This window comes from Papaver somniferum, chromosome 3, assembly GCF_003573695.1.
Source record: "Papaver somniferum cultivar HN1 chromosome 3, ASM357369v1, whole genome shotgun sequence".
Classification (NCBI taxonomy): domain Eukaryota; kingdom Viridiplantae; phylum Streptophyta; class Magnoliopsida; order Ranunculales; family Papaveraceae; genus Papaver; species Papaver somniferum.
The window spans coordinates 184,038,086-184,169,053 of record NC_039360.1 but is presented as its reverse complement, the minus strand read 5'-3'; the positions used below and the strand labels follow the sequence as shown (position 1 = coordinate 184,169,053).

Below are 130,968 nucleotides of genomic sequence, written 5' to 3'. Positions count from 1 at the left end.
TATATATATATATATAGACATCCAATATACCTGTTGGCGAATGGTCGCGTCAGTCTAGGATGTTTTTGGATCCTCTCGTCAATATCATATCAACAATCCCTCTTAATACTCTATATTAGTTTTTTTCTATGCTTGGTGTAATTTGAAAACTCTAATTTTTTAGGGTTTCCATCATTATCTTAAATCACGATTCTTTGGTATTTACACCGAATATTTCAATTTCCATATTACTAAAAAATGAGATATTGTAGCAGTATAATGAGATATGGAATGAATATTTTCATGTTTATCTAATTTCCTTTTTAATCTAATATATACATTCCGAACATAACAAACTAAAATAAATCATGATCTCTTAGGAAATACCCAAATAATTTTTCTACTTTTCGACTAATTACCTCGGTGGGTTGGGGTGGCCCAGACGGCTGGACCAGATGGAAACAACTACTTCCCTTTACTCAAATGATACTGAAGGAAAGCCAGATTCCAGAATATTACACTCATATGGATTAAGAGTGTCTGGGTTGAAGGTTTTTTTGAACCGTATGCTGCCAAGGGGATACACAGAGTTGAAGATTATCCCGAGCTTGAACGTATTTTTGTGTTATGGTTGTATGGCCAAGTTTTTCCCCTAATGCTAGCTCAGTGAAATTAATTGGTTTTCTCGACTATTTAGAAGATTTAACTAAAGCGCCAAATTATGATGGGGTTATGCAATTTTAGCTGAGCTATACATAAGTATCGGTGAATGCTCGAGTAAGGATAAAGATAGCTTGAATGGATTTTGGGTCGTATTGAAGGTAAGAACCACGATCCCTTTTTTACTATTTGATTCATTATCGATTTAATTGTTAAACTGGTGGTGAATGTACTAGCACAACAATGTTCATCAATTTTATTTTTCAGTATTGGTGGTATACTTACTTTAAGATCTGTGAACCTTAGCTTCATGACGCATGATTAATTTTTCCAATCGTGTACAAGTACAAAGCTGATAATTGGATTGGTCAAATTAACGATGGTCAAAATGTCGTTGCTATGCAAAGGATGCAACAAGTGTGTAGAACTAGTGTCAACATCAAGACAATGCCATATATTTCTGTTGACGAGTACCATGAACCAATAACACAAGCCATGCTACAGTTAAGCCTTAAGCGAGTTGTGTTTTACGGTCCTATTACGGGTCATGGTATCTGGTACTACAGAGAAAGACATATGTTTGAGCTACAAGCCAAAAAGGTAAAAGCAATCAACCCATTTCCAACTTCAATAATTTCACAAGATGATTGGTTGACATTGATAAATAATGGAGAACCTTGGGAAGAAGCTGAAGATTTGATCCAAATCCTAGATGATGACTTTGATTACTACAGTTGGTTTCAAAAGGTATGCAAGCTCAATATTATTGTTCATCCACAAAACTTAGGTAGTGTTGACTTTCCAAGAATTGGAAATTTGCCACTTACAGGTCTTCCATCCCAACCTCCACCACCGACGGGCGAAGCATATACGTATCCTAGCAGTCAAATAAGGTTGTCAAATATGCCTCAAATACCTTGGGAAATCCGGACTTTATCACCCGGTGGAGATATTGTTACAGTTCCACTTAGTAATGAAGCTGGGAAATAGAGCTATCAATACTATGGTGTGGTGACATCACCAAAAGAGTATCAGAACCAGCTGAAAAATTTAACATCTCTTTTCAATGAATTCTAGAGTTTTCACTTGAGACACATGCAGATACAGAGGGAGAACTTGAGTTTCTAAATGCCCGAGACTCCGTTAGGGTCAAGTTCTCAGGTAGGTTTAGGTCATGATGGTATTTCCCCTGGTGATAGCATTGTAAGAAGTCTTGGAAGTCGTGGAGGTCGAAGAAGTCGTCATTCTACTCCAAATATGGTGGAAGAGACTCAACTACCAACAACAACAAGAGCAACAGCAGCAGCAGACGTGGAGGTGACGGATATTCAGTTCTAATCTCCTATTGGTTTCACGCACCAAGGTCCTGTAATTACTCCTGGTGGTGGCGTAAATATGGATGCATTTAGGCAATCCGTAATTTATACCCCAACTACTTCAGCATTTCACCAATTTCAAGCGCCTCCAATTCAACCATCTCCGGTACCTTTTCAAGGTTATGAATCGCCTAATGCTACTCAACCACCATCTCAGACTCAAAATAGTGAGGTTTCATAGGATCAAAAGGCTTAGGGGAATACATATTTGGTAATCGTTAGTTTGATAGATAAATGTTAATCGTTAATTTGAATCGTGGTTTGAATCGTTAATGTAATTGCACTTTTGTTTGATAGATAATAATCTTCTTTTAAAGTTTTCTATTTAAGTTAAAATTGAGAACTTAAAACATATACATTAAATTAAATTTGGGCAACACTTTTAAGATTTCATAACAACTTCTATATCAGAACTCCTTTTCGTTGTCACGGAGCCACTTTGGACGACTGTTGTTGTATTTCGATTGAGGTAAATAAGGATTCGTTGCTCGGACTTGTAAAGATTTAAAAATAAAAATATATACACAATATTTGTCACAGGATCAAGAGACACTAGGACACAGGATTCCACCATTAATCATTCACACAATTCATATATTTATTCGAAATAATTATAGCTCAAATCATAAGGACTCTCATTCTTGCCAAGGTAGATTTTTAGAATATTTATTGTATATCACTAGCATGACGCATCAAAAGCACTACGACCAAGCATACATCATCATACGATATCACAACCAATTAAGAAAAATCATAAATCGATTAATAAAAAGTGCAAGTAGTCAAAAAAAGAATTAATATAATTATTATATGCGTAAAGAACGGCTTCCTCCATCATCCCAGTGTTGGGGTTTAGCTAATCATAATAATCATGTTCTCAAAATATATATTTTATGCTCAAAGTATGATTAAAAGAGTCAAAAGTTATAACACAGTGGTTTTGAGACTCACAAAACACGTCCAGAAAGAAACGATACCAGAAAACTGCAGCTAAACTGCGACACTTCTCCACTGCTGCTGGAACTGTTGAAGAACGACGGTCTTTGGCCGTCCGTTCTTCGTGTTCTTGAGCTCCTCCTTCTTCTTCAGCAGCAGCAGGTGAACAATCCTGCAAGTCCCGATTTATCGCTCCTCTCGGCTCTGGCTCGACCCCCAAACTCTTCATCCCCTTATATGAGACTCGAAAAACTCCTTTTATACCATCTAGCTCCACCAAATCCTCACCAAGAATCTCTTTTATCTCCCAATATTTTTTTTATTCTTCACGTAAAGTCTGGTATTTCTTTCCCTGTTAAACTCTATTTACGCGTCAATGCTTCATCCAAAAATCTCTCCCTGTTTACTGCGTATTATTCTAAAGATAGAAAAGAATCATGAGAAGATATTCTCCTCCAATATCACGTATGTAATCTTCCAACAGGACCCGATATTCTCGCAAAGATATTCTTCCTCTCTGTTTAGCTAAGTCCGGATATTCTATCCCAAATTCATCGATCAAAATAGACGTACAAGGCCTGTTAACTCCATTCAAGACCAGCCCAATGGTTTCCAGAGATTGAATCTCACTCAAAGCTGCTCAAATTCGAAGTCCAAAATCTGTAACCGTCTGCATGCATTTTACCGCCAATTTTTGAGTTTGAAAATTTGAATAAGAAAAGGAGTTCCCTTAATCCAAAAGTTGGACGCCTTTAGCAGCTGGGGTGTCCAGGGGTGCCCTTATATAAATGATGGGTGCCTTTAGTACTTTTTCTTGGGGTGTAAAACACTACTTTTCGAGCCCATTTCGCCGCAAGGACTTATTTCTCTAAAATTCCTACAAAGACATAAAATAACACAATAAATACAAAATCGAGCACTAACAATACATACAAATGAGACATATTAGACACATAAATGCGTCTATCAACACCCCCAAACTTATTATTTGCTAGTCCTCGAGCAAAATTTATTTTGAAAAGATAAAAAGACTACACTTAGCACGTGCAGCAGGCCGTTAAACCGCTAGGTGGCCCTAGCGGCGGAGTGTTGTCTCCGTAGGGTTTACCAGAGGTGTACCCACAAAACCTTTTCTCCTAATTGGTCACAAGTATCCAAAGAGCTATGAGGACATACATATTATCAACCTATCTCCAAGTAAGTAGAATGCCAGAGAAATTAAAGGTGTCAGCTCTAAAGCTGACTGAAGAAAAGGGGAGACACGTCCACACGACTGCTAGATAAAGAGATATCCGCTACACAGCTAGACAAACATTGTAAGATGCGTCCGCTGCTTTACAGCTGGATAAGATTAGGAGAGAGATAAAAATGAGAGGGACATCTGCTACACAGCTGGACTAATTACGTGTGATGAGTTAAACCAGTGCTAGAAAGATCTTGTGCCAGATTGAAAGAAGACTAACAAAGCAACCAAAATGCATCTTTCTTCGACTCTCTCACAGTGCTCAGTAGAAACAACGCCTTCTTCGGTCTTCAACTGTTGATGATAAACTCTTGAACCTCATAGAACCTTGACAATTAACTCTTCTCTTCGATTTCTTGCTTGACTTATAAATTTCTTCTTCCCTATGGCCTTATTGAACAAAAAGAACGTATTGATGTTTTTTTTTTTTTTTTGAAAACAAAAAATTACAAGACAAAAATTTACATGGCCATGAGAGAAGGACTTTCAAAACTTGGATCTTCGCAACTTGTGATGTCTTGGTATCATGGATTCTAACAACTTATATCATTTGCTCTTATAACTTCAACTTTGATTTTTGAATTATTCTCTTCTATTGTTGCTTCTAAACCTAAAATGTCTTCAACTTTCTTCATAGATTTTGATGTCGCTCCGCTTGTTGATGATGATAAGTTTCTACTGAGAGTGAGACGCAATCCAGTAACTAAGACTACATTGTGAGGTTGCTTTGTCTTTCTGGAATTTCCTTGACCTACTTGCCTTTCCATCATGTGTGGTTAGGTCCATCACGGTTACCCTCTAAAAGTAACAAGTTCTCTCCTGAATTTCAAGGATCTCAATGTCTTTTTCTCTAATGTCTCAATAAGTTGTTATCTCTAGCATTCCAATTTCTATCTTTTCGGTGAGAAACAATATGTAAACTTAGCTAACCGGATACCATGTGACGCTAGAAGTTTCAAAAGTGCAACTAAAAAGTTTCTCCCATACCCCAAACTTAAATCTAACATTGTCCTCGATGTTCTAAAGATAAAATTAAAAGCATGAACAAGGAGAAACTGTTACCAATGAAGCAAAAGAGATAAGGAAAGATATTACCATGTCGCATGAATATTGGTTACCTCCCAAGAAGTGCTAAGTTTAAATTCTTCAGCCAGACTAAGCAAGGATTAGTCACCACGTAGAATCATATAGTAGTAGCCGGAATAATTGTGGGTCATCTGGATCAAAAAGTGTTACCCACAAGAAGAGGAAACTGCAACAGACCAAGAAGATACCGAACATACCCTTGCTTAAGACAACTACATCTAGTTGTGGTTCAGGTTCAAGCTCTATAAAAGGGTCTAAATAAAAGGTTTTCATCGGTTGGATTTCCTCAAAGCTAAGATCCGGTTCAGGTATTAGAGTCTGGAAAAACTCAACTAAGAACTGAGAAGCACATAACAACAACCTGAATAACTGGGGATCCTCTAAGTCAATCAGATTTGACTCACACAGCTGACCACAATGAAAGAGGTGGTCTTCCTTAAGAAAATGTGTCGACCCTAATATCCTAAAGTGATTAGGTTTAGTCTCAAAACTTAATAACCGACACATCTTAAAATCAAAAGTTCCCACAATTGGTTGAAAAGTTTTTGGTTGGAAAACAAAGTCAATCTTGGTATCATAGCCTGGGTTAACCACATCAACCATAGGATGGGTTTCTAACAACTGAGCTTCTCTATGGACATCATTAGGTTCGGGAAAACATGTATGAAGATAATCTTGTAATATGGTTGAGGCATAAATGTCAAGTCCTACATGAGGGAACTTTCTAAGAGTTAAAGCACATGGAGAATGATAATCACCCCCAAACTTAGAGTTTTCCGTGTCTCTAGAAAGACTAGTCACAACTTCCCTAATTTCTAGGTCATCAGATTCCTGGAAATGGTCAATTGATTCTTCTAAGTCAGGTTCATCCTCACTCATCTCTACGAGTTCATCTTCTTCGTCTAAGACTATTGTTTCTAAATCGCTAGACTCTAAAACATTATTCTCAAAATAAACTCGTTCCTCTAAATCATTATCGGCTTTGTAAATAGGAAATACTACATCGTCTAAAACGAGGGTATCTCTAGTCAAATCCTCTCCCTTTTGAATAGGTGAATAATTATTAAAATTATTTGGATTTGAACTAGAAATAATATTATCATTGTAAAGCTCAATTGGAGTAACCATTTCCTGATCACTATTCTTACATAAGTATGATTCTCCATCAACACTATCCTCATCATAATAACATGAAAAAGATCGAACCTCATCAAAACAAGTAGTGTTACCAATTCTAACCTCGTCATCTTGATTATGAAAATAACTATCCTCATTTTTAAGGGTATTATTGGAAACACTATATTGGAAAGTAAGATTATTTCGAGCAAGTCTTTCGTTCGTCTCAGCCATCATCTTGAGGGATTCCTCTATAGAAAGTTCACTCACTATTGTAGTTCTTTCGTCTATAATTACACTATACATCTCAGCTAACTTACGCGTCGACTCAGCTAACTCCCTGAAGGACTCTTCTAAAGGAGGAATAGGAACAGAGGGATCATAAAAAGGACTACTTTTCAATAGTTTGATTGTATCCTCTAGAGACGAAGAACTAGTACTATAATCTTCTTGCTCGTAAGACTGATGCATGTGTAGATAGTAATTGGGCTCACCAGGGTATGACCCATATCCTTCCAAAGGATGGCGTTCCCAACCACTATTCCCAACATGGTCATAAAAAGGATGATGTCCATATTCAAATTCAGGTGGATAATCATTGTATTGGCTTCTATCATACCATTTCGACATTCTTAATTGCAAGGGAATTCTACACAATCACAAACAAGGATGACTCGACCAAATCGAACCTATAAAATCTAGCAAACAACAAGCATGATGGCTCCACTTAGATTGTTTCTAGACCAACTTCTAATCCTTCGAAAGGGAATTCGTTACAATTTAAGCAAACCCCTCTGGAATCAACCCGAGTCAAAGTAAGTTGAATTGAGGCAGGGAAGCTCAGTGGAGCTTTGATACCCAAGGCCTCACCACTATCACAAGGCGGCGCAATCACGCATTCAACTCACAGAAACCATAATGAACTTCGAAGTATGCTAAAAAAGTAACCAATATTTTTCGAACGACTTTCCTACTAAGCTCGTTACCCTATAGGTCTCGTTCTAGTCAAAATTTTAAGCTTAGGTTCGCGTTTGGTTTCATTTTCCTAAAGCGGGCAAGAAGGAAACGGTGATGAAATCCGAGTCCTTATCTTAATTTTTTTCAGGCCTTGCCCTTTACTAGGAAATTAAAACAACCGTATTCAAATCCTCAGCATATATTCACCTTAAGGCATACGATAAACCCGCTGACAGAGGATTCACGGGTGTTCGAAAGCTTACCTCCCGTACCAGACGGGCGCAGAACCGCTGAAGTCGACTCGGGCCACGACTCCTATGTCATGGTCCCCGGCAACGACGCTATTTTGTTGTTGTATTTCGATTGAGGTAAAAAAGGATTCATTGCTCAGACTTGTAAAGATTTAAAATTAAAATATATACACAATATTTGTCACAGGATCAAGAGACACTAGGACACAGGATTCCACCATTAATCATTCACACAATTCATATATTTATTCGAAACAATTATAGCTCAAATCATAAGGAATCTCATTCTTGCCAAGGTAGATTTTTAGAATATTTATTGTATATCACTAGCATGACGCATCAAACGCACTACGACCAAGCATACATCATCATACGATATCACAACCAATTAAGAAAAATGATAAATCGATTAATAAAAAGTGCAAGTAGTCAAAAAAAGAATTAATATAATTATCATATGCGTAAAGAACGGCTTCCTCCATCATCCCAGTGTTGGGGTTTAGCTAATTATAATAATCATGTTCTCAAAATATATATTTGATGCTCAAAGTATGATTAAAAGAGTCAAAAGTTATAAAACAGTGGTTCTGAGAGTCACAAAACACGTCCAGAAAGAAACGACACCAGAAAACTGCAGCTAAACTGCGACACTTCTCCACTGCTGCTGGAACTGTTGAAGAACGACGGTCTTTGGCCGTCCGTTCTTCGTGTTCTTGAGATCCTCATTCTTCTTCAGCAGCAGCAGGTGAACAATCCTGCAAGTCCCGATTTCTCGCTCCTCTCGGCTCTGGCTCAACCCCCAAACTCTTCATCCCCTTATATGAGACTCGAACAACTCCTTTTATACCATCTAGCTCCACCAATTCCTCACCAAGAATCTCTTTTATCTCCCAATATTTTTTTTTATTCTTCACGTAAAGTCTGGTATTTCTTTCCCTGTTAAACTCTCTTTACGCGTCAATGCTTCATCCAAAAATCTCTCCCTGTTTACTGCGTACTATTCTAAAGATAGAAAAGAATCATGAGAAGATATTCTCCTCCAATATCACGCATGTAATCTTCCAACAGGACTCGATATTCTCGCAAAGATATTCTTCCTCTCTGATTAGCTAAGTCCGGCTATTCTAGCCCAAATTCATCGATCAAAACAGACGTACAAGGCCTGTTAACTCCACTAAAGACCATCCCAATGGTTCCCAGCGATTGAATCTCGCTCAAAGCTGCTCAAATTCGAAGTCCAAAATCTGTAACCGTCTGCATGCATTTTCCCGCCAATTTTTGAGTTTGAAAATTTGAATAAGAAAAGGAGTTCCCTTAATCCAAAAGTTGGACGCCTTTAGCAGCTGGGGTGTCCAGGGGTGCCCTTATCCAAATGATGGGTGCCTTTAGTACTTTGTCATGGGGTGTAAAACACTACTTTTCGAGCCCATTTCGCCGCAAGGACTTATTTCTCTAAAATTTCCTACAAAGACATAAAATAACACAATAAATACAAAATCGAGAACTAACAATACATACAAATGAGACATATTAGACACATAAATGCGTCTATCAACGACACCTCTGATCAATCTCCAGCAGAGTTTCACCACTTCTCATGTTTCGAGCTGCTTCCCTTATCATACCAATATACTTGTTAACATTCTTAGAAATTATGGAGAATGGAGCAGTCAACACTAGCGAATCTCGATTGTTGAGGTTCGTTGTTTCTTCTTCAAATTTCAGTAAAACGCGTCCCCAAAACAGCATGCCCCGTAATGCTCTATCAATGATTGGATGATTAGTGAAGAAAACATAATTCCTGCCGATGCATTCATATTCTAACGTGTTAAATTTGCACTGATGTGCAACTCTTCCACTTCTTGCTCTTCTTATTTCATTTTGCACATTAGCTCGAAGTTCAACTCGTTGGTTTTCGGTCGCATGTTGCTCTTCTATGAACTGAGCCCTTGATAAGAAAATAGGAAGAACGTGTGAGTTGAAATGAAATTAAAAGTGGGTATTTATAGACAGATGAATATATTTATGTCTGTTAGATTGGATCTAATGAACGGCCGTGTCTCCACCAAGCGGTCTAGTCTAAGCCGTTATCGGTCTAAATAACATCGAACGGTGTAGTCTTGACCGAGCCTGGCTAAGTGGAAAATTCGACACTTAGCCAGGCCAGTTTGCTAGTTAGCCAGCTCCATAGTGGGTGGTAGAATTGTGGGTTAGCCATGCTCATAGGAACCGGCCTTAGAAAAAAAAATCAGCATAAGATGGAAGGAAATAGATAACAACAAAGAATAGATTAAATATTAATCTAAATCTAGATAAAGCTATTAGATTCAAACCGTAAGTCTAAAGAAAACAATGAAAGAAAAGCAGAAAAGGAAGATTAAGGGGACGTTGAAGTTAGGTTGAGCTTCTCCTGCCCAGATGTTCTCCAAGGTTTCAAATTTGAGCAGGAGAAAGCCCGAGATTTTAAGGAGTTTTTGGGTGAGAAAATTTTTGGAAGGGAGAAAGGCGAGAAAAAGAGTGATATTTCCCACACTGGAAAAATCACATCATGCATTTGGGCGTGCCAAACTCTAAAATTTTGAATGCAACCCCCTGTATCACCCTTTGACTATACTCTCTCGACCAACTAGGCAACTACTCTGTGCCAAGCGGACCCTTGAGTCTTAACATAGGTGATAATGCTGAAAACATGCGATATGTTTTAAGTAGAAATTAACGTTTAATCCCATTTTAAGTAGACTTTGGATGCTCTAGTCCATCCACCCAAATCCTAGGAAGCTCTAATCCAAAAATCACTCGTGTTTTATAGTCTCGTCCAAATCTTGACGAGTTAGTCCAACTTTGGAACGATCCAGCGATTTTCGATTTTTTTTATTATTCCAGAACCGACCTTCTATCGATTTAGTATCTAAACAATGTTTTTTTATTATTATTTTTATCTGAGATTGAGATTGAGAGAGAGTGAGACAAAGAGAGAGAGAGAGAGACAGAGAGCGATGAAACATATTTCAATCATTTCTCCAATAGAATTCATCTTCAGGTTAGTTGGAAAGTGTCTGAAATCGATTTTTTTGATCTCAGATTTGAATTCACGACAGATTGAGAGATAGATCGATCCAGATATAAGTTTCAGAGATGATTTAACAGATTCATAGAGGTTAGGGTGAATTTGATCGTTTCTGCAGCAGAATTCAATCTCAGGTTAGTTTGGTCTCTTTTTATTTTTAGTTTTTTTTTGGTCCATCTTTCAATTTTGTTTCTAATTTTTAGTTTTTCTGAGTTCATGAGTTTATTATATGAATACAATCTGTTACATCTTATTGTTTGTATGATCTTGATTTGATTTTTATTATATCATAGCTTTTGATTCTCGCGAAACGATTTTTGTTTATTGTTGTTTGATGGTGATTTTTGTTTTATGATGCATGATATGAAATCAAACTGATATTTGATCGTAGGCTTCTGATTTATTAAATTATGTGTTCTAGTAAGTTTCTGAAGCTTATATATTCGATTAATCGATGGAGTATTTGATTTAGGTTTACTTTTATTTGATGTTTGGCTCCGATTAGATGTGTACTTTCCTGTCACCGTTTACGTTTTAGGTTATTCAAATCTGAAATTGTGATTTGAAGCTTCAATTGTTTATTATTATATCTTTTGTAATATGTAGGGGTATCAAATATGTCTAAGAAGGTTATGCATGCTATTTTGAATCATGGTGAGCATTTTGCTGCTTTTCGTGTTAATACTTCGACTACCGTAGATGAATTGAAGCATTTTTCATGTAAGCAGTGGAGGTCTTTGTGTCCTGGGAGTATACGAGGTGATATACAACTACAAGGTTTAATTGCTCTTGTTATTGTTTTTAACAATAAAGATTTCTATTTGAATGTTGACGTGATTCCGAAGTATACTTATCGTTCTAAGTCTGGAATCTGGATGTAGCACTAGTTCTAGTACTGCAAATTCTTGTGTAACTGAAAGTCCTAAGTTTGTAAAGGTGGTAGATCATGATGCCGACAAGGCCAAGCCTCTGATTTCCGAAGAATGGTTATATATTTTTGACAAGATTGGTAGAGAATTTATGGGTGGTGTTAAAGCTGTTAGACTTGTTGTTGATAAGTATAAGATGGCTACTGGTTACAAGATTAGTATTCTTAAAAATGACAAGAGTACTCGTTTTATTGCAAAGTGCCAAGAAGTTGGTTGTTGTTGGAGAATTCACTTTGGGCCTGTGAATGGTGACATTTCTCGGTTCGTGCTGAAAGATGTTAATGTTCTTCACAGGTTAGTGGTGTTCATATTAGTGCATATTACTAAAAAAAAAATTGTGATCCATGTTACTTATTTTTAGGCTTTTTATGTGTATGTCCATAGTAGTGTACATAGTTGTGCACCTTGTATATGTAGAGTTGTTTTAGGTGTACATTATGGTGCACATTACTTGTTGTAGGCTTGTGGGTGGGGAAAAAACGATTTGATGGTTTTTACGGAATTGGAGAGTCGACCGTGTGGAGACTCCTTGAACCGAGCAAAATGTTGAACCTCACACAGATGCACTGCAAGAAGGGAGTGCTTTAAGTTCGAGAGATCAATCTGTAAGACCCCGGCCTAAACCAAGAACAATGGACTTTCCAGAGTCAATTCGGTCACAAGAGAGGATGGGTTGATCTGTAGGAGGGAAGATGAGAAATGCGTGAGATCAATGGTGATCTGAGATTGTAGGTGTGTTGTGAATTCAACGTGAAAATGCTATGAATGATTGAATTTTGTTCAATTGAGAGTAATTTCTGTGAGTTCGTGTAGACGAAAGATTGTCTGTATGAAGTTTGATGAGAAATTGCTCGTTTTAGCGAATGTTGTTCGATTGTTCGAAAAACCTCCTTTCTTCAATCAGGATTCAGAGACATTTTATAATGCCGAAGTTGAAAACACCATGATCCCATGAAGTGTGACAGTTGCTGGAATCAGAGAGTGGGAAATGGGAAAATCGTGTTAAAACCAATTACTCATCGTGCGGAGACTTGGTTAACTTTCCACCCACTACTTTGCTGACTCTTCCAACTGATTGCACGACTTGTTCACATTCTCATCGTGGGTGAACACACGTGTCGTAGACCGCCAGACTAAAACCCTAGTTAATATCCCCCCATGTGACACGATTGAAATCTCGTGATTGTGGAGTCAGTTGCAAACTTCATGGGACGATGAGTCCATGTAGCGCTGAGTTGAACATGATTAGCAAATGTTTCGAAACTCATGAATTTAATGTGTCTGTTGAGACGAGGTATCATTATAACCTAAGAAGAGCAAAACTGTGTTGCTAAATTGTTGAATATTGGTAGTTGAACCAATATTCTTTGATTTGAGCAAATATTGCTAGTCTGAGCGAATATTGCTAATTGAATAAATATTTCCGGTTCGAGCGAATATTGCTAGTTCGAGCAAATATTGTTCTTTTGATGAATTGTTGGTAGCTGGACAAAATAAAATATTAATTTAAGTTACTGACTGCTGGGTCGAGCAAAATAAATATGAATATCAATCATGGAATCAACATAAAATTATCAGAGTGTTCGAATCTGCACAGAATCACGTTTCTGCAGAGCTCTGGATTCAAAACCCTAATTTTACCGAAATGATGATTTATTGCAAATCAACACGGGACCGGCTACATGGGATGACGGGTTCACCATATAACGCCCAGATGCTCGAATGAGCAAAAAATACCAAAGTCTCTTGAGGACCAGTTGGTGAAAGAATGATTAAATGCTGGTTTAATCATTTACTGAAATAATGCTCGTGTGAGCAACAAATCATAAAACCTGATGCAGAAAATATGAGGGGCCGACCAAGAGGTCATGAGACCGGTTCTTGATGGTCGTGGGACCAGTAGATGGTCGTTTGAGCGAACTTCCAATTGTTTGGAAAGAGTTCGAACCTAATATGAGCAACTGAGCAAATTAGGTTAAAATCATTAAAACATGCGGGACCAGCTGTTTGCAAGCCTCAGGGTTACCCTTGGTCGGTCAAGGGGATGTGCCCGTGTCACCATAGTGTCCGTGCTTCAGTCCTGACAATTTTGATATTTTCTGATGCACGTTTGAGCAACATTTGGAGAAAATATGCAAAATCCATGGTTTTGCTGAAACGAGCAAAAATACGTGAGATGATGAAAATAATAAATAAACAAGGAATCACAAGGTGTGGGACCGGCCACGGCTATGGCATGGCCGGCCGGCTGACACGCGATCCCACATGATTTTCCCAGTTTTATGTGATTTTATGTATTTTTCTTTGATTTAAGGGAAATTCCATGAAACTGGAGAGTTTGGCGAAATTAGGGAACTTCCATGAGATGAAAGACATAAATTAAAATATAAAATAGGGACTGGGAGTGTGGGACCAGCAATAGCCGTGGCATGGCGGCCGACCAATGGGCGCGGGCCCCAAGGCACTCTTCCCAATTTTATGTAATTTTGATGATTTTAGATAATTTTTCATAAAATAAAAGGGATTTGTTGAAAACAAAGATATTTTGTTGAAATCAGGGAGTTTTCATGAAATCAGGAAACCAAACACCCAATAATAATAAAATAATGGGCGTGTGGGACCGGCTAAGGCATGGCCGGCCCACTAGAGCACGGTCCCACAAGTTTTCCTAATTTTTTTAATATTTTCCATGATTTTAGAGAAAATACATGAAATTAGGTAATTTTAGGGAAAACTCATAAAATCAAGGAATTTTCATAATTTGAGAAGGAATAATAAAATAATGGGACATGAGGTGTTGGACCGGCCACGGCCAAGGCATGACCGGCCGACCAGCGGTCCCGCGACACCTTTCCCTAATTTTATTATTTTTTGATAAAATCATGTGATTTAGATAAAAATACATGAAATTAGGTAATTTTCATGATTTTAGGGAAAATTCATAAAACCAAGGAATTTTCACAATTTGAGAAAAATAATAAAATAATGGAGACGTAAGGTGTGGGACCGGCCACGGCCAAGACATGGACGGCTGGTGCTCGGTCCCGCGACACCTTTCCCTAATTTTATTATTTTTTGATAAAATCATGTGATTTAGATAATTTCTTTGAAATAAAGGAAATTTGCTCGAACGAGAGGATTTTCATGAGATCGTGAAAATAGTAAAAATATGGTAAAATATAAAATTGGGCGCGGGACTAGTCACGGCATGACTGGCCGGCTGGTGAGCCTAGTCCCCTGGCGCTTTTGTTTAATATATTATTATTATTATTTTCCCTTCCTATTTTGCATAGGTTCCTCGTTCGTTCTAATTTTTAAAATGCTCGTTCGTGCATTCAGAATGCTGGTCTATGTATTATCTGCTAATTACACTTGCATCATTTTGTCGGGGATTATTCGATGCCCATATGCCTGTTTCGTTGAATATTTATTACTAACCTGTGGAATTATGCTGGGAAGAACCACAGATTGAAGTAACGAAATATAACGAGGAACCGTAGAATATTGCTGAATATTCAGGCGATTAATTGACGACTCGTAGAATATTGCTGGATATTTAGACGATTTAAGATAATTAATTGTTGGCTCTGTACTAGAAGGGCTCCCTGTCTAGGAGCATTAATTATCTAAGGGTTGAGCAATATGAACTTGCTGGAGTGTCATATTCCTCTTGCATAGTCGGGGAAAATCTGGTTACATCCCGAAGACGTTGTCGCTCTATACTAGCAGACATGCTGTCTAGGAGCCGCCCAATCTTTCGATTCTATACAGTATGAGATGTGTCGTGGCCTCAGCTGAGAGACTACACATCTTCATCTTCTCTGAGAGACTTTCTCCATCAGAGGTGGCATGAGCTTTCATGCACAGAAACATGAGTCTCGATACTCATCCGATTGCCGGATCCGGAGTAACTACTGAAATTGCTCAGTATTCATGAGATGTGTCGTGGCCTCAGCTGAGAGACTACACATATACACGTACTCTTAGAGACAGCCTTCTCAGTCAGAGATTTATGACATGATTTTTCATGCTTTAATGAGAGACATGAGTCTCAATACTCATCCGGTTGCCGAATCTGGAGTATAGTTTTACAATTCTACCCTTTGTCGAAAATCCACCATCTACATTAAGTCCCCTGCTTAGTGAGGAACAGTCATGTTCCTCAGTCAGCATTTAATGGTGATTTTCCAGGTATAAATAAAAATAAGTAATTGAACTTAGTCATAAGATAAGATATTAACGGATTTCGACTGAATGAGCAAACCATGGTTTGAGCGGAAACCTCCGTGGCATAATAGAGCGTCATCCAGTGAACATAAAACCGTGTAGAACCGCTGGTTTGATGGTGGAACCTTGGTTGGTTTAGGATTCACGGGTCGGGCCCAAAAGGGAAATCCTGCTGGAATTAGGTTTTGGAAATAAAATTAGGTATAAAAGGGATTAATTCTCTTTTTTTTATTCTCCTTCCCATGACCACCATCCTCTTCATCACCTTCACGTTCGAGCTTGACAGGAGCAGGAAGGATTTTCGCCGGAGCGTCACCGTCCGTCCGACCGGAGCTAGCACCGTCCGGCCAACTTCCGGCCGGCGCCGACCAGGTGCGTCCAAATTTTTTTTTTTAGATGTTTTATGATTCCATGAGTGTTTCATGCTTTCACCATATCAAAATCCTATACATGTGTATATGTTGATGTGGGTTTTGTAGAAAACCCTTGTTTTATCAAACGTATGTTCGTTCGATTGTTAGTTTTGAAAACTAATAAAAATCCCTGATTTATGAGAGAATTTTTTTTATATATGTGGATTTAGGTCCAGTGATAAAACATAGTGTATGAGCTTTCATGTGAACCAAGATTTTACCTTAATAGATGTGAGCTTTCATAAAACCGAAATAAACTCCGTTTTAAAGGATAATGTTTATTCGAGGAAAATATACATATATATTTTTATGTAGTAAACTTATGTCCAATGATAAAACTTTATTTATGAGCTTTCATGAGAGTTAGTATTTTATCACAATAGGTGTGAGCTTTCACAAAACTAGCATAAACCTTCGTTTTTAATAAAACACTAATACGAAGGAAAATAGATTTTTTTTTTACATGTAGCCGTGACATATTTTATGTGAAACATGATGACGTATTTTATTCACATGGATTTGTTCTTATTAGATAAATTCTGAAAATTTATATGAACAAATTGCATTAATTATTGTTTTGTAAAATCAAGACATGGGTTTTGAGTAACTTTCAAACTATACAACTTACTTGTGATGAAGTCATGTCTTATTGTAAATATCATAGTTCAGTTGTGTGAATGTTCACATTATGAAAATTATGTACATGATTTTATGAGAAAATCATTTTCCATGAACTAATGAAGTGTTGTTCGTTATTGCAAGTTTCAAGGAACGAATTGATTTCGTGTGTTAACTTTTGTATTGCAACCACCATTTTTAGTGAAATTGAAAGAGGTAAGAGTTCAAGATTTACCGTTTGTAGACATCGGCGTTTTAATTTGCATGATTCCATCATCTTATTGAATTCGCGGATGAGTGAAACATTGTGTGGATTTCACAGCAGTTTTGCGAGGATGTCTGAGACTCCAGCCAATGACGCTTCCAGAGATGAAAGGTATGCAGATGATGATATCTCCATAGAGGAAACATGCACGGATGAGACTTCCGTTGGTGAGGAAGACGAAACACCTGGAGTCAAGAATGTCCCAAACATAGATGACGCTTTCTTTGAGGTTCAGGACCCCGAAAATCGTCTCAAGTCCCTGGTATATCGCCTTCTGATCAATCCCAGGACGGTCACTCAAAAGAAATTGGTGACTCCTCATGCTGCTATTCGGTTCTGTCTTGAACGAGGATTATTCCAGGCTTCAATGATTGAATTCAAGTTTCTCGACGCCCTTTAGAGAAGTTCTCGGGACGGTCTAGACACATGTTGGGATTTCCTCGTGTTAGAGCTATGCTGGATAGAGCACAAATTACCAGGGCCGTTCAAACATCTGGAGATTTGTATATCTTTCATGACACACGAAGTATTATAGCTCTTCTTGCTCGCTGGTGCATCCCAACTCATACATTTATATGCAGCTGAGGAGAGTTCACTATTATCTTGGAAGATGTAGTTGCTTTGTTGCATCTTCCAATTACAGGTAACTTTCTTGAAGAACTTTGGACGGCGGAAGAGAAAGCAGTTTCCAAAACTTTAACAGTTGAGATGGAGAGAATCAACAAGGTTTTTGGTAAAGGTTGTTACGCTCATTGGTTGACACATTGGTGGCCACGAGACGCCCCTCTTGATGAACCCGACGGTATGTTGTATATTGTTGCTTTCTTGTGCTTATGACTGTCCAGAGATGTGTTTGAAGATGCTGGTACCTTGTTGAAGCCGTTTGTAATTCCTTTCGCTATTAAATTGGCTCAAGGTAAACAACTTCCGCTCGGTAGATTATTCTTGGGTTCTTTATATTCTAACCTGGACTCTTTAGTCGTAGACTCCAATGTTTCGAACGGCTTCATGAAGATTGAATGCTACGCCAATACGATGTTCCTCCAAGCTCTGATGTGGGGGAGTTTCGGAAACTATGCACCCATTCCCCGTAGTGTCTTACAAAGTCTGAACTCTGCTGATGCTCGACGTATCTTCCATGAGAAAGACAACGCTAGGATTATGCGCTGGTCTATGAAGAAAATTCAGTCCAAGACACGCTTCATCGACGTATTAGATGACGAGTATGAGTTCAACTTCCGTCCTTGGGTGGTGGTTCCTCCTCACGTTTCTCAATTGAAGACTTTCAATGCTGGAGAAAGTAAGTATTTGAAATCCGGTGCTGATTTGAGTGATGGCGAAAGATCTTTCATGCTGAGTTGTACTCCCGGTCACGTAATATCAGCAGCGTATGGAGATTTTTCGGTGGAGGAGTATAATATTGACAGAACCGCCCGTCAGATGGGTATGGACCAATGTGTTCCAACCTTTAGAAGGAGAAGACCATCAGTGGAACAACTTAAGACTTGTTTAGATCACACACATGATGAAGAGAGCTCCTATTGGTTCCCTTGTATTGATCGAACCACGTACGTGACTCCAGGTTACATGACGGCCTCCCAACCTTTAGTGAAGGATCCCCCTTCTTCTGAGATGAGTGCCTCTCTCCCCAGACTAAGGAATATTTCTTGTGACAAATGAAAGACATCTCCAGGAGGTTCACCGGTATGTATTCTTTTGCATATTCCTCATACAACTCGTATAATCGTCTTTAATTACTACATCAATTTCTTTTGTAGGAGGGTCATGCTGTGAGACAAGCATGACCCCTCGAATTGAAGTGAATTTCTCAGATGCGAAGGCAATTGCCCACGGTGGAGAAGGCAGGAGCAAGAATTTCAAGTTGTTTCCCAACACCATAAAGTCCCTAGTCGCCTTTTTGGTGAGTTGTTGATATTTTTCTGTTGTGACTTCTTCCATCCGCATTATCAGGATCTCAAAACCAATATTTGTTATTTGGTTACATGACTTTGCTCCGTCTAGTATTGACGGTCTTCGATTCTCTGTTGCTGGGAAGACGACTTCTAATTTGAGCGTTGAAGAAGAAGTCGCCGTGAGTAATTTCCTTTACCATCGGACATAAAAGTTTCATGTGAAGATGCTAATTACTTGATAATATGTCCAGGAGGATGTCATCATGGAGGAGGAAAGTACTGATGTTCGACCTTCCTCTGAGAATATAGATGAAGGCGCTTCCAAAGATTCGGAGCCAAATAGAAGTAATGAACCCCTTGTCGTTAATACGGATGATCATAATTCCTCGAGTACTTCGGAGACCTCCAAAGTAAGTATATACCATGTACCCTCAAAAACGCCGTAAAATCTTCATCTGGAGTCGGATTTTCAATATCTACATATGTATCCTCAAGCCCAGGAAATTTCCAAGCCTTTCCAAAGAAGATTTTTAAGTTTTGAGCACGTTTAGAGCCTGAAAAAGACGAAATAGTAAACTTCCAGGAGACTTTCAGAACTTTTTTCAGATTGCATGTTCCCCGATGTTTTGACCACATCTCCTAGATTGTTCGCCCAATTTCCATGAAATTTTTACATGTTGTAGAGGACTTCCATACGAAGAGAATGGTATATGACCCAACTCTAGACTCCATATCAATTGATCCCTGTTCGTCATTGAACACAGGGCAGTGTAAAATTTCTTCAGCTGAGTTTCTTTAAAAACGTGTTTCATGACTTTGATGCTACTTGTACACGTCTTAGATGCATGATAAGGAACTTAGATGATGTTAGTTCACTTAATTTCTTAATTTTATAACCGTATTGTATTTCCATCCTTGAATCATTCTAATCCCATGTAATCTTCGCATTAGGTGCCGAATAACGAAGTTGGGAATTATGAATCCAGTAATGATGGTTTGGGAAATCCAGGAGTTGTCGGTGACAAGACTTCCTTATCTGTGCCTCAATATGATGAAGCGCTGGTCGTTGATGCTGTGGAGGTAGAAGAAACTCTAGTTGTGCCTCAGACGGTGGAACCCGAACCCGAAATAGCGGAAGCTACTTCTTCTGAAATTGTCTCTATGATCACCGATGCTGCTCCAGTAGTTGAGAATCAGATGATAGTGCATGAGTATCCGACTGCAGGGATTTCCTTTGATCCTCAATTTGGTGAGTTACTCCCATATCACCAGCTTGTTGGAGGATTTAGCGTTCATATCGGATATGTTGCTATGTACAAGGAACTGTGGGAAATGTATGGACATATTGTTGTCACTCGGGATCCAGAACGCAGTTATTTTCTGACGAAACAAGTGGAGGCTATCTTGTGTGTCATAGATGATATCCGGATTACTGCCAGAAATGTTGTTACTCAAGATGTACTCTTTGATTGGGAATACAACTTGAAGAATGATGAAGATCTTGGCTTCAATCTGAAGTGGCTCCGGCAAAGACTTGAAGTTATCAGAAAAGCAGTAAAGGGCGATGTTCCCTTCCCTACCAGTGATGCCGTGTTGAAGAAGATGAATGAAGTTGCTGATCTAACCAGGAAGCTGGAGGTGGAAAAGTCGGCTCTGAAAGTCTTGGAGGAGGCAGAGGAGCAGAAATATTTCTTCGATGGTTTTCTTTAGTTTCCTTTCCATAATCTCATGAATTTCTGAACTTCTGAGAGATGTGAGGTTTTCATTTGGGTTTTGATATTAGCTGGTTTTGGATTTCTAGATGGTTAAGGATTTTCTTTTGGATTTGATTGAGATTTTCCTTTAAGTAAAGTGAACTGAATTTTTGATAAATTGCTGAATTCAAATACTGATTGCAAGTATTGCAAACGTTTTGGAGGAATTGAAATACAATGAAAGAAAATCCTAAATGCCAAATCCAGACATCATGAGTGCTCAAACGCTCAGTACCTCAAATACCCAATAATTTCAGACAAACGCCTTAAGCCAATTCTCGTGAATTACTGGCAGGGTTCTGCCATCCGTGTTGACCAATTTGTAGTATCCTCCAGTTATGGACTTAGCAACCATAAATAGTCCTTCCCAATTGGAGCTCCTTGCGGAGTGGAGATCTCGTTTAGCCGCCTTGATAACCAAATTCCCTTCCTCGAATTTGTTCGGCTTAGTAGTTCGCGCCTTGAATATATTTTGCTGATTCCATGGTTGTGGCACGTATGGGCACTCATGTAGAGGAAAGTACCCAACATACTATCTGTCGTGCTTAGCCAGGTCTTCAGCAATAAACCTCTTGATAGAATGACCGACTTGGAGAAGCTCTGAACCCAACCATTGGGTATAATATTGGCGGGGTGAAGTTGTCCATTCATAAATTTTGGTAATTGCTAATCGTTTGTAGGGAGAAGTCCTTGAATCAAAGCATCATATTTGAACTTTGGTAATATTGGAGCACGAAAAGGAATAAGACTTGCCTGAGATCGAAACCTTTTGACAAAGGTATGTGGATTTTCCCCAGGTTCTTGCGTAAGTCCCATCAAGGTTTTTACTTCCTCCAGATGCTCGAACGGTGGGGTGTCCTCTGTTTCCTCTTCCAACTTGGAGTCTTTGTCGACGACAGAGCGTGTTGAAAGCTTTAAAATTACCCTTCCAGCATGAATCCAAGTTCTTCCAAGGATCATGTCATATCCAGGATCTTCTCGAATTATGTAAAACTTGGCCTCAGTGCAGACCAAATTCTCTGTGACTTTGAGAATGATGAAGCCGTATGCATCTCTGGAGATTCCTTCGTGGTCCCTGATTGTTGTGGGAGCATGAGTAGCCTCTTGTCGAGTAATGCCAGCAGCTCTGAGAGTTTTCAAAGGGATGATGTTGACGGCGGTGCGGACATCAACGAATGCTCTTTTGAAATCATTTCCTTTAATATGCACGGTGGTGAGCAGTCCCCAGTCATACATTTCTTTGTCGGTGGCTGAAGGTTCAGAAGGTACTTCTGGAATCAATAGGCGTTTCCCAGTCACTATGTGGTTCAAAGCTGTGAACATGTCTCCCCTTTGTGCTTTTGACAGATAGAGCAATTCACAGACATGCTCTATCAATGAGTGAACCGCTTCCTTGACTGGTGCTTCAGAAATGGAGAAAGTCCTGACAGGAAGAGGATTCGGCTCCAAGGTTAAGTTCTCCTTACTTAACTTTTTCTTTGAATATGCGTTTCAAAACTTTGCAGCTACTTGTGGGGTGATTGATGAACCTGTGGAATCGGCAGTAACGAGGATTTTCCATGTCTTCCTCAGTTGGGTCTCTCCTGACATATGGAAATTTGATTGCACCATCTTGGATCCAGGTGTTTAATAGTTCGAGCATTTCTCCAATGGGGAGAGGAAAATCAAGTGCATCATCAGGAGCTTCTGTGCGGTGGCCAGGAGCCTGTGTCTCTGGATTGTCCTTCTTTTGCTTCTTTGGAGGAGCTGCAGTATGCTTGTTCGGGGATTCTGCCTTGCGCTTGCTCCCTTCAGCAGCGTTTGCAGAGGGCTGCAGGTTGTACTGCTTGTTGATCAGGCGTCTTCTTCCTCGAGTGTCACGTGATTCCTCAGTCTTTGTGGACTTTGCTCTTTCTAACAGGGCAGGTGCAGTGGTTGCTGATCTCTTCGCGGCTTCGTGAAGCTCTGAGAAAGTCTGGAATCGAAGATTCTCCAATAGATCTCTATAAACCAGGAGCATGTCGTTGATACACAAATCTACCAGCTGCTGCTCTATGACATTTAGGTCATGACAGTCCAGGGCCTGGACTCTGAATATTTTCACGTAATCATTGGGATTTTCACTGACTCTCTGGAACATTCTTCCAAGATCAGAGAGAGTGACTTGCTCTGACACGAAAAAGTACTTCCTGTAGAAGGCGTTGATCATTTCTCCCCAATTGTTGATAGTCCCCGGCGCGATGTTTTTGTACCAGGTGTATGCTCTGCCTTTCAAGGATTTTGAAAACTCCTTGAGGCGAACAACATGGTTATGTTCATGCTCTCCCAAGGCTTCAAGGAAACGAGAGACATGTTCTCGAGCATTGCCAGTTCCGTCATACAGAGTAAAAGTTGGAGAAATGTAACCTTTTGGAAGGGGAATCCTCTACGTAGCGGCAGGATAAGGAGGTGGGTGACAATGGACATGTGATGTCTTGTCTTTTCCACGGTTTTCCAGAAGGCGCTCCACGTCTTCCCGAGTAATGAAATTTGATGGTTCATTTGCTGACAAATCTGCAACTTTGCCAGTTTCATCATCATCCACTGTATGGAATGGGATTACTTCAGGATCAGCAGCATCCGAGGATTTCTCCTTCTCTTTTCCCTTTTCTTGAGTCTTCTCTATCATCTTATCAGTAAGATTTTTGAGATGATTACACAGCTCCTTCTGTGTAGCAGCCATGTCAGTCTGATTCTTCGCGAGAGTCTCATGCACTTTGATAAGATCGGCAATGGTAGATGGTGGATTTCCTCTGACTTCTTCAGGGTGTCGACCGAACAGGGGATGACCTTCAGCGTGAGGAGGAGTAGTGTCACCACCATCAGTGTTGGAGGCCGGAATCGTTTCCGGGATATTCTGATTGTCATTGTTGTTGTTGCTAGTACTAGCGTCGTTTGTGTTGGAACCAGTAACTAGACCAGCCATCTTGTGAAATCGTGAGATTGCAACCGAGAGATTAACCTCCCACTGTGGTCGCCAATCTGTGGGTGGGGAAAAAACGATTTGCTGGTTTTTACGGAATTGAAGAGTCGACCGTGTGGAGACTCCTTGAACCGAGCGAAATGTTGAACCTCAGACAGATGCACTGCAAGAAGGGAGTGCTTTAAGTTCGAGAGATCAATCTGTAAGACCCCGGCCTAAACCAAGAACAGTGGTCGTTCCAGAGTCAATTCGGTCACACGAGAGGATGGGTTGATCTGTAGGAGGGAAGCCGAGAAATGCGTGAGATCAATGGTGATCTGAGATTGTAGGTGTGTTGTGAATTCAGCGTGAAAATGCTCTGAATGATTGAATTTTGTTCAATTGAGAGTAATTTCTGTGAGTTCGTGTAGACGAAAGATTGTCTGTATGAACTTTGATGAGAAATTGCTCGTTTTGGCGAATGTTGTTCGATTGTTCGAAAAACCTCCTTCAATCAGGATTGAGAGACATTTTATAATGCCGGAGTTGAAAACACCATGATCCCATGAAGTGTGACAGTTGTTGGAATCAAAGAGTGGGAAATGGGGAAATCGTGTTAAAACCAATTACTCATCGTGTGGAGACTTGGTTAACTTTCCACCCACTACTTTGCTGACTCTTCCAACTGATTGCACGACTTGTTCACATTCTCATCGTGGGTGAACACACGTGTCGTAGACCACCAGACCAAAATCCTAGTTAATATCCCCCCATCTGACACGATTGAAATTTCGTGATTGTGGAGTCAGTTGCTGACTTTATGGGACGATGAGTCCATGTAGCGCTGAGTTGAACATGTTTAGCAAATGTTTCGAAACTCATGAATTTAATGTGTCTGCTGAGACGAGGTATCATTATAACCTAAGACGAGCAAAACTGTGTTGCTAAATTGTTGAATAATTCTAGTTCGAGCAAATATTGTTCTTTTGATGAATTGTTGGTAGCTGGACCAAATAAAATATTAATTTAAGTTATTGACTGCTGGGTCGAGCAAAATAAATATGAATATCAATCATGGAATCAACATAAAATTATCAGAGTGTTCGAATCTGCACAGAATCATGTTTCTGCAGAGCTCTGGATTCAAAACCCTAATTTTACCGAAATGATGATTTATTGCAAATCAACACGGGACCGACTACATGGGATGACGGGTTCACCATATAACCAGATGCTCGAATGAGCAAAAAATACCAAAGTCTCTTGAGGACCAGTTGGTGAAAGAATGATTAAATGCTGGTTTAATCATTTACTGAAATAATGCATGTGTGAGCAACAAATCATAAAACCTGATGTAGAAAATATGAGGGGCCGACCAAGAGGTCATGAGACCGGCTCTTGATGGTCGTGGGACTAGTAGATGGTCGTTTGAGCGAACTTCCAATTGTTTGGAAAGAGTTCGAACCTAATATGAGCAACTGAGCAAATTAGGTTAAAATCATTAAAACATGCGAGACTAGCTGTTTGCAAGCCTTAGGGTCACCTTTGGTCGGTCAAGGGGATGTGCCCGTGTCACCATAGTGTCCGTGCTTCAGTCCTGAGAATTTTGATATTTTCCGATGCACGTTTGAGCAACATTTGGAGAAAATATGCAAAATCCATGGTTTTGCTGAAACGAGGAAAAATACATGAGATGATGAAAATAATAAATAAACAAGGAATCACAAGACGTGGGACCGGCCACGGCTAGGGCATGACCGGCCGGCTGACACGCGATCCCACATGCTTTTCCCAGTTTTATGTGATTATATGTATTTTTCTCTGATTTAAGGGAAATTCCATGAAACTGGAGAGTTTGGCGAAATTAGGGAACTTCCATGAGATGAGAGACATAAATTAAAATATAAAATAGGGAATGGGAGTGTGGGAACGGCAGTGGCCGTGGCATGGCCGTCCAGCCAATGGGCGCGGTCCCCAAGGCACTCTTCCCAATTTTATGTAATTTTGATGATTTTAGATAATTTTTCATAAAATCAAAGGGATTTGTTGAAAACCAAGATATTTTGATGAAATCAGGGAGTTTTCATGAAATCAGGAAACCAAACACCAAATAATAATAAAATAATGGTCGTGTGGGATCGGCTACGGCATGACCGGCCGGCTAGAACCCGGTCCCACAAGTTTTCCTAATTTTTTTAATATTTTCCATGATTTTAGAGAAAATACATGAAATTAGGTAATTTTAGGGAAAATTCATAAAATCAAGGAATTTTCATAATTTGAGAAGGAATAATAAAATAATGGGACGTGAGTTGTGGGACCAGCCACGGCGAAGGCATGACCGGCCGACCGGCGGTCCCGCGACACCTTTCCCTAATTTTATTATTTTTTGATAAAATCATGTGATTTAGATAAAAGTACATGAAATTAGGTAATTTTCATGATTTTAGGGAAAATTCATAAAATCAAGGAATTTTCATAATTTGAGAAAAATAATAAAATAATGGAGACGTGAGGTGTGGGACCGGCCACGGCCAAGACAAGGCCGGCTGGTGCTCGGTCCCGCGACACCTTTCCCTAATTTTATTATTTTTTGATAAAATCATGTGATTTAGATAATTTCTTTGAAATAAAGGAAATTTGCTCGAACGAGAGGATTTTCATGAGATCGTGAAAATATTAAAAATATGGTAAAATATAAAATTAGGCGCGGGACTAGTCACGGCATGACTAGCCGGCTGGTGAGCCTAGTCCCCTGGCGCTTTTGTTTAATATTTTATTATTATTATTTTCCCTTCCTATTTTGCATAGGTTCCGTGTTCGTTCGTAATTTTAAAATGCTCGTTCGTGCATTCAGAATGTTGGTCTGTGTATTATCTGCTAATTACACTTGCATCATTTTGTCAGGGCTTATTCGATGCCCAGACGCCTGTTTCGTTGAATATTTATTACTAACCTGTGGAATTCTGCTGGGAAGAATCACAGATTGAAGTAACGAAATATAACGAGGAATCGTAGAACATTGCTGAATATTCAGGCGATTAATTGACGACTCGTAGAATATTGCTGGATATTCAGACGATGGCTCGTAGAATATTGCTGGATATTCAGACGATTTAAGATAATTAATTGTTGGCTCTGTACTAGAAGGGCTTCCTGTCTAGGAGCATTAATTATCTGAGGGTTGAGCAATATGAACTTGCTGGAGTATCATATTCCTCTTGCATAGTCGGGAAAAATCTGGTTACATCCCGAAGACGTTGTCGCTCTATACTAGCAGACATGCTGTCTAGGAGCCGCCCAATCTTTCGATTATATATAGTATGAGATGTGTCGTGGCCTCAGCTGAGAGACTGCACATCTTCATCTTCTCTGAGAGACTTTCTCCATCAGAGGTGGTATGAGCTTTCATGCACAGAGACATGAGTCTCGATACTCATCCGATTGCCGGATCCGGAGTAATTACTGAAATTGCTCAGTATTCATGAGATGTGATGTGGCCTCAGCTGAGAGACTACACATCTACACGTACTCTGAGAGACAACCTTCTCAGTCAGAGATTTATGACATGAGCTTTCATGCTTTAATGAAATACATGAGTCTCAATACTCATCCGGTTGCCGAATCTGGAGTATAGTTTTACAATTCTACCCTTTGTCGAAAATCCACCATCTACAAGGCTTTTAGGTGCACATTGTGGGGTAAATTTCATATTCTTGCTTGGTATGTGTCTTCTTTTTGCATATGTGGTGTTCGTTTTGAGATATTATTAGGTGTACATTGTGGTGCACATTACTTATTCCAGCTTTTTTTTTGTAGTTGTGGCGTTGGTTTGAGGTTGAAGAGTCCTACGGTGACAACCAAGTTAGTCAAGCATTTGATCGCTGACAATATACAGGGAGATTCTAGTTTGAAACCTAATCATATCATGTCATTTTTTTAGAAGACTTATGGGTCCAATATTAAGTATCACCATGCCCGTAAAGGGAAAAAAACTGTATTTGAACAACAGTTTGGTGATGACGAGAAGTCGTGTAGCGATTTAGCTTGGTATGTCAAAGCCATTGAGGAAACTAATCTTGATAGCTATGTGAAGTTTGAAGTTGATTATGCAACTGAAAGATTTCAGAGGATTTTCATTTGTTTCGGTGCTTGCAAGCATATTTATAGGTATCTTAGGCCCGTGATTTACTTATACGCTACTTTCCTTACTGGTAGATTCATGGGTGCTTTGATGGCTGCAACATGTGTTAATGGAAACAATGGTTTTTACCCATATGATTTTTCTCTTGTTTCTGCTAAAAACAAAGAAAATTGGTTTTGGTTTCTGGACAATCTTAAACAAGTGGTCGATGGTCGTCCGATTGTTTTCCTTAGTGATCGTGGAGAAGGACTTCTGCAGGGCATTCCAAAAGTATTTCCTGATTCATATCACAACTATTGTTTTTATCACATCAAGTGCAATCTTCCAATCAGATCAGGTGATGCGAATTCCAAGGCCATTATTGATTTGTTTCACAAAGCTGCTTACTCTTATTACACAACAACTAAATTTGAAGAATCTTTACGGGGCATGCATGCAATTGAATGTGGACATGTTGCTAATTATGTCAGGGCTATTCCAAAGGAGAAATGGGCAAATGCATTCTTCCCTATATGCAGATATAATACTCACTCTTCAACTCTTTCCGAGTCATTTAACAACTGGATTGTTGATCTCAAAAAGTTGTTTGCTTGCTCTCCTCGATGTGATACGGTGAGTTTGACGTTTAGCGTTTCATTCATTTATTTTTTTTTATGTGTACATCTTCCCTTGTACACATGTTTATGTCGGGAAACCGAGGTTAATTCCACGAAACATCCTACTTTAGATAACTTAACTCGAATCCTTTACTTACATCTTTAGATTAGCTTGATTGATAATACTAGCACGAATATATAATCAATACGACAATAGACAATCACACACGACATAAAGATTACGTGGTTCACCTACGCTTTGTAGGCTACATCCACGGCCAAAACCACCCCGAGAATCTTCATTATCATAACAAGTTATTACATATGCACACATCACATAATCAACTAGTTATGTAACCCACTAGCGCTAGACGTTAGAAACAACAAGACATATTACGAAGAGTTTACCTCTTCCTTTATTCTTCTTCTTCCATAAAATTCCACCACCATGGTTTCTTCGACTTTAGACAAGAACATGAAGAACATCATGAATTCTAGCTTCTCCCACATGAACCCTAGAAACCCTAAATTTCTCCCATACCCGTTCTCACTACAAGTCTCTCTTCTCACATTGATTTTTCCCCATCACCAACCATCGTAGGACACAACGGTTGTGACCCAATCAGTCTCGTTATTGAGAGAGGATTCTACAAGAGAATGGATTTCTACTCACAATATAAGCCTTCTTATATAGTAGACAAATCCTTGCCCCCCAAGTCTTCTAGAACTTCTAAGAATGGTCTTCCACCTTAATTAGGAAACCCTAAACTTGGAAAACACTCTACCAAACCGTCATACAAGTTTCCTAATCCAAGTAAACCTTGTAGACATTCCAAACCCGAAACTTCCCTTTGGTAACAGTTTTGACAGCATTAAATCACTATTTATGTTTCAAAAACTATCATCTAAAGTCCAATTTCCGCTATATAGTTTGGTGTACGGAACAAAACCCCAACAGTCACCACCTTTTGTGACGTGAACAAAACCACCATATTCACTCCAACAAAGCATGAATGTTTACCACCTTATACAAGGTCATATTCGTGGACATCATCACTAGCACGAATAAAAATTGTCTTGTACTTTGAGCTTGAACCACCACCTAAGCCAAATTCCTTCTTTGCATTTGCACCACCAGAATCGCTATTTTTCGATCTTCTAGCATCACCACAAACAACTTATTCATTTAATTTATACAAGTTTCTGCATGAATTGTATCAAACTACTTCGTCGCCATGATCACTCATTATTCTACCTTTTGTAGAATACTTCTTCTTCGACACATGTCTAACACTTGACATTGTTTGAGCTGAGTCATCAAACAATTCCAGACGGACTTCACCAACTCTAAGAACCAACAATCTTGAGTCATCCTCCATGTAGAAAAAACATGCTACAATCTTCATATGTTGTATATGAACGATTGTCACTTAGCACCACCATGATTCAAAATGTTCTCCTGATAATATTTTGCAGACGTCAGTTGAACCCACGAACGATCTTATCTTGTAAATAAAACACCTTCAACACGAATCATAGTCACATCAAGCAAAGTTGTCGAATCTTTCTTGATATCGTCCCATTCTTTGTTCGGTCTTGATTTACTCATCATCTTCATGATCTATATCCTTCCGCTACGAACCAAGACTTTCTCTTCTTTGAAACCTCTTGTTCAAATTACCGAAACACTGCCATCTTTATTCACGCTCACCGCACCACTTGTCGGGAAACCGAGGTGTTGATGGTGGTTTTTAGTTCAGGGCTAAAATTGTAAAACCAGTATTTAATACGCTGTCAACCTGCAAGGGGTTGAAAAGTGACGAGTGCAAAAAACCTCCTCGCTCATTGAGAAATTCAATGTATATGAAATTCACTCAGAATGGTGCGCGTAGTATCAATCCCAAATATTTTGTGATTTCTATTCTATACCAGCATTATCAATTAATGCATGATTTGCCTAGTATTTTCCGTTCTATGTTCTCAGCCGAACTCTCATCATTGACATGACATGGCGATTAAGTGTTCACTCTCAGCAGAGTAGCATGAATCTCCTGAAGTGCCAGTATTGAGATCTGCATGAAAATACCCACACATGCTACGTCACTCCCTGATAAAGAGAATCTCGTATCGACGTACTTTTAATTAAAGACGACTCGATCGAACACGGTTAAATTCCTTAAGGAAAATCTAGACTGTCAATATCAGTCTCAGAAACGATCACCACCACACAACTTGGTCGCACGATTTAACAAGCGTAGCTTACTCCTAACAGAACTAGGCAATCATCGTAGTGACCACCGACGGGCCCACTAGTTCCCTAGTCGATCGAGCCCCATTCCCTCAGCCACAAGTGCTTCGAACGGCGACCTCAAACATGGGTGATCGCTGTATAAAAATAGCTCGAATGAGCTGAAACCGTTAAAAAGGGTCTCAGAAGCATCACGACCGTCCAACTTCGCCAGCCTAGTTGGACGGCTTGGATCTTCCTACGGATGATTAAGGAAATGCCATCATGCACACTGGCGGGCCAATTTCCCCCTTGCTCGATTGGAAAGTCCACGGCCAGTCCGTAGAGCCACAAATCGTTTGCTCAAGCTAAGGCAAACACGACGTTTTTCAAAACCCTAATTTGGGTCGCGAAAATGTATTAGCGTCTTAAATCGATCACAACCATCCAACTTAGCCATCCTAGTTGGATGGCTTAGATCGCGTTTTGGACAATCAAGGAGGTGCACATGAGTTCACCACCGGCCCAACATTATTCTTGCTCGATCGACTTACCCGTGGGAAGTCAATTATGCATCGAGTTGCTCGATTGAATTAGAGTAGTCGTGGCTATTCTAAACCTTAATTCACGTTTGCGGCAATGAGCTTGTGTTGAAAATCTATCATGACCATTCATCTTCACCGGCTGAATCGAGTGACCTAGATCTGATTTTAGATGGCCTAGGAAGTGTCGATATGCACGCCGACGGCCCGTATTCACACATGGCCGATCGGCCTGCTCCTATTAGCGCGCAACACTCATGTTCGATTAGCCAAACTAGGGTTGGCCACATGGTTTCCAAACCCTAATTTGAATCAACGGCGCAAACATCTGCCGCAAATCATCTCCTCCGTATGACTTTGCTAGCATGGTCGGACGACTTAGATCAAGTGTTGAGTGATCAATGAGATACCTCAATGATCACCGGCCGCCTCTCTTTCACGAGGAGCGATCAACCAAGAGATGGCTCGTCCATACGACCCTTAATCGATCTCCCAAAGGTGGTCGGACATGCCACCTTTTTAAGACGCTCAATCCGCGACTTATTCAATCAAGCTCTAAAACAACGATGCTTCATGCACATCGATTGTCTTGAGATGTTTGCTTAAAAGCGATGCTTTACATGCATCGAACACATGCGATATTTTATGAGTATCGGCTTCATAAATAACTTGGTTGTTTAACCCAATATCACCGTATGCTATTCTTTGCGGCAAGTCCCACGACTCGACCCACTCACTCGACACATCGAACATGTCACAAACTGGGGGATACTTACTGGGGTATTGGTCTGGTGGTTTACATCGTGCGGTGTGCAACGCGCTCATTACAAGAACGTGTCAGGAAAAGATGAAAGGTTAAACATGATGAGAGAAGTGGGTGAAAGAGTGACCACGTGATGATCACCATCTCCTACACAACCCCACTACTCCATCGCTTAACTTTGTCCACTTCCTATGAGAACAAGGATGCGCTCAAATGACTTGTATAAATAGGTTTTCAACCTATTTCGACACGAAGAACACAAGTGTTATCAACACAAGTAGCCAGAAACCATTTTATGACACGCAAGTCATAAATAGCCACACCTTCATAGTTCAACACTCTGATCTCAAACACCTTCTTCGCTTCCCTCTCTAAGATCAACCCTTCTCCTTCACTTTGTGACCGAATTGAATCTGGAACGACCATTTCTTGGTTTAGGCCAGAGTCTTACAGAGATCTCTCGAACTTAAAAGTACTCCCACTGTGGTCGCCAATTGTTTATGGGTGAAAACTGTTTCCGCTGTTTTTGGTAAATTTGGATGTGTTGATGAGAATCAAATTCAAACACCCTTCTCTTGATGTTGAGACGTACAAATTCCTCAACACCACTATTGTGTTGTCAGGCATACTGCCTCAACACGTTTCCCTCTTAGTGTTGAGACGTGCAAATTCCTCAACACCACAACTGTGTTCTACCTCAACACATCCTTTCTCTTAGTGTTGAGACGTGCAAATTCCTCAACACTCACTACTGTGTTGCCAGGCATGCTGCCTCAACACACCCTCCTCTTACTGTTGAGACGTACAATTTCCTCAACACCACTATTGTGTTGTCAGGCATACTGCCTCAACACGTTTTCCTCTTAGTGTTGAGACGTACAAATTCCTCAACACCACTATTGTGTTGTCAGGCATACTGCATCAACACGTTTTCCTCTTAGTGTTGAGACGTGCAAATTCGTCAACACCACAACTGTGTTGCTGCGCATGCTCAACACATCCTTTCTCTTAGTGTTGAGACGTGCAAATTCCTCAACACTCACTAATGTGTTGTCAGGCATGCTGCTTCAACACATCCTTTCTCTTAGTGTTGAGACGTGCAAATTCCTCAACACTCACTACTGTGTTGCCAAGCATGCTGCTTCAACACATCCTTTCTCTTAGTGTTGAGACGTGCAAATTACTCAACACTCACTACTGTGTTGCCAGGCATGCTACCTCAACACACCCTCCTCTTGGTGTTGAGACGTACAAATTTCTCAACACCACTATTGTGTTGTCAGGCATACTGCCTCAACACGTTTTCCTCTTAGTGTTGAGACGTGCAAATTCCTCTACACCACTATTGTGTTGCCAGGCATGCTGCCTCAACACATCCTTTCTCTTAGTGTTGAGACGTGCAAATTCCTCAACACTCACCACTGTGTTGACGGGCACGCTGCCTCAACACATCCTTCCTCTTAGTGTTGAGACGTGCAAATTCCTCAACACTCACTACCATGTTGTCAGGCATCACTGCCTCAACACATCTTCATCTTAGTGTTGAGATGTGCAATCTCCTCATCACTCACTCGTATTGTCAGGTGTCACTGCCTCAACACATCATAGTGCTGACGGCTCTACCACCTCAACACCCATCTTTGTATTCAAGGATCAACTTCCTTAACACTCATCAGTCGAGGCTCCACTACATTTTTTTAGTGTTGTCGGCCTCAACGTACCAGAAGGGTGATTGCTACTTGCCTCGACGTTTCATTAAACATGTTCTGCTCAAAGTCCAAGAAAGCCTCTCTCTACTGGTAACGTCTGTTTACTCTGATGCGTGTCGTAAGCGCAACAAATTAATTAAGACATTTTTCACTAATTAACTAGTAATATAGCGGTAGTAAGAGATCGTTCCCACAGAGAGCTGTGTAATTGATAGGTTATTTAGTTCAGTAAAATAATAAAACAAAAGGGGTATTGTTTGATTAAAGTAAAATAAAAAGATAATAAGAAAGCAAAGATGATTAAGGAATCATTCGTCGCCACTAAAAATAAAATACTCATTTATTCCTTGTTAATTTTCTGTTATCACCAACCGTAGAATAGCAATAAGCTCTGCTATCCCCGGAATTCCTGTTGTCACTGGATACAGAAGCGCTCGACTACCAGATTCTATCCATATGAGCCACCATGAATAAGCTCTCAAGGTGTAACCCATCGAATGCATTACGTTTTGTGAATTAGGTTGATCCTAGCATAAGACGCATAAGCTCGGTCTGCTTACCAGTGTCATCTCTATACACAATTGCTTAACAGAATCCATTTGTCAGCTTTTGCAATGTACTACTTGTGTATGAAATTGAGTGACTATTACACGTATCACCAATCCCAATACTAGTAGAAGAATTATCATTAGGTTAATTCAAATGGCAAGTTGAATAACCCAGTAATAATCTTAGACAATAAAAACAATAGAGATAATCAACAAGAAAAATCAACTTAAAATAAACTTGTAAACAGAATCAGAATTCCATTATGAAAAATCAGGACTTTGAAATCATCCCTAATCAGTAAATTTAGATACACATGGATTTACTAAAACCCATGAAAAATATGTGAAATAAGAAGAAGAAAATAGATTGGTTTCCCCCTAAAGGGGTAAACCCTAAGATATGAAATAAAACCTTTCCTCTCTCTTTCCTCTGTATTTTTCTCTCCCAAAAATTGAATGAAACTCTTCTGGGCTTGGATGCTTTATATAGGCAGCGGTTAGGTATGTGCGATCCACAAAATTTGCATTCGATAAACAATGAAAGTCGTTTTGGAGAGTTTTGAATCTTTGGGAAACAGGTGCTCTAACTTGGCGTAGCAAGGAGCTTCGTAGTAGACTAGACACGACTTTTGATTGGTTTGAACTTCAATGGGGACTTGCCAATGGCCTGCTCTAACCTCATCAATACATGCAGCTTCGATGCTTCTCGTTTTACCAAACTCCAACTTTTCCATTCCGCGTCGAATCTTTCCACTGCTCGGAAATTTTCTCTGTATCTATCCTCAACTAGTCTTTCACAGCAACCAAACTTCATCACCGCCTCCCTGAATTCTCTCAAACTCGGTCTCATATCCAAGTCTGGATTCTTAAATCCATCTTAACCTCTTCTATCACCGATGATGATCATCAGCAGCTTCGAGTCTCAGTTGCTAAGCCTTCGTTTCCTGTTCTCATTCTATCTGACTTGCTCGAATCCTTCCATGCTTCACCGAAACTCCCCTTGAATCATCAACGCCATCATATGTTGTCAATGATAGCAGCGAAGACAACTCCTTCATGCCAACAACTCCTCTCCATCAATGGCCGATAATGGCAGCAACATCACTGATGTATAAAGCCCTATTTCAAACGCGAGCCGTCTCTTCTAGCACCATCAACAACCCAGTGGCAATTACTCTCATCGTAATCTTCTCCATCAATTACATGTCGCGATAATGATGATCGACCAATGGAAGCAACCATTTTCTCCCTTGTTTTGTCGTGCTCAAACAATTTCCAAAACCACATTGAACTCGTGGTTTCCCTGAATTCTAAGATACTTGTAACACTAACAACATCCATGAGTGCAGCAGCTCGAGAATGACCAGAAATAACTGGTCGTGAAAACCCGACCAAGTTCCCTTCTGTTGAAGTTAAATGTAGAACGGTGGCCCTGAGTAAATAGACCGGGTGCCTTTAATAACATTTGAATTATGGCTTCCCCCAATAAATGAATCGACTGCCTTTTAGCAGTTCCTTAGAAACATGCCACCCTTTATCAGAATGACTGCCCCTTAACATACAGTGGGTTTCCAATAGCACTTGTCCTGGAAAATGACCATTTTGCTCTATTATTCTTCCAAGTTCTTTTTTTGCTCATGATTTCTTCATACGAACTCATAATGACTTCGTTCTTTCGCCGTTGACTTCATCTGCCTATCCTCTACAGAATGATGACTACAAATCCTCCATTTGAACGAGTTCCACTGGGTCTTTGGCCCTTCTCGACTTATAGACTTTACTTTTGTAGCTATTTTCACTTCTTTTTGGATGATATACCTAATGAAGACAAATATAAGAAAACAAGCGTAATATGCAATAATTCACCAAAAAGATAGCAATTACTAGCATGGAATTGATACCAAATATATGTGAAATATGCACTTATCATACTCTTCTCATGAAATTTATTTCCGCCTATCACCATCTATTGATTACCCCGCAATAATGTCACCGTTACGTGCTAAGCAGGGGACTTAATGTTGATGGTGATTTTTAGTTCAGGGCTAAAATTGTAAAACCAATATTTAATGCATTGTCACCCTGCAAGGGGTTGAAAAGTGACAAGTGAAGAAAACCTCCTCGCTCATTGAGCAATTAAATGTATATGAAATTCACTCAGAATGGTGCGCATAGTAGCAATCCCAAATATTTTGTGATTTCTATTATATACCAGCATTATCAATTAATGCATGATTTGCCTAGTATTTTCCGTGCTATGTCCTCAGCCAAACTCTCATCATTGACATGAAATGACGATTAAGTGTTCACTCTCAGCAGAGTAGCATGAATCTCCCGAAGTGCCAGTATTGAGATCCGCATGAAAATACCCACACATGCTACGTCACTCCCTGATAAAGAGAATCTCGTATCGACGTACTTTTAATTAAAGACAGCTCATCGAACATGATTAAATTCCTTAAGGAAAATCTAGACTGTCAATATCAGTCTCAGAAACGATCACGGCCACACAACTTGGTCGCACGATTTAAGAGGCGTAGCTTATGATAGACGCATTTATGTGTCTATTTTGTTCTCAATATTCTGTATTGTTAGACTCGATTAAGTACTTATTGTGTTATTTTGTGTTCTTGTAGGAAATTTTAGAGAAATAAGCCCTTGCGGCGAAATGGGCTCAAAAAGTGGTGTTTTACACCCCCAAGATAAAGTATTAAAGGAACCCCATAAATGCACTGGAAACTTCACAGAAATGTCCCGGAGGAACCAAGAAAAATTACTATTTACACCCAAAAATTACTATTTCAGCCCTGATTGCTAAAGGGACACCAGAACTGGATTAGAGGGAGGCCAGTTTTTCTTCCCAAATTCAAATTCCAAAATTGGCGGGAAAATTTGGTTATTTACTGGCATATTTGCCAAACGATTTTTGAAGGAGTTTCAGGCCGATTCAATGGCTGAAACTCATTGGGTATCTTCTGCTGGGCTAGACAGGAAGGATATGGGTGTTGGATGCGATCAAATTTGGCTGGAAAATCCATCAGATGAAATCAGAGCAGACGCGTGCATGGAAAATATTTCACGGGGTTTTGATGAGTTGGAAGTGTGCTGCTCGTGTTTGGATGGGGCTTGGCTATATTCTGAAGTGTGTTGAGATAAACAAAGAAAATCTACTCACCATTTACATCTCCAGACGCGTATAGAGATAATTCAGGGAAGAAAATATTCCGAAATATTTTTCTTCAATGGCCGAGTAAATGAAGATTATTTGGAGTTAATGGAGGAGATTCAATGGTTCAATTACGTATAAATATGTTCCTAATGTGCTACAGAGAGGTTGTCGAGAGTTTGGGGGCTTGAGGAGAACTGAGGAGCAAGAAATCACTATGAACAGCAAGCTTCCTGCTGCTGTTTTATGCTGCTGATGAAGATGAAGAACACGAAGAACAGACTCTCAGAAACAGTCGTTCTTCAACAGTGACAACGACAGTGGCTCGTGGGTCGTAGGTGTGGGTTCTTAGAACCTTAGCGACAACAGCAGTTAGATTTTATCGTTTATTCTGGACGCTTTTTGTGCGTCGCAGATTACAGTTTCACACCATTTTCTCTTCTTCTCTTTATTGTAAACACCAATTGAGCTTAATAAAATATTTTGAGAGGTATTTCACCATGATGAGCTAAACCCAACATTGGGACAACGGAGGAGGCGATTTTCATCATTCTGGTAAATTTAATTTATTCTTTTTATGACTTTTGCATTGATTTAAAATTTTGAAAAATGATTTTGATTAATTAGTTATCATTTTATTTGATGCGGCATGCTTTCTTAAATGTTTGATGTCCCATGCTTACGATTTATAACTAATATTCTGAGAATCTATATTGGCAAAATAAGAGTCCTTACATTTTATGTTTTGAGCGATAATTGTTAAGGATAAATAAAATGTACCATATGCATGAGAATTGGCCAAGTCTTTAGTCCCAGTAACTCTCTACCAATTTGTCAATATTTTTGTATATAATTTTTATAAATCTAAAAATCCTTCACCTTCACAAGTCTTAGAGTTCGAACCATCCTTACCACTTCATTACTACAACCCACAAAAAATCAATAATCATTTTGGCACCGCCGACGCGGATTTATGTTTAGGTAGAATTTTTAGGTTTTTATTATTTTTTTTTACTATTATTTGTTCCTTTTTACGTTTCTTTTTGTGTCTTTGATTTACAGGTTCGAAGTGGAATACTAAGGACTTGGGAAAAAAAAGCTTAAAGCTAAAAGCTAAAAGAGAAGAAAAAAAAGACATAATTTTTTTTTAGGATTTGTAAATAGGCTTTATTTTTCATAATTTTTGTAATTTTTGGACTTTTTATTTGGACTTTATTCTGGACAATCGGACTTTATTCTTTTTTTAACCCTACGGAAGGGTATTATTAAAAAATAATAATTATATAAACTGTGTGCAGGGAAGGACGACGATTACTATATCGTCTCGGCCCCTCGGGTGCGTACACGGCATAGGAGTCGTGGCCCGAGTCGACGACAACGGTTCATCCCCCGTCTGGTACGGGAGGTAAGTCCAATCGAAACACTCGCGAATCCCCTGCAAGCGAGTTACTGTATCCCTTAAGGTGATAATTGTTTGAGGACGAACCAGACTGTCTTTATTTTCCTAGTAAAGGGCAAGGCCTGGCCTAAACAAGATAAGGGTTCGGATTTCATCACCGTTCCCTTCTTGCCCGTTTTAGGAAAACAATACCTAACGCGAACCCAATCTTTAAAACTGATTAGAAAGAGACCTATAGGGTATCGAGCTTGTTAGGAAAATTTTTCGAAGGATATTGGTTACCTTTTAAGCAACTTCAAAGTTCATGGTGACTTCTGGGAGTTGAAACAAGCCGCCTTGTAACGCCGGTGAGGCCTTGGGTATCAAAGCTCCATTGAGCTTCCCTCGCCTCAGTTTCATCTCACATTAGCTCGGATTGATCCAGAGGTGTTGCTCAAACTGTAACGAATTCCCCTTCGAGAGATAGAAGCTGGTCTAGAAACAATCTAAGTGGAGCCATCATTCTTTTTGTTTGCTAGAAATATTTAGGTTTTCTTTGGTGGAGTCGAGTCGGCCTTGTTTGTGATTGTATAGAATCCCTCTGTAGTTTATATTTCTTCGGTGATGAATCCTTTTGAGGAGACGCCACCTGCGATGACGTTGCGAGAATATATATAGAAATTCTCATTATCAAGAGACGTCTTCGGAAATGACTCTTGGTGAATATATGCGTGAGCAGCGATATATGGATACTCCAACTTTTATTTAGGAATCACCTCTAACGATCTATGAGAAATATTATAAACATAGACCATGTAGTTGGGAACAAAGCTTGAGAATTCGTGAATATCAAAAATTATATTGTGATGATGATGATGAGGAGGATGGTGATGATGATTATAATGATATTTCTAGTTCAAATCCAAATAATTTTAATAATTATTTACCTATTCAAAAGGACGAGGATTTGACTAGAAATACCCCCGTTTTAGACGATGATTACGAAACCGATGATGGTTTAGAGGAACCAGTTTATCTTGAGAGTACTGTTTTCGAGTCAAACGATTTAGAAACAATAGTCTTAGAAGAACTCGTAGAGATTAGCGGGGATGAACCTGACTTAGAAAAATCAATCGCCCACTTTCAGGAATCTGATGACCTAGAAATTAGGGAGATTATGACCAGTCTACCTAGAGATGCCGAAAACTCTAAGTTTGGGGGTGATTATCATTCTCCATGTTCTTTAACTCTTAAAAATATCACTCACTTGGGACTTGACATCAATGCCTCACCCATCTTACGAGACTATCTTCGTACTCGTTTTCCCGAACTTAATAATATTCAACATGAGTCTCAACTGTTAGAAACGCATCCTCTGGTTGATGAGGTTAGCTCAGGCAATAATCCCAAGATTGACTTTGTTTTCCCACCAAAAACTTTTCTTCCAATTGTGGGAACTTTTGATTTTAAGATGTGTCGGTTATTAAGTTTTGAGACTAAACCTAATCACTTTAGGATATTAGGGTCGACACATTTTCTTAAGGAAGACCACCTCTTTCATTGTGGTCAGCTGTGTGAGTCAAATCTGATTGACTTAGAGGATCCCCAGTTATTCAGGTTGTTGTTATGTGCTTATAAGTTCTTGGTTGAGTTTTTCCAGACTCTAATACCTGAACCGGATCTTAGCTTTGAGGAAATCCAACCGATGAAAACCTTTTATTTAGTCCCTTTTATAGAGCCTGAACCTGAACCACAACTAGATGTAGTTGTCTTAAGCAAGGGTATGTTCGGCATCTTCTTGGTCTGTTGCAGTTTCCTCTTCTTGTGGGTAACACTTTTTGATCCAGATGACCCACAGTTATTCCGGCTACTACTATATGATTCTACGTGGTGACTAATCCTTTCTTAGTCTGGCTGAAGACTTTAAACTTAGCACTTCTTGGGAGGTAACCCAATATTCATGCGACATGGTAATATCTTTCCTTATCTCTTTTGCTTCATTGGTAACAGTTTCTCCTTGTTCATGCTTTTAATTTTATCTTTAGAACATCGAGGACAATGTTAGATTTAAGTTTGGGGGTATGGGAGAAACATTTTAGTCGCATTTTTGAAACTTCTAGCGTCACATAGTACCCGGTTAGCTAAGTTTACATACTGTTTCTCACCGAAAAGATAGAAATTGGAATGCTAGAGATAACAACCTATTGAGACATTAGAGAAAAAGACATTGAGATCCTTGAAATTCAGGAGAGAACTTGTTCCTTTTAGAGGGTAACCGTGATGGACCTAACCATCCATGATGGAAAGGCAAGTAGGTCAGAAGGAAATGCCAGAAAGACAGAGCAACCTCACAATGTAGTCTTAGTTACTGGATTACGACTCTCTCTCAGTAGAAACTTATCATCATCAACAAGCAGAGTAACATCAAAATTTATGAAAAAGTTGAAGACGTTTAAGGTTTAGAAGCAACAATAGAAAAGAATAATTCAAAAATCAAAGTTGAAGACTTAGTTACAAGAAGTTACAAGAGCAAATGATATAAGTTATTGAAGTTCATGATACCAAGACATCACAAGTTGTGAAGATCCAAGTTTTGAAAGTCCTTCTCTCATGGCCATGTAAATTTTTGTCTTGTAATTTTTTGTTTTCAAAAAAATAAAAAAATGAATGAAAAAAATAAAATGAAAAAAATAAAATAAAATGAAACATCATTACGTTCTTTTTGATTCAATAAGGCCATAGGGAAGAAGAAATTTATAAGTCAAGCAAGAAATCGAAGAGAAGAGTTAATTGTCAAGGTTCTATGAGGTTCGAGAGTTTATCATCAACAGTTGAAGACCGAAGAAGGCGTTGTTTCTACTGAGCACTGTGAGAGAGTCGAAGAAAGATGCATTTTGGTTGCTTTGTTAGTCTGCTTTCAATCTGGCACAAGATCTTTCTAGCACTGGTTTAACTCATCACACGTAATTAGTCCAGCTGTGTAGCAGATGTCCCTCTCATCTTTATCTCTCTCCTAATCTTATCCAGTTGTAAAGCAGCGGACGCATCTTACAATGTTTATCTAGCTGTGTAGCGGATATCTCTTTATCTAGCAGTCGTGCGGATGTGTCTCCCCTTTTCTTCAGTCAGCTTTAGAGCTGACACCTTTAATTTCTCTGGCATTCTAGTTACTTGGAGATAGGTTGAGAATATGTATGTCCTCATAGATCTTTGGATACTTGTGACCAATTAGAAGTCATGGTTTTTGTGGGTACACCTCTGTTAAACCCACCCGAGATTAACTCGGTTTTATTTTTTAGTTTTGCTCGAGGACTAGCAAATAATAAGTTTGGGGGTATTTGATAGACGCATTTATGTGTCTATTTTGTTCTCAATATTCTGTATTGTTAGACTCGATTAAGTACTTATTGTGTTATTTTGTGTTCTTGTAGGAAATTTTAGAGAAATAAGCCCTTGCGGCGAAATGAGCTCAAAAAGTGGTGTTTTACACCCCCAAGATAAAGTATTAAAGGAACCCCAGAAATGCACTGGAAACGTCACAGAAATGTCCCGGAGGAACCAAGAAAAATTACTATTTCCACCCAAAAATTACTATTTCAGCCCCAATTGCTAAAGGGACACCAGAACTGGATTAGGGGGAGGCCAGTTTTCTTCCCAAATTCAAATTCCAAAATTGGCGGGAAAATTTGGTTATTTACTGGCATATTTTCCAATCGATTTTTGAAGGAGTTTCAGGCCGATTCAATGGCTGAAACTCATTGGGTATCTTCTGCTGGGCTAGACAGGAAGGATATGGGTGTTGGATGCGATCAAATTTGGCTGGAAAATCCATCAGATGAAATCAGAGCAGACGCGTGCATGGAAAATATTTCACGGGGTTTTGATGAGTTGGAAGTGTGCTGCTCGTGTTTGGATGGGGCTTGGCTATATTCTGAAGTGTGTTGAGATAAACAAAGAAAATCTACTCACCATTTACATCTCCAGACGCGTATAGAGATAATTCAGGGAAGAAAATATTCCGAAATATTTTTCTTCAATGGCCGAGTAAATGAAGATTATTTGGAGTTAATGGAGGAGATTCAATGGTTCAATTACGTATAAATATGTTCCTAATGTGCTACAGAGAGGTTGTCGAGAGTTTGGGGGCTTGAGGAGAACTGAGGAGCAAGAAATCACTATGAACAGCAAGCTTCCTGCTGCTGTTTTATGCTGCTGATGAAGATGAAGAACACGAAGAACAGACTCTCAGAAACAGTCGTTCTTCAACAGTGACAACGACAGTGGCTCGTGGGTCGTAGGTGTGGGTTCTTAGAACCTTAGCGACAACAGCAGTTAGATTTTATCGTTTATTCTGGACGCTTTTTGTGCGTCGCAGATTACAGTTTCACACCATTTTCTCTTCTTCTCTTTATTGTAAACACCAATTGAGCTTAATAAAATATTTTGAGAGGTATTTCACCATGATGAGCTAAACCCAACATTGGGACAACGGAGGAGGCGATTTTCATCATTCTGGTAAATTTAATTTATTCTTTTTATGACTTTTGCATTGATTTAAAATTTTGAAAAATGATTTTGATTAATTAGTTATCATTTTATTTGATGCGGCATGCTTTCTTAAATGTTTGATGTCCCATGCTTACGATTTATAACTAATATTCTGAGAATCTATATTGGCAAAATAAGAGTCCTTACATTTTATGTTTTGAGCGATAATTGTTAAGGATAAATAAAATGTACCATATGCATGAGAATTGGCCAAGTCTTTAGTCCCAGTAACTCTCTACCAATTTGTCAATATTTTTGTATATAATTTTTATAAATCTAAAAATCCTTCACCTTCACAAGTCTTAGAGTTCGAACCATCCTTACCACTTCATTACTACAACCCACAAAAAATCAATAATCATTTTGGCACCGCCGACGCGGATTTATGTTTAGGTAGAATTTTTAGGTTTTTATTATTTTTTTTTACTATTATTTGTTCCTTTTTACGTTTCTTTTTGTGTCTTTGATTTACAGGTTCGAAGTGGAATACTAAGGACTTGGGAAAAAAAAGCTTAAAGCTAAAAGCTAAAAGAGAAGAAAAAAAAAGACATAATTTTTTTTTAGGATTTGTAAATAGGCTTTATCTTTCATAATTTTTGTAATTTTTGGACTTTTTTATTTGGACTTTATTCTGGACAATTGGACTTTATTCTTTTTTTAACCCTACGGAAGGGTATTATTATTAAAAAAAAAATTATTATATAAACTGTGTGCAGGGAAGGACGACGATTACTATATCGTCTCGGCCCCTCGGGTTCGTACACGGCATAGGAGTCGTGGCCCGACTCGACGACAATGGTTCATCCCCCGTCCGGTACGGGAGGTAAGTCCAATCGAAACACTCGTGAATCCCCTGCAAACGATTTACCGTATGCCTTAAGGTGATAATTGTTTGAGGACGAACCGGACTGTCTTTATTTTCCTAGTAAAGGGCAAGGCCTGGCCTAAACAAGATAAGGGTTCATATTTCATCACCGTTCCCTTCTTGCCCGTTTTAGGAAAACAAAACCTAACGCGAACCCAAGATTTAAAATCTGATTAGAAAGAGACCTATAGGGTATCGAGCTTGTTAGGAAAAATTTTCGAAGGATATTGGTTACCTTTTAAGCAACTTCAAAGTTCATGGTGACTTCTGGGAGTTGAAACAAGCCGCCTTGTAACGCCGGTGAGGCCTTGGGTATCAAAGCTCCATTGAGCTTCCCTCGCCTCAGTTTCATCTCACATTAGCTCGGATTGATCCAGAGGTGTTGCTCAAACTGTAACGAATTCCCCTTCGAGAGATAGAAGCTGGTCTAGAAACAATCTAAGTTGAGCCATCATGCTTTTTGTTTGCTAGAAATCTTTAGGTTTGCTTTGGTGGAGTCGAGTCGGCCTTGTTTGTGATTTTATAGAATCCCTCTGTAGTTTATATTTCTTCGGTGATGAATCCTTTTGAGGAGACGCCACCTGCGATGACGTTGCGAGAATATATGTCTAGAAATTCTCGTTACCAAGAGACGTCTTTGGAAATGACTCTTGGTGAATATATGCGTGGGCAGCGATATATGGATACTCCAACTTTTATTGAGGAATCACCTCTAACGATCTATGAGAAATATTATAAACATAAACCATGTAGTTGGGAACAAAGCTTGAGAATTCGTGAATATCAAAAATTATATTGTGATGATGATGAGGAGGAGGATGGTGATGATGATTATAATGATATTTCTAGTTCAAATCCAAATAATTTTAATAATTATTTACCTAATCAAAAGGACGAGGATTTGACTAAAAATACCCCCATTTTAGACGATGATTACGAAACCGATGATGGTTTAGAGGAACCAGTTTATCTTGAGAGTACTGTTTTCGAGTCAAACGATTTAGAAACAATAGTCTTAGAAGAACTCGTAGAGATTAGCGGGGATGAACCTGACTTAGAAAAATCAATCGCCCACTTTCAGGAATCTGATGACCTAGAAATTAGGGAGATTATGACCAGTCTACCTAGAGATGCCGAAAACTCTAAGTTTGGGGGTGATTATCATTCTCCATGTTCTTTAACTCTTAAAAATATCACTCACTTGGGACTTGACATCAATGCCTCACCCATCTTACGAGACTATCTTCGTACTCGTTTTCCCGAACTTAATAATATTCAACATGAGTCTCAACTGTTAGAAACGCATCCTCTGGTTGATGAGGTTAGCTCAGGCAATAATCCCAAGATTGACTTTGTTTTCCCACCAAAAACTTTTCTTCCAATTGTGGGAACTTTTGATTTTAAGATGTGTCGGTTATTAAGTTTTGAGACTAAACCTAATCACTTTAGGATATTAGGGTCGACACATTTTCTTAAGGAAGACCACCTCTTTCATTGTGGTCAGCTGTGTGAGTCAAATCTGATTGACTTAGAGGATCCCCAGTTATTCAGGTTGTTGTTATGTGCTTATAAGTTCTTGGTTGAGTTTTTCCAGACTCTAATACCTGAACCGGATCTTAGCTTTGAGGAAATCCAACCGATGAAAACCTTTTATTTAGTCCCTTTTATAGAGCCTGAACCTGAACCACAACTAGATGTAGTTGTCTTAAGCAAGGGTATGTTCGGCATCTTCTTGGTCTGTTGCAGTTTCCTCTTCTTGTGGGTAACACTTTTTGATCCAGATGACCCACAGTTATTCCGGCTACTACTATATGATTCTACGTGGTGACTAATCCTTTCTTAGTCTGGCTGAAGACTTTAAACTTAGCACTTCTTGGGAGGTAACCCAATATTCATGCGACATGGTAATATCTTTCCTTATCTCTTTTGCTTCATTGGTAACAGTTTCTCCTTGTTCATGCTTTTAATTTTATCTTTAGAACATCGAGGACAATGTTAGATTTAAGTTTGGGGGTATGGGAGAAACATTTTAGTCGCATTTTTGAAAATTCTAGCGTTACATAGTACCCGGTTAGCTAAGTTTACATACTGTTTCTCACCGAAAAGATAGAAATTGGAATGCTAGAGATAACAACCTATTGAGACATTAGAGAAAAAGACATTGAGATCCTTGAAATTCAGGAGAGAACTTGTTCCTTTTATAGGGTAACCGTGATGGACCTAACCATCCATGATGGAAAGGCAAGTAGGTCAGAAGGAAATGCCAGAAAGACAGAGCAACCTCACAATGTAGTCTTAGTTACTGGATTACGACTCTCTCTCAGTAGAAACTTATCATCATCAACAAGCGGAGTGACATCAAAATTTATGAAAAAGTTGAAGACGTTTAAGGTTTAGAAGAAACAACAGAAAAGAATAATTCAAAAATCAAAGTTGAAGACTTAGTTACAAGAAGTTACAAGAGCAAATGATATAAGTTGTTGAAGTTCATGATACCAAGACATCACAAGTTGTGAAGATCCAAGTTCTAAAGTCCTTCTCTCATGGCCATGTAAATTTTTGTCTTGTAAAAAAAAAAAAAAATGAAAAATGAAAAAAAAAACAACATCATTACGTTCTTTTTGTTCATAAGGCCATAGGGAAGAAGAAATTTATAAGTCAAGCAAGAAATCGAAGAGAAGAGTTAATTGTCAAGGTTCTATGAGGTTCGAGAGTTTATCAACAACAGTTCAAGACCGAAGAAAACGTTATTTCTACTGAGCACTGTGAGAGAGTCGAAGAAAGATGCATTTTGGTTGCTTTATTAGTCTGCTTTCAATCTGGCACAAGATCTTTCTAGCACTGGTTTAACTCATCACACATAATTAGTCCATCTGTGTAGCAGATGTCCCTCTTATCTTTATCTCTCTCCTAATCTTATCCAGTTGTAAAGCAGCGGACGCATCTTACAATGTTTATCTAGCTGTGTAGCGGATATCTCTTTATCTAGCAGTCGTGCGGATGTGTCTCCCCTTTTCTTCAGTCAGCTTTAGAGCTGACACCTTTAATTTCTATGGCATTCTAGTTACTTGGAGATAGGTTGAGAATATGTATGTCCTCATAGCTCTTTGGATACTTGTGACCAATTAGAAGTCATGGTTTTTGTGGGTACACCTCTATTAAACCCACCCGAGATTAACTCGGTTTTATTTTTTAGTTTTGCTCGAGGACTAGCAAATAATAAGTTTGGGGGTATTTGATAGACGCATTTATGTGTCTATTTTGTTCTCAATATTCTGTATTGTTAGACTCGATTAAGTACTTATTGTGTTATTTTGTGTTCTTGTAGGAAATTTTAGAGAAATAAGCCCTTGCGGCGAAATGGGCTCAAAAAGTGGTGTTTTACACCCCCAAGATAAAGTATTAAAGGAACCCCAGAAATGCACTGGAAACGTCACAGAAATGTCCCGGAGGAACCAAGAAAAATTACTATTTCCACCCAAAAATTACTATTTCAGCCCCGATTGCTAAAGGGACACCAGAACTGGATTAGGGGGAGGCCAGTTTTCTTCCCAAATTCAAATTCCAAAATTGGCGGGAAAATTTGGTTATTTACTGGCATATTTTCCAATCGATTTTTGAAGGAGTTTCAGGCCGATTCAATGGCTGAAACTCATTGGGTATCTTCTGCTGGGCTAGACAGGAAGGATATGGGTAGGCCTGTCAATGGAAGAATATCCGTCGGATATTTAGAAATCCGATATCCGACATGTTAAGCACTACCGGATATTCGATATCCGATAATATTCTATAGGATATCAAAATCAGATATCGATTCCGATAGGCTAAGCTGTCGGATATCCGATAGTATCCGGTTATAACAAAAATGCTTAAAAACCCTTGTAAAACATTTTCATAATTGACACTTATGGGATATTTATCCGACAATATGCGATAATATCCGATACTAGACTCGAAATTAGGATAAATTGTAAATAAGTTCCTATACTATCGGATATCGGATATTAACATTTCGGATGGGGTCTAATCCGTTTCCGATATGTTAAGGAAGAAATATCCGATAAAATATCCGATCCGATATCCGATATCCGATAAAACGGATAAAATCCTATAGGATCTCGAATACTCGGAAACGGATACCGGATATCGGACAAATATTGACAGGCCTAGATATGGGTGTTGGATGCGATCAAATTTGGCTGGAAAATCCATCAGATGAAATCAGAGCAGACGCGTGCATGGGAAATATTTTACGGGGTTTTGATGAGTTGGAAGTGTGCTGATCGTGTTTGGATGGGGCTTGGCTATATTCTGAAGTGTGTTGAGATAAACAAAGAAAATCTACTCACCATTTACATCTCCAGACGCGTATAGAGATAATTCAGGGAAGAAAATATTCTGAAATATTTTTCTTCAATGGCCGAGTAAATGAAGATTATTTGGAGTTAATGGAGGAGATTCAATGGTTCAATTACGTATAAATATGTTCCTAATGTGCTACAGAGAGGTTGTCGAGAGTTTGGGGGCTTGAGGAGAACTGAGGAGCAAGAAATCACTATGAACAGCAAGCTTCCTGCTGCTGTTTTATGCTGCTGATGAAGATGAAGAACACGAAGAACAGACTCTCAGAAACAGTCGTTCTTCAACAGTGACAACGACAGTGGCTCGTGGGTCGTAGGTGTGGGTCTTAGAACCTTAGCGACAACAGCAGTTAGATTTTATCGTTTATTCTGGACGCTTTTTGTGCGTCGCAGATTACAGTTTCACACCATTTTCTCTTCTTCTCTTTATTGTAAACACCAATTGAGCTTAATAAAATATTTTGAGAGGTATTTCACCATGATGAGCTAAACCCAACATTGGGACAACGGAGGAGGCGATTTTCATCATTCTGGTAAATTTAATTTATTCTTTTTATGACTTTTGCATTGATTTAAAATTGAAAAATGATTTTGTTTAATTAGTTATCGTTTTATTTGATGCGACATGCTTGCTTAAATGTTTGATGTCCCATGCTTACGATTTATAACTAATATTCTGAGAATCTATATTGGCAAAATAAGAGTCCTTACATTTTATGTTTTGAGCGATAATTGTTAAGGATAAATAAAATGTACCATATGCATGAGAATTGGCCAAGTCCTTAGTCCCAGTAACTCTTTACCAATTTGTCAATATTTGTATATATATTTATTTTCTAAAAAAATTATACCTTCACAAGTCTGAGAGTTTGAACCTCATTACTACAACCCTCATTAAATCTACAATCAGCTTACTCCTAACAGAACTAGGCAATCACCGTAGTGACCACCGGCGGGCCCACTAGTGCCCTAGTTGACCGAGTCCCATTCCCTCAGCCATAAGTGATTCGAATGCCGACCCCAAACATGGGCGATCGTGATGTATAAAAATATCTCCAACGAGCTGAAACCGTTAAAAAGGGTCTCAGAAGCATCACAACCGTCCAACTTCGCCAGCCTAGTTGGACGGCTTGGATATTTCTACAGATGATTAAGGAAATGCCATCATGCACACTGGCGGAACAACTTCCCCCTTGCTCGATCGGTAAGTCCACGACCAATCCGTAGAGCCACAAGTCGTTTGCCCAAGCTAAGGCAAACACGATGTTTTCAAAACCCTAATTTGGGTCGCGACAATGTATTAGCGTCTTAAATCGATCACAACCATCCAACTTAGCCATCCTAGTTGGATGGCTTAGATCGCGTTTTGGACAATTAAGGAGGTGCACATGAGTTCACCACCGGCCCAACATTATTCCCGCTCGATCGAATTACCCGTGGGAAGTCAATGATGCATCGAGTCGCTCGATTGAATTAGAGTAGTCGTGGCCATTCTAAACCTTAATTCACGTTTGAGGCAATGAGCTTGTGTCACAAATCGATCATGACCACTCATCTTCGCCGGCTGAATCGAGTGGCCTAGATCTGATGTTAGATGGCCTAGGAGGTGTCGATATGCACGCCAACGGCCCGTCTTCACACATGGCCGATCGGCCTGCTTCTATTAGCGCCCAACACTCATGTTCGATTAGCATAAACTAGGGTTGGCCACATGGTTTCCAAACCCTAATTTGAATCAACGGCGGCAAACATCTGCCGCAAATCATCTCGTCCGTCTGACTTTGCTAGCATGGTCGGATGGATTAGATCAAGTATTGAGTGATCAATGAGATACCTCAATGATCACCGGCCGCCTCCCTTTCACAAGGAGCGATCGACCAAGATATGGCTCGTCCATACGACCCTCAATCGATCTCCCAAAGGTGGTCGGACATGCCACCTTTTTAAGACGCTCAATCCGGCGACTTATTCAATCAAGCTCTAAAACAACGATGCTTCATGCACATCGATTGTCTTGAGTTGCTTGCTTAAAAGCGATGCTTTACATGCATTGAACACATGCGATATTTTATGAGTATCGGCTTCATAAATAACTTGGTTGTTTAACCCAATAGCACCGTATGCTATTCTTTGCGGAAAGTCCCACGACTCGACCCACTCACTCGAAACATCGCACATGTCACAAACTGGGGGATACTTACTGGGGTATTGGTCTGGTGGTTTACAGCGTGCGGCGTGCAACGCACTCATTACAAGAACGTGTCAGGAAAAGATGAATGGTTAAACACGATGAGAGAAGTGGGTGAAGGAGTGACCACGTGATGACCACCATCTCCTACACAATCCCACTACTACATCACTTAACTTTCTCCACTTCCTATGAGAACAAGGATGCGCTCAAATGACTTGTATAAATAGGTTTTCAACCTATTTCGACACGAAGAACACAAGTGTTATCAACACAAGTAGCCAGAAACCATTTTCTGACACGCAAGTCATAGATAGCCACACCTTCATATTTCAACACTCTGATCTCAAACACCTTCTTCGCTTCCCTCTCTAAGATCAACCCTTCTCCTTCACCTTGTGACCGAATTGAATCTGGAACGACCATTTCTTGGTTTAGTCCAGAGTCTTACAGATTGATCTCTCGAACTCAAAAGTACTCCCGTGCAGTGCATTTGTTTAGGGTTTGAATTCGTTTCTCATCAACACACCCAAATTTACCGAAAACTGCAGAAACAGTTTTCACCCATAAACACGAGGTTACGTTAATCTCGAACCAGTATGTTTCGATAGAAGTAAATTCCATGAAACATCCTACTTTAGATAACTTAGCTCGAATCCTTTACTTACATCTTTATATTAGCTTGATTGATAATACTAGCATGAATATATAATCAATACGACAATAGACAATCACACATGACACAAAGATTACGTGGTTCACCTACGCTTTGTAGGCTACATCCACGGCCAAAACCACCCCGCGAATCTTCATTATCATAACAAGTTATTACATCGACACACATCATATAATAAACTAGTTATGTAACCCAGAAACAACAACACATATTACGAAGAGTTTACCTCTTACTTTATTCTTCTTCTTCCATAAACTTCTACCGCCATGGTTTCTTCGACTTTAGACAAGAACATGAAGAACATCATGAATTCTAGCTTCTCCCACATGAACCCTAGAAACCCTAGATTTCTCCCATACCCGTTCTCACTACAAGTCTCTCTTCTCATATTGATTTTTCTCCATCACCAACCATCGTAGGACACAACGGTTGTGACCCAATCAGTCTCGTTATTGAGGGAGGATTCTACAAGAGAATGGATTTCTACTCACAATATAAGCCTTCTTATATAGTAGACAAATCCTTGCCCCCCAAGTCTTCTAGAACTTCTAAGAATGGTCTTCCACCTTAATCAGGAAACCCTAAACTTGGAAAACACTCTACCAAACCGTCATACAAGTTTCCTAATCCAAGTAAACCTTGTGGACATTCCAAACCCGAAACTGCCCTTTGGTAGCAGTTTTGACAGCATTAGATCACTATTTCTGTTTCAAAAACTGTTATCTAAAGTCCAATTTCAGCCATATGGTTTTGTATACGGAACAAAACCCCAACAGTTTATGTGTATATATTGATGTACACATGGATTTTCTTGATGTGTACATACTTGTACACATGTTTTATCTGTGATTCTGCAACTATGTGTACATTGTTGTACACATGGATTTCCTTAATGTGTATATTGTTGTGCACATGTTTTATCTGTAGTCCTTCTAGATCATTTTTTTATTTATGTTTCGTGTTTTTATTATTTTAGTTTGAAATTATGAAGAAGAATTCTACGAGAAGGGTAGAAGGTCTAGAAACTTTCAACACTAGGCTCACTCCCATATATGAGGCTTTACTAAAGGAAAACATCGACATTGGTCATACTTGGAGTGTTAGTGAATCCATGGAAAGATTATATGAAGTACATTCTCCCAGGTCTTATTTTGTAGATCTATTGTAGAAAACTTGTACGTGTCACATATGGCGAGTTAATGGTTTTCCTTGTGCACATGCTTGTGCTGCCATTCAAGCTACGAGGGAGGACATCTATTCATTTGTTGAGCCATACTTCATCACTAAATGGTACAACTTGGCATACCAGGAGATCATCTTGCCCATCCCCAATTTTGACAAGCCGCAGGCTTATGATCCTAGTGATAGGATTATTGTTCCTATTCATGTTCCTCTACCTGGTAGATGAAGAACACAGAGTATCAAGAATGCTTGGGAGAAGCAAAAGAGGACTATGATGTGCACAAAGTGCTTCACCCTTGGTAACCACAACAGAGCTACCTGCCCCCTTCCTTGATGCTTTTTACTATGTTTAATTTGTTCAAAAGATTCTATGTTTTTGGTGTTTACTTTTGGTAATGTCTTTTCAATTTTCTAGGCGTGGATAATTAGTGTCAGGAAATGTGTACCATTAATATGTGCACCTTCTTGCGCACTTCAGTTTTCTTAGCTGTCTTTTTACATATGTACCATTATGTAAACCTTGATGTACAATGGATGATACTAGGTTATATTATTTAGAAAGATTCTATGTTTTTAGTTCTAATGCCATTAATTAGGTTTATTTTTCTGTACGATGGTGATTAAGATTTTTGATTGTGATTGTAGTAAATAGGATTCGTTTCAGACTTGTGAAGGAAATGGATTTTATATTTAATAAAATTATATATACAAAAATATTAACAATGGGTGCGAGAGGTAACCAAGATACTAGATTCCACTATTATGCAAAATTGAATGATAAATATTTCAAAACTCTATTCAATTCTTAAGTCCTCTTTTATCTTTAATTCACTATCAATCATACAGATTCTCAAACATTATTTGTAAACCTTAAGCATAGATTATCAAGAGATTAAACCAAGCATAACCTATCAAACTGAATAACAAATAATTAAGACAATCATTCAAATAATTTAAAACTCTGCAAAAGCAGCGATTAGGTGAATTATATAATTAAATGAAATAGTTACCCATTTATGTTGCGTGAATAGCTTCCTCCATTGCCTTGGTTACGAGGGAATTAGCTCATCATAGTAAAAATGCTCTCAAAATAATTTATTATGGCTCAAAAATGGTTTACAAATGATGAGAATGTGAGAAATACAATAAAACCGGGTTTGTAACAATTATATTTGTTACAAACCAGAGAACTACGACCCTCAGTGACAAAATAAGACTGCTGAAGCTGTGTCGCAAACGCTGTAGCAAATAAGTCTGCCTGATGTACGACCCACAGGTGTGAGTCGTTATTACTGTAGCACAACGACTGCGGGTGCAGGTCCGTTCGTCGTGTTCTTCATGTTCATCAGCAGCAACAGCAGCAGAAACCTAGTTTGGGAAAACTCGAATTTCTTCTTCTCTGGCTCTCCTCAGCCCCCCAGACTCTCGACACCCTTTCTACTCAACCACAACAACCTATTTATAGCCAACAGACCCATCGAATCTCGCTCATTCACTCCATATGATTCTCTTTAACTCGGCAGTAAAGAAAATATTTCTGGGAATATTTTCTTTCCTGTTTCATCTTCTCACGCGTTTTCAAGCCTCCAAATTACCATATTTAACTCCTTCACGCTCCAACAGGCTGTGAGGGTCTTCCATGCACGCACAAAACACGTTGAATCTTCTCCAAATCACGTGAAACCCGTGATATACACGAACTGCCCTGTTTTCAACCCGTGAATTGTTTAGCTGATTCTAGCCAATTCTGGTCGAACCAAACGCCCACAGTGTGTTTAATAGGCCATATCACAACTATCTACCAAAAATCAGCCATTGAATCTCCCTAGAACGCGTTCAACAATTCGATCAAAAATCTGCAGAAGTGTTCTCCATTTTCCCTCCAAAAACAAAATTCAAATGGAGAAGATGACCTCCCCCTAATCTTGTACTGGGGTGCGAATAGCAGCTGCCTTTTGGGGTGACCTGGGGTGCCCCTTATCCAACGGTGAGAGTCCGAATAACACGTGTCCTCCGGAGCTTTTACCAACTTTTCGAGCCGAATTTTCCAAAAAATGTTTATTTTCCAAAGGTGCCTACAAACACATAAAACACCAAAATTAGTACAAACTCGAGTGCCAACAATATATAGTATTGAGATCAAATTAAACACAAAAATGTGTCTATCAAATACCCCCAAACTTATTATTTGCTAGTCCTCGAGCAAAATTTATTTTTGAAAAGATAAAAAGACTACACTTAGCACGTGCAGCAGGCCGTTAAACCGCTAGGTGGCCCTAGCGGCGGAGTGTTGTCTCCGGAGGGTTTACCAGAGGTGTACCCACAAAACCTTTACTCCTAATTGGTCACAAGTATCCAAAGAGCTATGAGGACATACATATTCTCAACCTATCTCCAAGTAAGTAGAATGCCAGAGAAATTAAAGGTGTCAGCTCTAAAGCTGACTGAAGAAAAGGGGAGACACATCCACACCACTGCTAGATAAAGAGATATCCACTACACAACTAGATAAACATTGTAAGATGCGTTCGCTGATTTACAGCTGGATAAGATTAGGAGAGAGATAAAAATGAGAGGGACATCTGCTACACAGCTGGACTAATTACGTGTGATGAGTTAAACCAGTGCTAGAAAGATTTTGTGCCAGATTGAAAGCAGACTAACAAAGCAACCAAAATGCATCTTTCTTCGACTATCTCACAGTGCTCAGTAGAAACAACGCCTTCTTCGGTCTTCAACTGTTGATAATAAACTCTCGAACCTCATAGAACCTTGACAATTAACTCTTCTCTTCGATTTCTTGCTTGACTTATAAATTTCTTCTTCCCTATGGCCTTATTGAACAAAAAGAACGTAATGATGTTTCATTTTTTTTTTCATTTTTCATTTTTCATTTTTTTTTTTTTTTTGAAAACAAAAAATTACAAGACAAAAGTTTACATGGCCATGAGAGAAGGACTTTCAAAACTTGGATCTTCGCAACTTGTGATGTCTTGGTATCATGGATTCTAACAACTTATATCATTTGCTCTTATAACTTCAACTTTGATTTTTGAATTATTCTCTTCTATTGTTTCTTCTTAACCTAAAACGTCTTCAATTTTGATGTCGCTCCGCTTGTTGATGATGATAAGTTTCTACTGAGAGAGAGTCGCAATCCAGTAACTAAGACTACATTGTGAGTTTGCTTTGTCTTTCTGGCATTTCCCTGACCTACTTGCCTTTCCATCATGTATGGTTATGTCCATCACGGTTACCCTCTAAAAGGAACAAGTTATCTTCTGAATTTCAAGGATCTCAATGTCTTTTTCTCTAATGTCTCAATAAGTTGTTATCTCTAGCATTCCAATTTCTATATTTTCGGAGAGAAATAGTATGTAAACTTAGCTAACCGGATACCATGTGACGCTAGAAGTTTCAAAAGTGCAACTAAAAAGTTTCTCCCATACCCCCAAACTTAAATCTAACATTGCCCTCAATGTTCTAAAGATAAAATTAAAAGCATATGAACAAGGAGAAACTGTTACCATTTGAAGCAAAAGAGTTAAGGAAAGATATTACCGTGTCGCATGAGATTGGGTTACCTCCCAAGAAGTGCTAAGTTTGAAGTCTTCAGCCAGACATTGGAAGGAATTAGTCACCTCATAGAATCAAAAAGTAACAGCCGAAATAACTGTGGGTCTTCAAAACCAAAAAGAGCTGACCAAAGGAAACTACAATAACCCAAGAAAGTGAACAAGGATAACATGCCCTTATCTAGTTTCCTGATTAAGATATTTATATCTAATTGTGGTTCAGGTTCAGGTTCTAAGAAAGGGTCTAAATAAAATATTTTCATTGGTTGTGTTTCTTCATAGGTGGGACCCGAATCATTAGGTCCTAGAGTCTGGAAAAACTCAAATATGATCTTAGAAGCGCACAATAATAACCTAAATAACTGAGGATCCTCTAAGTCAATAAGATTTGACTTACAAAATTGACCACAATGACAGTAGTGGTCACTCTTAAGCAAATGTGTCGATTCTAATTTCCTAAAGCATTTAGGTTTAGTCTCACAACTTAATATTCGACACATTTGAAATATAAACGTTCCCACATTTTGAAGAAAACTATTTGGTGGGAAAACAAAGTCAATCTGGGTATGATAGCCTGGGAAAACCACATCAATCAGAGGATGGGTTTCTAATGACTGAACTTCTTCCTGGTCATCATTAGGTTCGGGAGAACGAGTATGAAGGTAATCTTGTAAAATGGTCGAGGCAGAGATATCAAGTCCAAAATGAGGGATCTCTGTAAGAGCTAAAGGTATGGCACAAGGAGAATGATAATCACCCCCAAACATAGATTTTTGGGTATCTCTAGATAGACTAGCTACAATTTCCTTAATTTATAGATCATTGGAATCCTGAAAATAGTCAATTGCTCCTTCGAGGTTATACTTAAGCGACGCATCCTTACTCATATTTAATAGCTCTACGAGTTCATTTTCTTCGTCTAAGACTATTGTTTCTAAGTCGGTAGACTCTAAAACATCATTTTCGGAATAAACCCGTTCCTCTAAAGCATTATCGGCTTCGTAATCAAAAGGAAAAACTACATCGTCTAAAACGGTGGTATCCCTAATCAAATCCTCGTCCTTTTGAATAGGTGAATAATCATAAAAATTATTTGGATTTGAACTAGAATCATTATAAAGCTCAATTGGATTAATAGATTCCTGATCACTATGCCTACACATTTCAGATTCTTCATTACTACTATCCTCATCATAATAGTACGAAGATGATTGAACCTTATCTAAATAAGTAGTGTCTTTTATTCTAACCTCGTCCTCTAAATTAGGCAAATATTCACTATTGATATCAAGGGTAGAATTAGAAACATTATTTTGGAAATTTAGATCATTTCGAGCAGCATTAGCTAACTGTTCATTTTCTGCCTCTAGACGTGCCTGAATTTCACTGAGCATAACACTTATACGTTCACTACTCTCGTTTATCATCTCAGAATACCGTGTACACTCTTCTTTTAAACTATTCATTGCAACTAAACGTTTATACGTCCTTTTAATCCGTTGTTGGGTCTCTTCTAGAGAAGGAACAGGTTCAGAAATATCATAATCAGGACTAGTTTTTAAGTAATTTTCCGAAAACGCGTAACTAGTACTATAATGTTCCTGATTTTCTTGCTCGTAAGACCAATTCGCGTGTGGATAGTAATTGGGTTCACTATGGTATGAACCATAACCTTGAAAAGGATGGCGTTCCCAACCACTATTCCCAACATGGTCATAGAAAGGATGATGTCCATATTAAAATTCAGGTCGATAATCATTGTATTGGCTTCTATCATACCAGTTCGACATTCTTAATTGCAAGGGAATTCTACACAATCACAAACAAGGCTGACTCGACCAAATCAAACCTATAAAATCTAGCAAACAACAAGCATGATGGCTCCACTTAGATTGTTTCTAGACTAGATTTTAATCCTTCGAAAGGGAATTCGTTACAATTTAGGCAAACCCCTCTGGAATCAAACCGAGTCAAAGTAAGTTGAATTGAGGCGAAGGAAGCTCAGTGGAGCTTTGATACCCAAGGCATCACCGCTATCACAAGGCGGCGCAATCACGCATTCAACTCACAGAAACCATCATGAACTTCGAAGTATGCTAAAAGAGTAACCAATATTTTTCGAACGACTTTCCTACTAAGATCGTTACCCTATAGGTCTCTTTCTAGTCAAAATTTTAAGCTTAGGTTCGGGTTTGGTTTCGTTTTCCTAAAGCGGGCAAGAAGGAAACGGTGATGAAATCCGAGTCCTTATCTTAATTTGGCCATGCCTTGCCCTTTACTAGGAAATTAAAAAACCCGTATTCAAATCCTCAGCATATATTCACCTTAAGGCATACAATAAACCTGCTGACAGGGGATTCGCGGATGTTTCGAAAGCTTACCTCCCGTACCAGACGGGCGCAGAACCGCTGAAGTCGACTCGGGCCACGACTCCAATGTCATGTGCGAACCCGAGGGGCCAAGACGATATTGTAATCGTCGTCCTTCCCTGCAAACAGTTTATATTTAATTTTTTTTTATATAACCCTTCCATAGGGTTTAAAGTTAAAATAAATTGTCCAAAGTCCAGTCCAAAGAAAAGGAAAAAAGTAAATAAATAATAATAATAATTACAAAAAAATGGAAAGTCTCTTAAAAAATAAATAAATAATAGTTCTCTCCTTTTTTGTTTTTTTTTCTCTCTTTTTTTCTTTATTTTTTTGCTTTGTCTTTTTTCCTTCTCTTTTAGATTCAAGCTTTGATTCCAAGGTCTTTAGTATCCAACTTCAAACCTGTAATACAAAGACACAACCAAAGAGACGTAAAAAGAACAAATGGAATAATAAAAAATAATAAAAACCTAAAAATTCTACCTAAGCACAAATCCGCGTCGGCGGCGCCAAAATGATTAAGATTTTTGATTGTGATTGTAGTAAATAGGATTCGTTTCAGACTTGTGAAGGAAATGGAATTTTAGATTTAATAAAATTATATATACAAAAATATTAACAATGGGTGCGAGAGGTAACCAAGACACTAGATTCCACTATTATGCAAAATTGAATGATAAATATTTCAAAACTCTATTCAATTCTTAAGTCATTTTTATCTTTAATTCACTATCAATCATACAGATTCTCAAACATTATTTGTAAACCTTAAGCATAGATTATCAAGAGATTAAACCAAGCATAACCTATCAAACTGAATAACAAATAATTAAGACATTCATTCAAATAATTTAAAACTCTGCAAAAGCAGCGATTAGGTGAATTATATAATTAAATGAAATAGTTACTCATTTATGTTGCGTGAATAGCTTCCTCCATTGCCTTGGTTACGAGGGAATTAGATCATCATAGTAAAAATGCTCTCAAAATAATTTATTATGGCTCAAAAATGGTTTACAAATGATGAGAACGTGAGAAATACAATAAAACCGGGTTTGTAACAATTATATTTGTTACAAACCAGAGAACTACGACCTTTAGTGACAAAATAAGACTGTTGAAGTTGTGTCGCAAACTCTGTAGCAAATAAGTCTGCCTGATGTACGACCAACAGGTGTGAGTCGTTATTACTGTAGCACAACGACTGCTGGTGCAGGTCCGTTCTTCGTGTTCTTCATGTTCATCAGCAGCAGCAGCAGCAGAAACCGAGTTTGGGAAAACTCGAATTTCTTCTTCTCTGGCTCTCCTCAGCCCCCCAGACTCTCGACACCCTTTCTACTCAACCACAACAACCTATTTATAGCCAACAGACCCATCGAATCTCGCTCATTCACTCCATATAATTCTCTTTAACTCGGCAGTAAAGAAAATATTTCTGGGAATATTTTCTTTCCCGTTTCATATTCTCACGCGTTTTCAAGCCTCCAAATTACCATATTTAACTCCTTCACGCTCCAACAGGCTGTGAGGGTCTTCCATGCACGCACAAAACACGTTGAATCTTCTCCAAATCACGTGAAACCCGTGATATACACGAACTGCCATGTTTTCAACCCGTGAATTGTTTAGCTGATTCTAGCCAATTCTGGTCGAACCAAACGCCCACAGTGTGTTTAATAAGCCATATCACAACTATCTACCAAAAATCATCCATTGAATCTCCCTAGAACACGTTCAACAATTCGATCAAAAATCTGTAGAAGTGTTCTCCATTTTCCCGCCAAAAACAAAATTCAAATGGAGAAGATGACCTCCCCCTAATCCTGTACTGGGGTGCGAATAACAACTGCCTTTTGGGGTGACCTGGGGTGCCCCTTAGTAATTGAGGTGCCCCTTATCCAACGGTGAGAGTCCGAATAACACGTGTCCTCCGGAGCTTTTACCAACTTTTCGAGCCGAATTTTCCAAAAAATGTTTTTTTCCAAAGGTGCCTACAAACACATAAAACACCAAAATAGTACAAACTCGAGTTCCAACAATATATAGTATTGAGATCAAATTAAACACAAAAATGTGTCTATCAGATGGATGATACTAGGTTATTTTGTTTGGAAAGATTCTAGGTTATTAATTTTGCTAATGCCTCTTCTATCATATGTTTAGTGTTTCAATTCTATGTTTTCAGTTCTGCTGGCCTGGATAATTAGAAAAAATTTGTATCCTTTTTTTTCCTCTCCTGGTTTCATGTCTTGATATAGTTGGGATTGACGAACATCTGGCAACAGAATAAGAGGATGATACTCATATGCTTTTCTCTTTAGTGGCGCATGATAGCCTGGTTCTTGTCCCGCTTTGATCCCCTTGCTTTTTTGATCCGCTTTTATCCTACCTGTTCTGGTTTTACCCTCGGTAATGAACTCGGGATCTAGCTTTTTCTTTGCAACTCTGTTTTGTGGTGTCTTGGACAACTTTCCAGCCACTTGTGTCATCAATATCTTTGTTTCCCTCATTTTCCCTGCTCTTGTTCTCACTGGTGTCTTTTGTTCTTCTACTTTGACTGCTAAAAAATTCACTTTCATGTTGTTGGATAAACTGCACTGCTTCAGCAATGATCCTTTCTCGTACATCGTCATTGGATAATGATTTTTGCGACGACTCTTCTTTTGGATCTTCTTGGCTCAATAATGAAAAGCTTGGACAGTCACTGCAGATCAAGGTTGCCATCCTTTCCTTCACTTCAGTTGGTGATGTTCTGTAACAACCTTTTCAAGCTTTACGAATACAGTTTCGGACAAGTTATCTAGAAGGTCGTCAATTATTTTATAAGGATCCTTTTCTGGCTCTTCTCCCTGTGTGAGTAAAAGGACATCTTCTTCAACCGGCAACATGCCTTTAGGGTCCAGCTGAGATATGGCTTGAGCTGCAATTATCATAGCTTCATCAATTTCAGCAGTTTGAGTGGTATCCATCACATCCTGGTTATCAAGGTCCATCTGGTCTTGTTGATCTTCTGGGATTTCATTTGTCTTTGGCAGAGAAGTGCTAAAAAAATGCAATTTTGTTAGGTTGTACAAAGTTGTACACTATTGTACACACACAAAATAAATCACTAAGGTGTACATCTTGGTACACATATATAGAAAATGAAAAGAAATTTGAGCTGAGATCATTTTCTTCATACCTCCGCTTGTTAGCAGTTTCAGACTCAACTCCTCGGCTTGTTTCATCCTTGCCATCCTCTTCTTCATTTGTCTTTGACAGACGAATGCTGAAAAATATAATTATGAATTATAAAAGTGGTGTAAAAGTATGTACATATACAAAAAATGAAAAGAAATGCGAGCTGAGATCATCATATCTCGGCTTGTCAGCAGTTTCAGACTCAAATCCTTTGTCGTATTCGTTTGCATCCTCCATATCATTTTCTTCATTTTCCTCATTGGTCTTTGATAAATGAGTGATAAAAGATGCAAGTTTTGAGAAAAGGTATAACACACTGGTGTACAACTATGTCCACACATTAAGAATATAAAAAGAAATGTCTGCCATATTTAATAAAAGTGATGTTATACCTTGGCTTTTCAGGAGTTTCATACGGAACTTCGTTCTTTTTGGATTCAGCTTCATCCTCCTCATCACTACCTTTGCTACCCTCTTTTTCATTATCATCATCATGCACATCACCACCTTTGCCACCCTCCTCCTCCTCCTCCTCATCATCACTATCATCCACATCACCACCTTTGTCACCTTCCTCCTTCTCATCATCATCACTTTCATCATTATCACTATCATCCACTTTTCCACCTTTCTCACCTTCCCCCTCCTCCTCCTCCTCCTCAGGTTCACGTTCATCCTCAAGTTTTAATGCTTTTGTAAATGAAATGATTTCTTGCAAGGTGTCAACACATAAACCAACAAGATCCTTATCATTTGGCAAATTCTTCAGATCAGCTGCATGAATTGTTAGGCTTTTTTCTTCAATGCAGGTAAGAAGCTTTTCATGTTTAACGTGCAAGTCAGAAAGCTCTTCATATACTTCATCTCTTTGCATTAGTGCTATGTGAAGCTTTTCCTTCAGTGCATTTGTGCTATTTTCTTTCCTATTCTTTTTGTACTCATCCAAAACCTGTTGCTCTTCATCACTGAAAGACTTTACCCATCCTGGTTGCATCTGAAAACATGTCAAAGTATCAATATGGATCACAGATGTACATCTTTTTACACATGTGTTACAGGTGTATATTGTTGTACACAAGACAAAATTCAAAATTTATCACCAGTTTGTACACCTTATCAAGGTGTACATTAATGTACACATGTAGGAAGAAGTCACTATCATAAGAAAGTTATCGAGTTACTTTTTTCATAGCTTCATTAAGGTCTTTCTCGATTGATGTACTGATGTCACTTATTACCCACCTTAGAAACCTTGTTCATTTCTTGGTGTCATGCTTTTGTTGTGTTCAGAAAACAAATACTACATTAACAAACAAGTAAAGAGTTAGAAATGTGATAGGACCCAATAAATACAATGAACCAAAGCACTTAAATTGGTACAACTTAACACAGGTGTAAAACAATGTACACATGTAAACTTACCAACAGGTATACCATGCAACCATTAACTTTAAGTGGTGACTGAATATGTTTCCTAATGTTATCCATTAGATATTTATGTATATGATTCATTTTATCCAATGATTCAAAGTAGTGAGCAAAATTGCTCTTGTTAAGCATGCTTCCGTTTGCACTGGTAAACAAAACTGTGATGCACAAGTACATCCCAAACAACACTACCAAATCCTCAGCATTTATTTCAATCTCTTTTTCCAACGTTGTTCTTCCCTTCATTATACGCAAGATTTCATTCTCCACATCTAGTTCCCCCAACTTAGTTGGTTCCTTCAGAATTATTCGGGTTATCAATGTACCAAATGTCATCTCAGCTCTAGTTTTGGTAGTTCCTCCTTCACCAGGTTCTGATGCCACCATATCTAATCCAAAAATTAAAAACAAATCTTCTGGCACACTCTTTACTTCCACTATATTTTTCTTCTTGGCAGTATTGAAAATGAAAACATTCTCCCCTGAATTATCATGGAGGAACTAGTTCACAATCTTCAAGATTGAGTCTGGATTCTTGAACCACACATCTCTCTTTTTATCTCATTTCTTTTCTGATTTTTCTCCTCTTTCTTTTCAGCTTTCTTGTGAACAAAGACATCTACCATAGGCCAAAAAGGTCTCTCCTTTTGTTTCTCTAACTAAAACTCAGTGAACAATCAATGACTCAAAACCAAACTACTCTTACATACCAAAAACTAAAAAAAAAAAAAAAAGTCAGTGAACCAGACTTTATCAGGATTCTTATTTCTTACTTCTTCATCCTCCTCAAGGTGCTTGTTTACAAAATCATTGATTGCATGAAAACCTGATCTATCAGGTTTGTTTGTATCTACAAAAATAGAAAAATGGGAATAAGAAAAGATAAGCATAATATATATTACTCACACAAAACTTCTGGTGTACAAACCAGTTGTTGATGGTGGATTTTTGTTTAAGGCTAAAATTGTAAAAGCCGAATTTTAATAGGCTGACATTCTGTAAAGGATAAAGCCATTTGAGTGATGAATACTTCTTCACTTTATTAATTCACCCAGAATGGAGCATGTGGCAACAATCCCTGTGAATTAAATACACCCAGAACAGAGCATGTAGCAACAATCCCGATTTTCTGTGGATTTATAGCATTGTTAATTAATGCCTTATTAGCCTTGTATTTCCTGTGCTGTTCCCGGGAACCCTCACTGTTGATGCGGCATGAGGACTGAGTGTTGCTCCTAACAGGGTAACACGAATCTCCGAGTGTCAATAGTGAGGCATGCACGAAATGCCCGTACATGCTATCTCTCTCGATGTGTTATACTAGCCCGATTGAGTAAAGTCTCTCGGTGTGTTATACTAGCCCGATTGAGCATTCCTCTCGTTGTGTTATACTAGCCCGATTGAGTATAATTTGGACTGCCCATGCCAGTCTCAGAAATAATCATGGACACGCAGGTTGGCCGCATGATTCGATAGCCAAGACGATACTCAGTAGGAGCAGGATATCACCACAATGACCACCAGCGGGCCCGGTTGTGCCCTGGCTGGTCGAATACATACTACGCCCTTCAAATGGCCACCGAACGCCATCCCAGAGTTGGATGTCCAGGCTGGTGTGGAGAAGCTAAAAAGGATCGCGCGACAAGGGCCGGCCAAACCAGACTTAAAAGCAGTCATGGCCGTCCAACTTCGCCGGCCCGGTTGGACGGCGTAGATTGTTCCAAGTCCGGTCGGACAAGTACCGTGGTGTACACCAACGGGCCCCCTTCATACCTGCATAATCGATCCTCCCCTGACTTAGCCACGGAATGACGTGTGGTTGCCTGAAGTTGGGCCGGCGTGAGGCTTAAAGGGTCGCAGGAAATTCCACTAAGGGTCTCAGATTGATCACGACCATCCAACTTTACAAGCATGTTTGGATGGCTTAGATCAGGCCTATGCCATCAGTCAGGTATCACCATGTTCACCACCGGCCCAATGTGGGTCCCACGTGGTCGGCCAATCCAAATGAAGAGCATAGCATGCAAATTCGTCCGGCCAAAGTAGCATGCGCGCGACCAATATAAAACCCTAATTAGGGTTTGCGACATATTACATGTGTCGTAAATCGATCACGAGCGTCCATCTTCTCCAGCCTGGATGAAGGGTGCAGGAATAGACTAAGGAGGTCCAGAGAGTATCTACATGATCACCGTGGGCCCGTCTACCTCTATGTCCGACCGACCAGAGCAAGGCAGGACCAGACGCCTCGGTTCGTGCGCCCTGAAGATGGCATGTCGCGCCCCTTTGGAAATCCTTTGCGGCACAGGATTCCTGTCGCAAATCGATCTCAGCCACTCCTCTTTATCGGTAAACTTGAGTGGCCTAGATCGCATCTTCATGATGCAGTGAGGTATGGACATGCACAACGGCAAGCCGTCTACACGCCTGCCCGGTCGGTCCTGCCAAGAACACCTCCCATGCTTGGTTTCGACCAAGCTGAAGAGTGATGCTTTCACCTCTTCAAAACCCTAAAACTTCATCAACGGTCGCAGATGAGCGTCATATATCATCTCATCCGTCCAACTCTACCAGCTTGGTTAGGCAGCCCAGGCTAGGAGTTAAATGGCCAATAAGGTGTCGTTGTGATTACCATCCGTCACCCTACCACATCATGTGATCGACCAAGGGAGGGCTTGCCTGTGCAACCTCCAAACTATCATTCGAAGATAACTAAGCATGCATCTGTTCTAAGACGCTTAATCCACGACTTACTCCATTAAGCCTTAAAACAACGATGCTTCATACACATTGATTATATTCGATGCGTTACATGTATAGAATACACACGATATTTCATGAATATCGACTTCCTAAATAACTTAGTTATTTAACCTAGCACCGTATGCTACCTTCTGTGGGTCCCACGATCCACACAATCGAGACATCAAGCATGTCACAAGTTGGAGGATACATACTGGGGTATTGGTCTGGCGGTTTACAGCGTGCAGCGTGCAACGCGCCATCACAAGAACGTGTCAGGAAAACATGGACGGTTAGTGATGATGGGATGAGTCGGCTTATACCTGATCGTGTGACAATCACTTACACGACTCCATTACTCCATCACTCCACTTCCTCCACTTCCCACGAGAGACGTGGGTTTGGCTCAATGACTTGTATAAATAGGTTCTCCTCCTTATTTCCAAGACAGACAAGGACAGAAACCAAGTATTGATACAATTCGTATTCAAACACACAGAGCCGATTGCTTACATCTTGCAAGCCAGTTTGGTATTCTGATACAAGTCATAAACAACCAACACATTCACAATCTCAACACCTTCTTCGCTTCCCTCTCTAAGATCAACCCCATCTCCTTCACTTTGTGACCGAAGCAAGTCTGGAACGACCATTTCTTGGTTTAGGCCAGAATTGTACAGATTGATCTCTCAAATCAGAAATCACTCCCGTGCAGTGCATTTGTTTAGGGTTTAGATTCATTTCTCATCCACACACACCTCAAAATTACCAAAACCAGCAGAAATAATTTTCACCCGTAAACACCAGTACACTGCTACAGAAATATAACAAGAGCAACATTAATTCCCATATAACAAGCCATATATCACTATAACACCATGATGGTGTAAAAACCTGTACATTCCTACAGAAACATCTTTAAAACACACACAACATGCCATGAATCACTACAATAGAATCACTGCAACATCATCCTTAAGTGGTCAATGGGTAAGTGGTCAACAACATACTTAAGTGGTCCTATAAATAGATCATTACTCATCTGCATTCTGTAAGAGATAAATGAAACATTTCCGACTGAAAATGAATATGTTACTTGCTCATCTGCATTCTTTAAGAGATAATGCTCAAGTGGTCCTCTAAACTGAATGACTTAGCACTGAGAGTATGTACAAACTGGGAGTATGTACACTAAGTAAAAAAACAATTACCAAATGAAATGACTTAATGAAAATCTGGCAGATCTTGTTATTATCACGCAACAATAGGCCATGAATCTGATAAAACAAGAACATGTTATCCTTTATGTACAGATATGTACAAACCAACAACAAATACCATAAAAACCACTCACAAACTCACATAACATGACATGAATCACTGGAACATCATGTTGGTGTACAAATCTGTACACACCAACAACAAATCTGAATTTTTTTTTTGCTAAAAAACAGACAGAAGATGACATGAATCACTGCAACAACATGTTGGTGTACTAGTATGTACACACCAACAAGAAATCTGAAGAAGAAAATTGCTAAAAAAATACAAAACTGGACATGAATCACTACAAACAGCATGTTGGTGTACTAGTTTGTACACACCAACAACAAATCTGAAAAAAATTTGCTAAAAAACAGACAAAACTGGACAAGAATCACTACAATAGCATGTTGGTGTACTAGTCGGTACACACCAACAATAAATCTGAAAAAAAATTGATAAAAAATAGACAAAACTGAACATGGATCACTAGAACAACATGTTGGTGTACTAGTATGTACACACCAACAACAAATCTGAAAAAAAAAATTGATAAAAAATAGACAAAACTGCACATGAATCACTACAAAAACATGTTGGTGTACTAGTCTGTACATACCAACAACAAATCTGGAAAAAAAAAATTGCTTAAAAACAGACAAAACTGAACATTAATTGTTACCTTTTGCTCTTTTAACAGATTTTGAAGCTGCTGTTGTCTTTGAAGGATTTGTTTTCTTTGATTTCTTCTTAGGTGGTGATGTTTTTGAAGTTTCTGGTACTGAAATTGATGTTGAAACTTTTACTGCTGATTTTGATCTCGTTTTTGGTCCTGTTGATTTTCGAACTTCGTCTACTGCAATTGATGAAGTTTCTTCTTCAGTTGATGTTGAATCTTCCCCTATTTCTTCTGCTTTTCTCTTTGTAACTACCTTTTTTCCACTCAACATGATGTTACCGGTACTGCAATCACTTAGATGTTTGATTATGAAGATTTTAGGATTTTGTTTTTGTGTCTTCACAGTTAAGTTAAAGATTTTAGAGACGGTTTCTTCAGTTTTTTATTTTTTTCATAGTTTTTATTTTTCTCTCGTTAAGGAAAAGGAAAATATTTTCCGTTATTATATTTGTGGAAGTGGTGAACGTGGCACCCCTATATTCATTGCGTCAGTTATATGCGGTTTTTCTTTCGCCCCACGTGTGCATTATGAAAAGCGTGCAAAGGAGAAGAAAGTCTTTATACATTTTCAAATTAATTATGGACTAATCTGTTCCTAATCGGATCTGGGTGGACTAAACCGTTCTTTTAGAGCATCCACAATGGACGATCAAACCTATATATTTGGTCAAGAAACGAGACACAGCGGGACAGACTATCGAGTAAAAGCTGGACCAAAACCAAATCCCAGACTATATTTGGTCTGGGACCAAGACCAAACCCAAATATAGTCGAGCGAACGCATAAAGTGATCCTGTGATGGGGCGAACGTATAAAGTGATCATGTGATGGGGCGAACGTATAAAGTGATCCTTGTGATGGGGCGGACATTATATGTGATCCTTGTGATGGGGCAGACATTATATGTGATCCTGACCAAATGGGGCGGACATTATATGTGATCCTTGTGATGGGGCGAACATTATATGTGATCCTGACCAAATTTACTCTTCCATCCTAGTGTAACACCACAGACTAAACTCAAATTTGGTCGTTTTTTTTCTGGTCTTTGATTTTTGGTTTTGATCGCACCACTCCAGTTGCTCTTAGAGGCGTTTTTGGACTAAACCGTTTTTTCCCCTTGTTTTAGTGTGTGCTGTAGTAATTTGCAGTCAAAAGTTAGCTTGACCTCTTGGAGTAAACCAGCTGGGTATGCCCTCAATTGAATTACTGGTGCCACCGTAAAAAGGACTGTTCTTACTAGCCAGCCGCCAACAAGCGGTTAGATCGTAATGAGCAAAAGCCAAAACCCAACAAAACTTCAAAGTTGTGTGCCCTAGTAAACTCCACTACTTCCCGGCGACGGAAGAAACTCAAACTTAATTACTCATTCATTCCATGATGTTTAATTAATTTATGAGAATTTTGATGGCGAAATTAGAACCCAAGGATCGGATTGTCGTAGAAACTGTCGCAGAATTTGATCCATCAAAAACTTCATCATCATCGCTTAAATCATTCAAATCCTTAGCTATATCATCAGTATCAAATACTCAAACCCTAATTTATATCGGAACTGATTATGGATCAATAATCTTACTTTTCTTAGGTAATTCATCTTCTCCTGAAAAAGAAAATGGTTCGGATCTCAAACCTGAAAATCACACCCTTACATTCTCAAGATTTATATCAGTTACTGATTCACCAGTAGAGTTAATGCATGTTTTTGTGGAGATTGATAGAATTTTAGTACTTTCAGATGGGTGTTTGTTTTTATTAGATTCTTTGTTACTTCAACCTCCCAAAAGATTGAGTTTTCCCAGAGGAGTCACTTTCTTTACTCGTAGATTACATAGTGCTGGTAATGTATCTGGTACTACTAGTTCTTCTTCTTCAAGTTTAAATATTTTTGGAGAAAGTGATTTAGTGAATTCTACTTCTAGTTCGAGGTTTCTGAAGAAATTAGGGGGAGGAATCAGCAGGGAAAAGGGGACTAAATCAAGAGATTTTTCTTCTCAATTACAAAAGGAAGCTAGTGGTAATAATTGTTTAGTTTCTGTTGCTATAGGAAAGAAGATAGTTTTAGTTGAACTTTTATTACCATATGAGGGAGTTATTGATACTGTTGTTCTGAAAGAAATTCAAGGTGTTGAGGGGGTTAAAACTATGGTATGGTTAGATGATTCTATTGTTGTTGGCACTGCTAACGGTTATACACTCTTTTCTGCGATTACGGGGCAAAATGTAATGTTGTTTTCACTTCCTGATCCGTCTTGTAGCCCATATTTGAAAACACTTGGGAAACATCATGAGGCTCTTTTGTTAGTTGACAATGTGGGTATTATTGTTAATGCTAATGGGGAACCAGTTGGTGGAAGTTTGGTTTTCCGCCGTGCTCCTGATTCGATTGTGAATGTATCTTCTTATTTGATTGTTGTTAAAGATGGAAGGATGGATTTGTATCATAAGAAAACAAGTCTTTGTATTCAGTCCATTAATTTTGCGGCACAAGAAGTTGGTTCATGCATTGTGGAAAGCGAGGACGGTGGAAATGGAGAACTTGTTGTCGTTGCGACATCTTCTAAGGTAATGCTAAAATTCATACTGTACACTACTTGGAAAAACTAGAATGTCAAACTGTTAACACTTTGCAACATTTTATCTAGCATTGCATATTTCTTGGATCACTTTATTGATTAGGCAAATGTTTAGTTTGTTATTCTGTTTATTCTATAAGAAGTTCATATTCATTTCTACAGGTCATCTGCTTTAGGAAACTATCAGTTGCAGAGCAGGTTAAAGACTTACTGAGGAAAAAGAACTTTAAGGAAGCCATTGCTTTGGTGGAAGAACTCAAGTGCGAAGGTGAAATGACAAAAGAAATGCTTTCCTTTGTCCATGCTCAAGTGGGGTTTGTATTGCTATTTGATTTGCATTTTGAGGAAGCCGTGGATCATTTCTTGCAGTCTGAAACAATGGAACCATCAGAAGTATTTCCATTTATTACGCGGGATCTGAGTCGCTGGTCCCACATGGTAATTATTTTATTAATTTTCACTGTCTTTCTTGCTGCTTGATATGGTTTATAATTTGCAGAGAATTTCGACAGTAGTGACAACTTTACAAATGTATTCCTCTTGATAAAGTCCCATGTTTAAGAGCACAAAATTCCTATATTCCTCTTGATACAGTCCCATGTTTAAGACCACAAAATTCCTAAATATAAGATTCTTGATGCATAAAATGCCAACTCGTTGTGTAGTGGTATTCTTATCGCGCATCATACTTCCTTAATATTGAAAATTAAATCAGACTTGTATGAATCAGATTCCGAGGAACCGATACTGGGGCTTGCATCCTCCTCCTATACCTCTTGAAGATGTCGTAGATGAAGGGTTGATGGCTATCCAAAGAGCTACATTTCTGAGAAAAGCAGGTGTAGAGACTGCAACTAATGAAGATTTTCTTGTAAATCCACCTAGTAGAGCTGATTTGTTGGAGTCAGCTATCCAAAACCTTATCAGGTCACTTCCTTGTTTTAGAAAGAAACATAATAGCCGTTCATATACTTATCTGTGTATCATATATAGGCAGATCGAAAATGCTTCGAAGTTGTACTTATCATGTACATATTAGTGGTTGCTTGTGATTACATCTTTGTCTCACTTATGTTTTATATGGTTGTCTTAGGTATCTACGTGTATGCCGCGAGAAGGAATTGACTCCTGCTATAAGGGAGGGAGTTGACACACTTCTGATGTATCTCTATAGAGCCCTTAATCATGTAGATGAAATGGAAAATCTGGCATCTTCTGAGAACAGTTGTGTTGTGGTATGATCCATTTGTTATTTTGTTTCAATACTAGGTTTACTTTATAGGCATACATGGTCTTGGTTAGTCTTACTGTGAAACTTAGTGATTATAGAACTCAAGACCATGCATCATGTGAATGATCATAAAAAACAGAATGCTGTTCTTACTATTTATTGCAAAGCAAAGTGTTGTTCTCAGAAGCCTGCTTGAAGGATGACCCTGCAACTTGCATGGGCCGTGCAGGAGGAGTTAGACACTTTACTAGATGAGTCTGGGCATTTAAGGACGCTTGCTTTTCTCTACTCAAGTAAAGGAATGAGCTCAAAGGCCTTAACGATCTGGCGTATTTTGGCACGAAATTATTCATCTGGCCTATGGAAAGCCCCTTCAATGGAGAACGGTCTAAACTTGATCTCCGGCCAGGAGACTGCTGCAGTCGAAGCATCAAAGCTTCTGAAGTCATCATCTGATCAAGATATGGTTTTGCAACATCTTGGATGGGTGTGTACAACTTCTTCCATAAATTATATGATTTTTGTAGGCATTTGAAGTGTTCATGCTTTCATAAATAGTAATGAGCATTGTTGTATTTGTAATTAGATTGCAGACATAGACCAGGAGCTTGCGGTAATCATTCTAACATCAGACACGAGAACCGATCAGCTTTCTCCAGGTAATTTGTTGGTTTCAAAAGACTTTTGAATGCTTAAACAGTTAAGATGCTAGTTGGTTTCTACTTTTCCCTTTTTATGTTCTTAGTCAGTCTATTAAGTAATCCATCTCATGCACTAGGCGTCCTAGTAACCATCATATATTCGCTGTACTGGCATGTTTGTGTTTTTCTTTTGTTTGTTTGTTGGGCTGACGAGCAGTACAGCTTGTGGAGCTTGACTTCGTAATGAAGTTGTGTAGACTCGATTTATGTTATTGTTCAGCTGGTTCATTAAATTTGATTTCATCTGGTACGGTTTGCAGCATAACCTTATGCAATTAATGAAGGAAGTGCTTGGGGATATTGTATTTCTTTACTGTATTGCATGTAAAATTAAGTTAAAACTTGACACAATACTTTTATGCTTGTAAATGTAGAAAGAGTAATTGAAGCAAGTGCTTTGAAGAAGGTTGAAATACTTCAGAGGTAAGTGTTTTCTTATTATCTCTTAGTGTGAAGTACTAAGCTGTTTTTCTAGGTATTCCTACGTCTGTAGTTTCTTCTCGGTTGCTTAAGATATTGTCTTGTGCTCTTGTTAAAGTTTTTCTTTCTTTCCTTCTTTCTATTTTTGTTTGTTACTGTTTTTCTGGCATCACCATATAGCCTTATCTGCGCAGATATCTCCAATGGTTGATTGAGGAGCAGGACTCTGATGATACACATTTCCATACAATGTACTCAGTCTCTCTTGCTAAGTCAACTCTAGAAGCTGTTAAAGTTGAAAATGAGTCTCAGAACCCTGCTGCTAAAAGGTCAGAAGCAATGCAAATTTCAGAAGTCGAAAGTCGAACCATCTATATTCAAGCTCTGAGAGAAAGATTACAGTTGTTTTTGGAGTCCTCAGACTTGTATGATCCAGAAGAAGTCCTTGACTTAATTGAAGAATCAGAATTGTGGTTGGAAAAGGTTGTCTGAGTTTCTGTCTTTCTCTCTTAACATGTTTTCTCTATGAATTCAATTTGGTACCTGTATACGTCAGTTTCAGTAATCCTAGGGTCACTTGTTTTTTTTGTGTCCCTAATATAGTCTTTGGCTTTTTATATCAGGCTATTCTTTACAGGAAACTAGGGCAAGAGACACTAGTTCTCAAAATCTTGGCTTTGTAAGTTTAAAAGCAACTGCGATACTTTTGATCATTCTATTTAGATAAGGAACTTGAGGAACATCAAGTTACACTAAAAGTGCAGTTATAGCTTATTTGAGTTCTGAAATATCTGTTACTTGACTTATTTTAGGAAGCTGGAGGACAGTGAAGCAGCAGAGCGATATTGTGCTGAGATTGGAAGACCAGATGCCTATATGCAGTAAGTTATTTTTTGTCCAGTATAGTTTTTTCTTTTATTCATGGGAATATAAGCCTCAATATTGGAGTTCTTTTTCTAATTTTGTTGGTTTATGGTTTACTGCAGGTTGCTTGATATGTACTTGGATCCACAAAATGGAAAGGAACCAATGTTTAATGCTGCAGTTCGTCTTCTGCATAATCATGGAGAATCTTTGGATCCTCGGCAAGTTCTAACGGTATTATATTGTTATCGAATATCATCTCTTCTCTCTCACAATCTCTGTGTGAAAAATCTCTGGTGAGCTTAACTATCTCTTGTTGCAGACATTATCTCCTGATATGCCTCTCCAGCTTGCCTCCGACACACTAATAAGAATGATGAGAGCCCGAGTTCATCACCACCTTCAAAGTCAGGTAGGTTTTTTGTTTTTATTTTATTTTATATTTTTCGTAATGCATTGGAGGTTCATCCTTGACTAGAGAAGAATCATCTCCAATCAATGTTTAAACCATTACGTGATTACTTAATTGGCAAGCAATGCTTGAATGATCAGACATTTCTTAACAATTTTGACATTATTATCTTACTTCAGTTTCCCATTGTAGATTGTACATAGTCTATCCCGTGCGTTAACCATTGATAGCAGCTTAGCTAGACAAGAGGAGAGATCAAGAAACATACAGATTAACGATGAAAGCTCTTGCGATTCTTGCCATGCACGCCTGGGTACTAAGCTCTTTGCCATGTACCCTGATGATTCTATCGTTTGCTACAAGGTTGGTAATCTTTGACCTGTTGTCCTTTGGTGCTCCTTGTGATTGTGCATTATTAGACATAATAGTAATCATAAACGTTACTCATTTCGTTTATGATCTTCCTATCTGCCACACCTGCTCTTGGTTCAGTGTTATCGTCGTCAGGGTGAATCCACATCTGTATCTGGCCGTAACTTCAAGCAAGATCTCATCTTCAAACCAGGTTGGCTAGTCAATCGTTAGCAGCTGTGGTGGCTATTGGCAGCCACGTAAGGTCCAACTTTCTTCTTCATATTTTTTCTTAAAACTCCATTTGCCCCCCTACTCCTTGAAGCACCCATTTTATTCATCATTTTTTGTACCATATTTGTGGCATTCAGAGGGTGCAAGGATAAAACTGCTAATGTATAAAACATCAATAGAATGTAAGTAGAAAATTTTCGTGTTAGGTTCATACATATGCTAATGTATTTCTAACAGTTGACACTGGACGTCCTAATGTTATACCGGGGTACCTCCAATCAGTGAAATAATTAATGGGTAATGGCATAGTGAAAGATAAAATTAAGATTGAAGAGAATAAAAATCAACGTAAGCATCCATGGTTGTATGGAATACTATGGATGATGAGGAGTTTCTTCGGTTATTCTTTGAAAAGATGATGATTGAGTAAGATTGAGTAAAACCAAGGATTGTGTTTTATTGTACTCATATCAAAAATAGGGTATGATTTCTCAGTTTACAGTGACTTTATTTTCAAGATTTTCAGTCTAGCTATTTATTTGGAATACCCAAGTTTCTTGCAAGGAACCTGAGTTAATTATGAACCCAAGTTTCTATGACATAATCGTGAATTCAAATCAATTATTCATCTTAGTCCGGTATATTACAGTAATGTACCGACGTTCATCCAGAATATCATCAATTAACCCAAACATGGGTGGTATTTTCCCTTATCTTAAGAATTGTGCAAACTTGAACTAGGTCATCTAATAGTGGGACAAAGGGTGTAGTTGCCCAGTAAAACAGAGGGTGTAGTTGCCCAGTAAAAGTAGAATAAAATTTTGAACATATTCTGCTCTAAAACTGCCAAATGCGCGTCGGACGAAATATGCCATACAGTACCCTGCCGGCCAAGACCTCTTTGTCATCCCCTACCTGACTATCTCTATAATAATTTTGTGAGTCTTAATTTAATTTTGATTCATGTCATAATATATGAAGAGTGGAATGAATAACAGCAGCAGTGCGACTAGCAGATGGGGATCGATGTTTGAGACAAAAACAACAGTAACCCCAAGGAAAAATGGAGATGACCCAGATGATCTTCTACTATTTGGAGAAATCCATGAACGAAGCGAGAAAGAGAGAAGCAATAATCTTCTTCAGCCCATTTCATCTGATCACGATTTGCTTGATTACTCGGTTTCAGATCCAAATTCAGGTAGTTTTACTATAGTTCGACTAAGAACACAGTCAACACTTGAGTGTGTTACTTACTTTTGTTAATTCTGAGCTTAATTTTCAAATATTCGATCCTATGTAAAACCAGCAGGTAGTAATTATCCACTGTATTCCGCGAAAAAAATCAACGGAATGGAACTCCCGATAGAAAGAGGCAAGAATGATTATGATTGGTAAGAAATGTTAATTTAATTTGAATTACTAGTGCTTTTTAAAAATACTAAATGATCTTTAATCTCTATTATCTTCTTCGTATTACGCTAAAAACACCACCAGCAACTCCACTATTTCCATCTTTAGAGATGGAAATGGATCCAGAATTTCGTCATTCAAAGAGAAATCCCTATTCTCCAACCTCCTCTTACCAGGGTAATTTATTTTTGATTATAAAAATGACATCCTTTTACTTTTCAAATTAATTCTTTCATATGTAAATATATATAATGATAAGCCGCGATGATCAGTTTTCAGTGAACAACCTAGAATCAAAGCTGAATCATCGACCCAAATCACCAACAAAAGCAGCAGAGATTAAGGCGCCCTCTCTGTTGGCAACTCCAACAAATTCATCAACACAACCTAACAGTGACGCTCCTAATCCTGCATCAACCTCTGCCTGCAACAGTCATAACAATTATGGTTTTCACGACCTAACGTCCCGTAATATATCTCTTAAAGATCTACTCCCTCCGTCCCACTATTAAATGACCTAGTTTAAGTTTACACAATTTTTAAGGCAAGCAAGGAAAAAGAGTATATTTAAGCATTTTTTACAATTATACCCTTATAGATAATAACTAGTGAAATTTTGAAATGATTTATCTCTCAAATTACACCACGGATGTTCGCAAACTTCATACCATTGAAAAGCATTTTAAAACACCTATGTAACGAATATAAACATGCCTATCAAATTATGCATATTTCTTATAATCAATTAAAAAGATAATTTTAGAAATATCTCTTGTTTAGTGATATAGGTCACTTAATAATGGGACAAAATCTAAAAATAAATAGATCATTTAATGGTGGGACGAAGGGAGTATAATACTAGTGACCAGGACGAAAAAGATTCAGTATTATCAGCAAACTCGAGATCAAATAAGTATTTCCCTAGACAAGGAATTCATGATAATCTTCATCGGACGCCACCTCCTAATTTGACTACTGCTAGTAGTACTAGTACCCGTTCTTCTTCTGCGTCAAGGGATAGACCCAATTGGCAACAACAATCATCTGGATATTCCTCAAGTTTAAGGAGCACTGGTACAGCGAAAGATCGTCCCTCCGCCTCAAGGGGAAGTAGATATAACAACAACAGCACTATCAATGATAATAATCCAGCAAAATCACTGTCAGCTGATCAAGATCAACGCCCGATGACTGTCGCTAACACCAGTAGTCGATCTTCTTCTGCATCAAAGACTCGACTTAACAACAACATAAACAAATTATCCTCATCAACTGATGAAGATCGTCATCTCGGTAATCAACAACATTCACATGTAAAACCTCTAAGGCAATCAGTTTCTCCAAGTATGACAAAGGGAAGAAATTCCATCAGCATACGTAATCATAAGCAGCCTGAAATAAACAATGAGCATGCATCAACAATAATTGTGAGCAGTAGAGGGAGAAATCATCCATCATCAGGAGGAAGTAACAATCAATCATCACATAATCTCTTTGGAAGTAAAATGGTGGATAAGGTGATGAATGCAAGAAGGTCAACAACATTATCATCAGTAGCTGTTGTAAATAAGGAGAGAGAAATAAGTCATAAGCAAAACGCTAGGGGATTCGCCTCCTCCTCCTTGATGATTAACAATGAGGTCGCTGGTTTCAGAAAATCATCACCGTCATCGGCTGCCCAAAACCAAGATAAGTTTGAAAGTTCCACTTCCTCTTCTTCTTTACCCATCAGCAATGAGAAACCAAGTGCAGGAATACTTAAAACTTCATCTGATATGGCTCTCCGGGACAGCAAGGTAAATAGGCTACTTTTCTATGTGATTTTAGTTGTGTTTGCGTCACTCGTTCATTGATTTGATCGACTCCATCTCAAAATCTTCATATACACATCATTATTCATAAAGAAGAATAAAAGGGGGGCACTATTTTTAACAGTGTTTTTGCTTTCTAAACAGGATACAAGAGAAATAAATCATCAAGCAGCAAATTTAACAAGAAATGTCAAAAACAGTAAACATGATCATTCCAGCATCAGACGCGCCATCGAACAAAGTAGGGTGTGCATGAATGTAGAAGTAATCAAACTAACCACTGTAACTGGAGATAAAAAAGGAGAAAAGGAAATTTACAGTCAGGGGAGAGAAATAATCATGCAAAATATTGCGCGTTTTGTGTTGAATTCAGTATGTATTCTTCAGTGATCAACACTTCATTGAAATGCTTTAAAGTGTCCGGTTAATAACATATCATCTCTTGAGTATACAATTTAGTACTTGTTTATTTACTTTTCTTCTGTTTGTGTGTTGTCCTTTTCTATTTACCTAGTCATTTTTTTAAAGAAAAAGTGATACAAATAAAAAATTAGAAAGTAAGACATAAACAAAACCAACCATTTTTTCTTTTTTGTAGAATATAGAACATAAGGGATTTTTTTTTTTTTTTGATATTTCTTTTTGGCAAACAAAACCAAATAAACATGTGCATGTGGGAGAGCAATGAGAGAACAAGAAGCATAAAGTTGTGAAAGTAAAAATAGAAAACATACTTATCTTGAGAATGAGTTCATTCCAAATGCCAAATTTTGTTTATGTGTTATAATTAAAAAGTAAGATATCATTCAAGCTAGGTTTTATGATCGAAACATGGTCCCAATCTGACTCTTTAAAGAGAGATTCAAAGGCAAAAAATACTTTCTACCCCACCACTTTCAACTGAAACCCATATTCTCTACCCTTCTTAAGTTCTTCCTGGTCTTCATCTATTCTATTTAAGTTCTTTCTATATGAAGTTAGATTTGCCAGGACTATCTACAGTACTCCCCCACCCCTCTACAAGTAGAGAATCTGACGAACCAGAACGTACCCCTCCCCAAAATAGTGCTAGACTATCCCTCTTAAATTTAGAGCATGTTCTTTTCTTTGTCCAATTAAGAAACACAAGCTATTAATTGATTCAGACAGCAGACAAAAAAGAGGATAAAAGAAGAAATGAGAAACTTAGAATCAAATATAGAGAATTAGAGATACCTTGCAGACACCTCGATAAAGAAAAGTAAAACAATCTCAAACTCCTGCTTTCCTCGTACATAGAAAATCGTATAATAAAACCTGTTTCATTATAGAAAAATTTAGAGTGCAGATATGAATAGAAAAACAATATGAACAACAAGAATCAATTTCAAATTAAAGCAAACTGTGCATAAGGTACAAGTAAAACCACTTAATCATACCCTTCAATCAAAAATAACTTTAGGCAAACGTAACAAGAAAGAATCTACATGGTTATACTTTAGAAGTTTAGCGCAAATTATTAGTCCCAAAAGTTCAACTTATATTGCTAAATATGGCAGGGGAATGTAAATATAGATGCAGTGGTAAATTAAGCTTTGCATGAATCACGTTGTTGCACATCTCTATGATCATAAAGTAGTTAAGCTAGCTTATATATGAGGAGCAAGAAAGGTAATTATTCTATCAATTTTCTCTTTCCTTTCTTTCTCAGCTTACAAAGCACCATCAACCAAACCTACAAGAGGAGTTTGGTCTACATCAAACCAACCAGCCATTTTCTGCTTGTTTTTTCTTTTTACCATTCTTGTTAATTCTTCTCTCTCTGTGCTGAAATTATGTTGAACCTTTCTCTGACGAACAATATTACTCATGCAACAATAATAACAAGGATCTCTACTTTGAGCCAGCAGAGAAGCATTCATCCAACAAAGCTGCATTCTTCTTATTGCATTGCATCTTCTTCGTCGTCAACAGCTGCCTCTTTTATATCCAACTCACTACAATATGATGAACAGAAATGCAATAACGTTCTGCCACTGTGTGCACCACTCAGTCAGGTCTGGTTTTCTTACCTTAAACTATTTCATAAAGCTATTTCAACTTAATGAACTTAATTACCAGTTACTCACTCATTAATGCGTGCATTAAATTTGTTGACGGATGGTACAGAGTGTTGCAGCTATTGTATTTGGTGATGGATCGAAAGAATCATCAAAGAGGCTATATCCATTGACAAAGCGAAGATCTGAAGGAGCTATTCCAATTGCAGCAAATTACAGACTTATTGATGCAGTAATCAGCAATTGCATTAACAGCAACATTTCCAAGATATATGCTCTCACACAGTTCAATTCGACATCTCTTAATTCCCACCTCTCAAGGGCATATTCTGGTGCAGGACTAGTTGGTAAACAGGGTTTCGACGTTGAAGTCATTGCTGCATACCAGAGCCGCGAAGACCAAGGCTGGTTTCAGGGGACGGCTGACGCAGTGAGAAGATGTCTGTGGGTATTGGAAGATGATCATAATTCAGCACTTGAGTTCATACTCCTTCCTGGCCACCATCTATATAAAATGGACTATCAGAACCTTTTAGCCACCCATCGCAGTAGCAATGCAGATATCACTTTAGCTGTTGCTCCTCCAGCACACCACATAAAGCCTAATAATGGACACTCGAGTTTCGGATATGTCACAGTAAATTCTGAAAATGAAGTTCTTGAATTTAGAGAGAAACAAGAGTCAGAGAAACCGAATCCTACAGCAGTAAGTTCTCGGTGATTATTAATCATTTCTTCAAAACTGCATTATGTGCATACTAGTTTAGTACATGCGTCTGCATCATGTTACTTTAAATATACGAAAAATATTTTTATGACAATCTAGAAAATCTATTAGTACAACTGAGCAGCATACATCAATATAATCATTATACCCATTCGCAAGTTCAACTAATTTCTCAAAATAAAAAGTATAAAGTCATGATTAACAGAAGTATACATATTCAGGAAGCAGAGAACTCAAGAAAATCAAAGAACGGTATTAGCATGAGTAGCTACAGGAGCATGGGTATTTACGTCATTAAGAAAGATGCAATGGTAAAGCTTCTAAGAGAGTACTTCCCCATGGCCAATGACTTGGCAACAGAAATTATACCAGGAGCAGTCAAAATAGGAATGAAGGTCAATCAACACTTCTTCTTTATCATTTTATTTATTACATATACGTTATATTTGATTGACAAAGTAGGCACTCATTTGCTCTATTTGGGTTCATTTGGGTTCATTTGCTTTGACAGAATATTTCACTTCCAACATAGAGTTTTCAATTACTAACTTTACTATTGCATAATTCTATAAAACATGGAGGTGTAAGGGCCTTGAAACCCCTTGTTAGAAACGGAACAAGAAAAATGAATCACCATTATAAACATGTGTTTTACAGGAACTAAAGTGTCAGATTTGGAACAGATGTTAATGTCTTAATTTCACTGGGATGTGTGATATCAGGTTCAGTCATACATATTTGGTGGGTACTGGGAGGATATGACAAATATCAAAGCATTCTACAAAGCCAGTATGGAAAGCACAAAGAACTCGACCAGTGGATATAAGTCAGTAATATTAAGTCAGTCTTTTGTTCTTTTCTTTTCTTTTCTTTTCTTTTCTTTTCTTGTTTTACACTTTCTAATCTGCTGATCCAAATATATCTGTCTAATTAACATTTCAAATATTCTATCCTTCTAAGTGCTAGAAGTGTTTATACTGTTATATTACCCTAAACACCTTAAGAAGGATGAATCTCAGACAGTGATTATACAAGAACACTTTCATTGAATATATCATTTTCTCGTGATTGGACCATCCACTACCAAATTCTAAGTGATATACTCCTACTATTTCGGTAACAGCTTCTACGATAGAGAGTCTACCTTGTACACGTTGCCGAAGTGTCTCCCTCCTTCTCTGATAATGGATGCTATCATAACAGATAGTATCATAGGAGGTGGTTGCATCCTCAATGTAAGAAACTCACTCCTACCCCATCTTATATTTTCTTTTATATCTACATGTACGTGATACATATTTATAGAACCATATCACATTCATTTTTATGTACAAAATTTTCATCATCAACGAAATACTGAATCTGATAAATTAAGCATATGCATATTCAGAGTTGCAACATCAAGGGTTCGGTAATTGGTACAAGAACAAGGATTGGAGATCGAACTGTGATCGAGGATTCAGTATTAATGGGTGCTGATATTTACCAAGTAAGAACAATCTTAAATCTATAACGAAAAATTTATATTGGATAGCGGTAAACTGTGATCAAATTATTCGTGTTTCCAGCAAACAACATATGGAGATCAATGCATTGGAGAAGAGGGAACTGGCATTGGCATTCCTATTGGAATTGGGGAAAACTCTTACATAAGAAAAGCCATAATAGATAAGAATGTGAGGATTGGCAAAAACATCAGGGTAACGAACAATCGTTGTCTCTAATTTGATATTATTTGACACAAAGCACAATCTAAAGAACGATATAACTATCCATCCACAAGTCCATCGTAAGATTGTCCTGATTTTTTTCTACGTCTAACCACTAGATCATCTCTAAACTAATAGTGTGCTATGGCTGTTTGTAGATTACGAATAAAGACAATGTCCAAGAAGGAAACAGAGAAGCGTTAGGGTACATTATTAGTGGAGGAATAGTCATTGTCTTGAGAAATGCAGTCATTCCAGATGGAAGCATACTATGAGAATTACAGCGCTCAGAAATATCATATAAATTTCTATCTATTTAGGGAACAAAATGAAAGAAAGAAGTCCAACTATAGAAAAGATTAATATCTTATTATTTTTCCTTATACAGTTCAGAAAAGCTTAGTGCTTAAATCACTAAAATGTCATAAATAAGCTTAGTTCTTAATATCATAATATTCGAGATTTATAATTATTCTTTCACTTCATCATTATTGTAATTTTATAATTTTCGGCTAATTTCACCTCATGCAATCAGCCGAGTGGAAGTTGTTCAATAATGTATCCACGTCATTGACAATTTTACTTCCATCAGTTCCGCATCAAATCAATTGTTTGACATGAACAGAAAGGTTAAGGAAACTCAAGTCAAAAACAAAAAATAGAAGGTTAAGTAACAGACTTCAGGGGACTTACCTCAAGTACGAGAATTTCAAGTCTTTCATAACTGAACCAGAAATAAATACGAAGAACTCCAAAGAAGGATGATGATCTGAAAGGTAATCTGCAACTCCTAACTAAATTCTATCCATATACGTGATGAAGATCCTGAACTTCTATCGGGAGGATTACTTTGACCTAATACCTTTAAAGAGTACAATGATCTTTGAGAACTTGCCTGGCTAGATCCAGAGACCCACTCTTCTTATAGATCAAGTGCAAATTGTAAGCAGCTTCTCTTCGGAGGTCACAGTAACCCGATTTCTTAGTTTCTTGAATACTTGAATCCTCATTTGGAAGCTTTGGAATTGGGTAATCCTTCTCCCGCATTTCCAACACCTTTTCATAATATGAAACTGCTAGAGTAACCAGACCAACATGTTGACACGCCCGACCGATATTATACAAGGCTTCCTGGCTATTTCCCGAAAGTCTTAAATTGCTAAAGAGAAATGCAAACCCTTGTGCTAGACATTGATGCTTGTTTTGTAGTCTAAACCCAAGGGCTAAGTTGATTAAAGCAGTCCCAACACAAAGATTGATCAACGAACTGTCTGGCATTAGTTTATATGCTTCAAGATACTCTCTTGCAGCTGCTTGATGTTGGCTGATATTGGTGAGCTGATGCCCAAAAATGATCATGGGAGGTACACATTCAGTGTGTGTGCACCTCATATTATGCAGAAACTTTACATGCTTCGCCAACCTATTCTCCAACCTTGAAATAACTTTGTAGTAGCAATTCCAGGCGGCAAAGCTGCGGGGATGCTGCTGAACAATGAATCTTGCACAGTCATAACCCGATGTTGGATCGGTAGTGTTGTACGCTATCTGAGCTCCAAGAGACCGAAGCTCCTCTTTCTTCTCAAGCGGAAGTATGTTGTCTGCTAATCTTAGACTGTGATTAATAATCTCTAGGGCTTCCCAATATCTTCGCAGTGATGCCAATGCTTTGCACAGATCTAAAATAAGCTGATAATGTTCGTCATCTTTTAGGAGTTTTGGCAAAGGCGGCTCTCTCAGTGCTTGTTGCCTAGACTCTTCATCCGAATCATCACTGTGCCAATCCAGGCCCGCTGCAATGACAGCAGCCTTTCTCTCCTCCTTCAGAGCTGCCTTCTTTTGAAGTGACTTTTTCGCTCTAGAAGCTTTTAACAGTTCCGACGGTGCTGCTAATGGTCTAAAACCACGAAATACATCATCTGGGTGGTGATCATCCAGTAATTTTACCCTTTCATCGAGAGTGCTTTTCGAGAGCCTTTTCTTTGATCGAACTTTCTGGTTCAAACTTTCGGTAAACAGTGTTTCACGAACAGATGATAAAATTGCCTCAACAAAGTCTTCAAGCATTCCTTTAGAATGATATATACGGGCAAGTTGCATTTTAACTTTCGGATGACTCCACCAAGGTTTAGGAGACATTGAGCTTGTATCAGTTGTTGATGCCAAATCCTCTGGAGGAGAAAGCAATTTAACCACCTCATCCTCTTTATCTTCTTCTTCAAGAAGAAGGGAAGCCAAAGTTAGGCGAGCATCAACATCGCCCTCCATTTCCTTTGTACTCAAAGATTTATTAAAGAACGTAATAGCTTGTCTTCGTTCCTTTAATGATAGGTAACACCGAGCAATTTTCATATGCAAGACTCCGTGGCCATTTTGATCCATTTCTTCTAGCATGAAATAATACTTCAATGCAGAGTCATAATGCCCCAGATTCATATATGTGTTTCCCACGGCTGTAATTAATCCAGTGTTATCTCCATTATGCTTCATTTGCAAATTCCTGAATAAATTCTCAGCCTGTTCAATATTTCCAAGATGAACATGACAAATTCCTGCTTTAACACTTAAACTCAGTGGCAACTGCTCCTTAGCGCAGTGAATAGTACGTGCATGCTCAATCTGCTGAAGTGCCTTAAAATGTTCATTATTTTCCATGAGTATGGTGGCTAAAAGATCAATCACACTCCATTGTGGATCTGATATTCTCTCTTTGATGTAGTCTTCCAGAATGCTGATCGACTGCTCTACCTGACCACAGCTATTAAACATCTTCGCAGCCATCCTTCGTGCTTCAACATTTTCAGGACAGAGTCCTACTATTTGATTATATGATTCCGCAGCTTTATGATATTCACCAAGCTCGACGTGAAGTGATGCACGATCAAATCTAAGACCCAAATCTTCAGGATCGGCCTTTATTGCTTTAGAGAGGCAATACGTAGCCATGCCAGTATTTCCTTGCTCTATAGACAGAGCTACAAGCCTCTTCCAAAGAGATGGATGTTCCTTGGGTGCCAAATGAGAAGCAAGCATGTAAAAGTTCATGGCCTTTTTATTATCTCCAATTTCCTCATAGACAAGGCCAAGAGTGTGGTAAGTTTCGGACAAATTTGGAGCAAGCATAATTACCCCCTTCAGTATAGGTATTGCCTCTTCATATTGCCGTTTAGCATAAAAGATATTAGCCTCACCAATTTTCTTGGTGACTTCAGGGCTAAGTTTGTTTCTGGATCCCTTCTTTCTACCCTTTCTCTTAAGCTCTTTTGACTTTTTCCACATAACCATCCCTCCCATGAGCTCATCAACTTTCCTAACATAATCATCCTCTTGCCTCGACTTCTTTGAAGGAGCATCACGAGGGCGGTTATTCAGCAGTTTTCGCTTTTTTTCAGCCAAAGCTTCATATTCAAGCCGCTCAAATTTCTGATAGGGTTGAACTCCAAAGGCATCATCCTCTGTTAAATCCAAGGGATTCATCTCCCCATGGAATGCAAGTGTAAATACATCATCTCCATCTTCTTCTTCTTCTTCATTCCCATCTTCTTCGTCTCTATTTACGTCTTCTTCATCTTCTATGTAGTCCATCTCAAGATCCTCAGTAGAAGCCACTAGCTTGGATTTCCCTGTATCCTCGTCTTCCATTAATGTTTGCTAGACGAAGTTGAACACTCGACGCTCCTAATCAATATTTTCCGCTGTAAGTAATACAAATTCCAACAAGCTATAGTGATAAATCTCAAACAAATGAGGATTTTTGCAAAATAAAATAAAGACAACGGCTTGAATCTACAGTGTCTCATGAAACCAAATTATATTTGTTACCCGAAAAATAGTTATGTACAAGAGTAGAATATGATTAACCTTGAATCTCTTGAAGCTAGAATTCAATCAATAATATAATGGGAAGTGAAATTCACACATAAAACTGCTAATCAAGCCGTGACATATAATTAAGCACTTATACAACTTAAGAAAAGAAATTGAGAGCGATACAGTAGGCATATGCCAACTAAACCCTAACCCTAACCAAATTCAACCAAGAAAATTCCCAAATATCCTGACCCAAGGGTTTTGACTGAAACAGAAGTAAACAATGAATCAGACATACCTGTAATGGATGTTCAATATCACTTCCCAGAACCTCTTACTGTGTATTTTGCAGATTTGTTTGTCCGTGAGTTCATCTCATCATCATGGGTAGAACCAGAGCGGAGAAGAAAAGCAAAAGAACCTCTTTTGTGGGTCCACCACCTAAGAGAAAAAGGATCGGGTGCCTTTAGTAAAGTAAGTAGTAAGTAATATGGTCATTTTACACGGCCAACTCAAGGTTCTCTGCTCCTACAGCCTGAGAGATGATTCTGAGTTTGAAACTTTGAAGAATCAGCAGCAGCAGCAATACAACAACTGGTTAACAATGGCGGGAAAATCTAAGAAGAAGAAAAGTTTGAATTTTTCCAATATATCTGATACTGATTCTTCAACATCTTCCGAGGAGGAAGAGAAGAAGAAGAAGAAGAGGAGGAAAAGGCGAGTGGTGGTGAAAAGAGGGAATGACAGAACAAACCCTAACCAAACGGGGAAGCCGACTAAGAGTAGTGTTTTAGATATTGAAGATTTCTCTGATGAATTAACTGTTTTGAAGATTAGGGCTTCTTTACTTGATTGGTATGATGCAAACCAGAGGGTTTTGCCATGGAGGAAGAAGAGGGGTAGTAGTATTCAACCAGATGAAGAAGATGAAAGGCAGACTTTTAAAAGAGCTTATGCTGTTTGGGTTTCTGAAATCATGTTGCAACAAACTAAGGTTGCAACTGTTATTGATTATTACAATCGGTGGATGGATAAATGGCCTTCCCTTCAACATTTAGCTCAAGCTACTCAAGAGGTATACAAGTTTGGTAGCATACCTATGTAAATTCATTAAACTTAATTTGCATCTCATTCTTGATTGTTTCTTCCTCTTGTTGTTGTAGGAGGTTAATGAGATGTGGGCTGGACTGGGGTACTATAGACGGGCTCGCTTTCTCTTAGAGGTAAGTTAGGCTGCTCTTTATTTTTGCCTGCTCGGATTCTATTTTAATTAGAAAAGTGTAGCTTAATGATCCAACAAAAAGAATTGCATCCTCTCTGCATTGCTCAAAATTTCGCTTTGGGGGACCATTTCATAATTCACGAAATCATAGTGTCAACATTGTGTATCTTTGCCCTCGAGTTTAATGAACAATGTTTTGTTATGCATTTGTTGGCTTGAAATTTATCTACATATTTTTCTGTTACAGCACACATGTACTTGCTTTACAAACTAATGATTCAAGGTAATTCATGATGAATAGGATTTTTTGTAAGAGGATTGAGCTGAAATGTGCATCACTCCAATTTCATCTAACATTGAAAAGAAAAATATGAGAAAGAATCGGAAAGGTCTTATGTAACATTCTCCTCCATGGAAGTGCTACTATTGTGTCTGTGCTCTAATTGCCTTTGCACTCAGATAACTCTATCCGGTGGTTATGTTGATTAGGGAGCAAAAATGGTGATTGAAGGAGGAGAAGAATTTCCAAGAACAGTTCCCCAGCTTCTTAAGGTTCGGGGAATAGGAGATTACACAGCTGGGGCCATTGCTTCCATAGCTTTCAATGAGGTAAATTAATCTACTAGCATCTGCTTTAAGAACAAAGTAAGCCAACATTTGCCTCCCTTTTCTTTAACTCTTTAACTTTGATATTTCAGTCTGTGCCAGTGGTTGATGGAAATGTTGTTAGAGTGATTGCTAGGCTGAAGGCCATTTCTGCGAATCCAAAGGAATCAGAAACTATCAAGAGCTTTTGGTGAGTTTCTAGACACGCATATTTAGATGATTTTCTCTATGCCTGGCCCTGTACGTGGTTGGGAACAGAAGAGCGATGTTTCCCATCTTCTAGTTTAGATCACCATGTGAAAAATCAAAGAGCATATGTGTACTCAATGTTCTTTGTTACTTTCTAAATCAGGAAACTGGCAGGGCAGTTAGTGGATCCTTTTAGACCCGGAGATCTGAACCAGGCTTTAATGGAACTTGGAGCAACCATATGCACTCCTACAAGCCCTAGTTGCTCTTCCTGTCCTATCTCAGAACAATGTCATGCGTTTTCACTCTCCAAGAATTCTCAATCAGTACAGGTTATTGATTATCCTCTAAAGGTTATAAAGCCAAAACCAAGACGCGAGTTTTCTGCTGTTTGTGTTGTAGAAATATTGGACGACCAGAAAGGAACCTGCAGTAATATGAGCAGTAGACTTTTACTTGTAAAAAGGCCGGAGGAAGGGCTTCTTGCAGGGCTTTGGGAATTCCCATCTGTGCTCTTTGATGGAGAAGGTGACTTGGGTACGAGGAGAAAAGTGATGGATCAGTACTTGAAGAAGTCATTTGAACTAGATACTAGGAATTGTAACGTAATTTCAAGAGAAGAAGTTGGAGATTGCATACACATTTTCAGTCACATTCGACTCCGAATGTATGTAGAGTTGTTGGTTATAAATCTAAACGGTAAGGCACTTGTAAACATCTCTCTCTCCCCGTGCCAGCTTTTTCTTACATTTTAACATTATTGTAAGTATTCTTGTGGTAACAAAGGTGAGGAGAAGATCTTGTCTGAAAAAGAGGGTAATGACACTGTAGCATGGAAGTGCATCAGCAGCAATGCCATTGAAGGCATGGGATTGACATCCGGAGTGCGAAAGGTAAAGTTGCAATAATGATATGAAATCCTTGCACTTATTTTGTGATGCCTGACGTCGTAGGATTCTATGGAAAAGCTTTGTACATTTATTAACACCAATTCCCCACCATTGCATCTTCTGTAGTTCCGTCAAATCAAGTTTCTCGTTTAGTTCTATTGTGGTTTCACTAACTCTCTCTTTTATGCGCTTTCCTCGAATAAATATCTATTTGAGTTACTGCTTCACTAACTTTCTCTTGTACGCGCATCTTTCTGATTCAGGTTTATAATATGATTCAACAATACAAGCAGAAAACCTCACTCGTATATAGCAGGAAGAAGAAAAATACCCAAACAAAGTAAAGTTTATGTAAATTTTGGAAGTAGATGATGATTCGGATATCCGCTTATTCAAGCATGCATTGCAGACATGAGGAAAATCTAGATCATAAGAACCTTTTGTTTCTCATCTATTAACTAGAGTTATAGTTTCCTTTAGTTTCTTGCACTCTGTTTACAATACTGTTAGTTATGTTTGTTAACTAACAGACTATTCACGTGTCACTTTCTCACTGGTTCTTTCTTTCCTTTCTATCATTTTCTTTTTTGAAGCATAATTCCTTTCTATCATGTTTGTCTGGAGAATATATGAACTCTTTTGTGTAATGAAATGTAAAAGGCGTGTTGTGATCAATTCAATCATATCCAAGATGTTATCTTGGTGTCAGTGCATTCGAAGTGTTTTCTCCATTAGTGGAGTTTTCTCATGGTTTCTCAGATTTTCTTTAAATCTCTTACCTCATGCCTACTTCTTGTTTTTGAGAAATCATCTCTATTTGTTTTTATTCCTTTTTCTCTAATGGCCAGCATGAGACTATTCCTTAAAATCAACTAGTAACATCATTCCTTCAGAGCTTACATGAGATAATATCTTTCTTGGATATCTCTGTGCTTGCTTTGTTTACTAATTCCAATTATTAGTTACCTTGATGGATCTACTGAATGTCCAGTTCAATACACTGTCTTGGGGTAAAAACCGATAGTGGTAAAAAATAGAAGGGGTAAACCGATGCTTGTGTGCGAAGACATTTGAACCCTAAACAAATGTAGTGTGGAAGTACTTTAGATTCGAGAGATCAAAGTCTTACAAGACAAGAAATAGTTGTTCCTGTCTTGCTTCCGTCAAAAAGGAAAAAGAAGGGTTGGATTTAGAGAGGGAAGCAGAGAAACTGTTGAGATCGGAGTGCCAGACTCTGATAGATATGATAGGCGTGTATTCCTGTTGTACGAAGAGTTTTCTGTATGATTGAGAGAAAGTTCTTGCGAAAATTAGGTGGCAGACTTGTTTGGAGGTAGGCGATTGTCTCTCCTTGTCTATCTCTGATTTTCATGGATTAAATAAATTTATTTTTATAGAGTCGTAATTGCACACCCTGACCTCATAGGAAGTGGAAGATGTGAAGTGACAATGAAGCGGATGTCGTGGGGAATGTGATGAAAAGCGTGTCCTTATTGTTAAGGAGGACCTGATGGTTACACACCCACTATTCATCTACTCTGTCAATCGTTCGCACATCCAGACACTTTCTCGTAATTTGTGTATTGATATACAACATGTCGTAATCCTCCAGACCAGTACCTTAGCGAATATCCCCTCATTGTGACATCTTTGATGTCTCGTATAATTTTAGTAGAATTAAATATTACTATTGTAAAGTCAAATGAGACTTTCCAAGTCAATCAGTTGACTAGTGACTTGTCATGCCTGATGACTAATGAGTCTGACAAGACTAGCGAGACTTTTGAAGAATAGGCAGACTAAAACAAATATGTATTTATTTACGCATTATGTCAAGTCTATGAGAAGCTCAGCGAGAGTTGACATGCTTTAGTGAACAACTAATGCATGATGTGGGCATTAAGTGAATTAGGCATTGCATTTCATGACATCAACGTAAAATAATGGATGGTTATGAAAGTGTAGAGAAAAAATCATGGGAGTGCTGAAATGGTTAAGCATATGTAGCAGGACATATATGTTAAATCATATTCAAAGTAAGACATCCCTGACTAAACACTATGATAAGTTATTCATGGCAGCATAAAATCAATCGTGTGTATATATATGTATGAAAGTCACATATATCAAGTCATATGTGTCTTGACATATAAAAGAAGGTATATATATATATATATATATATGTATGAAAGTCACATATATCAAGTCATATGTGTCTTGACATATAAAAGAGGTCACATATGACAAGCCAAGCTTTTGGGGTTTACCATTCCAGACACATTGGGTAAGAACATACGACCAATCGCATGTGACAAGTCAAATTTTATCGGAATTGGCTTACCGTGCATAATATGTGGTCAGACGCATATGGTTAGCCGCGTATGGGAAGGGAAGAAAATAAAATGTTTAGGATACGTCCAATGCGGAAGGCCATTTTTTATGAATTATGACTCATCGCGTGAGACTTATGTTGTGATGACATTATGGCCGGCCAAAATGGTGTATGGTTCAGTTCATCAAATTGGGCACATGAATTAAGACGAATATTGCCTGTCGCATCTGCCATTTGCATGAATTAGATATGAAAAGGATGTCATATGTCCCTTTTAAAAAATTACAACACGTATTTGCAACGTATATGGATAGGTGGGACTCCCACCCTAAATTTGCAACGCTAATTTTAGTGTGACATTAATGGCTGGTCAAAGTATAAATACATGCTAGCTAATATTAGTTGTCAACTAAGAGTGATTTCTGTTTATGAGTTGGAATACAACTGATATTTGTTAGTAATTTCGAAAATAACATTCTTTGAGTATCTTTGAGAAATTTCAAAAATGAAAACATTTTTTCTCCCTCTCAAGCCTTGGTCATAACACTAAACTAATGGATCTTGTACTCTTACAAACTCATCCCTTTATACACTGCCTAACCGTTTTTGTGGGTAGCCAACACGTTTATACAGAAGAGTAATCTAGTTAGGTGAAATCTCTTATATTTCCTTCATTTAAAGTCTTCTTTGATTTCAAAAAGCTTTTAGTAGTACCATTGGTGGGAAACTAAATCTTATTGTTATTTTAGTTTTTGATTATTAATTTGATTGACTAATGGTCCTTACTGGATCAAAATTGATTATTCCATGGTCCTTCTCTTTTGATACTAGATTTGTTCCCATGCTATGTCGGGCGTGGATTAATATCTTGAACATCGATTGAGTTTAATAGATGTTCTTGAACTACAAATCCGAACCTTGGCCATATTATTCAGGCATCAATTCTCATATACAGATTATTAGTTGAACTGCAATTCCAAGTCTTGTCCACATGATTTTTGTTCATAAATTTTCTATTTTATTTTCCCTCATGGTAACGTGTATTTAATAATCTATGGAACAGTGAGAATTTTCCCTCGTCCACCCCTTTACAATGCAACATTGGCAACCGCTGTTAATGAATATGCAGAAGACTATTCGAATAACTCATGATTGAGGTGTTTTTTTCCTGTTGATAATATGTTGCTTCATAGATTAACTGACACTACAAAGTATGTATCAAAACCTTAGTAACTACAGAAATTATCAAAATCTAGTGGCCTGAATTTCTAATTAAGTAGCTTTAATGGAAACACAGGATAATATTCACAAAAGTTGGAAACATGATTTGCATGACCGATAATTTTCCATACAATATTATATGAATCAAATTACGTGACCATTTGATACACCGGTTAATTATTTTCTGCTCCCTAACTTCGTCATCTAGTCAAAATAAAGATGATAATTTTCCAATCAAAAAGAGATACAAAAAGCTCCCTACTATCACCTTAATTCCCCCCTGCTCCAATCAATGTGTTAGAGCATTGCTCGGTTGAACCCGCCAAGGGTTAGTATGTCAAGGTTGGTTGTCATACTTTAATATCAAAACTCAAAAGTCGCTTGATTAGATTACTAGAGTCAACTTTGTTAGGTTAGACTGGGAAGTTTAGAAATGTTGAGACATACAAGTATTACTCTGAAGAACTGAAGATTCTGAAGATGTATCGACATCAACGAAGACACCATCCTTTTACTTGAGTTTAGTAATACAAGACTTGACTTGTTTGCGTTTTTATATCATTACTTTCAAGTCGCTTAGATTGAAAACATAGCATGCGAAGTTATATACATGAAACTCTACACAAATCACCCACAACTAAGAGTTCCTACGAGCCAAATTCTTCTTTAAACTCTTGTGTTTTTATTTGTCTAGTAAATCTTCTTTTGAGAATTTATTTCTTGTGTTTTTATAAGAATAACTAGGGTTTGGAATAGCCATTATTGTGAGTACACATAGCTATGTCCAACGATTTTCATCTTCAATATTTTTGGATTTATTTATTTAAACTCTAAGTTACTTGAAAGATGATTTTGCAATTTTAATCTTCATGATTTTTATATTGCAAATTGTTATGGGATACGCTGTTCACATCCGTGAACCTGTGACTGTCCCATACTTGTTCAAAAGTTATCTATATTATGTCGGCATGAAAGTATTGATAGAAGATAGAATGAACTTTTGACAATACAAAAGTTAAAGCCTTTTATGTCATTATATTGATAAAAAGAAAGGATAAAACTTTTGTTTACAAGGATTAAGTCTATTATATTTCATTATGTAAATAGTGATGGAAAATAGAATGAATCCTTGTTTATTCCGCAGTATTGGTCTTCTCCGATCCACATTTTTGTGCATATACTGTGTTGCTCCGTAAGGTTTCTTATGTTTGAGCATAATCAACTGAATTGATCATTTTCTTGTGGTTAATTTAGTTGTTGCTCCGTAAGTTCTCTTATGACGAGCATGACCAATTGAATTGATCACTTTCTTGTGGTTAATTTAGTTGTGTATCTCGATTGCATTAATCATGAGTTCTCTTGTGGTTAATTCAATTAAATATTTTGGATACAAATTCATGTTTTCATGTGATTTGATTTTATCCAAAATAAATCCTTCTTTTCTTGTAAAAGTAAGGTCGCCTTTGTTGTTCTTTCGGGAATGATATTTTATGGGGGAGAGTTCTTTTTGAACTTGTGCTTTATTGCCAAATCTTTGTGGGGAGTGCGGCTGTGGAGTATTAAAGGGGTTATCTTGTATCTTTATAAACTCCTTGATGAATGCATTTAGCTTCGGCTTTATGATGACATCTAAATAAGTTGATATGGTATTCTCTTTTGGTCATGAAGTATCTCTGTGAAAATTTCATGAGGATCCCACTAGTTTTCGTACCTTTGCCAATTTATATTGACAAAAAGGGGGAGAATTAATGTGTAGTGTGATACTACAAATACATATGGTTTACGGATCATTATGTAAGGGGGAGTGGTTTTCATGTTGAGATGAAGTATTTACTAAGGGGGAGTGATACATATCACCATAGTATTGTTGTCAAAGTTGTGATACAATTGAACTTTGATGTTGTGTAATAATACTATGACACTGTATAACAATGATCGAGAGCATTTTTTTTTCTCATTGTTATCGCTACAGATCTTCAACAACTATGATGTTGAACTTACAACCTTTAGGATCATGGAGTACTTGGAAGTGACGAAGATTTCGAGTCGTGTTGAAGATGCCAAGGAGATCAAGCATTTGGATGAGAAGCTATAATTTTTATTTATTTTGTAGTCCATATGTATTGATAATTTTGTCAATAAAATTGACAAAGGGGGATATTTTTAGAGCACTGCCCAGTCGAACTCGCATGCGTTGCTATCTCAAGCATGTTTGTCAATGTTAGTGATCAAAACTATAAGTCTTAATTTTTAGCCTATTTATAGATGTCTCGGACTAGGACATAAATTGTGTAGTTGAGCTTAGTTTTCACGACGCTCATCATTTGAAGACGAAGAACTACTTAAGGGGAGCTTGTGAAACTTCTTCTACAAAAGGTATGTGGAGACTTGAACTCATCTATCACTTGGAAAGTCTATTTCTACTCTATCTCCTATATTGAGACATAAGTCGTGTTACGATATAGTTTTCTCTATACACATTTGAGATTTCGAGCTGAGTATATCTCGCTTACACATTTATCGAAATATGTGTTGGCAAGCTTTCGCTTCGACCAAGTTCATCTTATATCATGAGAAAATTACCGAGTAACATCTTACATGGTTTGTGTGATACAATCATTTGATGTAGGATTGGAATGTTTCGATAATGATTATTTCAATATCTTGAAAATTCCTTTGATGCTAATAGTATGTGAAAACGGCTATTGTCATCTTCTAAGAATGTTTCAATGATTGAAATAAAGAGTTTAGAATCTTGTAACCATCTTTGGATATAAGCATAGTGTGTCCGCACATTAGTGTATAAGTCCAAAACCGGGAACCAAAAGTATGCATACTTGTGTGTATACAAAATGGTTGAAGGGGACTGGGTAAGTATGCGTACTGGCGGAAGTTCACGTCCGTGAATTTTTGCTGAGTTTGAAAACCAAACCAAACTCATCCGGTTACCTAAAGTACGCGTACCCGTACGCATACTGGTGGAAAGTTCACGTCCGTGAATTTCTGCTGAGTTTGAAAACCAAGCCAAACTCAAATCCGGTTACTTAATTACGCATACCCGTATGCATACTTAAGTGGGTTACTTTCTAAAATCGGTTGTGTACATGAACTTAAACATTTATTAATAAGGAACGCAATCTTTGCAAACCGTGGCTATAATGTTCATGTATTGATTCGAGTGAATCAAATCGATTTTGCTTCAATTGTGTTCTTGTATAATTCTATGAGAATATAGCAATTGAACAACTCTTTAACTAGTTTCATTTGAGTCAATTGAACTAGTTATGGTTAAGATGAATAAGGTTGATATGAGAGTTATCATATGACTAACCTCGGTTAACTATTTGTGAACCAACATGGTGTACAGTTTAGGTACGGCTACATAAACCTAAATGAGGGTACATTTCATTTGTGTGTAACAAGCTAAGTTCAATCTAACAGATGAAAGATATTAGCTTGGTTGAATCAGGTTTTTCATCTAACGGTGAATATTGAATGTTTTGTTACCAAGGTAACTTGGATTGCAAACCCTGATTTGGAAACTATATAAAGGAGAACTCTAGCAACTGGGAAAACTAATACCCATATCTCCTGTGTGATACTAGTTGCATAACTAGAGTCGATTCTCCTTTAACCTTAGGTTTCTTCTCGAGACCCTGTAGGTTAACTGAAATAGCGGGGGTCTAACAACCACACCCAATATTTCGCTTAGCAATCTGTATGGACAAACTCCAATATAAGAGAATAAACTAGACAGTCAGACTCAATCTTATAAAAAGTATATCAAAGAGTTATATTTCAATTTCTCGATTAAATACTTTACTCAAGCAAATAGAAATCTGCGAGTCTAATTGAATATAAGAGAAATTAACTTGAACGGTACCAAATACCATTGTTCAAGTATCAATCAACAACCAAAGGTCGAATTTCACAATTGATTGATTCAACGCACAACCTGTGATATTTCAATTATATAACAAAATATAATGCGGAATAAAATAACACAGACACCAGAAGTTTTGTTAACGAGGAAACCGCAAATGAAGAAAAACCCCGGATACTAGTCCAGATAGAACACACATTGTATTAAGCCGCTACAGACACTAGCCTACTACAAACTAACTTCGGTCTGGACTGTAGTTGAACCCCAATCAATCTCACACTGATCCAAGGTACAGTTGCGCTCCTCACGTCTCTGATCCCAGCAGGATACTACGCACTTGATTCCCTTAGTTGATCTCACCCACAACTAAGAGTTGCTACGACCCAAAGTCGAAGACTTTAATAAAAAAATCTATATCACACAGAAAAGTCTACAGTAATAGAAATTTGTCTCCCACGGAAATACCTACGAGTTTTGTTCCGTATTTTGATAAATCAAAGTGAACATGAACCAATCGATAACTCGGATTTATATTCCCGAAGAACAGCCTAGAATTATCAATCACCTCACAATAATCTAAATGGTATGATGGAGAAACTAGATATTGTGGAATCAAAAACGATGAAACAAAGATGTTTGTGACTACTTTTCTATCTTTCCTATCGGAAAAATTAATCTCGAGCCAATCTTACAATTGTACTAAATACGACAGAAACAACAAGATCAGATCACGCAACTACAGAGAAAATGGTTGGGTCTGGCTTCACAATACTAATGAAGTCTTCAAGTCGTTAACCTACAGGGCCTCGAGAAGAAACTTAAGGTTAAAGGAGAATTGACTCTAGATTATACAAATATTATCACACAGGAGGTGTGGGGATTAGGTCTCCCAGTTGCCAGAGTTCTCCTTTATATAGTCTTCAAATCAGGGTTTGCAATCAATGCTACCTTGGTAACAAAGCATTCAATATTCACCGTTAGATGAAAACCTAATTAGATTCTAGCTAATATCTTTCAACCGTTAGATCGAAATTAGCTTGTTATACACAAATGAAATGCACGTTCATTTAGGTTTGTGTAACCATACCTAAACGTGTACACCTAGTTGGTTCAACAGTAGTTAACCAAATGGTTAGCCATATGAGCACTTTCATATCAACCGTATTCATCTTCACCGTAACTAGTTCAAATGACTCAAAAGAACTAGTTAGAGATTTATTTATTTGCTTAGATCTTATAGAAGTATACAAGACACAATCGAAGCAAAATTGGTTTTGATTCACTCGAATCGATTCATGAACATTATAGCCATGGTTTGCAAATTGCATTCCTTAATATATAAATGTTTTAGTTCATGAACAAACCAATTTAGAAAGTAACACACTTAAGTATGCGTACGGGTATGCGTACTTAAGTAACCGGATTCGAGTTTGTTTTGGTTTTCAAACTCAGCAGAAATTCACGGACATGAACTTTCCGCTAGTATGTGTATGGGTACGCATACTTTGGTAACCGGATTGAGTTGGTTTTGATTTCCAAACTCAGCAGAAATTTACGGTCGTGAACTTCCGCCAGTATGCGTACAGGTACGCATACTTACCCAGTCTCCATCAACCATTTAGTACACACACAAGTATGCATTCATTTGGTTCCCGGTTTTGGGCTTATACACTAATGTGCGAACACACTATATGCTTATATCCAAATATGGTTACATATTCTAAACTCTCATTTAAATCATTGAAACATTCTTAGAGAACGTTATATAGTTGTTGTACGCAAACTATTTTTCGTCAAAAGTGATTGAAACTAATATGACTTTCATCACTAGTAAAGATGAACTTGGACAAAGCGAAAGCTTACCAACACATATTTCGAGAAATATATAAGTGAGATAAACTCGGCTCGAAATAGAAAATGTGTATAATCGAAGTCTATATAGCAATACGACTTTTGTCTAAAGATAAGACATATAGTAGATAGACTTTTGAGTGATAGATAAGTTCAAGTCTCCATATACCTTTTAGTCGATGAAGTTCCACCAGTTCCTTGAGTAGTTCTTCGTCTTTGTATGATGAACGTCGTGGAGTCTAGAGCTCAACTACACTTTCTATCCTAGTCCGAGACTTAGCTATAAGTGGACTAGAAATCAAGACTTATAGTTTTGGCAACTAAACTTGACAAACAAGCTTGAAATAGCAACGCTTGCAAGTTCGACCGAGCAGTGCTCTAACATTAACGACTTGAAGACTTCATTGGGATTGTGAAGCCAGACCCAACTATTCTCTTTTGTAGTTGCGTGATCTGATCTTGTTGTTTCTATCGCGATTGAGTGCAATCGTAAGATTTGCTTGAGATTAATTTCTCCGATAGGCAAGATAGAAAAGTAGTCACAAACACCTTCGTCTCATCGTTTGTGATTCCACAATATCTTGTTTCGCTAGTCGATTAAGATTATTGTGAGGTGATTGATAATAATAGGCTGTTCTTCGAAAATATAAGTCCGGTTTATCAATTGGTTCATGTTCACCTTGATTTATCAAAAGACGGAACAAAAAATCTTGGGTATTTCTGTGGGAGACAGATTTATTCAATCCTATAGAATTTTCTGTATGAGACATATTTGTCTATCAAGTCTTCGACTTTGGGTCGTAGCAACTCTTAGTTGTGGGTGAGATCAACTAAGGGAATCAAGAGCGTAGTATCCTACTGGGATCAGAGACGTAAGGAGCGCAACTGTACCTTGAATCGGTGTGGGATTGATTAGGGTTCAACTACAGTCCAGTCTGAAGTTAATTGGTAGTAGGCTAGAATCTGTAGCGGCTTAATACAGTGTGACGTTCAATCTAGACTAGGTCCTGGGGCTTTTCTGCATTTGCGGTTTCCTCGTTAACAAAATTCTGGTGTCTATGTTATTTCTTTTCCGCATTATGTTTTGTTATGTAATTGAAATATCACAGGTTATGCGTTAAGATCAATCAATTAGAATATCCAACCTTTGGTTGTTGATTTACATTGATTGACACTTGAACATTGGTCTTTGGAACCGTTCAAGTAACTCCTCTTATATTTAATCGGGCTCGCAGATTTCTATTTGCTGATTGCGGATTGAATTAAGAGTTCTTTGATATACTTTACTCTAGATTGAATATGACTGTCTAGTTGACTCTCTAGAAAGTGTATTGGAGTAAGTCCTCTCAGATTGCCAAACGAATTGTTGGGTGTGGTTGTTAGACCCCCGCATTTCCAATTGGTATCAGAGAAGGCAAACACTATAAACCTAATAAGTTTGTGTCTGATTGATCCTTAAAAATTTTCCCTATGAAAAATTTATTTGGAAACTTGCTATTGGCATCTGTAACGCACGCCAGAACTCCTTAAAGATTGTTCGAAGATTATTATGGACAAAACATCTGGTTTCTGATGATAATCTCTTTTCATCTAAGACCTTGGAAAACTTAGATGGTGAAAAAAATCTAAAGGAAAAGTTAAAAAGAAAGGAAGGTTGAGAAAACGTTCTTTACGCTCAAAGATATGGAATCTCACTAGATTAACTCTTAATCTTTTTGAGGAATACTATCGTGATGGATCAATTGACAAACATCTATTTAGAGCTTTTGAAAGCGTTTTTAGATTCTTATAAAAACTTAATTTCGTTAAGTCTAAGAATCGATCTGATAAAGGTTTTGTACATGTAAAACCATGCAATCATGATGTACAAACTAAAACGGGTTCTCATGTTGTTGACACAGTTTCAAGATATCGGAAAAATATTTTTTCTGGTCAAATGAAAAGGAAGTTAGAAAGCTCTAGTAACCATGATTATCATAATTACTATGATTATGTCACTGGCACTGCTTACAAATATCAACCATAAATAGTGCATGAGAATCTCTCTGCACATCGTGCCACTTGGTAATAAGCATGGCATTACCCCATTTGTATATACCTTGAGATGGGCAAGAAATGGTTTGATTTGTGTATAATTGGGTTAAAAATTTTATTCAGTCCTTCTAGGATATTCGAATAAGCTTTCTACTGCATCCGTCTCCTCACACAAATCGTGTTTTCACGGGTTGCTTATCCTTGGTGTGTGAAAATCAAAGAAAATCCTACATTCCTTTTGTAGGTCGCGGTTCATAAATGGGTCCAAGCCCATTAGTGGGCATATAAAGAAGAAGTACGCGTACCTTCTTCTTCCTCCCATCCAGTCCGCGTACGTGAACATCTAGGGTTCATGTATTTCCTCCATTAAAACATCTTTGGAGAAAAATAAGAAAAAGGGGTGTTCAAGGTTCATTACAAGTAAGTGATCTCCTCTTGTTTTCCTTTCCAATTTCTAGATCTCATGATGAATTTCAAAGTTTCAAAAATATTTTCAAAAAATTTGGGTTCTTCATCTTCTAGCATGAATCCTCCTATAGATTCTCTTAGGATTAGATTTTTCAATGATTCTTGTGCTAGAGTTTTTGAAAAGGATTTCGTCTAATGGATTTATCCTAGAAAAGAAGTTGGATTTTTCTAGTGGACATAAAGAGGATTTAATTTTCTTTGAAAAATTCAATCTTGGAAACATGTTCAATGGTCTTGTTGAAGGTTTTGACACTCTTACGAGAATTTTCTATGCAAACATCTATGATATTAATGTTGAAGACATGGAATTCAAGACCATGGTAAATAGACAAAGAATTATTGTCAATAGAGAGTTGATTTCAAAGATTACCAGAATTCCCTTGGGTAATTTTCGTCTTCCTAGGCCAATTGATGAAAGACATTATATGAAACTATTTCTATTGGTCTTTGTGGTAAGAGTGTTACTTGGAATGAAGGGAAACTTCCTACAATAATCTTAGCCTTGCTTTGATGTCCTTTGGAAAACTTGAAATATCTAATCTTTGTCCCTCCACGATTGAGAATTCTCGTTGGAGTCGTGAGTTTGCGAAATTGGTCTATTTCCTTAAGATGGGAACTCAAAGTCTTGACATTTGTGGGTTTATCATTTATCAAATGTTGTCAATGACTTCTCCCAATAAGAAGTTAGGCTATCCATGCTTGATTGAGCAAATTTGTCACACCTTTTTCATTGCTCCGATTGGAAATTCCATTGGAACTCCCAAGCTCGTTCGTCCGTGTACTTTCAAACGTATGAAGGAGAATGCTTGCAAGCGACAAATATGTGACACACTTGATGGCACATGGGATTCCACCTCCATGAATATTCTTCATCAAATTCTCAAAGGTGTTGATAAGATTAGTACCAAGGTAAAGTGTGTTAAAGAACAATTACTTGTGATTGCTACCAAGTTTCCGGAAATCAAAGATGACATGGATAAGATTCAAGCCACTCTTATGGTCTCCGATGATGAAGATGATGTCTAGTCTGTGGTGCTTCACCGATTGGCTCTGAGTTGTTTTTCTCTTTGATTTATTTTTCCAGTAAATCTTTTTTTGAGAATTTATTTCTTATGTTTTTAGAAGAATAACTAGGGTTTGGAATTACCATTATTGTGAGTACACATAGCTATGTCCAACGATTTTCATCTTCAATGTTTTTGGATTTATTTATTTAAACTCTAAGTTACTTGAAAGATGATTTTGAAATTTTAATCTTCATGATTTTTATATTGCAAATTGTTATGGGATACGTTGTTCACGTCCGTGAACCTGTGACAGTCCCATACTTGTTCAAAAGTTATCTATATTATGTCGGCATGAAAGTATTGATAGAAGATAAAATGAACTTTTGAAAATACAAAAGTTAAAGCCTTTTATGTCATTATATTGATAAAAAGAAAGGATAAAACTTTTGTTTACAAGGATTAAGTCTATTATATTTCATTATGTAAATAGTGATGGAAAATAGAATGAATCCTTGTTTATTCCGCAATATTGGTCTTCTCCGATCCACATTTTTGTGCATATACTGTGTTTCTCCGCAAGGTTTCTTATGTTTGAGCATAATCAACTGAATTGATCATTCTCTTGTGGTTAATTTAGTTGTTGCTCCGTAAGTTCTCTTATGACGAGCATGACCAATTGAATTGATCACTTTCTTGTGGTTAATTTAGTTGTGTATCTCGATTGCATTAATTATGAGTTCTCTTGTGGTTAATTCAATTGAATATTTTGGATACAAATTCATGTTTTCATGTGATTTGATTTTATCCAAAATAAATCCTTCTTTTCTTGTAAAATCAAGGTCGCCTTTGTTGTTCTTTCGGGAATGATATTTTATGGGGGAGAGTTCTTTTTGAACTTGTGCTTTATTGCCAAATCTTTGTGGGAGTGCGGCTGTGGAATATTAAAGGGTTTATCTTGTATATTTATAAACTCCTTGATGAATGCATTTAGCTTCGGATTTATGATGGCATATAAATAAGTTGATATGGTATTCTCTTTTGGTCATGAAGTATCTCTGTGAAAATTTCATGAGGATCCCACTAGTTTTCGTACCTTTGCCAATTTATATTGACAAAAAGGGGGGCAATTAATATGTAGTATGATACTACAAATACATATGGTTTACTGATCATTATGTAAGGGGGAGTGGTTTTCATGTTGAGATGAAGTATTGACTAAGGGGGGAGTGATACATCACCATAGTATTGTTGTCAAAGTTGTGATACAATTGAACTTTGATGATGTGTAATAATACTATGACACTGTATAACAATGTGAAAAGACGAGGGTACCCAAATATACGTCAATCTAAAACTTTTTCACCTATAAGTCCTTTCTCCGGAAGTGATTGTCTATGGAATGAGTCGAGACAATACAACAAATCGGTTCACACTTCGTGTGATCGTCTATGGATACGAGATCGAGACAATACAACAAAGAAGTATGTTTACTTGATAAAAGGTTCGGACTTAACCAAACACAATAGGATTGCTTATCAAATAAATAGGAATTAACGTTTGTGTAATTTACTTTAAATTATAATAACAACAATTATAATTGCGGAAAATAAAAGTAAATGACACAGCAAGATTTTGTTAACGAGGAAACCGCAAATACAGAAAAACCTCGGGACCTTGTCCAAAAATGAATATTCTCAGGATTAAGCCGCTATAGAAAATCAAACCAACTTCGTATAGTTGATACCAAGCAACTAAACCTATAGTTCACCTAGTTCTGTCTGTATTCCCACGCCTCCGACCTGTAATAAGTCACGTACTTGGAACAATTTCTTTGGTTCGTATTCCAAACAGTAAAGGAACAACAAATCTGTTTGGTATCAACTCTTTTCAACCAAGTGATATGTGTTCGACAAAGGCTCTTCTGTTTATCTCAATAAACTCCTTCGTCATGTTCTTAGATCTATCTTATTATCAACTACCGATGTAATTGTTAAGATTTTGCAATCAATACTTTTAATCACAAAGAATTGTATTGATGCCGATCTACACAACTAATCAATCTAATCTACCACAAGGATAAACCGATTATAGTTGGATCCTCTTTTACCGAAACAAGTATTATGTACACCAAAGATTATGAATCTCAAATCAGAAATCTTCAAAGTCTTCTTTGTCTTCAAATCTTCTTAGATCTTAAATAAACACCTGCACACAATCAACTTGAATCTCTTGTGATCAATCACGCACAGAACGAAGTCTGTTAACATTGGATTATCACAAGACGTCTTTAGATCCACAAACAGTCTAAAGATCCCCGTCGAAACTTCGATCTAGTTTGAGTGAATCTTATATCAGAAGAGAAGATTCTCAAGCATAAACAAACCAGGTACAATCAAAGTTCAACCACTGTTAGTCAATCAAATCAATCGAAAACAAAAGATAAACCGCAATTATCTAGTTTCCCACCAACGGTACTAATAGAGCTTCTCAATCCCAAAGAAGACTTTAAACTGAGCGGTCGTAAGATATTTCTCCTAATTAGGTTACTCTCCTCTTCGAATAGGCGACATCACCAGTAGCAGCACAACTGAGATAGTTCTTGTTGTACGAGGATTAGTTTGCTCGAAATGCAAACTTTCACATTTATAGACCAAGGAAGTTTGGACACCAAGGAATTTCCAAAACCGAAAATATTCTCTAGATATGCAATATATTCCAGATTCAGTTTCCATAATTCCTGGAAATGCTTTGTGCAAATTAATGACCGGAAATCTCAGAGAAAATCTCCAACTAGTAAATGCACATTATGAAAATGCGGGGGTCTAATAACCTCACTCAATATTTTGATTAGAAAAAAGTATATCAATGAGTTAATATCTCTATCTTTTGATTTAATCTATAAATACAAGAGATATAAACTTGGATGGTACCAAAGACCAATATCCAAGGATCAATCAATTTCCAATCAACAACCAAAGATTGGATTTCACAATTGATCTATACAATGCACAACCTGTGATATTTCAATTATATAACAAAATATAATGCGGAATAGAAATAACACATACACCAGAAGTTTTGTTAATGAGGAAACCGCAAATGCAGAAAAACCCCGGGACCTAGTCCAGATTGAACACCACACTGTATTAAGCCGTTACAGACACTAGGCTACTACAAACTAACTTCGGTTTGGACTGTAGTTGAACCCCAATCAATCTCACACTGATTCAAGGTACAATTACGCTCCTTATGTCTCTGATCCCAGCAGGATGCTACACACTTGATTCCCTTAGATGATCTCACCCACAACCAAGAGTTTCTACGACCCAAAGTCGAAGACTTGAATAAACAAATCTGTATAACACAGAAAAGTCTACGGTAATAGATAAATCTGTCTCCCACAGATAAACCTACAAGTTTTTTTTTCCGTCTTTTGATAAAATCAAGGTGAACAGGAACTAATCGATAACCCAGACTTATATTCCCGAAGAACAACCTAGAATTATCGATCACCTCACAATAATCTTAATCGTATCGTAGCGAAACAAGATATTGTGGAATCACAAACGATGAGACGAAGATGTTTGTGATTTCTTTTTATCTTTCCCTATCGGAAATATAATCTCAAGTCAATTCTTTCAAATTGAACTTGTACGACAGAAAATGGCAAGATCAGACCACTCAACTATAAGAGAAGTAGTTTCGTCTTGCTTCACAATCCCAATGAAGTCTTTAAGTCGTTAACCTACAGGGTCTCGAGAAGAAACCTAAGGTTAAAGGAGAATCGACTCTAGCTAAACCAACTAGTATCACATAGGAGGTATGGGGATTAGTTTTTCCAGTTGCTAGAGTTCTCCTTTATATAGTTTTCAAATTAGGGTTTGCAATCAATGTTAGCTTAGTAACAAAGACTTCAATATTCACCGTTAGATGAAAACCTGATTAGGTACAAGCTAATATCTTTCAATCGTTGGATCGAAACTTAGCTTGTCATACACAAATGAAATGTATTTCATTTAGGTTTGAGTAACAGTACCTAAACGTGTAGACTTAGTTGGTTCACAAATAGTTAACCAATGGTTAGCCATAAGAGCACTTCCATATTAATTGTATTCATCTTCTTCATATCTAGTTCAAATGACTTCAAAAGAACTATTTGAAGAGTTGTTCAATTGCTTAGGTCTTTATACATAGACACAATTGAAACAAAACCTGTTTGATTCATTTGAATCAATTCATGAACAATATAGCCATGGTTTGCAAAGATTGCATTCCTTATAATTTATTCTTTGAGTTCATGAACTACCGATTTGAGAAAATAACCAGCTTGGGTACGCGTACCTTAGCAACCGGATTGAGTTGGTTTTGGTTTCCAAACTCAGCAGAATTTTTCAGGTAGAAAAGTTCCGCCAGTATGCGTACCTAAGGTGACTGGTTTACTAGTTTGTAACTACAAAGTCAGCAGAAATTTCCGAGAGGAAAAGTTCCGCCAGTACGCATACAGGTACGCGTATCCAACCTGTATCCTTTACCAATTCCGTATGCACACACTTGGTTTCTGGTACATGGATTTATACACTAATGTGCGAACACACTATATATGCTTATATCCATAGATGGTTACATAATCTCAACTCTACGTTTCAATCATTGAAACATTCTTCTATAATGTTATAATAGTCGTTATTCAAAACTATCGTCATCAAAGAAATTTTCAAGAGATTGAAACGTCATCATGACTTTCGTCACGGGTAAAGATGAAAATGGTTAAAGTGAAAGCTTACCAACCCGTATTTCGAGAAATAGATAGGTGAAATAAACTCGGGTCGAAATAGCAAATGTGTATGTATGAAAACTATCATACTTATACGACTTTTGTCTCAAGAGTAGGAGATAGAGTAGATAGACTTTTTAGTGATAGATAAGTTCAAGTCTCCATATACCTTTTAGTCGGATGAATTTCCACTGGTTCCTCGAGTAGTTCTTCGTCTTCGTAATATGATCGCGGTGGAGTCTGGAGCTCAACTACACTTAACTATCCTAGTACGAGACTTAGCTATAAGTAGACTAGAAATCAAGACATATAGTTTTGACAACTAAATTTGACAAACAAACTTGAGATAGCAACGCTTGCGAGTTCGATCGAGCAATGCTCTAACACATTACTAATTTTCATTTTCCTAGAATAAAATTAAAAACCTTAAATAAAAGATTCTCAATTTATTTTATTGAATCTGGGATTTTCTTCCTTTAGCTATTAAGGAATAACTTTGAACAATTAAAGATAAGCGTTACTGCATATGTTCAAAGTATGCCGACATCCTTACTTTGTTAGTCCTATTTCATACTTACAATCTTGAAATCGATTTTCCATACTTCCAAAAAAGTTTAGAATTGGTTCATCTGACTTTCAAGAACTACGTGATTGATCAAGAACACTCAATCACAAATCATGGGTTTAACGGTTCTACCAAAACAAGTTTCGGTTCTACCTCCATGTGAGTATTGTGCATAGTCACACTAGCTTTCCAAAATTCGGTTGACTAGGTACTAGGATCGGTTACCCACATATATATGGTATCTAACTTGTACTTGCTGCACATGTCCATAGGATCGGTTCCCCTTGCCTAAAAACGTGTTGCACATGTCCATAGGATCGGTTCCCCTTTCTGCTAAAAACTTGTTGCACCTCATACAAGGATCGATTCCCCTTTGTGATAGGTTGCACCTCTTATTAGGATCGGTTCCCCTTTACCCAGAGTAGGTCATACCAATAACACAAAATCGATCATACCATCTCAGGTGTCTACTTAAGATCGATTTCACTAATAAAAGTCATACCAATGCAAAAGGAAGGCCTTTGTGAATAGTTTTGCCAAGAACATAAACAAGTCATGAACGGTTATACTAATCACACATATTGGTAGTTCAAAAGATATGCAATGAATAACAATACCAATAATGCCTAGCGATTTCTCTTTCGATTCACAAAACAAGTTCATGAATTTACTTCCTTTAAAAAATTGTAAAACAATGTTTCCTAGGATGAAAATTTCACCTTATACCCATACAAAATCACAATAGCATTCAAAGGATTATGTCAATGTCTTATCTACAAAGTTTAATGGTTAAGAAATAAACCTCGTATTATATTCCTTAATACTATGCCTAACTAGAGTACAATCATTCATGCTTCGCAGTTTTGTTTTCAATATGCATGGCTTGAAAGATACATTTAGGAAATGAAACAGTTCAAGTCAAATATGACTGACCTCAAGTGGAAGGATGATGTTGTCGTTGTATCTCCTTACTTCTTCACTTCTTCAAGTCTTCGCATTACTTGTAATGTCTCAGATCCTAATACTTTCAAGCTAACCTGTTGTCGGTCAACTGAAAAGTTCCAAATTCTCCGAGCTGCCATTTGAGATGCACGGATTGAAAACCAGTTTGTAAACAAGAGTAAAAGTCATGGTTTTATTAAACATAACAAAAGAAGTTTCATCTACATAAACCAGTTAACCAAAAAGTGTGGAATATAAGATATGAGACATGAAACCATTTAAACATGACGCACACTTACTAATTATAGTACTATTTTTACAAACAACAACTTCAATAAGAAATGATGGTATCATTTTTCACAAACTAAAACAATAGGAAAATACAATATCCTTTTTCGCAAACCAACCCAGATATATATGAATATATATGAACACAAAGTGATGTACTCATTTTGACCCCCAAAGCTCAATGCACCAAGCTTACTACCTCAAGCCGACCTCAAACTCTGTGGAAAATAAAACAAAATAGTGAGCTACAACCCAGTAGAGAGTTAACGATTCGATAATATGAGTACATAGAATGCCAAAATACAATAACGATGAGATATCAAATCGTTTAAAGCATAAACAATGCGTTAAGTTGTTGAGCGCATCCAAATCGAAGTATCAAAGGCCTTACAAAGCCAATACACAATCGAAATCATTTAAACCCAGTGAGTTCACAATAATCTACTGTGAGGGTCCGAATAACCATTTGTCGAAGTTTATCAGAAAACTGCCGTATCGTCCCCGACGATCTTCCGCAGGTCACCATTAATATGGATTTCCCCTTGTGGGCACGACAAACTCATCAGTAGGGTTCGTAACCAAAAAGGATGCTCAATGCAATTCATAAACAGTTCGCAAACATCGTTAAATACGAGTATCGAACAAATCATCAACAAGTATTCATCATAAACCATGAAATCAACTTACCTTAGCTCTTCCACATAAAACAATATCATAAATACATGTAACTATTAAATCATAAAGCTGCGCAACATTCTGAATCGTCAACTGCATCAAACCAATGAGTTTGTGCGGAAAATACGTTTTAAACCAAATCCGTTTTAAACCATTTAAACTCATAAACTTCCATGGGCTTTGCTACAAGTTAAAATCCAACAAATCTTATTAATTTAAAAATGAAACAAGATATCAGATCATGCAAGGATTACCAACAAAAGAATAACTTCAGTAGTTCAAATAACTAGAGATGCAATTATAAAACAACAACAGAATTTTTCAGAAATCGCAGCTCGCATAGCCTGTTTTCAAAGAATTGTGCAATCTTCATTACAAAACGAAAATGAGTATTTATTGGATCATTTTAAAGTAGAAAACATAATCTTTCAGATGAAAATGATATAGAAAATCAGTGAGTTTTATATCTGGGCAAAAGTAGTTCAACAAAACAGGACATAAATCAAACTCTTCAGAAATTGCAGTTTCAACAGTCTATATTCAAAAATTCGAGTAAAATTCATTACACGATGAAATTCAGTGAATTTGGTATCGTTTGAAATCTAAGAAACTAAAATTTAACATAAAAATGATAAAAAAGGGTAATGAGTTACATAGCTGCATTTAAACATCTCCGTAAAACAGGACAAATATGCAGTTCTTCAGAAATTTCAGTTTTGATAGTCTGCAATCAAAATTTCGTGCAAAATTCATTACACAATGGAATTTAGAAAACTTGGTCTTGTTTGAAATCTGAGAGACTCCTATTTTAAATAAAAATCATAACCAGAATAAATCAGGTACAAATCGGATCTGAAAAGTCTCAAATAAACAGGACAGTGACAAAGTTCTTCAGAGATTACAGTTTTGGAAGTCTATACTCAAAAATCCACCAAGACTTCATTACTTATCGGAATCCATTGATTCTTGGATAGTTTTAAAGAAGATAAAGACATACTTTATATGAAAAATATAAACAAAAACAATAATCGATGGAACTGGGTGAGAATCAATCCCTAAAACAGTATAAAAAAGCTATTCAGAAATCCTTGAATTGCTCAAAACGGAGTTTCAAGAAGAAATAGAGATCAAACCCAATAAATTACAAGTACCCATGGATAATTTTTAGGAATAATAAAGTTCAAAAATCAGATTAGAAGAAACCCCTAACTTTTCATGAACCCTAAATTCAATATCAAGATGAATAATCATGAATTCGTTTAAAACGTCACAAATCCATCATATAAAGTTTCATAAGAGTATGAAGAGGTTTGAATTTAATAAAACATGAAATCATAGAATTGAAATCATACAAATCAATTCAAAAACAATTTTATGAAGAATTCCTCCTACCTTTTGTGCAATAGAAACTCCAAAGCAACCAATTTAAACCACCAAACCGTTGTTAAATCAAGCTTCAAAATCAAGTTTTGTGATAAAATTTCTCTTTTGTTTTTTGTAGGAACGAAGAGAAACCAAGAATGAAAATAAAGAGTCTGAAATACCCTTCTTTCGATTTAAACTTGACACACACCTAAGGCAGGTGTCAATTTGTAACATTTTCGAGTTTTAAAACTCTATTAACGTCCGAACACGCTACGTGCAGGCTCACATAAAGAGAAATTAGTTTCTCAGGCAAAATCAAAGTGTTTCTTAACCGAAACACACCAACTAGTTTTGACGCTCCACATTGCGCTAGTTCTACTCTTCCAATCCAAATGGATTGGGTTCGCACCCTAATCTTTTAAGAAAAAGAGAGGGGGTATTACATAACCTATACGAAGTTGACTCTAGTACATAATCAAGTGACTCTTGAATGAGTTTTGGCTCACTAAAATATGACAACCAAACTTGACATACCAACGATTGATGGGTTCAACCGAGCTATGCTCTAACAATCTCCCCCTTTGTCAATTTTAGTGATAAAACTCTTACATCATATGGATAAACAAATTACAAGAATTCATTACACATACACTTGATTCCCGAATTCAACAGCACAATAACCTGTATACATTCAATCCTTAAATGCCGTTGTTGACATTATAATAACAAAGCTAATACTCCCCCTAAAGGTAAGATAGGTATATTTTATCAATCCGCACATCTTTGTTATTTACTTTGTAGTCCATATAACTACAAGTATATGATATGTTACTCCCCCTTAGTCTATGCTTTCACTCTTTCGTTAGATAAACATTAAAGCACGAATGTCCTTTCCCTTAGTGATACCAATCAATATAAATCAATACCAGTATCACTTGTTTAATCCATATATTTCTCCCCCTTTTTGTCACAAAATGACAAAGAAACGAAAAAATAAAGGACAAACCGAAAGGATCTTACAAATCTCAAAATAGACTTGCAAACCTATAGAGTTAAGCACGAGGGTTCCACACTCCATTTTTGATAACCAATATCAAAACCGAAACTACAAAGTAATCTGTTTTGATATGTTACCAAGGAAACAATTGCCCGAAGCAATTTTTCCTAATAGTTTAGCAAACCAAAAATTAACTAAGCACCTTAGTTCATTTGCTAAACTGATTGTACAAATACAATCGCTTGTTCGATAAGACCAAAATAAAGATAACTCTATTTTTCTCATCAGGTTCTAATTATCCATATAACTTAGACCTTTAACTTTTAAACAAGACAAGTACTAGGTTAGTTAACTAGCATTTCTTGTTAAGGCATTCGATTAGACTTGAATGATCGAAACCTCCACTTTGATAAGTCTAACTAAGATCAGAATTAACTTAGTTTCTCTTATCCGAAATCGAATAGCACTAAACAATTCATCCCGTAAACCTTTTCTTTCGTTAAGCCATAAACAATTCATACAAACCAAATAAATCAACTTGCATAATTATTCACCTCAACTGGAAGCAATTGAAACAACATAGACATTAAAGCACCGCAATTGCACCGAAATTTTGTAAGCCTAAACAATTGATACCACACAATAAAGCAAGATAACAATAGTTTTTCTTAACCAGAACCAATTGAATCACACACACATCCATACACAAATAATGGAATAAAACATCAATTGTACCGAAATTTTGTTAAGCTAAAGCAATAGATATACACAATAAAATCAGGATTTTCTTAAACAGGAAAACAATTAACTAACAAGATTGTTACCTCAAATTTCGCATCCACTTCTCCAATATGTTTGCATCTTCTTCCAGGGAGAATTGATATCGAAATATCATTATGTTGTCATCCTTATGCAAAACAAAAGAATAACAACAACCAACCTTTACCAGAGAAAGGTTGAAAACCGGTTTTTAACTATTGCAAGCAAAAGTTGAAAACCCCGAAACACATATGCTTTTATGCTAAACCAAAATCGATTCAACATATTGTGATTTTTTCACATATTGTTTCTATCAGAACCCCTCATGATCCTGTGATAAAGCCTACCAACATGGGGTAGAACTTAATCCTGCTAAATCAAAAAGTCACCCAAACCATAAGGGTTCACAACATTACGAGATCGAATATCAAGGTTAGAAAACCGAAATCAAACATCCCATAAACATACATAGCAATAAGATAAAGCATTCAAGCACGGGCTATGTAAATCAAAAACTATCACAAGAAAAATTATAAATCAAATAATTTTATTCATAATAAGATAGTTTTATTCATAAAATAGACCTTATTAAAATAAATCAAAAACTAATGTCTATTTTTCCTTGCAACTCAATTATTGGGAAGAACATTCCTTGTGACCAAGTGTTTTTGATGCTCTTCTTCAATTTCCGATTCTTGGTTCCAAAACTCTGATTCAATTTTTTGAATTCCTTCAAGAGGTTCTGGATCCTTTTGAGCAGCAAAGCCCATCTGTTTCTGAAAACAGTCAAGTTGTTTACCAAGATTTTCAAGATGAACAAGAAGAGACTTTTTGTGGGAATTCGTGAAATTATTCTAACAACCGTTTTATTACTGGATTGTCCTCCAATCATTTGACCTATAGTCTTATTAGAGACATCCGTAATGCTTCTCATGTCATCGAACTCATCTCCTGTGACGAATTCGCAAATCTAAGTAATTATACAGGGAAAGCCTATATGCATCTTTATTCCTGAGGAAGCAATAGAATCTGAGATTTTTATCATTTGACTGACAATGATTCTACAAATATCAATTTAAGGATCTCCTTTTAATAGAAAATAAACAAATTCTGCAAAATCTTGTCCCAAACTGATGAGTCTTTAGTGCTTGCAAATAGGGTAACTAAAGCAAGTTTACCGAATACCCTTAGATGGAAGGGTATATCTTTTGTTGGTATCCTACCATTTTCCCCTTCTGTTGATCTTCCAATGAGCTGTGTTGAAATGGTGTCGTGCTCATTTCAACTCCAGTAATCAAGTGATTACATTCCACATTGTACTCAATAGCATTAGAGATTGTCTTACGATCAACATAGTAGAGTCTTCGACCAACAAGAGTAACAAAAGTAAGATTTTTATGATCAACATTATGAATATTTTCATAAAAAACTCTTACCATATCCGATGAAAATTTTTCAAAACCAAAAAGTTACCCCAGTTTCGATCTTGAACAAACTTCACATAATCCTTATCTTGGACATCTGGATCGAATTTTTTTCAGTAGTAAACTCCATTCCCTTGAGTTTTTCGTATTTCCTAAAACATGAGTTGTCAACAAAACGAGTAAATTCATGTTTGTCATCAATACTGTTAGGAAATCTGATCCTATCAAGATCATCCTTTCTGATCCGATTATTAGTGGATTTGATTCTTGATTTCCTTTTTCCCATATTTGCGAAAATATGAAAAACCCTAGTTACGGTTTTGACCACTCTTCCCCAATATGTTTGAACACATAGAAAGAGAGTATCTTTTATAGGAAGAATTGATATTGAAAACCGGAAATAACTAGTTTTAGGAAATCTTGTCAAAATCGGAAACCAAGGCTTGTGAGAAAACAATTCCGATTTTATATCTAGGTCTTTCTTTTGGAAAACTGGTTTTTCATGGACTAGATTTTTATTTCGGATTGATTCCATGTTTTTGTCCAAAAACCTGTTTACTCTTTTATTACCAGATCTTGATAATATCACTTTTAATTTATTCAAGAATTTACTAGAGTATTCAGAGATAAATTTGAAAAAAATATGATATTTGTTGAAAATATCATCAGAATCATAAACCCTGTAATATTCAAAAGATCACTTGCTTCATTAAAACAGTTGTGAGGTGTATGAAGCAATCAATTTTTAATAGAATTATTAACTGAAAACTCATTTCCTTTAGGACTACAAATTTTCCAAAATCGCATCCTAGATAGCGATACATTGACATTATTGAATCTGAAAATGTACATATATATACTTTGAAAGGTTTTCCAAAATATATTTAAGATCCCATATTTTTCAGGAACACAATAGCTATGGTTCATATAATGAAAAATTCTAAGAGGAATCTTATGCATTTTCGAGATACAACCTGTCTCATAGAATATTGTATCATTGCTACTAAACATGTTAGTATCCATGACAATGATATACAATTCTAGGATATCCCACTGATTATGTAAGTCTTTCAAGGCATACATGGACATAATTCCAATTCCTAGAACATTTAGGAATAAGAGTATTACAAGCTTCATCTTTGTCTTCCACCATGAATGTTTGAAGTAGTCAAATCCTGCCGTTACGTTAACTGAATCGACCATTAGATTCAATTTCTTATAGGTTAGATCGCACCAAACACAGATCGTTATATCTTTTCGTGTTCGCCTGCTCTGATACCAATTGAAAAGACGAGGGTACCCAAATATACCTCAATCTAAAACTTTTCCACCTATATAAGTCCTTTCTCCGAAAGTGATTGTCTATGGACTGAGTCGAGATAATAGAACAAACCGTTTCACACTTCGTGTGATCGTCTATGGATACGAGATCGAGACAATACAACAACGAAGTATGTGTACTTGATAAAAGGTTCGGACTTAACCAAACACAATAGGATTGCTTATCAAGTAAATAGGAATTAACGTTTGTGTAATTTATTTTAAATTATAATAACAACAATTATAATTGCGGAAAATAAAAGTAAATGACACAGCAAGGTTTTGTTAACGAGGAAACCGCAAATACAAAAAAAACCCAGGACCTTGTCCATAATTGAATACTCTCAGTATTAAGCCGTTATACAATATAAAACCAACTTCGTATAGTTGAGACCAAGCAACTAAACCTATAGTTCACCTAGTTCTGTCTGTATTCCCACGCCTCCGACCTGTAATAAGTCACGTACTTGGAACAATTCCTTTGGTTCGTATTCCAAACAATAAAGAAACAACAAATCTGTTTGGTATCAACTCTTTTCAACCAAGTGATATGAGTTCGACAAAGGCTCTTATGTTTATCTCAATAAACTCCTTCGTCAGGTTCTTAGATCTATCTTATTATCAACTACCGAAGTAATTGTTAAAATTTTGCAACCAATACTTTTTGTTAGAGCACTGCTTGGTCGAACTCGCACGCGTTGCTATCTAAAGCATGTTTGTCAATGATAGTGATCAAACTATAAGTCTTGATTTCTAGTCTACTTATAGCTAAATCTCAGACTAGGATAGAAAGTGTAGTTGAGCTCCAGACTCCATGGCGATGATCATACAAAGACGAATAACTACTCAAGGAACTGGTGGAACTTCATCGACTAAAAGGTATGTAGAGACTTGAACTTATCTATCACTTAAAAGTCTATCTACTCTATCTCCTATCTTGAGACAAAAGTCGTATTGCTATATAGAATTTGATTATACACATTTGCTATTTCGAGTCGGGTTTATCTCGCTTATCTATTTCTCGAAATATGTGTTGGTAAGCTTTCTCTTTGCCCAAGTTCATCTTTACTAGTGACGAAAGTCATATGAAGTTTCAATTACTTGAAAATTGCTTTGACGAAAAATGGTTTGTGAATAATAACTGTATAACGTCCTCTAAGAATGTTTCAATGATTGATACAGATTGCTTTATCTATTACCGTTGACTTTTCTGTGTGACACAGATTTGTTTATTCAAGTCTTCGAATTTGGGTCGTAGAAACTCTTAGTTGTGGGTGAGATCAGCTAAGGGAATCAAGTACGTAGTATCCTGCTGGGATCAGAGACGTAAGCAGCGCAACTGTACCTTGGATGAATGTGAGATTGATTGGGGTTCAACTACAGTACAGACCGAAGTTAGTTTGTAGTAGGCTAGTGTCTTTAGCGGCTTAATACAGTGTGTGTTCAATCTGGACTAGGTCTCGGGGTTTTTCTGCATTTGCAGTTTCCTCGTTAACAAAACTTCTGGTGTCTGTGCTATTTATTTTCCGCATTATATTTTGTTATATAATTGAAATATCACAGGTTGTGCGTTGAATCGATCAATTGGAAATCCAACCTTTGGTTGTTGATTGAAATTGATTGATCCTTGAACATTGGTCTTTGGTACCGTTCAAGTGTTTTCTCTTATATTCAATTAGACTCGCAGATTTGTATTTGCTTGAGTAAGTATTGAATCAAGAAAGTGAGATATAAATCTTTGATATACTTTTATTAAAGTTGAGTCTGACTGTCTAGTTGATTCTCTTAAAAGTATATTGGAGTTAATCCATACAGATTGCTAAGCGAAATATTGGGTGTGGTTGTTGTACCCCCGCTTTTTCAATTGGTATCAGAGTAGGCAAATACATTTAAGACCTTATAAGTCTGTGTTTGTAGCGATATGAATATGGACGAGTCTATCTCTAATAACGTATCGGTTCATAAATTACCAGATGATTTTCAAAGCTTGGATTCACCTGAGAGAACTGTCACATCTAGGTCAGTATCTAAAAATTCTCTTAATATATAACCTGTTGAAGTTTAAGAAATACGCCTAGAAGAACAGTTGGATGAACTTTTTGATGAAGGTGATTCAGATATTGATAGAGATGTTGATGAGGAAGTCTCAGAGTATGTTAAGGTTTTGAATTCATTGGAAAAGAAGAAGATGACAACTTCTCATGTCACACCTCTTCTGACTCCCCTCTATCGAGAAAACAAGAAATTGAGAAGATGTTACACATGTGTTTATGTTTCGAATCGTTCTAACAAATCGATCCTCAAGGATTTTGAGGAAAACCTACGTATAAATTCACTTGAATGTGATAATCTTTATCAAAAGTATTTTTTGTTGGAAGAGAAACTTGCACAATCTGAAGCAAGGATTAACTCCCAGCGAACAAGTTTCGATGACAAAGAAAGCACTTATCTCGCTCAAGAAAAACTCCTTGAGGCTGATTTAGATATTGCTCTTGATAAAATCAAGATGTTGGAAGATGACTTGAAAAATTTCAATACTATTTCAAGCAAATTAACCATTATGCTAGGAGCAAGTAAAAATCATCGTGATACACGAGGATTGGGCTATAAGGGAATAGATGCTCCAAGTATTAGCAAAGAGGTAAAATTTGTCAAGGCTAGTGATTCTTCTCAACAAAAGGTTTCCACTGATGGAAAAAGTGAAATACCTTCACCGACAGTTAAAGTTCGAAAAAGCAATCTATATCAACCTCCAAAGTCGGCACATATGGATCGAGGTAAGAACATTCCTTATGTTTGCCATTATTGCTGAAATAAAGGTCACCTGGAAAAGAGATGTCGTTTCCGTATAAGGAATGAGAAACTTCATGATGTTCTTGTTTGGGCATCACAAGATGTTGTGAAACCAAGATCATATGTTAAGGCTAATCCCCTTAACGCTACAGGTTGTATCTGTCCAACCTTTAGGCAAAGAATCAGTGATGTGATAAACCTAGATTTGCATATAAACGTCATAAGAAGCCTTTTCACAATCGTAATGATTATCAAAAGTATAACTTTGTAAATACGAAGACAAGATCTGATGCTCCCAACTGGAGAAATACTAACTTGCAAAAGAATAGTCAATCCAACTCTCTTCCGAGAATTCTAGAAGAGAGTAACGGGAAGAAGGTTCTGGTTGTTCCTAAACGCACTCAGAAGTGGGTACCAAAGAAAGCCAATGATGCTTTGAGTGTGAAAAGGAATGATCACTCCAGAAAATTCCATAACTATGAAGAAGGCAATATCCATGATGTTGGAACTTAACAAGTTTTTTGGAAAAATGGAATTGGATGTGAAAGGTTCTAAAAGCGATCTCTTTCATGATAATACAAAAGTCACTTGTGGTGAGCAAGACATTATTCACCCCAACACAACTTGATCATGTTTTAAGTGCATCCTCACCAAGGAAAGCCCTGCTATATATACGGTGAGGAAAACACGAGAATTGGGGCACACAGATTATGTTCGGTAAGGCTGTAGAATTCGAATGGATTATTCTAAAAATGTATGTCTATAAACCTGAGTAAGATTTGTGATTTTATTTTCTTAGAGTACTTATAATGATCCATGTACCTTGCTTATTGTTCATTTCTACCTAACTTGATCTGTGTGTAAGGTTCTTAAACGTTTAGGTTTGAAAATAGTAGTTCGGGATGTTTGGACTTCATGGTACACCTACCAGGTATGCATAACATCATTTAAAATCAAAATTCAGGAGAGTTAGAGCATAGCTCGGTCAACCACGCATACGTTGCTATCTCAAGCATATTTTTCAATATTAGTGATCAAAACTATGAGTCTTGATTTCTAGTCTACATAGCTAAGTCTCGGACTAAGATAGAAAAGTGTAGTTGATCTCAAGGACTTCATGGAGATTCATCATACAACGACGAAGGTCTACTCAAGAAACCGTGGAACTTCATCAACAAAAAGGTATGTGGAGACTTGAACTTATCTATCATTCAAAAGTCTATCTCTTCTATCTCCTACTTCTTATGAGACAAAAGTCGTATGCTATATAGACTGGATCATATACATTTGATATTTCGATCCGAGTATATCTCGCCTATCTATATCTCGAAATCATGTGTTAGTAAAGCGTTTCGCTTTGATCGGGTTTATCTTCACCTAATGACGAAAGTCATAATGTTTCAATCACTTTGAAAATCGCTTTGACGAGAAATAGTGTAACAACTATATAACGTCCTCTAAGAATGTTTCAATGGTTGGAAAGAGAGTTTAGGTATATATAACCAATGATGGATATAAGCATTGTGTGGAAACACATATGTGCATAAGTCCTATTCCTTAATCCGAAGTTTGCGAACTTTGTTGATTGAGAGAAACCGGAGGAATTGGCTTTGCCAAGTCCGCGAACTCAATTTGCGAACTGACGGAAGTTCTATTAACGAGAATTTCTGCTGTATTTTCCAAAAACTCGTTTGCGTGTTTAGTCTGCGAACTCAGTCCGCGAACCTAGTCCGCGAACTGGCGGAAGTCTCATTGCCGAGATTTTCTGCTGAGTTTGGAAAACTCTGCCGGTTGTCTTAAGCCTGTGAACTTGTTTGTGTACTTGAGTGGGTTATTATCTAAAGATGTGCTCTGAACATGAAACTTAAATTACTAAGGAATGCAATATGCAAACCGTGGCTATAAAGTTCATGAGCCGATTCAATCGAATCGAATCATCTTTGTTTCAATTATGTCTTGTGTAGTTACATAAGATCTCATAGCAATTGAACAACTCTCTAACTAGTTCATTTGAGTCAATTGAACTAATTATGGTAAAGAAGAACAAGGTTAATAAGAAATGCTCATATGGTTGACCTTTTGGGTTACTATGTTGAACCAACATACACGTACACGTTTGGGCACGGTTTTTACAAACCCAGCAAACGTATATCTCAAGTGTGTGCGACAAGCTAAGTTTTCGATCTAATGGTTGAGAAATATTAGCTTGAATCTAAAATCAGGTTTTCATCTAACGGTGAATATTGATTGCTTTGTAACTAAGGCAAAACCCACATGTCTGTATGATACTAGTGCGCTCGCTAGAGTCGATTCTCCTCTAACCTTTGGTTTTCTTATCTAAAACCAGGTTAACGACTTAAAGACTTCATCGGGATTGTGAAGCCAGACCGATACTACTTTTATCGTAGTTGGGTGATCTGATCTTGCATCTTCTATCGTACAATCTTTGATTGGCTTGAGATCGTGAGAGTTCTCTGATAGACAAGATAAAGAAGTCACAAACATCTTCGTCTCACTGTTTGTGATTCCTCGACGTCATCTTGTGTATTCAAGTAAGACTGTTGAGAGGTGATTGATTAATCTAGGCTGTTCTTCGGGAATATAGGACCGGATTATCAATTGGCTCATGTTCACCTTGATTTCATATCATAAGACGGAACAAAAAACCTAGGGTTCTTCTGTGGGATACAGATTTATCCTTTGATAGACTTTTCTGTGTGAGACAGATTTGTTTATTATCAAGTCTGTGATTTTGGGTTGCAGCAACTCTTGGTTGTGGGTGAGATCATCTAAGGGAATCAAGTGCGCAGTATCCTGCTGGGATCATAGGCGTAGGAGTACAACTGTACCTTGAGTTAGTGGGAGACTGATTGGGGTTCAACTATAGTCCAGTCCGAAGTTAGCTTGGAGTACGCTAGTGTATGTAGCGGCTTAATACAGTGTGTATTCAATCTGGACTAGGTCCCGGGGTTTTTCTGCATTTGCGGTTTCCTCGTTAACAAAATTTATGGTGTCTGTGTTATTTCATTTTCCGCATTATATTGTTTATCTTTATAATTGAACTAATACAGGTTGTGCGTTAAAGGTTAATCAATTGGAGATTTGACCTTGTGATTGTCGATTTCATTGATTAACACTTGGACATTGGTCTTTGGTACCGTCCAAGTTATTCCTTGTATTTGATAAAAACTCTCTATTGTTTTTAGCTTGAGTAAAAATAAAATCAAGAGAGAGATATTAATTCCTTGAGATACTTTTATCTAGATTGAGTCTGACTGTCTAGTCGATTCTCTAGCAAAGTATTTCGGAGTTAGTCCATACATATTGCTAAGCGAAATATTGGGTGGTGTTGTTAGACCCCCGCTTTTTCAATTAGTATCAGAGCAGGCAAACACACTAAGACCTCATCAGTATTTGTTTGTAGCGATCTGACTTTATGGACATAGGTGCTATCGGTAATAATGTACCACCAGTCTTCGATGACTCTAATTACCTATGGCGGAAAATTGTTATGCGAGCCTTCATCCAGTCGCGTGATTTTCAATCATGGGTATATGTTGTCAATGGCTGTGATGCGCCTGTTGTTGCATCCGGAGACGTAAACGTTCCCAAGAATATTGGTGAATATAATGCTGCCGAGGTTCTTGCTGCAAAGAAGAATTCTGAAGGGTTAAATGCTATCATACATGCCATTTCCCCAAGTCTTCAACACCATGTGTCTAATTGCACTAGGTCTAAATATGCTTGGGATATCTTAGAAAACATATTTGAAGGTAACTCCAGTGAAAAGGAAGCTAGGATTCAAAACCTTAATTCCGATTGGGAAAACCTTTGTATGGAAGATGAAGAATCATTTGATGAGTTTAATCACAAAGTGTCTAAAATTGTTAATGCATCTTTTTCATTGGGTAAGACTATTCCTGAAAAGGACATTGTGATGAAAATTCTCAGATCGCTGCCATCTAGATACGAGTCTAAGAAGCATGCCATCATTGAGGGGAATAACCTCGATAATCTTTCCAGAAACACCTTGGTTGGAAAGCTAAAGATCTTTGACCATGAGCATACACCCAAAGTCGGTAAGGATGTTTCCTTTAAAGCACAGAAGAACACCAAATTACTTGTCAAAGGTAAAAGTGTTCATGTCTCTGAGGATGATTTTTCGGATGAAGATCTTGACAAATCAGTCTCCTTGATCACAAGAAAGTTTAGGGATCTTCCGTTGAAGAGAATTAAACGGTGTTCAAGAGAAAAACCTAAGTCATCAGACAAACCTCACGGTCGCGTACCTCCTAAAAACAGGGATGATGACGAGGCTGATGACGAGGACATGCCTCAGTGCTTTAAGTGTAAGGGTTTTGGCCATTTTGCTAACGAATTCCCAAATCGTTGAAAATACATTGGGAACAAAGGTCTAGCTGTAACACTTGATGAAATGTCTGAAACCTATGATTCTGATGAAGATAGAAAATCAAGTATAGGGCTTCTTTGTGAAAACATCGATTTTGATACTTGTAGCAATACATATATCAACCTCAATAGGTTCAAAGAAGAAGGAAACCCCATCAAGATGGAAGATTCACTGAGCCCGGTAACTAAAAACCCTATCAGTGATGTTTCAGGATCAACAGTATGTCTTGTTGCTTGCACATCTCAGATGCCTGAATACTATCCAAGATTGACGTGCTCGGTTTGTTCGATGAAGGGACATGAACTATCAAGGTGTTACAAATACAAGCACCAAATAAGGCAAGCAAGCAAACTTCAACGAAGAGCAGATCGATTAGCAACAAAGCTGAAACTTGCTCAGAAGACCGCCGAGGTATGTAGGATCTTATCTTCGTCTAAGAAGTTGGTTTCCAGAGATAGAATAAGACCATTTGAAAAGAAAATATGGTCAAATCAGTTTGTTAGACAGAGATCATAGGATTCCTCTCATGAGGAAAAAGATGGACAAATCGTTGTTCATCGCAACACAACTTGATTGTGTTGTTAGGAAAATCTTGTCTCATGTGCCTAATCGAAAAGAGACAAGATTGAGTGCTGATCCAGGCTTCAGAAAAGTTTTTCCTTATTTTCTTAGATTTGTTATTTTTGTCTATCAAATAAAAGAAAGGGTTATTATCGACAATTCTACTCTTTATATGGTTTTAGAGTTGGGCGTATGCGAACCTGTCAATAGGTTTCGAACCCTACATTCCTTTTTCCCTTTTGACATCCTTTATAAGACTGCTTGTTGAGTAAAGTGATTCCATTACATAAATCCGGTTGTTCATAACTGTTCTCAAAGCACTATGTCATCAGATGGAAAGGATGTCAACATGATTGTTAAGCCATCAATCAAGGAAAAAGAGAAATCTCCTGTTTCTAAGTCCCTGAAAAGAAAAAGAAGGAATACAAGAAAACCCAGGGTTGTTCCTTCTAACTCTCAGAAGTTTTTCGATGTTCTTGATGAGTTAAAGGAAATAAGAAGGGAGATTTGTGAAATAAGGACTTTCATGTCTAAATCCTTGGAAATTCAGAGGACCCTAATTCGACCTCTTCAACCAAGACAGTTCGTGGGTATTGACACTTATCTCCATGAACCTTATGTCCCGATGGTTTTTGATAACAAGGAGTTCGGGAATGATAAAGAATTTCTCAAAGGAATTGTTTCCTAGTATATCTTCTTTTTGGAGTAGTTGGAAGAATAACTAGCATTTTCAATAGTGAAGATTGTGACTACACATAGCTATTTTGTTTTCATCTTCTTATGTTTATTTTTTAGGTTTATTGGTTTTAAATTCTAAAAATATTTGGAGGGTGATGTTATTGCAGTATTAATCTTTATGATTTTATGATATTGCAATATTTTTATGGGATATGTATTGTTTGCGTCCGTGAACTTGAAGGTCCCATATGTTGTCAAAATTAAATTCGTTCATGAATTGGTTTTCGTATTGATAAAAGGATGAATGGACTTTTGACAAATACAAAAGTTATGCCTATGCAGTCATTTATTTGATGGAAAATAGGATAAAACCTTTTGTGTGACAAGGATAAAGTCTATTATGTCATTATGCATATAGTGATAGAAAGATAGGATAGATCCTTGTATGTATTCCACGGTATTGATCTTCATTGATTCATACTTTTTGTATTACCGTGAAGGCTCCATTATGTGTCTTATATTGAGCACGACACGACTAAGTCGATTATTATTATTGGCTTTGTTGGTTGTTCCATAAGATGCTATATGTTGAGCATTATGAACTAAATTAATCATCTTGGTTGGTTATTTAGTTATTTGCTCTGAAAGTCTTCTTTTATCGAGCAAAACTTTTGATAATTAAATTGATTACCTTCGTGATTAGTTTGGTTGTTTGTATTCCAATTAGATTAATTATGGGTTCTCTTGTAATTAGTCTAATTGAGTTTTCATATATTCCACAAGTTCTTGTGTTGAGTATATGAACGGTGATGATTATATACAATGATGTTGTAGTAATAAGTTCGTTGAGACTTGTGAAAGCAGATTTTTTAGACTTAATTCTTTTACAAATAAAAATAACAAACTCAATTAAAAAGTGTTGTGAAAATTATGAAGAGGCTGGAGCTAGGATTTCACTATTCATCAATACTTATGTGGTTCTAAGTTAATTTATATCATGCAATTTAAACAATTGATTCGATTCTACAGTATTTCCAAAATCACATTTCCAAAACATCAAATGTTAGTCGCAAGCATAACGCATCAAGAGTCTAAAACTAAGCATGCATCATCAAGAGAAAACACATTTGATTAATAAAAATCATTTAATTCATTTTTTTATCAATGCAATTAATCATATAAAAATATTGCATAAATTTATAAAATAAATATTACCACATATTTCTTGAAAGAATGGATTCCTCCATCGCCCCAAGGATTGGGTCTAGCACATCATGTTGTAAACACGCTCAAAAATCATTATTATTGCTCAAAGGGTGTTTACAAAGATGAAATGGAGAAAATGATGAAAATCGGGTGTTTGCAACGTTTATAATTGTTGCAAACACTATTACAGAGAACGATAAAGATGAATTGTTGTTGTTACTGTAGCTCTGCGACCCTCGCTTGAATGTCGTTGTCTCTGTAGCAGGAACGACTGCCTCTGGTGGTCTTTTGTTCTTCGTGTTCTTCACAGCAGCAACAGAAATGGTGGTTTTCTGCAACTTGATTTTTCAGCTCTGTGATGTTCTGTCTCCCAAACTCTCCATCTCCGTTCTACTGTTCCTCCTCGACTTATATAGTCTCTCAGCACCAAAATATTCCCTCATAACTGCATAAAATTTTCACTATATTTCTCCCTATTACGAGATTATTTTCTTTCCTTTTAAAAACCTTCCACGCATCTTCTGGCAATTACCACCCCCCAAGATGGATTAAACACAAGGTTACACGATTCAGCTCATGTTAATCACGCCATAGCCACACATAATCTTCCTAAATATAACTCGGAATTAAAGCAGAATGTCCGAGAATATTTGCATTCCCTGTTTTATGAGAATCACATCATATCTTCCCTTTAATACGTGCATGAGTCAACTACCTTCCCTGTTTTAGTGAAATAGGCCATTTGCAAACTAATCTCGGGAAAAACTCATAGAAAATCTCGTCCAGTTCTGCTCCACAAAACAACGCAGTGCAAAGTTAAGTTTCCCGCCAAATCTGTTTAAACGTGGAAGAAGAAGGAGGTGCCCTTATCCAACATCCAAGGTGTCTAATAACAGTGGGTGCTAAAGATGAAAATGGGTTGCACATAGTCGTGGGTGCCCCTTAGCAAAATTAGGGGTCCGTATAGCAATTGTCCTCCGGAGGTGCTCCGAGCAACTTTTCGAGCCGAATTTTCCAACAATATTTATTTCCAAAAAATACCTACAAACACACAAGATACCATAATAAGGACGAAAACGAGTACTAACAATACGAAACATTGAGGACAAATTAGACACATAAATGCGTCTATCAAATACCCCCAAACTTATTATTTGCTAGTCCTCGAGCAAAACTAAAAAATAAAACCGAGTTAATCTCGGGAGGGTTTACCAGAGGTGTACCCACAAAACCATGACTTCTAATTGGTCACAAGTATCCAAAGAGCTATGAGGACATACAAATTCTCAACCTATCTCCAAGTAACTAGAATGTCAGAGAAATTAAAGGTGTCAGCTCTAAAGATGACTAAAGAAAAGGGGAGACACATCCGCAATACTGCTAGATAAAGAGATATCTGCTATACAGCTAGATAAACATTATAAGATGCATCCGCTTTACAGCTGGATAAGATTAGGAGAGAGATAAAGATGAGAGGGACATCTGCTAAACAGCTGGACTAATTACGTGTGATGAGTTGAACCAGTGCTAGAAAGAACTTCTGCCAGATGGAAAGAGGACTAACAAGGAAACCACTATGCATCTCTCTTCGACTCTCTCATAGTGCTCAGTAGAAACAACGTCTTCTTCGGCTTCAACTGTTGATGATAAATTCTCGAACTCGTAGAACCTTGACAATTAATTTTTCTCTTCGATTTCTTGCTTGAAACTTCTCCTTATAGATTTCTACTTCCCTATGGCCTTATTGAACAAAAAGGTAACTATAAAAATTAAACTTTTTTTTTTCTTTTTTCATTTTTTTTCATTTATTTATTTATTTTGGAAACAGAATAATAACAAGATAAAAATTTACATGGCCATGAAAGAAGGACTTTAGCACTTGGATCTTCGCAACTTGTAATGTCTTGGTAACATGAATTTCAACAACCTATATCGTTTAATTTTCTTTTCTCTTATAACTTCTTGTAACTTAGTCTTACACTTTGATTTTGAATTCTGATTTTCTATTATTGCTTCTAAACCTCAAACGTATTCAACTTTCTTCATAGATTTGATGTCGCTCCGCTTGTTGATGATGATAAGTTTCTACTGAGAGAGAGTCGTAATCCAGTAACTAAGACTACATTGTGAGGTTGCTTTGTCTTTCTGGCATTTCCTGACCTACTTGCCTTTCCATGGACAGTTAGGTCCATCACGGTTACCCTCTAAAAGGAACAAGTTATCTCCTGAATTTCAAGGATCTCAATGTCTTTTTCTCTAATGTCTCAATAGGTTGTTATCCCTAGCATTCCAATTTCTATCTTTTCGGTAAGAAACAATATGTAAACTTAGCTAACCGGATACTATGTGACGTTAGAAGTTTCTCCCTTACCCCCTAACTTAAATCTAACATTGTCCTCAATGTTTTAAAGATAAAATTAAAAACATGAACAAGGAGAAACTATTACCACTTGAGGGAAAAGAAATAAGGAAGGATATTACCATAAGCATGAGCGTAGGTGCCTCCCAGAAAATGCTAAATTTAAAGTCTTTAGCTAGACATCAAATACCTCAAAAAAGGATTGTCACCATCCAAAGTCATAGACCAATAGCCGAAATAGCTGCGGGTCCTCATAACCAAAAAGAGCATACACAAATGAAAGACTACCATCTTGGATTAGAAAAATGAGCATACGGAGCATAACTTGATCTAGGGATTTTATCAAGGCAACTAGATTTATCTGGGGTGTCTATTTTGGCTCTATATGAGTGTCTAGAAAAACAGGTTCAGCCGAATAACAGGTATCTACGAACTGGATATCCTCATGGAAAGAATCTGGAGGATCAGGTAGCAGAGTTTGAAGAAACTCAAATAATACCTTATAAGCACAAAGCTCGAGTCCCAAGTTAGGGACTTCAAATAGGGATACTTGACGACCACCAGAATCATCATTACCCCCAAACTTAGGGTGAACAATAACCTCAGATGGACCAAAATCTATGGGATGGATTCTAGGGTCCATAAAGTCATCACAAAGACTAGCTTCTTTTGGGGACTGTTCATCTAAAAAAACAACATCCTCATATAATGAATTATCAAAGAAAATCTCTAGCATATGCTCATCAACTAAGGTGTTCGTTATGGTTACCTCCTCCGAAGCCCTGAAAGGTTCATCAAATAATGGATTATCAAACTGTTTATGGGTGAAAACTATTTCTGCCGGTTTTGGTAATTTGGGGTGTGTGAATGAGAAATGAATCTAAACCCTAAACAAATGCACTGCACGGGAGTGCTTGTGATTCGAGAAATCAATCTGTACAATTCTGGCCTAAACCAAGAAATGGCCGTTCCAGACATGCTTCAGTCACAAAGTGAAGGAGATGGGGTTGATCTTAGGGAGGGAAGCGAAGAAGGTGTTGAGATTGTGAAGGTGTGGGTTATGTATGACTTGTATCAGAAAGATGAACTGGCTTGAAGAATATAAGCTATCAGTTCTGGTGTTTGGATACGATTGTATCAACACTTGGTTTTTGTTGTCTTGTCTTGTTTGAAAATAGGGAGGAGAACCTATTTATACAAGTCATTGAGCCTAACCCACGTCTCTCATGGGAAGTGGAGAAAGTGGAGTGACGGAGTAGTGGAGTTGAGTGTGTTAGTGTTACACGATCAGTCTTGCCCACTTCTCCCATCATCACTAACCGTCCATGACTTCCTGACACGTTCTTGTGATGGAGCGTTGTGCGCTGCATGCTGTGAACCGCCAGACTAATACCCCAGTATGTATCCCCCAGTTTGTGACATGATTGATGTCTCGAATGTGCAGATTGCGGGACCCAAAAAAGGTAGCATGTAATGCTAGGTTAAATAACTAAGTTATTTGGGAATTTGATACTTGTAAAATATCACGTGAATTCTATGCATGTAATGCATCGAATATATTCAGCATATATGAAGCATCGATGTTGAGCGTTTTAAAATAGCATCATGTCCAGCCTACTTCATGTGATGGTTTGGAGGCTGCGCAAGCAAGTCCTCTCTTGGCCGACCACATGGTGTGGTAGAGTGGCAGATGGCAATCACCACGACACCTCATTGACCAACTAACTTCTGACCAGGGCTGTATAACCAAGCAGGTGAAGTTGAACGGACGAGATGATCTTTGAGATACTCATCTGCGACCGTCAGTGGAATTAGGGTTTATGAAGAGGTGCACAAGCATCACTCTTCATCTTGGTCGAATCCAAGCTTGGGACACGATTTTGGTAAGGCCGATTGGGCATGCGTGTAGACGGCAATGCCAGTGTACCTGCCCATACCTCATTGTCTCGTGAAAGTTTAATCTAGATCGCTTAATTTGTCCGGCAAAGAGGAGCGGCTAAGATTAATCTGCGACAGAGATTTTGCGCCGCAAAGTCCGCGCGTCATGCCAACTTTGGGCGCGTGTTTTGAGGCGACAAGCCTGGTCGGTCTTGGCCGATTAGTATGGTGTGCAGACGACGAGCTGATGTACACGCTTGTATTTCATTGTCCCATAGAAATGGGATCTAAGCCACTCAATTTGTCCGGCAAATTTGAGTGGTCGAGATTAGTTTGCAATTGGGAGGTGTGACCACGCCTAGTTTGGTCGTGCGAATCGAGGCAACCAGGCATGATATGCCTTGGCCGATCGAGTGTGGAGATAGATGGGCCCACGGTGATCATGTTGATGCGCACCAGACCTGCCTAGTCTATTCTTGGACCCTTCATTCGTGCAGGAGAAAATGGACGCTCGTGATGTTCAAACCCTAATTAGGGTTTCACCGGCCGTGCGTCATTCCTTGTTTAGGAGCACGAACAAGAACGACCAACTATAGTTGGTCCTGACCGATCGGTCATGTGTGTAGGCGGGCTCACGGTGATTGTGTTGACGTGCTATGGGCCCTTTGAATCTACATCTACGCCCTCCATCTATGCCTGCGAATATGGATGGTTGAGACTGCTTTGCGACACATGTAATGTGCCGCAGACCCTAAATTAGGGTTTCACGTCCGTGCTGCTTTGGCTGGACGATTTGGCAAGCCATGCTACCCTTTTGGGGAGGCCGACCATGCGGGGCATGCATTGGGTCGGTGGTGAATACTCCAATACCTGCCTGAGGGTTATGGATTCGATCTGAGCCATCCAATCATGCTGGTGAAGTTGGATGGTCGTGATCGTTTCTGAGACTGATATGGACAGTCCGGATGATCAATCGGGCTAGTATAACACTCCGAGAGTTATAGCCTGTACGGGTATTTCGTATATGCTTCATTATTAATGCTTGGAGATTCGTGTTGCTCTGCCGAGAGCAACACTCAGTCGTCATGCCGCACCAATGATAAGAGTGGAGCAGTACAGGAAATACAAGGCTGGTCATACATTAATAATGTTATAAATTCACAAGGTATATGGGATTATTGCTACATGCTCCATTTTAGGTGAATTAGTAAAGTGGAGAAGTATTCATCACTTATCAGTGGTTCTATCCTTTGTAGAATTTCAGCGCATAATTTTAGCCTTTAAAATTTTAACCCTAAACTAAAATCCACCATCAACATTAAGTCCCCTGCCTAGCGCATAATGATTGCATTATTGTGGGGTAGGCATGAGATGGTGACAGTTAAAGATAAAATTTATCAGACAAAGTTAAATGTTACCAGGAGAGACGGGTCGTCCTGTCCTTGGAGCATGTCACGTTCAAGAGGCGTCCAGGCGAGCGTTTCCCTAGTATGATGTCGGTCTTGCCTGCTTCGATCAACCTTGCTATGCCTGATTCGGTCGAGAGCCTGCTTTGTGCTTGCTTCGTTCGAATGTCAGTCTTGCCGAATCGACCTTTCTAAGCCTGCTTCGGTCGAGGGGCTATTGCGCTTGCTTGATCGAACGTGGGCTTGATGTGCCTAATCGACGGACTGTTCCTCCTGCTTTGTTCATGGGAGTATGCCAAGTGTGACGACGACCTTGGTGGGACCGGTTTTCGCCTTCAGGTATTTGAGCCAAGAAGGGAATATAACGTGTATGCTCCTCTTCCCATAGACAACCGTGCATGTAACCCTGAACGGATGTGGACCCCACCATGTATATGCTTCGACCAAACGTTACCCTATTGCACCTGTTTGATAGGCATGTGGGTCCGCCTACTTCGCTCAACCGTGGGACTCATCATGCGCCTGCTTTATCAAACGTGGGCTTGTTGTGCCTGCTTCGGTTAAACGTGGGTCCACTGTGTGCCTGCTTTGGTCGAACGTGGGACCCGATGTAATCATGCTTGCTTCGAACATGGCAGATGTGCATGCTTCAATTAAACACGGGTCCATTGTGTACATGTGTACATTTTTCAAACGTCGACCCTGTGCTTCGACTGAAAACCGACCC

At 37.8% G+C, this 130,968-nt stretch overlaps 7 protein-coding genes and 1 long non-coding RNA gene across 15 annotated transcripts; 6 read left to right on the top strand and 2 right to left on the bottom strand.

Moving 5' to 3' along the window:
• Window positions 1-11,288: 11,288 nt before the first annotated feature.
• Window positions 11,289-52,589, top strand: LOC113360414. The gene is made up of 5 exons (XM_026603923.1): window positions 11,289-11,404; window positions 11,553-11,894; window positions 20,023-20,116; window positions 27,654-28,466; window positions 52,398-52,589. Exons 1-5 carry the CDS (start codon window positions 11,289-11,291, stop codon window positions 52,587-52,589), a joined length of 1,557 nt encoding a protein of 518 aa, XP_026459708.1.
• A 16,523-nt stretch (window positions 52,590-69,112) lies between these two features.
• Window positions 69,113-75,062, top strand: LOC113358246 (vacuolar sorting protein 3-like). Of its 4 annotated transcripts, none has more exons than XM_026601784.1 (15): window positions 69,114-70,404; window positions 70,578-70,853; window positions 71,146-71,342; window positions 71,509-71,650; window positions 71,876-72,133; window positions 72,233-72,305; window positions 72,722-72,770; window positions 72,962-73,250; window positions 73,391-73,446; window positions 73,580-73,648; window positions 73,754-73,865; window positions 73,954-74,043; window positions 74,236-74,406; window positions 74,536-74,654; window positions 74,866-75,062. In XM_026601784.1, the coding sequence occupies exons 1-14, from the start codon at window positions 69,235-69,237 to the stop codon at window positions 74,626-74,628; spliced, it is 3,045 nt and encodes a 1,014-aa protein (XP_026457569.1). In that variant the 5' UTR covers window positions 69,114-69,234; the 3' UTR covers window positions 74,629-74,654; window positions 74,866-75,062. The 4 variants fall into 4 exon arrangements, with proteins under 4 accessions (XP_026457571.1, XP_026457569.1, XP_026457570.1 ...); XM_026601785.1 differs by having other exon boundaries at window positions 74,536-74,659; XM_026601783.1 differs by having other exon boundaries at window positions 74,536-74,915.
• A 469-nt stretch (window positions 75,063-75,531) lies between these two features.
• On the top strand, window positions 75,532-76,629 carry LOC113361952. 4 transcript variants are annotated; one of them, XM_026605017.1, is made up of 4 exons: window positions 75,532-75,829; window positions 75,941-76,022; window positions 76,126-76,218; window positions 76,321-76,629. In XM_026605017.1, the coding sequence occupies exons 1-4, from the start codon at window positions 75,604-75,606 to the stop codon at window positions 76,382-76,384; spliced, it is 465 nt and encodes a 154-aa protein (XP_026460802.1). In that variant the 5' UTR covers window positions 75,532-75,603; the 3' UTR covers window positions 76,385-76,629. The 4 variants fall into 4 exon arrangements, 3 of the variants coding, with proteins under 3 accessions (XP_026460802.1, XP_026460801.1, XP_026460803.1); XM_026605016.1 differs by having other exon boundaries at window positions 75,938-76,022; XM_026605018.1 differs by having other exon boundaries at window positions 75,938-76,022; window positions 76,314-76,358.
• Window positions 76,630-76,737: 108 nt separating this feature from the next.
• On the bottom strand, window positions 76,738-80,076 carry LOC113358245. Its single transcript, XR_003364325.1, has 3 exons — window positions 79,961-80,076; window positions 79,068-79,148; window positions 76,738-77,433 (listed from the first exon to the last, which is right to left on the bottom strand). It is a non-coding gene; the product is annotated as an uncharacterized LOC113358245 (long non-coding RNA).
• On the top strand, window positions 76,841-78,331 carry LOC113358244 (probable serine/threonine-protein kinase DDB_G0283065). Its single transcript, XM_026601782.1, has 2 exons — window positions 76,841-77,837; window positions 77,997-78,331. The coding sequence occupies exons 1-2, from the start codon at window positions 76,875-76,877 to the stop codon at window positions 78,240-78,242; spliced, it is 1,209 nt and encodes a 402-aa protein (XP_026457567.1). The 5' UTR covers window positions 76,841-76,874; the 3' UTR covers window positions 78,243-78,331.
• On the top strand, window positions 79,144-82,685 carry LOC113358243 (inactive glucose-1-phosphate adenylyltransferase small subunit 2, chloroplastic-like). The gene is made up of 8 exons (XM_026601779.1): window positions 79,144-79,888; window positions 80,001-80,597; window positions 80,840-81,013; window positions 81,341-81,444; window positions 81,742-81,853; window positions 82,009-82,107; window positions 82,187-82,318; window positions 82,486-82,685. Exons 1-8 carry the CDS (start codon window positions 79,667-79,669, stop codon window positions 82,600-82,602), a joined length of 1,557 nt encoding a protein of 518 aa, XP_026457564.1. The 5' UTR covers window positions 79,144-79,666; the 3' UTR covers window positions 82,603-82,685.
• On the bottom strand, window positions 82,681-86,569 carry LOC113358241 (general transcription factor 3C polypeptide 3). 2 transcript variants are annotated; one of them, XM_026601776.1, is made up of 2 exons: window positions 86,436-86,569; window positions 82,681-86,022 (listed from the first exon to the last, which is right to left on the bottom strand). In XM_026601776.1, the coding sequence occupies exon 2, from the start codon at window positions 85,967-85,969 to the stop codon at window positions 83,192-83,194; it is 2,778 nt and encodes a 925-aa protein (XP_026457561.1). In that variant the 5' UTR covers window positions 85,970-86,022; window positions 86,436-86,569; the 3' UTR covers window positions 82,681-83,191. The 2 variants fall into 2 exon arrangements, with proteins under 2 accessions (XP_026457561.1, XP_026457562.1); XM_026601777.1 differs by having other exon boundaries at window positions 82,681-86,005; window positions 86,436-86,510.
• On the top strand, window positions 86,560-89,727 carry LOC113358242 (adenine DNA glycosylase-like). The gene is made up of 7 exons (XM_026601778.1): window positions 86,560-87,212; window positions 87,301-87,360; window positions 87,849-87,968; window positions 88,058-88,155; window positions 88,318-88,853; window positions 88,941-89,047; window positions 89,308-89,727. The coding sequence occupies exons 1-7, from the start codon at window positions 86,628-86,630 to the stop codon at window positions 89,386-89,388; spliced, it is 1,587 nt and encodes a 528-aa protein (XP_026457563.1). The 5' UTR covers window positions 86,560-86,627; the 3' UTR covers window positions 89,389-89,727.
• Window positions 89,728-130,968: the final 41,241 nt, after the last annotated feature.

What these genes read in the sequence shown, in the direction of transcription:
- LOC113360414 (XM_026603923.1), top strand. Translation starts at nt 11,289, where the DNA reads ATGTCTAAGAAGGTTATGCATGCTATTTTGAATCATGGTGAGCATTTT. An exon ending in TTTTCATGTAAGCAGTGGAG is followed by an intron (nt 11,405 to 11,552) that starts GTCTTTGTGTCC and finishes ATCTGGATGTAG; the next exon opens with CACTAGTTCTAGTACTGCAA. An exon ending in TGGTCGTTGATGCTGTGGAG is followed by an intron (nt 20,117 to 27,653) that starts GTAGAAGAAACT and finishes TCATTTTTTTAG; the next exon opens with AAGACTTATGGGTCCAATAT.
- LOC113358246 (XM_026601784.1), top strand. Translation starts at nt 69,235, where the DNA reads ATGAGAATTTTGATGGCGAAATTAGAACCCAAGGATCGGATTGTCGTA. An exon ending in CAGAATTGTGGTTGGAAAAG is followed by an intron (nt 73,251 to 73,390) that starts GTTGTCTGAGTT and finishes TTTTTATATCAG; the next exon opens with GCTATTCTTTACAGGAAACT. An exon ending in AGACCAGATGCCTATATGCA is followed by an intron (nt 73,649 to 73,753) that starts GTAAGTTATTTT and finishes GGTTTACTGCAG; the next exon opens with GTTGCTTGATATGTACTTGG.
- LOC113361952 (XM_026605016.1), top strand. Translation starts at nt 75,604, where the DNA reads ATGAAGAGTGGAATGAATAACAGCAGCAGTGCGACTAGCAGATGGGGA. An exon ending in GGTTTCAGATCCAAATTCAG is followed by an intron (nt 75,830 to 75,937) that starts GTAGTTTTACTA and finishes ATGTAAAACCAG; the next exon opens with CAGGTAGTAATTATCCACTG. An exon ending in TCCAACCTCCTCTTACCAGG is followed by an intron (nt 76,219 to 76,320) that starts GTAATTTATTTT and finishes ATCAGTTTTCAG; the next exon opens with TGAACAACCTAGAATCAAAG.
- LOC113358244 (XM_026601782.1), top strand. Translation starts at nt 76,875, where the DNA reads ATGGTGGGACGAAGGGAGTATAATACTAGTGACCAGGACGAAAAAGAT. An exon ending in TGGCTCTCCGGGACAGCAAG is followed by an intron (nt 77,838 to 77,996) that starts GTAAATAGGCTA and finishes CTTTCTAAACAG; the next exon opens with GATACAAGAGAAATAAATCA.
- LOC113358243 (XM_026601779.1), top strand. Translation starts at nt 79,667, where the DNA reads ATGTTGAACCTTTCTCTGACGAACAATATTACTCATGCAACAATAATA. An exon ending in CAGTCAAAATAGGAATGAAG is followed by an intron (nt 81,014 to 81,340) that starts GTCAATCAACAC and finishes GTGTGATATCAG; the next exon opens with GTTCAGTCATACATATTTGG. An exon ending in TGGGTGCTGATATTTACCAA is followed by an intron (nt 82,108 to 82,186) that starts GTAAGAACAATC and finishes TCGTGTTTCCAG; the next exon opens with CAAACAACATATGGAGATCA.
- LOC113358241 (XM_026601776.1), bottom strand. Translation starts at nt 85,969, where the DNA reads ATGGAAGACGAGGATACAGGGAAATCCAAGCTAGTGGCTTCTACTGAG.
- LOC113358242 (XM_026601778.1), top strand. Translation starts at nt 86,628, where the DNA reads ATGGTCATTTTACACGGCCAACTCAAGGTTCTCTGCTCCTACAGCCTG. An exon ending in GTTGGTTATAAATCTAAACG is followed by an intron (nt 88,854 to 88,940) that starts GTAAGGCACTTG and finishes GTGGTAACAAAG; the next exon opens with GTGAGGAGAAGATCTTGTCT. An exon ending in TGACATCCGGAGTGCGAAAG is followed by an intron (nt 89,048 to 89,307) that starts GTAAAGTTGCAA and finishes TTTCTGATTCAG; the next exon opens with GTTTATAATATGATTCAACA.